Source organism: Enoplosus armatus, chromosome 9 (assembly GCF_043641665.1).
Source record: "Enoplosus armatus isolate fEnoArm2 chromosome 9, fEnoArm2.hap1, whole genome shotgun sequence".
Taxonomy (NCBI): Eukaryota; Metazoa; Chordata; class Actinopteri; order Centrarchiformes; family Enoplosidae; genus Enoplosus; species Enoplosus armatus.
In genome coordinates, this window is record NC_092188.1 from 6815856 (window position 1) to 6958747 (window position 142892).

At 40.5% G+C, this 142892-nt stretch overlaps 10 protein-coding genes across 14 annotated transcripts; 8 read left to right on the top strand and 2 right to left on the bottom strand.

Moving 5' to 3' along the window:
• The first annotated feature begins 1834 nt into the window (after positions 1-1834).
• On the top strand, positions 1835-52663 carry myom3 (myomesin 3). The gene is made up of 36 exons (XM_070911577.1): positions 1835-1941; positions 6933-7037; positions 11375-11528; positions 12650-12807; positions 13990-14082; positions 14533-14621; positions 18333-18377; positions 20609-20749; positions 20843-21004; positions 23158-23299; positions 25606-25805; positions 26999-27052; positions 29013-29140; positions 31338-31521; positions 32706-32880; positions 33059-33180; positions 34406-34593; positions 37803-37929; positions 39475-39656; positions 39991-40105; positions 40629-40785; positions 41214-41320; positions 41648-41692; positions 42009-42145; positions 44746-44890; positions 46431-46490; positions 47269-47336; positions 47973-48080; positions 48423-48510; positions 48751-48789; positions 49055-49160; positions 50771-50934; positions 51060-51096; positions 51290-51312; positions 51411-51466; positions 51650-52663. Exons 1-36 carry the CDS (start codon positions 1835-1837, stop codon positions 51917-51919), a joined length of 4281 nt encoding a protein of 1426 aa, XP_070767678.1. The 3' UTR covers positions 51920-52663.
• A 756-nt stretch (positions 52664-53419) lies between these two features.
• Positions 53420-54372, top strand: fabp10a (fatty acid binding protein 10a, liver basic). The gene is made up of 4 exons (XM_070912057.1): positions 53420-53486; positions 53685-53857; positions 54061-54150; positions 54322-54372. The coding sequence occupies exons 1-4, from the start codon at positions 53420-53422 to the stop codon at positions 54370-54372; spliced, it is 381 nt and encodes a 126-aa protein (XP_070768158.1).
• Positions 54373-54664: 292 nt separating this feature from the next.
• srsf10a (serine and arginine rich splicing factor 10a) lies at positions 54665-59781 on the top strand. Of its 4 annotated transcripts, none has more exons than XM_070911410.1 (6): positions 54665-54789; positions 56303-56407; positions 57323-57426; positions 57553-57721; positions 58479-58529; positions 58639-59781. In XM_070911410.1, the coding sequence occupies exons 1-6, from the start codon at positions 54725-54727 to the stop codon at positions 58904-58906; spliced, it is 762 nt and encodes a 253-aa protein (XP_070767511.1). In that variant the 5' UTR covers positions 54665-54724; the 3' UTR covers positions 58907-59781. The 4 variants fall into 4 exon arrangements, with proteins under 4 accessions (XP_070767511.1, XP_070767512.1, XP_070767510.1 ...); XM_070911411.1 differs by having other exon boundaries at positions 58690-59781; XM_070911409.1 differs by having other exon boundaries at positions 58633-59761.
• A 20-nt stretch (positions 59782-59801) lies between these two features.
• pnrc2 (proline-rich nuclear receptor coactivator 2) lies at positions 59802-63802 on the bottom strand. Its single transcript, XM_070911413.1, has 3 exons — positions 63627-63802; positions 62877-63095; positions 59802-62629 (listed from the first exon to the last, which is right to left on the bottom strand). Exon 3 carries the CDS (start codon positions 62604-62606, stop codon positions 62136-62138), a length of 471 nt encoding a protein of 156 aa, XP_070767514.1. The 5' UTR covers positions 62607-62629; positions 62877-63095; positions 63627-63802; the 3' UTR covers positions 59802-62135.
• An 8102-nt stretch (positions 63803-71904) lies between these two features.
• cnr2 (cannabinoid receptor 2) lies at positions 71905-73272 on the top strand. The gene is made up of 2 exons (XM_070912650.1): positions 71905-71956; positions 72131-73272. Exons 1-2 carry the CDS (start codon positions 71905-71907, stop codon positions 73219-73221), a joined length of 1143 nt encoding a protein of 380 aa, XP_070768751.1. The 3' UTR covers positions 73222-73272.
• A 2148-nt stretch (positions 73273-75420) lies between these two features.
• akirin1 (akirin 1) lies at positions 75421-86674 on the top strand. The gene is made up of 5 exons (XM_070911485.1): positions 75421-75757; positions 83208-83354; positions 85217-85345; positions 85970-86041; positions 86167-86674. The coding sequence occupies exons 1-5, from the start codon at positions 75553-75555 to the stop codon at positions 86175-86177; spliced, it is 564 nt and encodes a 187-aa protein (XP_070767586.1). The 5' UTR covers positions 75421-75552; the 3' UTR covers positions 86178-86674.
• A 1034-nt stretch (positions 86675-87708) lies between these two features.
• Positions 87709-95162, top strand: rhbdl2 (rhomboid, veinlet-like 2 (Drosophila)). Its single transcript, XM_070911235.1, has 8 exons — positions 87709-87946; positions 89374-89617; positions 90805-90953; positions 92094-92206; positions 92425-92525; positions 92990-93050; positions 93153-93214; positions 93879-95162. The coding sequence occupies exons 2-8, from the start codon at positions 89387-89389 to the stop codon at positions 94056-94058; spliced, it is 897 nt and encodes a 298-aa protein (XP_070767336.1). The 5' UTR covers positions 87709-87946; positions 89374-89386; the 3' UTR covers positions 94059-95162.
• Positions 95163-97948: 2786 nt separating this feature from the next.
• gja9a (gap junction protein alpha 9a) lies at positions 97949-100031 on the top strand. The gene is made up of 2 exons (XM_070911234.1): positions 97949-98001; positions 98534-100031. The coding sequence occupies exons 1-2, from the start codon at positions 97949-97951 to the stop codon at positions 100029-100031; spliced, it is 1551 nt and encodes a 516-aa protein (XP_070767335.1).
• Positions 100032-100945: 914 nt separating this feature from the next.
• LOC139289637 (c-Myc-binding protein-like) lies at positions 100946-103378 on the bottom strand. The gene is made up of 5 exons (XM_070911236.1): positions 103251-103378; positions 102697-102769; positions 102207-102255; positions 101891-102020; positions 100946-101473 (listed from the first exon to the last, which is right to left on the bottom strand). Exons 1-5 carry the CDS (start codon positions 103263-103265, stop codon positions 101426-101428), a joined length of 315 nt encoding a protein of 104 aa, XP_070767337.1. The 5' UTR covers positions 103266-103378; the 3' UTR covers positions 100946-101425.
• A 958-nt stretch (positions 103379-104336) lies between these two features.
• Positions 104337-115821, top strand: rragca (Ras-related GTP binding Ca). 2 transcript variants are annotated; one of them, XM_070911632.1, is made up of 7 exons: positions 104337-104519; positions 106637-106840; positions 107849-108048; positions 110822-110936; positions 112277-112419; positions 112812-112960; positions 113844-115821. In XM_070911632.1, the coding sequence occupies exons 1-7, from the start codon at positions 104337-104339 to the stop codon at positions 113993-113995; spliced, it is 1146 nt and encodes a 381-aa protein (XP_070767733.1). In that variant the 3' UTR covers positions 113996-115821. The 2 variants fall into 2 exon arrangements, with proteins under 2 accessions (XP_070767733.1, XP_070767734.1); XM_070911633.1 differs by having other exon boundaries at positions 106739-106840.
• The last annotated feature ends 27071 nt before the right edge of the window (positions 115822-142892 follow it).

Consider the following 142892-nt stretch of genomic DNA (forward strand, 5'->3'; position numbering starts at 1 on the left):
GGATGGCATAAAGCAAGCTCCTGTAGTGTTCAGACGACGCGTCCCCCTTCAGTGGAATAGTAAATCATGTGTCCCCTTGTTCTTCTGTTGACAGTTTTTTTATTATCAGAGACCTGGAAACTGAGCTCTCAATTCACTCCAGAGACTGAAAACTGCACTGTGTGTAGAAAAGAGCACTGCTTTGCTTTGGCTTCCCTCCCTCCAGGGGTCCAGTATCCAGGCGTACCCATGGAGACTGATCAATTTTAATGTGCCAGAGGTCGACCTTCCATTAACATGGTTCAAAGAAACATCCCTCCTTGCGCAACAGTGAGCCACAAAAAGAACAACAAGGGAATCAACTGGCCTGCTATTAGCCTGTTAGCTATCTAGAAATAAGACATTATGCGTGTTATTGGGAGTGGGTGAATGAAGCGATCACTCAGACACGACCTGATTCTGTTTGTTGGGTGCGTTCTGCATTCACTTCCCTAGAGCAGCCACATGATTAATGATGGGCAGGGTGTGGGCAGCAGCATGGCGGACCTCAACTGATGAATTATTAGTAGCTCAGCGACCCACAAAGGGGTGATTCATTTAACATGGGACTGAAACACCTTTTCTTCACACCTTCGCCTAAAACCACACTGGACTCCAATGGGAAAAAAAACATGAAATGCACAGTAATTTAAATTAGTTTAAGTATTTAATTTTAAAATAGCTACAACAAATGACAAAAATGTGAAAACAAAAGACTTCTATGCATAAAATATGACTGCTGACAAGTAAATTACATTATTGGTTACTTTTAAAGCTGAGCCGATTAATCGATCAATCCAATATTCATCAATTCATTCATTTTCGTGGTGTTCTATTAGAGTAAACTGAATATCTTTGAGTTTTGGACTGGTGGTTGGACACAAACAAGACATGTGAAGATGTCACCTTGGGCTCTGAGAAGATGGAATTGCATTTTTCATTATTTCATTACACATTTTATAGACCCACCCATTAATCGAAAAGATAAATCGACAGAATAATTGCAGCCCTAGTTTCTTTGAAAGTTCAGTATTTTCCAAAATGGTAAAATAGCTTCATAGTGCTGACTATTGAATTTCAGACACCGATTTTCCTCCCCAAAGTGCAGAAATGACATTTTGAATCGAGACCCACTTATGGTAGGTGTGTTTGGCACTCCGTTGCAAGTGGAAGCGAGGAGGCTGACGTAAGTTTTGATGCAAGATTCTTTTGATCCAGTATGTAATTGCAACAGATATTGATTCAGAAACATTGTGTTATTAGCAGTCCCAAGACACTTCAAAATATCAGAAGGTGTGTGCCCCTTTAAATAGCACTAATCTATCAGAAAGCTAAATGGTGCTGTTAACATTTTGCATACCCTTAGCACACCCTTTGGGCTCAATTATGATTCTCTAGGAATGACACTCGAGACCGATTCACAATTCTGCACCACCACGATATGGAATAAGCATTACTTTTACCACCTCAACAAAGCAAAGTACAAGAAATGTAACTGCAAGGTCCCATCTGAATATAAAGCACAATATAAATAGTTGTGTCCCTTGCCAAGGCTTAAGTGGCCATTAATTTGGCAATTCATCCGCACTCAATATGAAACATACAGCTTTGAGTTGTTCCAGAGAGTCTGTTGACTGCTTACAAACATAGCGTACTTAGGTTCCTTGCCAAGGCTACAGCGCCTTAAGTGACCTAACCCTAACCCTAACCCTGACTGGCTCCCACTGACTCTATATGGCACTGCTTCCTACACGCCTCTTCTGCATCCTCACTCCTAGCCTCCCCTCCCTCCACAGGTGCCAGTTGGGGGGTTACCATGGAAACCAGGATGGTGATGCAGCGAGAACAGGAGGAGCAGTCGTCCCAGATGTCTCACAGCATGCAGCTGTCCTCCCAGATCAAGAAGAAGACCTTCACTTCCAGGTGCAAACAGGCTCTCCTGACATCAGTGGTGGCAAATGTACCAATACAACAATGAAAAATACTCCATTATATTACAAGTAAAAGCCCTGTGTTCAAAATCTTACTTCAGTAAAAGTATTTTCAGCCAAATGTACCTAAAGTATCAAAGTATACTAGTGCACCAAATCCACAGCTGAAAATGTACCACCAACATTTGCCTAAAACTACATCCTCCAGCTGTTTTAGGAAATAACCTTACCTTTTTTAAAAATGTTTTTCAGTGTTAAAGCCTGTCTGTGGAAGTCGGAACGCATTGAGAGCAACACTTTCTGAATAACTCTAATAAAGTAATACAAAATCGAAGGTCTGGGCTTCCAATTAAAACTGCAGTTTAGAGAATTTACTGTAGATGGATTTACAGTGCAATAGTCAATGACACATAAAAGGTGACTGTTGGGGGGGGACAAGACATTGGCTCATTTATTTTTACCATCTAGTCTATATCATAAATTTCTTGGTTTAGGAATCTGAACTGCAGGCCTACTGAACACAAACACATTCCCCTCACCTTTGGGATAACACTGCTTCTGTATTTTTGAGCTAAAAAGGAGCCGTATAATCAGTATCATTTAGGGGTAGCTTGAGAGGTTCCACCTGTAATATCACAAAACTGAAAAACATAATGTTCATCTTGACAAGTCATCAAGTCTCATATTCAGCCCTTAACCCTGATTCTAATTCAAACAAGAGGAAAATTCTGCCAATGAGTTGAGATAATTCACTTTTATTCCAGCGCTGTATCTCTTGTTTCAGGCATTTTTCAGAAATGAGTTTCTTGAAATGAGACAAAATAAGGGGAAATCACTGCATTAACATCAGGAAAATAGAACTTCAGGCTACAAAATTCATTAAGAAAAACCCAAGCTCATGTACTGATTGATTAATTTGTTAAAAAAAAAACTATGATGTAGGATTAGTAGATGAAATTACTTGTTAAGACTGAGATTGTTTTGCAATAAACCTACAATTTACCAAGAGCAGAGAACATTTACATGCATCATAAAAATGATTCTTATGTGGTGTTTACAGTTTCTGCCCTAAATGTAAACTTAAATAATACAGTAGGTAAATGTGATTAGCGTTATGTTGCTTAATGTGTGCAAAGCTGTCCTGATTGATCACAGCTGATTTGTTTTTTTCAGTTGCAGGATGACATTAAGTATTTATTAAAGAGAGACATATGGCATGCTGGTTATTCTGAGCTCAATGAGACATTACGTTCACTCAAGTATTCCCTGTAGGCCACTGGTGGCTAGTACAACACATTCACATACAGTATTCGCAAATACATGTCGCTGAGACCCTCTCCGCCACAGTCTGTCTCTGGTATCAATGACAAATCATGGATATATTGTAAACATACATGAAGAATGGATCTGGGAGGATGTTGAGCAACTTCAGGTGTTGCCAAACAGATAACACCTGAGCCACACGACCTCCTCTCCACTATACACACACACACACACACACACACACTATTAGGTGGAGTTGGCCGTTGAATAAATGAAGACAACTTTGTGTACAGTTGCAGTTCAGTTCAGTTAGTTTGTGGTTAGCAGTGTTATTGTAGTGAAGTGTCAAGTCCAGTAAATGGGAGGCGTGGCGTGAAAGTGAATGAAGAGCAGCAAACGGGACTGCAACAATGCAAATATTTTGAGCCACAACAGCTCTCAAAATAAGCTATAAAACAATGACCTGTCAGATTAAAATAAACAGGCAGCAGAGCAGCATTAGCTTACTTTTAAATGTCAAAAAAACTGGCTCCACTTTGTCCTGGAGTGAGTTGAGTAATTACTGATCTTCAAAACAGCAGTTGACAAAACAATCTCAAGGTCGAGAAAGCTGAATCTCAACTTTTAAGCAAACACGGACAACAAGTCCTTAAAGTGCTCAGAAGGTTTAAACTTCTATTATGTGGTATGATAGAAAGCTCCAGAACAGCTACTAAATGAACCTTGATATGAGTTTCACACAAGACTTTCTTTTGATGTTACATTCTACCTTAAATTGTTTCAGTAAGCCGACCCATTTGCTGCTGCTCGAGCCGCTGACTTTACTAGCTTTACAATCATTATCACTCAAGTAAAATATCAGCAATGTAATAGTAGCCTATAACATTATACTATGAGGATATCTGTGTCTCTTTCTACACCTGCACACACTCATTCACATACAGTAGGCCTTTTTCAGTTGCTCTGCGGCAGAAGACATGAAGAAAATCTCACAGCAGGCTCACCAGTGCTCCCAGATGACTCCAGTGAGATCTAATAGAAATCACTTCTGGTCCTGCCCTAATAGTCTCAAGTCAAATTTGCCTTCATTTTCACAGCCCCCCTGCTGCAGTGAGTTATTATATTAGGCTAACCTGTGGGTCTGCAATCTCCATTACAGAATGAAGGGAATTGGACCCATTTTTCTCCTTAGGGATGATGAAAATAAGCAATTATTCCATCAAGCTTAGTTCAGCTGAACTTATAGTTCATCTCTCTCTTTGTTAAAAAGAAGAGAGAGAGAGATAAAGTAGTTGCAATGTGCAATTTATGCTTAAAACATCCTCGGTGGGGGCACACTCAAATTCATCTTCATGTTAGATTGAACAAAGAGGCCTAGGTTTAGCAAACAAAACTACAAATGAAGAGAAAAGTTTTGCTTACAGAGTTTAGTAAGTACAGGACTATTCTTAATACAAGTAGTTGACACAAGTAACACAATAAGGGCAGATCACCCAGTACATCTCAATGTTTTTCTCTTTTTTTTATTTCCTAGTTACACCAAGTTAATATTTTGAGGAAGCCTGTTGTTTATAAACACATAAATGCACAACCTCCTTCTCCTGCATACAGTGATAGTATCAGCTCTTTGTTTGCTTGCATGGGTGCACATGTGTGTGCATGTTCCTGTTTATACGAATGCCATGAGTGTTCGTGTCCCTGTGTGTATATATTTGTGGGCTGTACTTGAGTGATACTGCCCAGCCGCAGGCTCTGCACTACATTATTCAACGGCCCAAGCCTCTCACCACACACTCAGATGGAACCTAAACAAAGGAAAAAAGAAAAATAAGACGACAAAAGCAGAAGTTGTCCTTTGAGCGCCGTGAAATGGGGAAATTTCCCAGCTTACAAACAAAAAAAACGAGAAGTCATGTCAATTTGCATTGCCATTTGTAAGATGGCTTGTTAAAAGTAATGCCTAAGGCTAGATATTAGCAGCAACGGTAGTTTGGGGGTTGTGTAATACACACCTGAGTAAATATACAGTTCTGGCAGAAAAACGTCAAGATTTTTATTTTTGTATTTATCCTTTCCAATGGATCTGTGTTGTACTGTAATGTACTTTAAGTCAACGTTAGACAAAAGCATGCTGAAAGTGTAATTACTCTTAGAGCAACAGTCATCTATGGATAAAGGCAGAGCAAAAATTAATGCTTCTCTGGTTACAAAAATGCCTTTCAGCGTCATTGCCTCAAGTGACCTTGTCGCTAACAACAAATGCCTCTCTGCTGTTTATGGGGGTGCACATTGAAAAGGTCAGCTCAGTTTATTGTTGGTGCTTTAAATATGGAGAGCTCATGCTTTAGTGTAGGCTTATACATGTGTGCCTATTGAGTGTGTGTCTGCATGACTATGTGTCCATAATGAGACTACTTCAGTACTTACAGAAAGAGAGAGCAACTGGCAGTGCTTTTGGTTTAGAATCACTTTACTGTATGTGTGCAGTTGCTGCTCTGTATGTTTGGTTCATCATGTTCAGTTTGTGTTCCAGTTCATCAACTAGAACACAAACAGCTCCACCACCAGTTGACACGGACATGTGGGTGATTAAAAAACGGAACATTGCAGATGATTGCATGCTATGATGCCTCAACTATTTAAATTGCCATTGTACCACGAACAAGCTGTTGGCTCAGATCCAAAACCCTTTGGCTCATAAACGCCACACCAACACCGTTTGCCTGTGCTCACATCAGCAACCCATGTTCCTCCTGATTATGTAAGCTCCCTATAGACAATAGCATGTGCGTTTGTACACCAGTGAGTAAAAGGGGAACACTGACAGTGCAGAAGCAGCTGATGATGGTCTTTATGCCCAGCATCTATGTAACACAAAACTGTCAACACTGCAGCCACCGCTGCCATTGTAACTGATCTTGTTCTTAACTCTCATCTCTTGTTTGTCAAGGGAAGATGGTTGAAATTACAATACATTCACACACAAAAAACATGTTTTGTATTTTCTTATTTGAACATGAGCTGAATCTGAATCTGCTAAATCCATTGTAATATTTTACACTGTAGTTTATACTGATCAGTGACAAGTCTGCTGTGGCACACAATGAACCACCCTTGGTGGCTGAGCTGCACAGATTGGCAGAGGGTATTAGTGCGACAAACAATATTGACATTGTATTTCAAAGAGGATCTGTCTTTCATGGATTCTCACTTCTTTGCAGTTAATGTTGTTTTGTTTGATTCTGGTTTTTCATAGTTTACCTTGCTAGTTCTTCACAACTGCAAAACATTTAAGCTGTTTTCAGTCTGGAGATAAGATAAGAGTTGCCAGTTTTAAACTGAATCCCTGGAGCACTTGAATAAATAAAACCTCATGTATATTATGTTTGCCTCCATTACCGGCGCTCTCTCTGATGTATGGCCACCTCTGCTGTTCAGACAAAGAATTCGAGAGCCACTGCTGCTTTCTAGTGGCAGAGGAGAATAATGAACTTGGTCTGATGAACTTGAGATTGGATAATGTGCCATAGACCATGACAAAATGAATAGGCATGCTAATATGAACACTCAATCCTTCCATCAACAGAATAAATAACTGTGAAGGATGACAAGGGAAATATCTATTTTTTAATTTTCCACCTGTGTCATTTGATGATATGCAAGATATCTTGTGTTAATCAGGCTTTGTTTTATTTTTCCAACTTTCTGTGAATGCAACAGCGATGAGGAAGCCTCCTACTCGGATTTCTATCCCATCATCCCCGCTGACCTGATGTCCGTCAAGGAGATCCTGAACATGGACAACTTCCCCCGTCATAGGACATGGTGAGATATAAGATCCAGCAGAACATGTGGCAGACAGTTTTGTTGATCATTAACAAGACTTGACGGGTGGATGATATGGATAAAAGCCCCAAACAGCCAAGTTTTATTTTGGCCTCACATCAGAGAATTAATGTTGATTAGCAGCTCGGGACATTTCTAGCTGGTAACCACCAAATGTGGGTCAAATATGCATACTTAAGAGCCATTTTCGTCTAATAAATACAGCTGACAAGTTAATAGTTAATATGATAAAAAGTTTAGTTACGACCCTGCTTCTAATAGCCAAGCATCACAACAAAGAAATCAGTGACACCACAGGGAAAATTCAAATGTTCTCCATCTGCAGCACTCAGCTTGGGCACATTATCTTTATATCTTATTCTGGATTGGGGTCTTTTTGTGGGTACAAAATGGCAAAAACTGTGCAATCTCTTCTTCTCAAGCTGAACCAAAGACTGTAAGCAAGCCTCCACTTTTCACCAGAGGACTTCCTTCCTGGATGATCTGTGCTCGTCATAAAATCCTGCCTCTCCATCAGTAATCACCACCACATCCTCTCTCTCCGCTTTATTTGAGAAAGTGGAGTGGGTCAAGTTTCACTGGTGCTTTGCCCTGCAAGCCATTGACAGCACAAGAGCTTTTATGCCAACATAGAGTCTCAATAAACAACGGAAATCAGGGCTCTTTCTTCACTCTCATCTGTCTGTAAAAGGCCAGCTGGGGACTTGTCCCATCATTTACTTTATTACAGATGTCATAAAACCAACAATCCATATCCATTCAACTGAATCATACAGTGGAACCTTTGTATTTGTATTTTTGTATTGATGGGGGAGAGAAAGGAGCCTCACATCCTATTGGTAGAAAGTAGAGCTGAAACAATTACTCGTTTACGGACAGAAAACTATTTTGATAAGACACTCACAATTCATGGTTCTAGTTGCATTACAGTAAATGTTGGACTGTTGTTGACGAGTCAAATGGGTTCTAGTTAATTGTGAGGGACATTTTTTCACTATTTTCTAAAATTTTACAGACCAAACATATAATCGATTAATCAAGAAAATAACTGGCAGATTAATCACTAATGAAATAATTGTTAATTGCAGGCCAGGAATAAAGTTGTGAAGACAATCATCACACTTTTCCAAAAGGACATCCAGGACATATAAATAATGTGTTATTACCAACAGAATGAATAGGTCAACTGAAACATTTACCAGACACCAGAAAAAAGTCAGCACTTGGCTCGTAGTTGGACTTAATTTCCTGTCAGTACAAAAAGTCTTTAACTTATTAGTGAATCAGAATCTGAGAGGATTTTGTTGATGACATGTGTGAGCCATCTTTTATTTTCTAAGTGTCTTATGATGGTGTTGCCAGGACAGGATTACTGCTCAGCTGTCATGGAGATGATGTCATATATCCAAAAATAAGTCCCAGAATAGAGAGCTTTAGGTCACCAAGAACAGGAAGCAAGGGGATTGTTGGCTCTTGTGACAGGATTTGCTTTACCAAAATCCCCTTTCTACTGTAGAGGACACTTGCCCTGTCTGGGTCACGTAGTATCTGTGTTGGGACTCAATAGCATTTCATATTTAGGGGCTTAGTGGCAGCCTCTTTCCTGTTCTCCAATCCATCCAGAAATTGATTACACTCTTGTTGTGTCAAAAAGGATTTGACATCTCTGGTGTGTGTAGACTTCTTCATCAATGCTAATGCTAAGTAGCACAGATATTTCCTTCTTCAAGCCATGAGAGGAAGCTTTGACTGACAAGTGGCTGGCAACAGTAGATAGATGGACGGACAGAGGTCACAATGAGTATTGAAGGAGAAGATGGGTAATACAAGAAGATAGAGTTGCCAAGGAGAGAGAGTGAAAAGAGGAGGAAGTCACTGAGGGTGCAATCACACCCTCTTGAAAGACAAAACACATCTGACAGTAATGAGCCTCAGCTGCGGCGATGTGGCCCTGCCAACTTGGCATCTCATTAGGTTCCCTCTCCCATGCCACCAGCACAACCCTCCTCCCCGTCAACGAGTGTCTGTCCTATCCGCTAAAGTGCTTAGCTCTACTTCAATCGTCTTGTCTCACCTTCAGATTTCTCCACCTGTTAAAGCCCTCTACCTCTTGAATTACGAAGGTCAATTCCTCTGAAGTGCAATTTCTCAATCAAACCGGAATTCTTTGCAAATCTTACCCCGCTCAGAAGTGCTGAGACGAACATGGTGTGGATGGATATTTCAGGATGTAGGCTGGAGATGATTGACTCCTACCAGAGATAAAGGACGGAAGGATGAAGTTGAAAGCTCTTGAGGATTGGCAAACTATTTCTGGAAGGCCTGAGTGTTGCAAGATGGGGGAGCATGACATTTGTTTTGATTCGTGTGGAAATGAACGTGCTAGGTCTTTGAGCTTGTTGCAAAGTGTGGCTCCAATTAGACATTACTATCTGATTCACATAATGGTTTCTCTACTACTCCACTGACTCATGTATGCCTGGTTTGTCTTGGCAGGAGAGGTTTGCTGTTCTTTGCACCAATAAGCAATATTAAAATTTCCATTTGGAGCAATAATTAAGCCATAAACCCTCTCATACCCACTAACTTGATGTGTTCCAGAGGTTCATTCCCTCAAGGCTTAAAATCTGAGCCCACAGAGATTAAAAACACTGACAGGCACACACTTTACTAAACGAGCCTGTGGCAGAAAAAGTCAAAACCGTGTTTCTGAGCGCCTGGGAGTGGGAGTGTGAATGTGTGTGGGTCCGCACTTGTCTGCATATGCATCTATGCATGCACGTATCTATTTGCATATTTATTCATGCTGTTTGTGCATTATACTGAATTATCACAAGCATTTGTAGGGCCATTCATGCTCTAGTGGCCATCAAAGCTCAGAGAAGTGTTTGTGAATATTTAAGATTCTGTCTTCTCTGTTTGTTGTGGCAATGTTTGTGTGTGTATGTGTGTGTGTGTGTGTGTGTGTGTGTGAAGTACGTGTTCAAATAATTAAGCCTTGGGGACTGTCAATCAAAAGACAGTTCAGGATACACACCCCTCTGGCGATGAGAGAGAGGAGTATTAAAACGCTGCATTTAAAAAGGCATGATTGTGTGTGTTGGAGAGCATATACTTCCATACATATGGATGGACTGCATGTGCACATGGGAATGTGCGATGCCAAGTACATATGAATATATTCACAGCGACAACATACCGTACACATGTGTATATATTATGGACTACCAGAGGGCTTCACTGATGTCTGTAAGGTACTTCTGGCTTGTTTAAACAGCCATTACAATGAGCTCAGAACGCAGGTTCAGCAGCCATAGAGCTGGTGGGGATTCACTGTGTTGCTTAACGACCCCTTTATACACCGAGAATGTAAATCAAAAACGACCCTTGAACCCCGGTCCCCAGTTACGACAGTTGCCCTACTTACTATGCCACCTTGCAGTCCAGAAAGATAAAATGTTCCTTCTGAGTGAATAGACTATCACAACCGTCTGCCATCTCCATGACAACCAACTTGATGAAAGGAAAGTCAAGGATGTCACACAGGCAGTAACGATTTGAACTGTCCACACCTGAAGGAGTCCTGGAGATGCACACATCATCATGTGAGAGATTTTAGGGTACCAGCGCCGCATCTCTTCCCAGTGATGTGAATCAACAGTGGCAGCGAGGCTTGATATCCCACCGATAAAAGACAGAGTTCTCAAAACCTTTGAACTTGTGTGAGAATGGTGCTCATATGAAATGACACGTAGGTATAAATGGAGCAGCAAACCAACAACATCACCGAGCCTTTTAAACGACAAACTGCCAAATATCACAAAACTAGCATTTGTCTGCAAATGGACTGGGAGAGAGAAACGTTTACGTGGCAAAAAAAAAAAAAAATCAATGTAAAATTGCTGTTTTGCTTCTCTCACAGGTCGACCCCTGTTTTTACAAACCATGTTCAAACCTTTGTCTGAATTGCTGCCTCTGCTCTTGTCACCTCCTCTGATGGAGGCCTGAATTGTTTTGACAGCCTTCTCAAAATGTTGAAGTAAGGCTAAGTATTTCCTGTCTAGTCTTGGTGGAAAATGTCTTGAGCAGCTGAAAATAAACACTTCAAATGTGCATATTAACATACTTACTACAATTGTTCAACAGTATTATATATGAACTGGTAATTTGGATGTTGCTGCTTTGCTGTAAAGTTATACGCCTGCAACAATCTATGTGTCCTGCGTCTGCATTCTGTATTCACCACCCTTATTAGCTAAAACAGGTAAGTACAATAACACAAATAACAGAAAAAACTTTGTGCTGTGTTCCACCAGGGAAATCCTGAAGGAAACTCTTGCTGCCGATGAAGAGTACCACAGAGACAAGTGGACCCTGTTTGGGAACGAGGCTGAGAAGGTGGAGATAGACGTGATCAGGAACCAGCATTTGTTACGCACACGCGTTGACACAATGGCCCTTCGCAAGCAGGTAAAAGTCAAGTGACCTATAGCAAGGAGTGCCTTGTATTCAGCTTTGTCAGCACAATAGTACTTGATAGCTTGATATCATGTTCCCAACCGTGCAACATCAAGGTTTATGAGTTCACAGTTTCACAGCAGTGGAGGAGATTATTTATTTGAATAAAAATGACAGAATCTTAGGTTTCAGTGATATATGATTTAAAATAATATATAACATGGACTTAACCACACAAAGCATTAGGTCATGCTCTACCCACTAAAATACTGAGAATGTCCAAGCATTTACATTTTATTAGCTTTGTATCTGGTTTATCATATGTGAGCTAATTGGTACTTTGTGAGCAAATTCCACCGTTTGGTAAATAAAACTATTTAAACTATCTAGAGTTAACAGTTCCAAATCAATCAATTCCAATTCAAATTCAAATTGCAGGTTTATTATTGTATGTCTTCAATAAACTAGAAAACAGTTTGTATTTCGACATTTGCCCTCTTAATTCATGTGCACTGAATGAAATACAAAGCAAGTGTCTGCGATTTCTTTGAGATTGGCTGTAGAGTGGATGTTAAAAAAATACAGCACCCTGAAAAACAAGGTCACATTAGTGGCCTTAAAGTTTAACCAACTTTGATACATCAGAGATGAAAATGTCAATGTTTTTAGTGGTTGATAGCTAAATATATGTGTTTTTTCAATTCTTGTTTACTGCAATGTTTCTCCAGTGCATAACCACAATCAGATTATCCAGACTATTTACAGTTTATAAATGCTGGTGCTTTGTAAGTCTGCTCCATTACCTACATTCAAATGAAGAGAGTTAATTAAGCTGAGAGGTGTGATGATAAGGCACCACATCTCCTTCTTTCTTTATGTTGTGTTGGGGATTCATTTAACAGCCCTCTCAACAGAGTAAAGTATGCTACTCCCAAAAGTTCATTTTTCATTTTCGGGTTTCCTTAGTCTATTTGTTTCTCTTTTTCTGTTTTAATGACTTGTGAAGCACTTGAACGCTTGCTGTAGAAAACAAGTAAAGTGTACTTTAAGAGACCACATTACTTTTCATCTTATCTGCAAAATCTATTTATCAATCATTGAAAAACTTTGCCTTTCCTTCTTTTCTGCTCCAGACAGAAAAGAAGGCATCTGCCTACATGAAGTACCTGGAGCGTCTGAGTCAGAAGGTTCCAGACTTTCCAATCCCACTGAGGGCTCACACTGTTTGGGAGGGCATGACGGTCAAACTCTCCTGCACCGTCCAGGGCTGTCCACCCCCAAAGGTCACATGGTGAGAACTTACGTGTCTGCTGCACTCCATTCTTTTGGTGTTCATTGGCCTACGGTGATTTCTTTCTATAACTTTCTATTAAATTCTAGTGCTTGGGTCGTAGTGCAAAGTGGTGTAATTTAATTTTGTTTCTTGCATGGTTAGAGCAGAAAAAGTCTCATGGCCCAAAGTTATAACTTTCAGGGAACAACTACACCATGATGTGCACTCCTGATAGCTTACTTTAACTCTGTATTAGAGCTGAAATGATCAGTTGATTCATGGATGAGTCAACCAACAAATCTAACTGACAACAAATTTGATATACAACCATTAAAGTAATTTATCAATTCTTGATTGTGATCTTTTTCTGTTTCTCTGTTTTATATCACTGCAAATTAAATTTATTTGGGTTTTGGACTCCAAGACGAATAAAGCAAACAATTGGAAGATGCTTTTGGCCGTAATACTTTGTAAATTACATTATTTCACCATTTTCTGACCATTTACAGGTCATAAGATAAATCAATCCCTCGGGGGGAAAAAATATATCGACAATGAAAATAATCCTTAGTTGCAGCCCTACATTGTATCTTTAATTCATGACTCATCCATAATACAGTGAAATACTGTTTGTCATGCCATCATCAGAAGTATATAGTGTGAGAGGTAAGGAGGTAGGTTAGATTATAAACCTGTACATGCAAAGGACTGAATATAAAGACAGACTCAAAGCCCATGAGCTGCTTGTAAAAAAAAAAAAAAAGAGTCATGACACTACAGTTCTGAACCCTGAGTTGAATATCACTCTCTGTATTAATATGAAATTACCAGTGTTAATTCAGGCAACGTACCAAACTGTCGACCTTGATACTTGAGCTGCTGAGAGACTAGCTGATGAATAGACTGTGTCCTCAGTATTCATGAACCTAAGCTGAGATCCAGATAACCAGAGGCTCGTGGGTTTCAGCATCCCATATGGGACCCATCAAGCCCAATGAGCTGCAAAAGGCTGCCCTCAACAGTGCCCAGCACAAGACAGAATGAGAGATCAAAGGCCCCATCTGGCTGTTATAGATTCAGCCAAACTAATATTTGATTAGCGACATGCATAAGTAATCAGTGGGCAGGATCGTGAACCACCCAAGTGAAGCCTGTCGTTCACTTTTGTTTAAACTTTTAACACACTATTTCTAACCTCAGGTATAAGGATGATGTGCCACTGAGAATGTCCGACCAACCATGGAATTACAGTCTTCAACAAAAATTTGGTCTTAACTCACTGGAGATCCGAAGGTAGGTCACTAGCTCAAATCCCTAATTCAGGCTGAAAATCTCGGCGCTGAAAAAAAATGAATATGACACAGGAGTGTGCAAGATGTGGCACGTGTGGATAGGATGACATTGCCATTGATTGATTGAGAATAAAATTTTACATTTAAGAAACTGAGATTGGGAAAATGTGGTGTTCAAACTGAGAAATAAATGCTGGAGCTGTTTTGTAAGTCTGCTCAGTTACTTCAATTTAAAGAATGAATAGAGTCAATTAAGTTGAGAGGTCTGATGGTAAGGTGCCCAATCTTTCTTTCTTTATGTTGTATTTGGGATTAATTCAACTGCCATCACAACTGAGTAAAGTATGCTACTGCTATAAAATGTGCAATAGAAGCACAGATTTGTAACACTACTGATACATTTTTATTTCAGCTCCAGTTTTCACAGATACATACAACTCTTTATCCTTAGGTGCTCTCCTGATGATGCTGGCGAGTATAAAGTGGTAGCTAAGAGTCCTCTGGGTGAAGCTATGACCTTTGGAACGCTTGTGGTGAACTGTGAGTAGTTTCCTGTTTCATATCAGCTCTATCTATAAAACCATTTTGGATAATGCACAAAGATGGATTACAATACAATGACTGAAATATAAAAAGGTTCCAAACTGGTAATGGGACACTGAGACACTGAGGTTGGATATCAGTAAAAGAAATCACCTGACAAGCCGCAAGATTAAAAGGCCTTATAGCAATCCAGTCCAAAGAGCATTTACACTGCAGGATTTCCACCAAATGAAACCTGGTGCATACACCTTTCCTCTCCTTAAAAAACATGCACTGGTCAGCATCAACAACTGTATTTGACACAATTGGTCCATTCAAACTCCACAAACACCACTCAAAAACTTTAAATATTGATGACACTGCCCCCTAGTGGCTTTGTTGAATGGCCTCGATAAATGTTCCAAGCATGAAGAGACAACAGAGCTGACTGAATTATTAATAAAAAATCTGTTTTATTGGCTTGTGTTGCATTTGAGGCCATATGAATAGCTTATTCCTATCCATTTAATCATCAGATGTCCGTCTTATATTATCTGTTTGGATAAAATGTGTTACTTTAGATGGGGGGAAAAAGAACTGAGGGAAGCAAAACTGGATTTAAACTGCAGCTATTAGGCGTTAACTGTAAACTGAATTTTAAACACCGTGCAGTAATATTACATATATAATTTGTCATCTTTTATGGTCACAAGCACCTGAATCGCATAGAATAGTGCTATTTGCATTGAAGTGGAAATTGTTACTCCTGAATTATCCCTTATTTACTCATCTAGACTCTCATACAAATTATGTTTGAGTGGCGTCTTCGTTATACTCACTGTACTTACATTTAAAGAAAAAGGAAACAAATGTCACTTACTTAATTTCATAATGAATTTTGTTTTGCACATGAAATCTCAACATTATATTATATAAGATTAAAAAATTGAGAGTGAGAGGTCAGTGAAATCTCAGTGAAAGGATAAAACAAGCATTAAAAAAAACTGCAAGACCAACAAGGTTTACAGACAAACTTACACTGTTGAACATGAAGGAATAACCAAACAGCAAGGCGATCATGAGCTCTGAATACACAACTACGAGCCAAGTAGCAACACGGCACAGTGAGCAAAACACACGTCTTACTCACCATTATTTGAAGTCAGCGAGTGTTGGAGTTGAACAGGTCTCTCTCGAAGGCCAGCAGCTTACGCTCGGCTGTCTGTGTGTGCAGCGTGGCTCCTGGATGTTCAGTGAAAATAGAAACAATACGCAGCATTATGTCTTGACAGCATATTCCAACCAGTATTTGTCCTTAATACCATCGCAAGGGAGCGCTTTGACTTTTGTATGAACAGTCTGGGAGACGCTGTAACTAAAACATATCCCAGGCCTAATAATGATGGGACAGTCGGCCTGTGTGGGGTCAAGGGGCAGCACCTGTCCAACAATAGTTAGCCGCTGAATTTAACCCACCCCTTTTTTTGGCACTCTCCTTGGGCCAAATTGTTTCCACAGGGGGCTTCGGCATCTTACTTCCCTTGTGCTAGTGTAGAATCACGACAAGAAATTAAACAAAAGTAATATATATTTTTTAAGTCAGCTAGTTTTAACCAGCCGCTCGGTGAGGTGTTGCTTGAATCAATTTAAGCAAAGTCCCGCCCCCTTGCGTGGTAGTAGTGGTGTGCGATACTGCAAGATTTGGTATCGATCCGATACCAAGTCAATACAGGGCCAGTATCACCGATACCGATACCTTTTAATAATTAAGGTTGATACATCATCAAATTGCTAAATCTGAATGAATTTTCATGACCATTTAAGTGTTTTTGTGATTTTTCCTTTGGATTATTAATTAGTTAAAACCCAGGACAGAATTTGGGCAAAGTTTACAGGTAAATAGAAAATACTTTATTATCATAACTAAAGTTTTTGTTCAGAAACAATAGAACAGTAACAAAACAATTTTTCCCCATACATTGTTATGTCTTAAATAAACAAAGTGCACAAAATTATCACTCGAGAACAAATTAAAACAAATTCTTTTTTTGAGGTAGAGTGTTCAGAAACTACAATACAAAAATTTAATAAAATTTCTCCCTTCATTGCACTTCTTTTCTGGATTTCTGGACTCTGTGCTGCTTGTGTGTGTGTACTGCTGGCCGGGCCTGGCGGCTGAGCCTGCTCGCTTGTTTGCCTGGTGCCGCTGAGTCACGTGATGGTACAACATCAAAACACAAGAGGGGGGTATGAAAAAGTATCGATCTCATTACACTGGTATCGATCAATATCAATACCAACGTTGGTATCGATATTATCGATAATTGGATCGATCCGCCCACCGCTACGTGGTAGCTGTTGCTAGGCAACGTACAGTAGAAACGGTCGTCGCCCTGAGCTCTTTTCAAAAACGCTGAACGATGTTGTGTTTTCTTTATTTGAATTACATGCTACTGGAACAGGGTAGGTTAGAAAAGTCGTATTTCTATTCCGATTTATTTATTATTTATTTAATTCATTCATTATTTATTTATTCTGATTCTGATTCCTCCCGGAATTACACGAATATGAATGTATGAGTCCATTTCAACTGTTCTGCTAAAGTCGGTTGGTTGAACATGATCCAAATTGAAAAGCATCTGTTTTTTCCCCTTTTGTGACCTCAGCACTCCGTCCTTTGCTCCCTGTGATGAAGAGGTGCCCCTTCCTTAAGAAATAAAACAGGAACTGGGAAAAAGAAAGAGCAGTGGTGCATTTCACACACCAGATGCCTTATAGTTAATGAGTGTGCCTATTAAAGGCTGTCAAATGCTAGGCTCACTAAATTGATCATGTGAGGAGATGTGTCAGAATCCGCCTGGCTTACCACCTGGGCTAAACAATTTCCAAATATTGCAGAACAGGAATGCCAAAGATAGTGAGGTAATTATCAAAAACCTTTAATGTTATGCGTTTAAGTTTGAAATGTGAATATCAGCTAATATTTTGTTAGCAGATTGTTTTCTTTCAAATATCAATATTGGTATTGGCCTCAGAAATCTAATATTGGTGTACAGGCTATAAAGGGGCACCAACATTCATTAATGTTGACACTGTCTTGGCCAAATTTGACCACATATCCTTATTTCCATCCTCCATTCATACTTTCTTTTTTAAGAAAGAAAATATTTTTTCCCATGCACAGTGTAGTTTTCTATACCCCATTATTCTAGTTTCTATATAAATGTGATATTTGGATGAAAATCAACACCAGACTGAAATGATCAGAAAAACAGCACTCATGCATAATGAATTATAATGAGGACAGTGGGTGTAGTGGTGACTAATAGTCAAACATCTGCAGTGAGCATCATGGCCTCACAGCACAGTGAAACATTCTTTGCACCTGTTAAGTGACCTGCTCTTTGTTGAAATCGCTCGTGCCTGACGGTAAAGCTCCTTTACATTGAAGATCAATTAGATGGTCAGGGCTTGAATGAGACACTTCAAGGCTTCTCCTTGCCATCTATATTTCACAGGCTTTCTTCAGTTGTTAAAAATAGGTTAAATGGAATATTAGATGTGACTTGCATAGATGTGGCATTGCCAGGTTTGATTTGTCTGCTGTGTCTCTCTATCTCTTACCCCTTCAGTTTAAAAATCTCTCTCTCTGTTCCTGTCTCCATCTCTGACCCACCCTGCCTCTCTCCAATCTGTCCTGCTCCGCCACTCTGCCACTCTGCGATTCAGCATATCAAGGAGCTGTGGCTGGTTCAGAGAGCTCGCAGACCCCCGGTAAGTTTCACGTCAGGGTCTAATGAAAAGTGTCCCCTTTCATTTTCCCTGCCACCCTTTGAAGTTCTTCCCTCCATCGGTAAACGAGGGGGGGGGGGGGGGGGGGCTGGGTGGCTTTGAAGACTGTGACACAACACTCTGCTCTGCCTTGCATGCTGCACCACATAAAGAAAGATATGGATGGATAGAAAGGGAGCAGTGCATTGACAGTGTTTATTTGTCATGGATGTCTATGTTTCTGTGTGGGTGTCCATGGTTTTACAAGTGTAAGTAACACTGTTTGTGGGATACTTGCTGTAGGGATAGAAAGACTTGCTTCCAATTGAGCAGAAACGACAGTCATGTATATTTCATTTCAGGGACAGTAAGGGATTTATTCCGTCTTGCTCCAAGCTGTGGAGCATCTCATATTGGCTGTCGCACTCTTTGGCCTAGATTAGCCTCTACCATGTGTGGTGATCATGATATTTTCAGCCTGTGCTTGCATATATACTCAATATCTGATCAGGCTAGCTGTTCATATTCTGCCTTGAATGAGGAGACTCCAGGAAAACAACACCATTGGTCGTTTGTTCATATGCCTCAAATAACCTGTTTAAGTTGACCTCAGAAGCAAAGAAGTAATAGCAAAACAATATTTTTGTGTCTCCAAACCTCTTAGGGAGGTCAAGGTCGATGGATGGGTCATCCATGTAACTTTGACAGGGGAGACCACTGTAAACCATTCCCTTCCCACAGTTGACTTTAATTTCTTTTGATCATGACCCCAATATCTTAACCAAGTGGTTCTTCTTTTAACCGCGACCACAAGCGGTCCCTAAGTTGATTTCTAACCCAAATTACTGTGGAGTGTGGCGTGTGAAGCCAGCACATACACCGGTACTTCAGTTGGTGCAATACAAAACAATGCATTCCCCACACACTCAGAAATGAAGTAGCAATCACTTTGAATGAAGCTTTATCAGCATGTAATGGAAATGGGGCCTGCGAGAACGTGCTGAAGAATTACATGGTGCCATTTTTATGTCACTGATACTTGATTATCTCATATGAAGCAGATCATATTTTCCAACATGAATCACTCAATAAACAAAAGCACGACTGTGGTGAATTTATCTTAATCACCATTGCGCGGAGGGAAGCGTGGGTTTGAGCGTTTGAATAATGGGACACAAAGATCCAAGCGGTGTGTTTTGATAAAGCCACACACATTCCTGTGATAGCCTGGACTGCTAAACAGAACAAGATCATTATAAGAAACATGTCACAGCCTCTCAGATTCATCCCCGAGAATGGGATTTGACGAGACCTCGTGGCAGACATACTGTATCTCTCACTTTCAGATTGCATTGCTTCAGTGCTTTGACAAGTGAGAGAATGGTAGCTGAAGGAATAACTTGTCAGGAATTGTTCACTTAAAATTGTCACATTTTCAGCTTTTCTGCCGTCTTCTGTTATTTCCTCTAGGGTCTGTCTCTCCTGACTGTCCTTTGTCTCTGTGCGCTCTTGGATGAAGTAGAGGGTCTTTGTCTATTATGGCCATGCAAGTCTACACAAGATGGTCTTTTTAGTTAATTAAGGCCATCTGGGTCGCTTTGTTCAGTTTCACTCCCTGCCACTAATGAGAAAAACTGAGGAAGGACACTTGTCACTGCTAGCTTGCAGAGAATACTGACAAACATACTCGGTGGAATAGAAACATAAGAGCTTTTTTGACTTTTCTGAGTTTGGCGACAGAGCTGGGGAGATGATGGAATGAGCTCTCATTTCTTATCATCAGGTATCAGCATACTTCTTCCTGCCTGCCACTTACTTCCTGCACATCCTCTGCTTCCTGATTCCTCCTCTTTATCTGTCATGCTTCTTTCCTTTGTAGCAGTCCAAAGGAGGAGAAATTTTATAGTGCGACATCCACCCAAAATGATTACCGTCTGGAATATTTTTTTGCTGGAGTAAGGCAGTGTCAGTATCAATTTTATCTTTGCCGCAGCACCAGTGAGGAAAGTGAATGTGCGCATAATGATGAAAAGTGCTTCTCCTCTCTTCTCCCAAATTTTTCTTTGTTAACCCCTTTTTACTTTTCTTCTATCTTACTGATTCGTCATCCAGTTTTCCTCATATTTACTCCTCTTTTCTTTTTTCTACTTCTACATCTCCCTTCCTTCCACTTTATCTTCCCTTTCCCCAACGTTGTCCTCCTACTCCATCTTTGCTCACCCCCTGTCCCCTAGCCTTGAAGCTTGAGCAAGAAGCCCAGTTTGGCAACACCTTCCCCCCAACATGGGTGAAGGAGGGTGACAGCCTCACCCTGCAATGCACCTTCACCTCAGCTCTGCTGCCCTTCCAGCAAGATGTCGGCTGGTTCAGAGATGGTATGTGCTGTTAAAGATGAGTTATATGAGCCAGATGTTTGACAATTTAGATGTGTGCTATAAGTTTGTCAGTTCATTTTTTTCATTTTCTAGGCGTCCAGCTGTATCAGTCAAGCACTGTGGACATTAAGACAGTCGACAACAAGGCTTCAATCACTTTAAAGGCTGCACACAAGGAGCATGAAGGTGTTTACACTGCCCGACTGAGGACCTGGGATGAAATCCAGGAACACAGTGCTTTTGTGTATGTCAAAGGTGAGGATCAACATGAAAGGGGTTTTAAAGTGCACTTTACTACTGCGCCTATCTTTGGTCCTTTACTAATCATGTAGCATTTTTAAAAGGTGTAATATTAGATTGTTTCTCAAACATATGGTTGTTTATAACTAAATGTATTCAATGCGTTTTACAATGAAATGTTTAAGATGTAAAGTTCAATCTTGAACCTTGGAAATAGTAGTTTGGCAAAACAATCTTAACTCAAGATAACACATACTAGTTTTTTTTTTCAGGGCTTTCAACCATCTCACAGTCTTCATCAACAGATGGAGTTTGCTCAGTTGTCATGGAGACCGAAGTTCCAAAGATCACATGATGACAACTGAGCAAACTCCTTTCAGAGATGAGGACTGTGAGATGGTTGAAAGCCCTGGAAAAGGCTACTAAGTGGACCTTGTGTTGAGAGAGTTTCGTCAATGTTGAAGTAAAAAGTTAAACTTTTAGGAAAACATGCTTATCCGCTTTCTTGCCGAGAGTTAGATGGGAAGATCGATAACGCTGTCATGTCTGTACACTAAATATGAAGCTGCTGCCAGTTAGCTTAGCTTAGCACAAAGACTGGAAACAGGGGGAAACAGCTAGGCTGGGGCTGTCCAAAGGTAACACAATGTGCCTACCAGCACCTCTAAAGCTCACTAATTAACATAATTATAACATGATATCTCGTTTGTTTAATCTGTCCAAAAACTGTTTCTGGAGTCTTTTCATCACCGTGAGACATTCAGCAGAGACTCCAGGAAGTCTCAGCCCCGTATTTGCCAAAATGTCTCTATTCCTTTTAGGATGTTCTTTATGAGGTATTCGTCTGCTCTTGGGCTCTATGGCAGGCGTGTAAAAAGCTGTCACACCAGATAACATCAGAAGCCGCTCAAATACTGAATAGTGTCTCTAAACAGCCTGCAAGTGATATGCTTCATTCTGAAATGATCCATTTAGTGTTTGAAAAACTTGACAAATGCTTAGGAGTGACCTTGATAGCCTTGCATACAAAAATAGTGTTTTTGAGGATGGAATCATCATTTGTTGTCCCAAGCTGGATAAATGGTGTTTTGACTGAAACCTTCACTCAAAACACAATTTGTATTCACCAGATTTTGGTTCTACTTTCATTTCCTGTCAGCAAACTAGCCTGATTCATACGGGGAAATTGCACCATCAATCAAGCTGTTCTGCAGTAGAGGGCTTGTTAACTTTGTTCAGTGAAACTATATATTCTTCACAGACTCCTATTTTCCCTCATACATTGTTTGCAGCATGCAAATAAACCAGAGAACAACTCCCACTTGACTCATCAAACATTTGAAATGTGTCTGAGCAGCTCTGCAAGGAGACTTGGCATGTGTGTGTGTGTGTGGTTCAATATAATACTAGTGCTTACTCATGCATGTATTGCACCTTAACTGCCACAGTCACAAGGTAATGTGCACTGAATCATTCATGAACTTGGAATGCACATACGCCAAAAATTAACATGTGCGAGTCCAAACACACACATGTACCCAAACACGTTAATGCAAAATGAATCTTCCTGCACAGCTCCCTTCAAATCTTGGCTCAGGTCTCTCTCTCTTGATCTTTGCCAGAGCTGGAGGTACTAATTAGTGAATCAGCGAACTTTCCTGCATGTGGGTTTTTCTCCTTCATTCAGCCGTCATATTTGCATTACAAATCGGCGGTACAGGAGAGCAAAAACAAACGAGAGAGGTAGAAAAGGGAGGATGGAAGGGTGACGATGCAAATTTAAAACAGGAAAGAGATGTGCTTGATCCGATCGCTTCAGTCCGCTTAGCATAATATCCTCGTTCCTTTTTCTGCATTCTCTCTGTCTCATCACATCCACTGGTTGTGATTGTATAGTATGTGTGTTAATCTGTTACTTCCTCCAGACTTAGCCATCACTTTCCACTCTCTGGCCCAAATAATATGTGGATGTCATGTCCTCTTGTTTTTCTATTTCAGTTTCTCACTACTTTTTTCTCTGGCACTGCTTTTCACCCACGATCAATTTCAGACTCATATCCATCTCCTATCTATCTAATTCCTCATCTTACTTATTTTACAACCAAAGTATTTCTTTCATTGCTCAATTTATCTCTCCTCTAACCGTCTTTCTCCTCTTCATGTGGCAGATGCCTCAGCTTCAGTGCCGGGTGGCCCCGCCTCCCCTCTGGCCGTCCAGGTATCTGACGTCAACAAGGACTACGTCTTCCTTACCTGGCAGCCACCTAGTGCTGATGGAGCCTCACCTGTGGAGGGTTATTACGTGGAAAGGTAAGGATTGGCCTGAATCACCGCCCACATTTCCAAATTTTTCAGTGAGTTTCAGATATTTCATTCAATTCAAAGTTAGGGGAATGAAATTGAAAATTCACTCTTGAGCTTGGAAACAGTTGTAAACAATTTCACCTCAAGGTCCATTTAGGAGCTGTTATGGAACATTTTATTGTATCATCCAACCTTGCTCAGCAGTTTGCCCAGTTGTCAAGGAATTGTAGATGTTAAAATTACCATTTTTCTGAGACTTCCCTTCCTCACTTTTCTGGTCTGATTATTGAGCTAATTGAAGATAAAATTACGAACATCCTATTTTATCCACTTAGGATTTCATACGCGACACAGACTTTCAATAATAGAAAACACATTTTAACCAATGACAGCTTCTGTAACGTCTGGAAAATTAATTGATAGGAGTTTTGCTAAGCAGAAAAACTGAAAATAGAAATAGTTATTTAAAAAAGGCAGTGGAAAAATCGAAAATCTAATAATCATAATTAGCAATTAACAACTAGTTTCATGATCAATTTATCTGCTGATTATTTTCTCCATTAACCAACTAATCGTTTTATGTATAAAATGTCAGAAAATAGTGAAAAATGTCCATGCTGACTGTAGTGGGAAAATACAACACATCCCTTCCACACCCTGAGGAGTTTATTTTAGGTTTGCTGTGGTGCCCTTTGACCCCAGCAAAGGACCATAGCCTTCTCTACGTGTTCTCAGTGGTGTATTTTCAGCAGTCCATAATTATCATTTATTGTGGCCTTGGTCCCTACAAGGTGATGACTGTCAAAGAGAGTGACGTATGTCTTACTAGTGTTCACATTCTTTGCTGTACATGCTGTATAAAAGCAGACCACTCTGAGATGCAGTTAGGTCAGCCGGGCAGGAGCAATTGAGTTGCTGTCGGGGCCGTCCGTCTGCAGACGTGAATAAACCACAAGAACTGCTCCCTTGTTGCCAGTCTTCTGTTTTTCGTAAAATTCCCACGACTCTGACATCAAACAAATTTTTACTTTTGTCCTATCAGTTGGCCAGAAACCCAAAGATATTTATATTGCTCTCACATTAGACAAAGAACAGCTGCAAATCCTCCCAAGTGAGAAGCTGGAACCAGAGTTTTTGGTATTTTTGCTTGTAAAAAATATCAAAATAGGTACTGATTAATTGTCTCGATCAACAAATGTATTTTGTTTAGTGTTTATTTAGTGTATTTGTATTTTAATTTATTTAGAAATTGCATTTGTGCTTCAGTAAAGTAATATTTAGAGGTGAATTAGGTAAAATGAGAGTATTGATGAAAAGATTTTGGACTGCATTTGGTTTTCCATATTCAGCACAAAGATTAGATCTCCTACTCACATTGATTTAATCTCCATAAAAAGGATTATTTTAGATTGTATTCACAGCGATTTCCTGTATTGCAAGTCAACAATAGGCCTACAGAAAGTCTGTACTGAACCTTGTCTTGCTCTGTGTGCTGCTGGTGAGGAAATTGGATTGGGGCACATAAAGATGGCGGTGGTGGCGTACAGCAGTGGTGTTACATCCATTTGGCAGAGTTCACATGAGATGGATGATATACATGGTAATTATCAGCCCTCAACACTATGTTAACAGCAGAGTCAAAGACTCCCACCAGAGAACAGGTGCTGCACTTATAACCAGCACCAATCAATCAGGATCATCCTGTACATGTGTGTACGTATGTGTATATTTGTGTGTCTGTGAGTGTGTGTGTGTGTGTGTGTGTGTGTGTGTGTGTGTGTGTGTGTGTGTGTGTGTGTGGAGAGAAAGAAAGCATGTTCATTTGTACATAAGTGCATGTGTATTTTCATGTGTGTGTGTTTTTGTTAATTGTATCCAAGTATATGTTGTATATTTGTGTATGTGTTATTATTTTCTCGCATTCCTTCTTTATTCAGTTTTGAAGAAATAACTCCTGAATGTTACTGGGTGAGGAAAGGAAAATGTAAGATACCTCCCAGTTCCCTAGCAACCTCCTTATGGTTTGAAAACGGCACTCTTTTCTGTCTTTGTTTTGTTTGCAAGTGGCAACAGTTTGTTATAGATGTTGTATAATCTGAGCTCTACTTTAAAAATCAATTTTTACCATGTTTGGAGCCCCATTATTTCCACATGATGGTCTCTGGTCACAATTATAGGTCTTGGTGGGGTATTTACTAACTTAGATGTGTTGTTCTGCAGGGTAAAATGCTTTACAATTGTTTTCATGTCACCCCCTGCAGATTACACATGAAGTGGTTCAAACATTATGCATTTTTCTTTGTTTTTTCCAGATATGACGTCAGTCAGGGTGAGTGGGAGCGCTGCAATGTGCATATTCAGAAAATGTGCCACTACCCAGTGTTTGGCCTGAAGGAAGGAACTCTGTACCAGTTCAGGGTTCGTGCTGTTAACCGGGCTGGAGCAGGACGCCCCTCCAAGGCTACCGAGCCCGTCCTCACTGCAGATCCCCTGGAACACACCAGGACCATGGGTAACACATAACACACTGTGACAGTCGAATTTCTACTTGTGAAATGTCACATCACTACAGATAGAGAAACACAAATTAGTGACAAACGTAAAGAAACACCAGCGGTATCTTATCTTTACCTATAATAATACATTATAATGTATTTGCTGATTATATTTTATATTATCAATCTGAATCTACAAGGTAACTAGTAACTGTTATCAGATAAATGTAGTGGAGTGGAAGTACAAAGTAACAGAAAATGGAAATACTCATTCGTGGAATAAAAAAGAAGATATGAAGAAGATTTCCATCTTGAATCTAAATGAACCAAGCTACAGGTCAGTTGTTGGGCCACCATGAGCCACTAGAACAGCTTCAATGCTCCTTGGCATTGATTCTGCAAGTCTCCAAAACTCCACCAGAGAGATGAGCACTTCCATAATGTTTTGATGATGGTGGTAGAGAGACTGTGAAGGTCATAGCACATGATTCACATCATTGCCCTGTGTGGAGTGTGCATTCATTATGTTTCTCCCCTCATTTATTCAGGTTTTTTCCTTTCATTTGTTTGTAGCTGCTACTACAAAGAGCATCCACAATGTGTTGGCAACTCATTCCTTCTGTTAATTCACCTCATCTGTCTCAGTCGCTGTGTTGCACCTGCAAAGATATCAGCACGAGCAGGGGAAACAGATGTAGGCGTATCGATGTGGATCTCATTTTATAAAGCCGGAAGGTTCTGCAGTCGTTACTGCAACAGTTTCTTGATGGCATGGAGTGGAACACTTTGTATCTTAAAAGATTACTTGTTAAATACAGTGGAGGAATGAAAACGATCGAATGCAATGTAACGTAGATCATTGAGTGTGTATGCGACTGTGAGTGTGTGTGTGTGTGTGTGTGCGTGTGTGTTAGAGGGAGGACAGATGGGCTCTGGTCAGATGCTGAGGATCATTAAACACAGATGAAGGACAGACAGAAGGTTGACTTGCCTCCAGCCTGCTCTCCATCGTTCCACGTCGCTCTCTCTCACCTCTGTGTCTGTGTCTCTGGCTCTCTTACCAGTGGCTGCTCCTCTAACATTAACACTAATAGTGTTATCATGGGCTCTCATATAACTTCATTACCCTGATATGACTTCCTTCTTTATTCCCTCTGGCCCCAACCTATCTGTCTCTGCCCCCCCCCCCCCCCCAAACCTCCCTTCTCAGTGGTCAAAGTGGACGGAGGAAGGATGATCACCATTACAAAAGATGAACTTGAAGGTGAGAATGTCGTATTTTTATGTCACAGTGTATAATTTAGTCATAAAAACAATGCCATATGAACCTATTCCACGCCTGATATCAAACAGAATCTATGTTTTACTGGCACACAGGATGCCGCCTCCTCGCCTGTGGACTGCCCCGGGCTTGTAGCTTAATGCATCTTCATATTATATTGAACAATGAGCTGCAGTAATTGCATGGCTGAGGCAATGAGCATTTGTTCCATTTACAGAAGTGAAAGGAATGAACAGTCCCTGGCGGTATTCTGGTAAATGCACATAATGGCCTGAGGTCATGTCAATGCCTGTGAAGAGGGCTGATAACCTTGGCAATGTAACTCACAGACAGAGAGAGATAAAGGGAGAAGAGGAGGGAAATAATTGTAGCAAAGACAGTGCATTCACACTTCCTTTGTACTATTCTTTAACGGAGGTCTAGAGCAGAAGGTGTGTATGCATGTGTGTTTGTGTGCAGCTTATTTCCAAGTTATCAAATGACAAAGAGACACATTCAAGTAAACTGAGTGAGATTATTCTTCCATCAAACTGATGTTGCGTAACTTCACACACACACATACACACACATTTTAAATGCTATATTTGAACTGACTTACATTACAAGTAGAAATGATTACATAATATTTACAGAGATTATGTTATAGAAGTTTTACTTGTTGCCAGGTGTTTAAAGGCTGATCGTAGTGAAGTCACCAGGAAAACATACACCAGTAGTGTCCAAACACACACACAAACAGTGTGGTCTGTAAGTATAACAACAGTGACACATTTTGTCATTATTCAAGCTCTGTACTCTTTAAGTACAGAGCTTGAAATTGAATTGAATTAAACAATAATTATGAGGTGAAAGTTCCAACGTTCAACTTTAATTTGAGGTGTTTACATGAACATCAGGAGAACAGTGAAGGTGACCCTTTTTGTAAATAGTCCCCCAATCAAGGGAAATGTGTGTAAATAACATATTCAGAGAACCAACATGTGCAGGACAAATTCAAATCAGCTTAAATAATGTCACTATATTTCATGTTTGGTTGCAAATTGTTTGAAACCTATGACTCATAAACATCAGGAGACACTTGTCATCTTCCTTGCTTTATGCTGTGCTTGTTTATTAGATCAACATTCAACAAGTAAATATGCTTATCTGCTTTCATGCCACAAGTTACACGAGAAGACCAATTCCACTTTTATGTTAGTCTTTAGGCGACAATTAGCCTAGCTTAGCAAAAAGTTAAGCAATTTCACTTTTTGGCCCTGAATATCTCGTTTTGGTTTCTTTAAAATAAAATAAAATGTGGATGTGAACACATCAGACACCCTTAGAATCCAACATTACACTTAAACCTCATAGTCATGGTTTAATTTCAAGTCCAGTGTGCTGGAGTGCAGAGCAAAAAAATGTTTCACTACTTACAGACCGCACTGTACACACACACACGCACACACACACACACACACACAGGCATGCTGCTCCTACCAGATCAGCATCTCTCATTTCACTGCGCTCTCTTTGGACTGGAGTTCCTCTCTGATCCATCACTGCAGCTCTGCAACTCTTCAGGGAATACAAACAGAGAGACAAGACTTACAGAGAGACAGGCCGAAACCGACGACTTTTGACAAGATCTGAACACTTTCATCGTCCTTGAGTCGCTTGGAGTGTCATTGAAAGTGTGCTGACTCAAGCTATTTGACTATATGTTATCCGGTATACTTGTGTTTTATGAAGGGAGGTGAAATTGGGGGCAGCCAGGTAAATTTCACAAACTGTGTGTTTGACTCAAATTCACCAGACAAAGCATGACATTTCCTGATGCAAATATTTTAACAAAAAGAGAATTTTAAAAAAGCAGCATCTCAGCCATCACTTCATTCTCACTGACTTTGTTCTAACGTTTTTTCTTCTTCCTCCTCTGCCTCCTCCTCTCTTTGCTCTGCAGGTCAGGTCAAAGCTCCTTTCCCTCCCACAAATGTCCACGCCTGCGAGCTGAGCGACACCCACGTGGTGCTGAGCTGGACCGAGCCTGAACCAAGAGGCAGGGAGCCGCTCACTTTCTACGTGGAGCGGGTGAGTTCACACACACACACACACACACACACAAATGTTCATATTACAACAACTCCGGGGATCTTGGTTGACTACAGTTATCCCCTTGCCCCTCACCTAAACCTAGCTTCTTTCCTCCTAAAGGAACATTCTCAAGTTTTCAGCAAATCAGCTGCAAATCATGTTACTGCTGACCATTTTCCAACACATACTGTAAGTTAGATTTCTGACCTCCGAAGCAGACTTCAGATTTAGGTCATGTCATCAACTTGCAGAGACTTTGAATTGACTTGAAATAGGTATTTTTTGGTGAAAGTTGTTGTATTGTTTAATTGTAATAAGGTTCTGGACAAAATGGAAGGTTTTGAAAGCTGGTGCATTCAAGGAAGCTCCGACATCTGAAATTCACAGTTGGCTGCTGTCTTCGAGTGATAAAAGTATAAAAATGTGGTAAAAAAGGTTTTCTGTCAAATCTCAGATGCTGGTCTTTTCTTGTGTACATCAACAAGTAAAGTTTCAGGCTCTCTTTACCAAATTGTGCAGCAATATGTCTGTGAAGGTTCATCTCAGTCATCAAGACGATGGCAATGTCTGGAGAAAGAGGAATTGAAATCACTGGTCTGGAGTGTTGATTGAAGACTTTTTGATGTGTATCCAAAAAGCTTCTTCAGTGTCTTTTCAAAACTCCATTGCAGTGATTTGGACTCGAGATGATTTCTCTATTAACAATTGGTCAGATGGTTTTGTGTTTTGATAAAAGCATCGTGTGTAGTTCCCCGCAACTTTATGAAACATTTTAGCATGTGGAGAATAAACCAGAGCTAAAAGGAGAGACTTTACATTAATGTTTGCCCTTAGTAGCCTCTTAAGGAAGTGATGAGCAGGAACATGTCCTCACTGTGGAGGATTTTGGTCTTCATTAGTATAGAAAACACTTGTACACAAGTATAAATATAATCAAACACAAACCACCGTTGTAATTAGTAATACCTACACATCCACTGAACACAAGGGTCAATGTTCTTGCATCATCAGCTCCTCCGGTCGCTTGTTGGGTTTGAGCAGTCCGACGCTGGAACGTGAGCCAAATGAACAGCAGGCTCCTGACCACAGCACTAATCAAAGGGACAGGAGGAGGAAAACAAAACACACACACATACACACACTTCTACCACTGTGGTGTCAGCCTAAGTGGGAATTTGTGCACTCATTAAAAGCAAACAAACCTTGATGTTGCTCTTTCGTGCCATGTGCTCCGGCATTGGGGGTTTGGTTTTCCTGCTTGCATACTTGAAAGAGTTTTTTACTTTCTAACTAGTGATTTAAAACTACCATCTGAGATCTGAGGGTTTAAGATTAGTCAGAAGTGAGATGTAGTTTTGACTTGTGAAGCAGTGTTTCAGTGTGGTAACTGACCTGTTCCTTACAACAATAAAGGGCCTCAGCTCTCCAATATCAAGCCAGACACCCAACAGCTTCTAGCTCTAATAATCAGAAAACTGCCACAGGAAATAGATTTTTATTGGACTTCTGTAAGTTACCAGGGTAATAAAACTGTCAAATCTGTCAAAGGCATCTGAAATTACTAAAGCCTGCTGCTTCACTTCCGCTTATATAATGAAAGGAACATTCAAATATCCCTTTCGCCCTTGAGCAAGCACTTCATAATCACTGATGTCTTTGACATTCCCCGTTCTATTGTTAGGTTTTCCCCCTCAAACAGGGAGTAACAGAAGGAAATAATGGTAACTCAGAGGAGAAGAACAGAAAAGTAAACGCAGACTATAACATGGAGAAGGTTCGAACCATACAGCATCATTAACTTTGACAAAGATGAAGAAGAGCTGTCAAGATGAGTCGCTGGTTGTCCACAACTTACCTGCATGTCCATATGTCTTTTTGCCTATATGGCTATATATAAGTCTCTCTGCCTATCATACCAAACTGCCAGTCTTTATTCCTCTTTGCCCTTGTCTGTACGTTAAATGCCTTTTCTCCGAAACTAGATGATCGCCAGTTAACTCAGAGTGAGTGATTGTGCAAAATTGGAATGAATTATGGGACTTAAAGAGTATTTGGCAGTCTTGGCAGTCCTTCAGTCTTGTGCAGTTGAATCCTCAAGCATATTTGAAGGATACTGAATAATGAACATGTCCTTGAGATAAATACTGCTTTTGAAATTATCTTTGTGATTTTCACAATTCTGTGTTTGCATCAGTCTCTGGCAGGGAAGAGCAGCTGGGAGCTGGCCAATCTGGACATGGTGGTAAACTCTCCCAGGTTCCCAGTGTTTGACCTGGTCAAGGGCAAGCAGTACTGCTTCAGAGTGCGCTCCATCAACAAGTACGGTGTCAGTGACCCCTCTGAGCCGAGCGAACTGATCTCCTTGGGAAAGCCACAAGGTGAGAAAATGTGCTACGTGCCGTCAGTGGTGGATTCAGGCTGTTTGAGGGGCGGGGCGAAAAAAATAAAAAGGGCACCAGCTGTATGCGATGCAGTTTTGCAGCATTGTTTCCACTGAGTCCACCAGTATGTACTGTGCCCATTTATTTCTCTGCCTGTTGTAAAGGCCAATTGGATTTTGTAGTTCTTCTTCTTTTACCTCTGTACTGTACCTAGAGTAGTTGTGTACACATAGTTTTGTAATGCGAAAGATGATCATAACTTCAACTTGATTTTCTGGGGATTTGATTACATCCTATAAGAACATTTCTCTGCTTGTGTTGCTGCATTCTGCGTTAGGATCACAATTTGCACAATTATGCCTCAAGTTTAGAAAGAATAGGGATTTTTTATGAATGAGCTGATGGTATGTTTTATGTATGTTCCATAGCCTGTCACTGAATTGAGACTTATTTTGAGTATGAAACCTTAAAATTGTAACCATCTACAATATTGATGCTAAACGCCCTGAGCAGCAGCAGTACTCGCATTTAAGTGAAAGAAGCAATACAACAATGTAAAAACAATATTCCTATATTAACATTTTTACTGAAGCACAAGTACAGAAATCAGTGCAATGTAAAAGTGTCAAAAGTAAAAGTACTTATGAAACAGCATGGCCCCTGTTACATTATTATCAATTAGATTATAATTATTAATTTGATAACATGTAAGCAGCATTTTAATGTCGTAGCTGTTTAGGTGGAGCTAATTTTAACTACTTTATACACTGATGGGTTGTTTCATCTGTAACAATGCTTCATATTTTGTTTGTGGATGTGGATGTGGACTGTAGTTGTCAGATAAATGGGGTGGTAGGGTGGTAAGAGTAATATTTATCTCTCAAATGTAGTGGAATATACATATAAAGTAGCACAACATGGAAATGCTCAACTTCAGTACAAGTACCCCATAGTTATACTTAAGTATAGTACTTTCCATCACTGTTCAGCAGATCAGCTTCAGAATGACATGCTGTAATGTGGTTACATTTCTCTGGATGAAACTTGCTCATATTTTAAAGCTCTGTATCAATTTTCCAAAATCAAAGGAAGAGTTGATTGAATTCTCTCTCGTAGTTAACGTCCTATTGATGATTTAAGCTAAAGTCGTACCTGATGGCTTTTCATCTGATCCCCACCAGCTGCACCAGCTCCACCTCACTCTGTCATGGCCGTCAGAGACACAGACACCTCGGTGCTGCTCCAGTGGCAGGAGCCCAAAGAAAAAGACGACATCCTGGGCTACTACCTGTACTACAGTGAGACTGGCAAACAAGACTGGAAGACTGTCAACAACAAGCCTGTTACCAAACCCAGGTAATGGGGGCAGATATTAAAATATGTTTCTGGGTGGCTGCAGGTACAATAGTTGGTGTCTTTCCAATGAATGTCTAATTAGAAAATAAACAATAGTTTCAGCTGAATAAAATTCCCACATAATATTTCTATTAATACAGCCAAGTAATTACATTGACACTTTATCTCTCCTCCTCAGATTTACAGTCCATGGCCTCAAAAGGGGAGGGGAATATGTGTTCAGGGTGAAGTCTGTGAGCCGAGCAGGAAACAGCAACTACTCGAATGAGTCTCAGCCCATCCTCGTCAGATCAGCCATTTGTAAGTGCACGTGCCAACCAGGTCCCAAAATATTTTCTTTCAGGACACAACTCAAGTATCAAGGACTTTCTAGACTTTTCCTGATGCTTTCACTAACTGAGCATCTCATGGCTCTTCTCGTAGAGGTTTATTTTAAAGCTCATAGTATTAAAAGTAGTATTTAAATGTCAGTGTATTTTTGTTTAAAAATATATATATATATATTTGTTATTCTTACAGCTATCCAACACTAACACAGTAAAGAATACAGATAAATAAATGTTGTACTCTACATCAGAGAAATGTTCTGTGTAAGTGTAGGTTAGATTTAAACCAAAACACATCATTTCTTGGCCTGTGAGATAATAATAGTTATAAAGTTTAGAATGTTAAAGTTTATTCACAAGAACTTTTCAAACAGACTTATTTGTGTTTGTAGTCTCTCCCTCTCTGAGAATGCATGTGTATTCCTCAAAGTTGAAAAATGTGTAAGAGTTAGAAAATACTTTTAGCATTCAGATTACGGAAACCTTTGTCATACAGTTGTCTTCCACATGTTTGCAGCTTTTCAGGTGGCACAAAAGCATTTTTTGAAAGCGTTTTACTCAAGTCGCACAAGGAGGAAAAGTATTTGTGGGCTAGAACGGCTTATAATGTTGTAGCATAACACTGTCTAATGCCACTGGGGTCATACTCAACTGAGCTTGTGCTGCTTCCACATGTCATTCTCCATACGTTTTGTTATGTAGCCTTCACCAGATGACTCTCTCTCACTCTCTCTGACCGTATATAAAATGAATGGTGTGGTTGTGGTTGGTATTGAGCTGTGTGGAGATGTGCCTGTAGAAGCGCTACTGACCCTTCTTACTTCCTGTGTTGCAGCCTCTGATAATGTGCTCTCTGCAGCCTGCAGTACAGTACAATGATGACTCATTTTGCTTGCCACTCACTGCCGGAATATATTCTCACACCTATTCTGCCACTCAGCCATTACCTGAGGATAAATGGCTGAAGTCCAATTCTTTGTGGGGAATACGTCTTTATCAAATAGAATATGAGTTGAATATTTCTTTCAGTCTAATTTAGGTAGGCTTAATATAGGCCTTGAGTTATGAATTTGCAACTCTCGACAGGAGTTGTAGTCGGCCAGGGAGTTATTGTCATTTCGCGGTCTATTTAGCAAGAATGGCAGCCTGCTGAGATTCTCTCCTCTATCACCTCTCTTCTATCATTCTGCTTCTGTCAGGTGTTCCTTCTGCTCCCTCTGACATCGCCCTGCTGCTCTGCACTGGATCAGAGATGGTGTTGGGCTGGAGGGCCCCCGCCTGTAATGGGGGAGACCCTGTGCGTGGATACTACCTGGACCAGAAGGAAAAGGGCATGGAAACGTGGAGAGAGGTCAATGTCAAGCCTGCCAAAGAGAGGCAGTTTAAGGTCAGTAATGCTCCAACGTGATGCAATTATGGTGTAGTGTGGTTGTTAGCCCTGCTCGTGCCATGGATCAAGGGATGGCAATGTCGGTCCACCACTTTGGTCCAGACTGAAATATCTCAACAACTGTTGGATGTATTGCCATGAAATTGTGTACAAACATTCACGGTGCCCAGAGGATGAATCTTTATAAATCTGGTGATCTGCTGACTTGTCCTCTAGCACTACCATCAGGTAAAAAGTTTAATTTGTCCAATAATTTGGTTTAATACCAAATACTTGCAAAACTAATGATGGTGATTTCCATCATCCTCAGCTGTACGGTGTGTTTTGTTTACACTAAGATTTCTGAACATTATAAGCATTATGCCTGCTAAACATGTTAGCATGCCGACGTTAGCATTTAGCTCAAAGCACCACTGTGCTTGCACGTATTTTCATTTCACATCATATGCAATGCTGGAAGATGTTTTACATAATGCACATGTGAACTTGCAGTAACAGTGTCTTTTCTGTTCACTGACATAGTACGAGAACAAATAATTTATTTTTCAACTTTTGATGAGAAAAAGAGTAAAAGAATCAATAAAAAAATCCCACAGTAAGCCAACAAAGACATTTGTAGTCGCTATCACCACTAAGGGCGTAGCTTTAATATAATTATTCCAATATAAATGATCTCTCCATTTAGCAGTGGTGCCTCAAAATAATGGCAATATTGGCTAAACGCTCCCTCATCCACATTGGCTGTGTCACTAGGCAACAAGCAGTGTCCATGGAGACCTGGAGGAAAGTTAAATCTTTAACCTGTCTCAGGGAGATTACAGGTGCTCACTAATTAGACATTGTGCAAATGTGTGAGTGGTTGTTTTTAGCCTCTGGAAAAAACAAAGACAAAGCTAATTAGAAAAAAAATGACTGTGCCACTATATTAAGATTAGCCCTACATGTTGTGAAGTGCGGAGTGTTGAGGATTGGAGACCCCTTTCCCAGAAGGAGCCCTCTGATGAGAATGTGCAGCTCCCACATTTGGGGTAAATGAGCAATTTCAACAACCTCACATCCTCAAAAAGTGCAATCTCCACTTCCCACCTGAGGTGTTGTATGCTGTTATTTAAATCAGGTTGCCGGCTTCCTGCATGCAAATTAGAGTAATTGTAATATTGATTGTGCTGCGATTTTGTGCTCAGGGCCAGCTTTCTTTTCCGGGTTGGAGTTGTGCACAAAATGTAAATGACTTTGCCATGAAAGCTTCTGCAACTTAAGCTGTCAGGAAGACATGTCAGTGATCCTGCTTCATTAGAACACAAACAGATGTGAATCTGTTCCACTTCTCCTTGGATTAAAATTCCACCACAAACGAGACGTACACAGATCATTTGAATTACCAACACAACACTTTAAAAATACAAAAAATATGTAATTATATATATACATATATATAATTTATATAAATATAAAAGTGCTCATTCTACAGAATAATTTCCCCTTTTGATAATATATTATTATATATCACATTCTTAGATACATTATTATATAGTTAGGTAGTTTTGTCCAGTGGTGGTCAACCTAAGGGTCAGTCCCCTGTAAAGGGCCACAAAATAAATCATTTCGTGGGATCATTCATGGGAACAAAAGAAGAAACAAAGTTCTTTAATTTCATTTAAATCAAGAGGAAAATGTCTCTTTGGTGGAACTACTAACATCTGAAACATGACAAGGGGCCCCAACTACACACTGATTATCTGTTGGGAGCCACTGTTTTAATCTTAACAATGCATTGTATTTTGTACGTTTATCAGGTTAAGGTTTTAATGATCAAACCTTAACCAGCAATGTAACTAGTAACTATAGCTGTCAGATAGTACAATATTTCCCTCTGAAATGTATGAAATGTAGTGGAGTAGAAGTATAAATATGAATTAAATAGACTCAAGTAAAGTCAAACTTACTTTGCACGTTACTTTGCATTACTGATAAAAGTAAATATGAAGGGAGTATCAGTATAGCTTTAAGTTTGCCATGATGGAGCACAGGTCATGGTTTCAGTCTCTCAGCAGCCAAGCCTGATGATGTTTCCCTGAGGAAAACACTGTGCAAAGAGGTGGAACCCAAACAAATGTGTTAAATTAATCAAATGCAGCTTGTTCGCCATCTAGTGGATGAAAGCTGTTCTTTCTTCCACTAATTTTGTGAGGCAACCTTTACATTTCTGTGTATCGATCTGATAAGAAGATTGTCATTCTACCAAAATGTGGTTAGAGAAGGATCTATAGATAATGAAGGGGGTGGTAGGTGGGGAGAAATTGGTTTTTAGATAGCGATTGCCATTACTGTGAAATAAGCTCCCTCTGGTTGTGTCAATTAGTCGCCGGGAGAGAGGCGAGAGCAGCGGTAGAAGTTCACAACTGTTCACGGAGGCGATAAGGGCCTTAAAGTCTAAGTGGCTGTGAATAGGAAGATCAATGCACAGATCAATAAGGCTGAACCCTTTCTCTTCCCAAGGCCATAGCGTCTCGGGGGCTCAAAAAATGCTGTGGCGGCAGCAGCAGTCGAGCTAATATCTTGTAAAATGCCTGCTTGAGTCTGGAAGGGTGTAACTGTACAACCAGGGAACTTCTGCTCCGGTACGATGTGCCAACTGATCCGTGTTTCCCTCAAAAACATCATTTTGATTTATGTGAAGGAATAAAAGTTTTATGTTGCATTAAACAATGCTACAAAGAAGTTTAAATCAAAGAAAAGTCAGACCTTTATTGTCTACACCAAAATTCATAGACCACTGATAAAACATGTACCGTATTATACTGGAGAAATCAGAATAAATACAAACTTAAACACATCAGAATTGATTTTGAGTTTGATCATCTGTACAGCAGAATATTTCAGGGCTTTGTCAAACAATTTAATGGAAAAGTGACACTTCAATCACACAATGTCCTCCTGAAAACTTTTAAATCTGCTAACCTCAGTGGCTACAGAAAGAACCAGTTTTCAACAGTGCAACTAAAGTGAGATGTAGCGTGTGATTCAGGACCAAACCTTTGTTTAATATTCATGCATGTCCTTAATTGTGGTTTTGATATATATATTCTTTTAATAGAATCAAAAGTAAGCTTCTATACTGTAAATGTCATCTGCACCTATTGGTGGACACTACCATCATTTCACTAGAGCTAATCAGCTTTTCTACGCCTGATATATTTCCATAGGTTTGCAACCTGGCGAGTGGACACTTCTACCAATTCCGTGTGTTTGCTGCCAATGTTGCTGGCGTCGGGAAGCCCTCTGAGGCCAGTGAAGCTTTCCTGTGTGAGAAGTGGACGATGCCGGAGCCAGGTGAGGAGAATGTGTCACTTTCAAACCAGTTCATTCAGAAAGTGGATGTCCCTTAAAATCCTTACTTTACTTCAGAACATTGATCTTCTGCTGTTCCATCCTGACCTACAGTTTCTCCTAAAGACTGTTTACATAACAAAAATTGTATTGGAAAAAAAAACGTGAGAGTGATACAAATACAATCCATCAACTGAAGGTGACCACGCACTACCATTTTATTTTTAATTCAAATTACACCATTAAAAGTGCATACGGCCGTCTCACAACAAAATAGGCCAAAATGAAGTACCAGAATAAAAACAGGCTATTTGCATATTATCCCATTAAAGTGCAAAATGGAAGCAGAGGTCAGCAGTCAAGTGTGTAATACAGTAGCTGAAATAAAAGCTAAAATAATAGCCTCGAGTTAGAGGTAGTGGAATTCATTATGTGTGTTTATATGATTTGTCCTTTAATATTGAGCAAGACACTGAATCCAGAGTTAACCTAATTCAGTAACAATATCAAGTTTAGTTTCCTTGATAGAAATGATTGTTTTATTTGCATCTTTCCAACAAGGAACTTTGTCCTTTACTGCCTTATCTTTGATAGACGTTTTATTCAAGCATCTTTTTAGGAGAGTATTAACTGAGTGTCTGCAGGTACTCCTTTCAGGCATACAGCCCTAACAACCTCCGTCAACAAGTAATTGCTGTATGTATGTAGCCTGAGAGACGAAACCAAGGGCAAAAAAGTCTGTAAATCACTGGATGCACAACTCTCTGCTCATTGCATTGACTGCAAGGTAATAACTGAAAGAGACTCAGATGAAAATATCAACATTTTTATCAACCCCTCTCTTCTCTCATGTGGACGGACAGTAAAAGAACAATGTTTAGAGAGATTTTAGCAGCAATAAAAGTACGATTTTGAAAAGTGACAGGGACATGCCCTCCCATTCCCTGTGGAAATTAAGCCCTTGCATTATTATTGCAAACATACACACTCTATGTGGACACAAGCACACACACACACCCACAAAGTCACTCCAGTATGTTGTGGCTCAGTCGGCAGCCCGGCACTTCTGGCCCGGCTCATATCAGCTTCTTGTGACATTAATATTGAGAACGGAGAGAGGCTTTCTCACTAATGCCACTTTTAAAGCGCAGCTCATTAATCTTGGTAAATGGGCTTTCCTCTGTGCCGTTAATAATTTAAAAGCGACCGAAAATCATTAAGCAAATGAACTGCCACGTGCCAGCATATAGTCAGTAGGGGTGGATGAAGGAAAGTCAAGGTACTCATCTTGACTTTACTCCTATTTCTGGTGAATGTGATGAAGAAGTCCTGTTTGGTTTCGATGTGGTCACTGAGGGAATATATACAGACCAATATATTTTCCTTGTTTTTTATTTTTCTTGTAGTTTACTTCAGTGTGAAGTTTTATTAGTCAGTGGGTTTTTGAACACAAACACACACACACTCTGTAACTCCACAATTATAGCTCCCCTGCACAAAAACATTGACCCTGATATACTGTTTGTCCATGCTCCTCTCCTGTCTCAGGTTGCCCCTATGACCTGGAGTTGAGGGAGGTGAGAAACAGCTCCCTGGTGCTGCTGTGGGCGGCTCCGCTCTATGAAGGAAGGAGCCCCGTCACTGGCTATTTGCTGGAAATCAGCCAGGGTGACCAATCAGACAACTGGACTGCTTTGAATGAAAAGCCAACGTCTGACACACATTACAAGGTGAGTGAAGCTGTAAAAATGTTTACAAGCTTCAGTTCAAGATAACAGAAAGATAAAGTACACTCATATATTTGAAGTTGATGATTTATAATCAGGATTTGTCCATTACCTGATTTAATACAGTTCACGCAATTCCTGTGTTGTATAAAGTATGAATGTATTTAATAGCTGTGAGTGCCAGTAAATTATTATTACTCCAAAAATCCACCTAGCAGAAAGTTGAAGTGCTCCAGCACTTCATTCCCTGTCTTTCTGTGGGTCCAAATGTTGAAATAATCATGATAAAATATGACAATGGTCTGTAAATATTTGATGTGTTTCTTATGACATCCAGGTGTCGGGTCTTCAGGCGGGTCAGACTTACCGTCTCCGTGTGTCGGCTGTCAATGAGGCTGGAGTGGGCTGTGCTTCCCTGCCCACTGAGCCGGTCACAGCTCAGACCCGACCAGGTCAGGCATCAAGGCTCCAGATATATACGAATATTGTAATAAAAAAGTTAACCTCAGAGGCTTGTTGGAGGTTCTGGACCTAAGATACAATATATAATAATAGGAAAAGCATCCACACACTCCAGTCTGTGTGATAGTTATTTATAGTTTTGGGACGGTTAGCTTAGCTTAGCTCCCAAACTGTCAAACTTTTCCTTTAAATGCCCTTTTTTATGCCCACTCAAGCACTGAGAACATCGGTTTAATCCAGTGATGACATTGCAAAAACATTTACATCGTACAGCACATGTAGCATTTTTGCAACCAACCAATGCGAAATTGGAACATACTTTATTAAAATCTCTTAATTTGAATATGTTACTTTTCAGCATAGGGAGTATGGATAAATGAAGTGCGAAAAAGTGAGAAAACACAATAAAATACAGTGTATATATAATGCTAGGAATTTGCTGATGGCGTCAGCAGCATATTGCAGACTAAATGGAAAAGTATGAACCACACTAACCGACTCGCTCATCCTCAGGCACCAAAAACATTGAGATTGGAGTGGACGATGATGGTTTCATATATCTGGGCTACAAGGCTGATGAGAGGAGCGACGAGAGCAAGTTCCTCTGGAGGAAAGACTACGCAGAGCCCGTTGACGCCGGGAGAGCTCGGGAGGAAACCAAGAAGAATGGGTATGGTTGTTCATGTGGATGGATCATATGACAAATTACTTTATGTTTTTAAATAATAGGATTTAAATAGAGATTACATTAACATTAGACGTGGTCCAGACCTTTTGAATTTGCTTTGTAAAGCAACATTTTTGGAGTACTTCTCACTGGGATTCTCATTGAAGGCAAGCCACTTTGAATTATCTCTTCTCTTAGCTTTAGGGAAGCCTGCCTGCCAGCTCTCACATTCACACCTCATTAACAACATGTAAAACAATAATTTCATTTTAAGTTCTGCTGGCTGAAAGACATTGGGATAACACTATTGGGACAGAAAGCACCGTGAAGTCTGATGGCTCACGACACCCTGTGCTGCAGGGTGCACGGATAAACAAGAGGCTGAAGATGCTCTCTAGATGCATCTGTCTGTTTTTCAATTTGTCCGTCAGGTCAGTCCTCACCTTCACAGACCCCTCTGAGGAGGATTTGGGTCTCTACACCGTGGAGATGAGCGACAACCCAAACCTGTCGTCCAGCTACGACTTCACTGCTGAAGGTAAACTAAAATAGACCAGAAGGTTAGGAAACAGTCTTGTCCAATTCACAACTTCACCTCAGGCACAATGACAAAAACACAGTTCAACTGTTCAATTTTAAGTGTTATCAAGCTTTTCTCTCAAGCAAATAATTATGCTGCTACAGCCACTTCCACAAGGTCACTCGTTCAGCTAAGCATATGTGTTCAATCAACTTTCAACTTAAAAATAGAGGCATGCGAGCCATTGTTTTACTCACTGGTACTTTGACAATATCTAAGTACTAAGAAATGTGAGTCCTGATCAAAGTTTAATTAACCTTCAGCTACTGTTTTACTTCTTTGCAGACCTTGAACGACTCAAAGAACTCAGCTGGAACGTCAGAAATCCACGTATGTACCAAAGACATTGTACTGTTATGAAGGAAGGTGCTCAGCAACATTTAAGAGAAATCACACTTGAAAAGGATAGTTCATCAGCTGGTATCAGTGTAACTCTCAGCAGTAAACATAAATGTACAGAAATTATTGGTATTGTTGCACTGATATATTGACTTGAAAATACAGTACTTTCAGACAAATGGTGTAAAGACAAAGCGAGACTGGTCAGCAAAATTAATCTGTACATATTAAGTATTCTACATTGATTAAACGATCGTCTAATCGAATTCAGCATATCCTGAAATGCTCTGTGTTCGTTTTTTGGCAGTGATAGCTCTGAAGTCGGGCTGGCAGGTGGAGGTTTCTGAGAAAGGTGACGTACGTCTTTGGCTTCAGACAGAGAGTCTGAGTAACGCTGCTGAGCTCCGTCTCATCTTCAATGACCGAGAAATTTCCAGCACTCCGGTAAGCAGGTTATCCTGCGATGCTGCAGCTTAGAAAGTACGAGCATGTCACAAACTCTGGCAGAGTTAGAGGATTTGACTTCCACTGCTGATAAAAAAAACTACTTTATACTGTAAGGCACTTTGGATAAAAGGATCCACCAATGGGCATGTGTTATGTTTCTACATTCTGGAAAAGCATTATCGCTTTACAGAAGTTACTCATTGTTACTCTAGTTTTATGAGTACCTGCCAGAGCTCCTTCGCCTTGTCACCCCACAGTTTCTTGAGTTGCTGACTTCATGGTTGCTAAATTAGGGTAGAAAAGCCATTTATATCGCCTGTATGAGGGGGAATTGTCAAGTCCTGATTAGCCATATTAGTTCATGAAGAATTCAGTTTGCCACTCTGACAGAAATGAGTGAGCAGAGGTTCCCAACCTTTTTGTCTCATGACCCCTTAAAATTAAACAATGTCTTCTTGTGATCCCACATCACAAGTTATGGCCTCAGTGTGATCATGGGTTATGAGTAGGGATTTTTCATAGACTTGTCCCTTTTGAAGGATTTTATAGGGCAGTGGAGGTGAGACTATGCAGTATTCATCTTATTTGATGGATTCTGAAGAGGTAGAAGTAGCACAAATTAGAGAAAAATGCAGTAAAATACTTTATTTCTTTAATCATTACTCAACATCATTGTAAATGAGGGCCAATGATTTTTTGAGTTTAAATAAAGGTAATATTATCTTGTGGTCCTTGAGATTTATCTTGAGACCCGCTATAGAGTTTGTGAGAGACTATATACTATACTACATTTTCAAATGGCGCTAATTACATTACAGTAATGTGGTCATGATTTAAAGTTCGAGTTACCAGTGATTTAATCAAGACATATTGTACTAAACATATACCACTAAAAGAAATATAAACGTCAAATAAATGTATCTCTAAATCTCTTCATGCACAAAAAGTAGGAAACTTACAGATGTCATGCAACTCAGCAAGGTTCTTATAACATTAGCAGCACGCATCTGTGTTCATGACAAGTCACTATCAATCGAAAACAGCTGTTAGTGTTTTAGTAAACATCCTGGATGGCAGGAAATTGAGGCTGCCAACAAAGATGAAGAGCAGGTGTGCGAGGCAGCAGAAAGGTCTGGGAACTGAGCTAATTTAACAAAGTCCAGGAGACAGGAGGATCAACTGAGCTGAAGGTGGAGAAGGAGCCCACATCTGGTACATGTGTCAGTTTTGGTTAGATGCCAAAGAAAGGCAAAGGTGGAATGAACAGACAATTTGATATGGGCATGGGTGAATGGCATGGCAATGACATATAATATAATAACGTGTATTTCCTGTGACATTTCCTGTGAAATTTGTATACTTGCACTTAATATGCATCTCACATATCTCAAAAATGACCTTTACTTTCATAAAACATCTCAGTAAAAGCCATAGCCATTTGCAACAAAAACAAAAAGCAATTTCATAAACATTCTTACCGTATTATTGACAAAACAACGTAATGCTACAGCAAGAACGAACATGGGAAATAGCGCCGCAGTGATTTCACCTGCCATTTCAAAGACCTAAAATAAAACAACAGTATAATCATCAAGGAACACAAACTGAATGTGAACAAACCTCCTCAGCACTGATATATGTTACGACACCAAGCTAAAAATAATCAGCGCTGCCGTCAAGGTTATTGAACCATGCACTGACATGTCCACAGAGGGAAAAGCAAATACAACACAGTGTATTTATTGTGGTTTCGCAACTCTGTCAGATGCATTTTGTGTGTCTGTGTTTGCTCCTGCTTGTGTGAGGCGGCCGACTGCTTTATATTCAGCTGCTCCCATTCATCATCTGTATTTCATTTTCATTTATTCCATTATTTCCCAATATCAGAGCTCCATCTGAACAGTACTGATTACACGTTATTTCTAAATGATCACAGCTGAGGTTTGCGAATTCAAAAGCCATTTAGCTGATTAGGGCCCTTAGGCTTGCCATACATCTCAAATCACATCCGTCACTGAGGCCTATCAACATGCAAGGCATACACTTATCTTGATGAACATAAAAGCCATGAAAATTAGCTCAAAGGCTGCTTCCTATGTGTGTCTGTTTGTTTGAATTTGTGTTTGTGTGTGTGTGTGTGTGTGTGTGTGTGTGTGTGTGTGTGGCCTTGTATTACTCGTGTTGTGGGGACATAAATCCGTTCACACAGTCTCATTGTGGGGACTCGCCTTCCTTTTGGGGACAAAACTTAAACTTAACTTAAACAAAAATCATTAAACTTTAGGGTGAAGACTTGGTTTAAGGCTACGTTAAGGTTAGGGTAAGTCTCCAGGGAATTAATGCAAGTCAATGTAATGTCCTCTGAAGTGATGGAAACACGACTGTGTGTGTGTTTGTGCACTTGTTAGAAAAAAGGAATATTTCATCGACAGTGTGCATTTGTCATTTCAGACTCTTTTCATGCACTGATTCACGTTAAATTATCTCTGCGTGACTCTACAGTAGATTGCAAGTGGCGTGTCATCTGGGATCATCTATCTGGATATGAGCTGATGTGTGCTGCATGTGTGGCAATGTGCTTATTTGCTCTTCTGCAGCACCGTAAGATCAACTTTGACAAGGCCAGCGGTCTGGTGGAGATACTGTTTGATCATCTCTCTCAAGAGGACGAGGGCTCGTACACGGCTCAGCTGCGGGACGGCCGTGCCAAAAACCAGTTCACTTTGGTCTTTGTGGATCAAAGTAAGTCAGTCAATTACTTCCCAACTAACTTGTCATGTTGGTTTTTTTTACATACCATAATGAAAGACAAGCACAAATGTGGAGGAACAACAGAACACAAAAGGCATTAATGTGAATGTGACATCACACTAGATCAACACTTACACTGACGCAGTGATGAAATGTTATCTTTACTTCCTTAATGTGACGTATTTCGCTTTGAAACTGGGTGTTTAGGTGAGACTAGGGCTCTAGCTACCATTGAGGTCATGACCTCTGTATTTGTTTTCTGGGAATTTGAAGGTTTTAGCAACTCTAGCAACCATCCTGCAATTAACTAACTCCAGTTTATTTTAGAGTCAGTCTATTTAAATGTAATTGCTTTAAGGCAGTAAATAGATAATTAAGAATTTCCTCCTGGGATGTTTATTCCTGGCAGAGTGGAGAAGGCTTTTAATGTTTTGGTCTTCATGTTGGGAAATAAAATTTACTAAAACATGTGACTGAATAAAATATAAAACATCACAACTTTTTTTTTAATGTCTCCTCCAAATTTTTCATGGTGGCGTCTTATGACCTCTGTATTTTTAAAATCCCAACTATGTCCCTGGGAGAGACGTTTAAAGTGCTCATTATTTTTGTGTTTATTTTGAATATTAAATAAATGAATGAAAAAGAAATCCAATATCTTGGTGAAAACATTTTTTTTAAATGACATTTGCAATTCAAACACTCTGTTGTACAACCATGAGTTTTTAAAAAGCATACTCAGACTGAGCAGCTCATTTGCATTTTCTGAGCTGTTTTCATCATAAAAGGACCTTGATTACTGTAAACTGTGGTGATCAGCGTGCTCTTGCAGTGCATATGTGTAGGGACATAAAATCCAAGTGAAAGTCAGTTTTTAAATTAATCTGTATTTTTTTGAGTGGAAATTAGTAAAATGATTAGCCTAACTCAGGAGAAGATCACTTTTTAGCCGTTTCAGTCAGAATCGAAGAAGTGATGCTGCACTTACATGGTATGCATCTTAATCACTCGACCACCAGGACCCCCAAGGACCAGATTATTCTCAAATATGCATCAAAGGGATGTCAGAGTTCAAGAATGTGTGATGTGTTATTGATTGCAGTTGTCATTTTACATGCTGCATGAGGTCAAATTAAAGATAATGTTTTTTCTGCATTCATGATGTAATTATTTCTGGATGGCAAATATCTGATCTTCTATTTGTACCACGATGAATTGAGGAAAGAAAATGATTTAAATTTCCTCTGGGATGAATACATTATCCAATACTTATCATAAGATTATTTTATCTTATATTTCATTTTGTATTATCTGTTTTTATTTTTGTTTATTTCCACTGTCCATTTTAGGCTACTTTCACCCAAAAGTACACTTTCCTCACCCACACATGCACCCCTCCTGAGATTGGCTCAGCAGTTAATTTGGGAAATGAGAACCTTTTCGAGGAACAGGTTATCGTCACTTCTCTCTACACGACCTGTGTGATTCTTCTGTTATGCACTCAGCCTGATATTGTTTGTGTCTCTGTCAGAGTTTCGTCAGACGCTGGCCCTGGCTGATGCAAAACGCCGTGACCATGAGAGAAAGTCTGGTGAGAAGTCTTCAAACATCAGTAACACACTGTATAGAAAATACGTGAGAGCCTTTGCTGCTGGGCCCAGCATGGCAGTAAATATTGTGCGAGTGTTTTGCTGAACCGATACCTGTGTTATATCAGTGTATTATAAAGTGAGCGAGTGACACCACATAGCTTAGAAAGATACGAACATGACTCTCTTTCATGTCATCCCAAGGTAAAGATGACATACAATAGTTACAATAGCTTTTTGATAGTTTTCGTGTGTAATGACATAGCTGCTTCGTCTCCTCTAGAAACTAAAGAGTCATATAAAGAAAGAAAGGACGCTTCCTGTGCTACTGAACTCCCATGTTTTTATCACCTGAACTCTCAGATGTGATAAGGAGAAGCTATACAACTCTTTTGTGTGCAGAGGCCAATGTTCCAGTGCCCGCTTGTGCAGATAGACTACCTCACACCATGTCCACAATTCAAAGTCCATGTGAGACTCAAAGTCTGCATAGCACATTTTGTCCATTATTAACATTTTGTTATTATTATAATATGATGCAAAAGAGATAATAAACCACACATGTTTACTTCTTGAATTTTGAATAGTCCCTCCACCCTCATTACAGGCAGCTGTCACTGTCAGCACTCTGGTTTATCACACAGCCATAACTTTGCAATAACTGCCATAAATTGACGTATTGTGATGCATTAGCATGGTTGATCTGAATACATTATTGTCTGATGGTTGCTGTTTCTGTGGTTCAGCACAGTTGGATAATCATGTGGTCTGTTTTCCAAGGACCCTATTTCCAGGAATTCTTGTCGTGGAGTGTAAATGAGGATTGTGAACTGATTATAAAGTGCAAGGTACTTTTACATTTTACAGAATAAATTTGCTAATGGCAATAACTAACCTAACATCATATTAAGATGTTTCATCTTTCATTATTACTTTCATTTCTTGTCTTACTGTGTTGCTAAGTTCACACATCATTTGGCACCAAGACAATGGCCTTCTTTTATTTTTACTTATTAAAGGAGTAGCAACTTCCTGAAGTCTTCATGTTGTTTTGCACTTTTCCGTTTTTTAAACAAATTAAAGAAATAATATATAACATGTCTATTAGTGAGCTTTAGAGTTGCTGGTAGGCAGATTTTGTTACCTTTGGACAGAGCCATACTAGCTGTTTCCCCGTTTCCAGTCTTTATGCTAAGCCAAGCTAACTTGCTTCTGGCTCCAGCTTCGTATTGAGTGGGCAGACTTGAGAGTCTCCTCATCTAACTCTCAGCAAGAAAGCAAATAAGCAAGTTCCCCAAAACGTTGAACTTTTCTTTTAAATAATTTTTGTAACACATTATATGTTAAACCAGTGATTACATCACTTCTGACTCGTTTAATCAGTATTTATTACGTAAATGTGATTGACTGATTTTAAACTAGTCCATTTTAGAAGAGAGCCTTTATACTTTTGTTTCAGGTATGGTTTATCTCTCCGTACACAGGTGACAAATACAAACAAGGACACATCTCTCAAGTGGTTTAAAGAAGGCGTGGTGACCCAAGCTGTGTATGACCGGTCATCAGGGGTCAGCACACTCACCATCCCACAGGTATCCAAAATGATTCTGCTCTTTTTTCAGACTACTAGAGGCGGGGAGGGGAGTTAAGAGCTCACGCAAATGTGAATCAGCATGTATAAATGGTAGCTTGTGTAGTGAGAGAAAACAAGATAAACAAACTGATAAACAAACTGATAGACAGTTGAGGTATATAGGATTTCTGTAAATCTGTCTATATTATTGTGAGATGCTCCCATGTTCACCTTGGAGTGGATGTTAAGGTAAACCTGGAAATAAAAGATGAGTTCAAGTATTTGGTTGTCCTCCAGAGTTATCAATATTTCATTGTCATGAATATGTTTAATTTCAATACAATGGATGGTTTTCCCTCAGGTTACGAAGAAAGAGGCAGGTTCATACAGAGCTGTGGTGTCAGATGGGAGAGGAGAGGATGTCAGCACCTTAGAGTTACTGGATGACGGTGAGACGTGACCTTGTCACCAGTGAACAAGTGTCCACAAACAATAATCCCCTTTTGTTCCTGTGTACATTTCAGTCGCCACAAATGTTCCATCCATAATGGAGGTGAGGCAATGAATGTCCTTATCTCATTATGTGTCCTCGGCATTCAGCTACCTACCTTTAATCATGCGTTTGGTATTTATTGAGTTTCAAAAGCAATATAAAACACCGTCTGAATGCTTGTTCTTTTTATTTACAGAGTATGACAAGCTTCTCCAGCAGCTGAGTAAACAGTGTGGTGAGTTATTCACAGTTGGAAGCTCTTCTTTAGAGAACAACCTTTGTGAAATGTGCCAATGACTTATTTTTTTACACCAGATGTGCTGTGTTGGGATGAGGATAACACAACTGAAAGGCATGTTAATTAATTGTGGTGTGTGTTGTTTCAGAATGTTAACGTGTAAGATAAGAAACACAGTGTTTTAAAATTGCCAAGGAAACTGCAATGTATACAAATAATCAGGAGCTCTGCCTTCTCTCTCTCTCTCTCTCCGTCTCTGCAGCATTGTCAGCCAGCCCTCTGAAGATTCAGAGCACCGCTGAAGGTTTCAAGCTCTACTGCTCACTCCAGTACTATATAAGCTACCTGAAGACCAGCTGGCACTTCAAGTGAGTCCACATGCAGAGCACCTCTCTGACCTAACACCCTGTGTGCAGCTGCTGCCGAGGAGGAAGTAGTCCAAACTTAAATTCTGTAAGAGACCAAATTTAAGTAAGTCCTGAATCAAAAAGTCAAAATGGAAATCATCATGTGCAGAAACACCTGCACAGGAAAGCAAATGAAAAATAGTTTCCTCTGGCCTCTGTATCATGTAGCAGTGTGGTCACATTGTTTACTGCAAGCCACACAAGTGCAACGCTGTAAAGCTAAAGACAGGAAGATGCACACAATACTGTAGAGCTCTAAGCTACTGTCTCCAGCATAGCAGCTCTCTCTTTGGCTGGTAAGGTACTGTGGATAACCAACACAGCCACAGTTGCAGCGCATGTACATGCACGCATCATAGACCATAAAAAAGCAGCCACACATGCTGGCTTGACTGCTGCACACACATAAAACCCAATGGAGGTAAGCGGTATATTAATGTACTGTGACATTTCTCTTCACGGTGGCAAAATCGAGGGCTGCTTTGCTAAAGTTCAGCCTCTGAAATGCTTATTAAAGTTCAAGTGCTAACAGCTTAAAAAGTTCAGCATCTAAATTTGACAGTTGAGCTGGATCTTGATGTCTGCATACAAATGTTCCTATGTGGAAGCTGTGGGCACATCTGGACACTGAAGCATCTGGTTTATCCTATTTACAATCGAAGAGGAACACTGCACACAAGTCTGTGCAGCCAAACATTGTTGAAACCCACAGGACTTTATTTAAAATTCTAGAGGAGACATACAGTTTTAAAAGACACCAAATACATCAGTCTGAATTTTGGATAAATATGTATAAAATGAACAAGAAAAACATAAATACAAACATGGAATCTTGGGGTTGAATATTTCACTCACTGTAACGTCATGTAGCTTCAATAAAGACTTGGAACAAGCTGATACAGAATATATAAGATCTTGTCAGACAATGTGAAATAAAATGTGTTTTTTTTCTAAACTTAAAGCTATTTAAGGGGGAAAATGGGAAAGCTGTATGTTACAGGGGGAACCAACACAGTCTAAATTTCTATTTTATTAAATTTAATAAATTTCTAATTATTCAAAGGAACTACTGTTTGTATACTAAAACATAATTGTTACATGGTTTTGGGTGTAACTGGTTTATAAATAAGGCTACTAGCACCATCTGCTGGAGGCTTTAAGCCTTTACAAAAGAGTGAACAGACAACTGAAGAAAATCTGAGTCTTGTGTGATGTAGGCTGACAACTTTTTTTAGTCCTTGGTAAAAATAGTTTTGTACGATTCCAGTCTGAACTGTAACTGCAAAAACACTCTTTCTGAGTTTATAAACCTTCCTCCTCCTCGATTATTCTCCTCTCACTCAAAAAGACGAGGTTGCAGTGATAAGGAAGAAGAAGACTACATTACTTGGTAATGTGTACGTACCAACTATAACTTCTAGGAGCAGTGGGCAGCCTGACCAAAGGACCAGCTCTAGATAGGGCAGAAACATGCATGTTTGTTGGTAAGAATCAGATCAGTCTCTGTCTAAAGCATACAGAGACAGCATCTATAGCAGTAGCAGATAGTGTATCTGCTCCCTTCTGTGTAGGGAGAAGAGGATTGACCAGGAAGCCAGGACAAAGCCTGGCAGCAGTATGCAGAAAGTCTGGATTGAAATCTTTAACCCAACAGAGAATGATAAAGGCAAATACACCTTGGAGATGTTCGATGGCAAAGAGACACACAAGCGTTATCTTGACCTGTCTGGACAAGGTGGGTGGAAATGACAAATCACAAGTTTGTTTGAAGGATCTAAAACACGATTTAAGTCCCAATCTTCTTGATTATCTTCTAAAATAATACATCTTGATTATTACTATTATTATTATTTTCAACAGTCTTTGCTGATGCCATGCTGGAGTACCAGAGGTTGAAGTAAGTGCTGCCCTACATGCAGTAGATGATACGTCTAGCATGGCTTGCTGTGACACTAACAGAAAACACTGAGCAGTCAGAGGTAACAGATTATGAGTTGAAAACTATTAACTGAAAACATCTCAGCACAGATTATTGTTGGCTGACGCTGTGCAATGTCATATTGGTTTGACCCTTTGTTTTCATCCCTCAGGCAAGCGGCCATTGCTGAGAAAAGTGAGTCACAGGTTATGTGTTATTTCTGTCCACAACAAAGATTAAAAGTTACTACAGTGAATGTCAGCCAGGAGTTATTGTTGCTTGTTTTGTTTCAGATCGGGCCAAAGTGACAAAGGGTCTTCCTGACGTGGTAGCCATCATGGAGGGCAAGGTACGATATAGTCAGGAAAACATTACTTCATACACAATTATACTATGTTGTGATATTATTGTCATCCTTACATGTGAAGCAGGTGTGCAGGAATCTTACTGTGGTCGTACCAGTTTCATTATAACAGATTTAATCCTTTCCATCATGTCATATTTTCTTGACTCGTCCTGATCCTCTCTTCAGTCTTTGTGTCTGACGTGCTTCATCGACGGCGAACCAGCCCCGGAGATCTTCTGGCTTAGGAACGAAAGGGAGATTGTTGACCAGACCCATTTTACCATCACTAAAGAGCCCAAATGCAGCACCATCACTGTCAACAACGTCAACATGGAGGATTCTGGGAAATACAGCATCTTTGTGCGCAACCAGTATGGCTCTGAAACGGTTGATGTGACCGTGAGCGTTTACAGGCACGGGGAGAAGCCTCCAACCAACGCTGTGGAGATGGGTTAAGACTGCAAACTGAGTCAGAAATGAATGTTCTGCAGGGATTTTAGGCTTCTGATTGAGTTTTTATAAATGATAGATAGATGACAATCATTTTCTGCATAGAGAGAAAGAAGAGAATGAAAGTGGATGGATAGACAGATGGTGGGATGGAATGATGGTGGATTGTTCAGGTTAAAGGAAACTTTATTGAGAATGAGGGAACTTTATTTAGTCTTTGAAATATGTCCGCTGAGGTTTAATCAAAAATGTACTCCCTCATAGCCTGCAAACTGTCTATATAATTTAAATAATAGTTTATGCCATGAAAATGTCATACTCAGGCTTCTCCTTGCAAAGTCCTGATATTCAAACTAATTTAGCTGACTTCATAATGTTTGACATAACTATTGTTTATTTTCTAGGAAAGTGAGACTATGTAACTTTTGAAAGAAGCAATCAAAACACAATTTCCACCATTGCTCAATTCAGTACACTCAAAGGATGTGTCAGGCATGTCCAGTATCTTATAGTAGTTAACATTAGCTTATTCCAATTAGCTACCATCATGAGCTACCATAAGCAACTGGATGACGGAGCCAGTTTGCTGACTTTGATTCTTTTCTACTTGTGCTACTGTTACATTATATTTTATAATTTACCCTTATTCGATAACTGTCACTTGCGGCCATTGTTAACTAAAAGTTACATCTGCATCTGTCATAACAAAAACTGCAAAACCCTCAGCAACTGGACTGTAGAGCTTTTGTCTGTGTGTTTCGTGAATAAAGCAATTTCAAGTGATTTTCACTTGTGTATTATTTTTATGAGCACTTATGAATACTATATTCCCTCTTTTTATTCTTATTCATTAAACTTTTATTCCAATTTATGATCAATTATTATAGAAACGGTGGACTACTGCAGCTTTCTATGTGATTGATTTTGCATGCAGAGATTATGTCTTGCACTTTAAAAGTAAACAGTCCGTAGTGTCATTAACCCATACTACTGGGCCTCAGTCAGCCAGGTAGATTAACACTGGGAGGTTCAACGGCACACTGCGGAAAGATTGCAGACTTGCATGAAGTGCAGTTAAGGTCCAATGTTCAATGAATGAGTCCTTAAATAAAATTCATGTAAATATGGCTAATAGCAAATTAAATGCATCATTTTCTGATTTTAATCCTGCAGGACCCTCAAACGCAAGTCACCCTCTAAAAATCTGTTCATATTTCTTATCAGAGAAGCTCTTGAACACACATAACAAAAATTCATTCTAAATTCATCTTAGGTGGAAGCTGAGGTTTGGCCAAACAGGAGTAAGTGAACTCCAGGTTGTTCAAACAGCAGTGATTACTTCAGAGGGGTTTGTTACTCATTAGACATAGTACTGGGATCCCCTTTGCTTTCCTGTATAAAAAGGTGCAGCACTACAGTCACATCCTCCACATTGTGTTGAGCTTCACACAGTCGTCTCAGCCTCCAACTCACCTTGGTGAAGGAGAATCCAGATCTTCTAGAAACATGGACTTCAGTGGAACATGGCAGGTCTACTCCCAGGAGAACTACGAGGAGTTCCTCAAGGCCATGGGTGAGAAAAACAAACCAGGGCCTCTGGTAGAGTTGCATATAAAGATATTGTTTATCTTTGGTAGCTGAAGACAACGTAGCTATTTTGATGTGGTTAAAGAACAGACAACACAGCTTTGCAGTCCAGAGAGTCATAATTCCTTCCTTGATACTTGTTTTGTGCAGGAATTAACAAAGACATATGTGCTTTCCTCACCAGAACTTCCAGCAGATGTCATCAAGATGGCCAAGGACATCAAGCCAATTACTGAGATCAAGCAGAGTGGCAATGACTTTGTTATCACCTCCAAGACCCCTGGAAAGACTGTGACCAACTCCTTTACCATCGGCAAGGAGGCTGATATCACCACCATGGACGGCAAGAAGATCAAGGTTTGCAGCTTCACGATTTTTAATGTCATAAGTATAAGTCACAAGTACACTGTGAGTTAGTACCAAGCCTGCAAATGTACAGTGTCTCATGAACTCTATTATTTGTGCCTGTGATGATGATGACTATTTTGTTCAGCTTCTTTTGAGTCCATGCCTGTTTAGGGGTATTTGTGATATGTATTGTCTCCTCCTCTGACCCCCAGTGCATTGTCGATAAGGAGGGTGGCAAACTGGTCTGCAAAACCGGCAAGTTCTGCCATATCCAAGAGCTCAAGGGAGGAGAGATGGTTGAGGTACAGTACATCTTACCAGAACTCACTCTAAGCCTTACACACACATATAAAAGAGCATACTAAATAAGAAGGTACTCACTATTGAATGTATCACCTTAATGTATCATAAGCTTAAACGATGTAATCTCTCTCCAGGCCACAGATTCATTTTGTTTACGTTTCCCTTTTCAGACTTTGTCCATGGGCTCGACAACTCTCGTCAGGAGGAGCAAAAAGATGTAACCTTGGCAGTGAAGAAGCCAATGTCTATTTAAATAAAAGTGTTGCTTAATAAGTGTGGCGTGCGTCTTCTTTTGAAACAAATGCCCATGTATGACTGTCTTTGCAAAGGCCCACTCCCCACATCCTTATTGTATCTGATGGACAGGCAGTGAACAGATAATATGCAAATACGCGTGTGTGTGTGTGTGTGAGTTTTCGTGGCTGTACATTTGTGAGCATGCGCAGTGCGCAGAGAACACTTTGACCACGTAGTTCGTGACAGCTACAGTAGGGGTAAGGGTTTGTGTGGGGGGGAAATAGCTGTAATAAACAAATTTACGGCCACCAAATTGTAGCAACAGGTCGTTAAAGAATGGCGAGATACCTGAGGCCGCCAAATACATCTCTCTTCGTTAGAAACATCGCCGACGACTCCAGGTATGTTGTCATTTTAACCCTGCTGGCGTGTATGCAAGCACGGTCAGGCTAACGTAATGCTAGTTTTTTAGCTAGCAAATATATCTGTAATCAGCAAAATGTTTAATTGATGTTAATGTTTCGAGTGATCCCAGGCAGGGAGGCAGGAAAGGTAGTGTAGCGTGGTAGTTTTTTTTTTGTGTTTTTTTTTGCCGAATATTGCCCACGATAACTGCTATCAGTAAACATATTTCCCTGCATATGATTTCCTAACACTTAGCCAACAGAAGCTGGAAGACTGTGTTGTTGTAGCATAAGCCAGCGTTACTCCCCCAAAAGGCAAGCTGCTTTATATATTCTGGACACAAATTAATAATCTGTCGTGACTGCAATAATAGTTTGTGGTATTTTGTTTGAAGTGCGTTAACTGCATGCAAATGAACTGTTGAACAGCAAGTCTATTTTTAACCAGTCCATTTTTATTTTAGCTAGGCTAGGCTATCAGCTTTAATCTCTCCTCAAACGCATGTCCCAATTCCAAACTTTACATATATACTGTAAGTATAGCTGCATAAGCCTGCACTAGTAGCACTACCTCAGAGAAGCAGAAAATAGACAGGTTCCAGACAGACGCCAGTAAAATGTCAAGCTAAAGTTACCGTCCAATTAAATGTTGGAAACGTATTAAAGACAAGGCAAACTGTTTCATCAAACTTAGCACTGATGAGAATTTGTTTTTTTTCTTTGTTTTTACAAAAATCGAAACAATCGAAATCATGACACAATGCATTGTTTACATTTTAACATTTTACCTTGAATTGCAAAGACTTCTTGAAAAGAACATCTTGTGTTTGCTGTTATCAGTTAAACTGAAATTACATGATGTTATTAAAGGTCATCCAAATCCCAAAATGCATACTCTCACATACCCCAAGAGGTATCTAGCCATGCAGATAGTTTAGGATTTATTTATAGGAGATATTAGTCTCTGAAACTCCTGCTACCACCCCAATACAATGGAATGAATGAAATTTTGTGCTCAAGGCATTGAAAGAAATCCCAGCAATTTCTGCACATAATTCTGGTTATACTGGAAAATTTCACCAACTGTTACTTGGTGCTGACCTTTAAGTTTGTAAATTTCTGTTTCTACATATATAGGCTCTTAATTTAAATCGGTGCTACTTTGCCAAGACATTTTGAAATGTTATTGTAATAAAGTTAGCCAAACGGTGGTCACTTTCAGGTACCTAACCCCTGTGACTTTGCCACCTCCGTTAATAGATAATGCATGCCATTTCTGTCTTCATGGCTGCTATGGATGTGTGAAGTTGACTGAGCTTTTATTTGTACTATTACACCTTTAAATGAGGAAACTTACTTTTCAAGTGGGAGACTAGTTGGATTTGTCAGCAAATAAGTATTGTGATATGCTGGGCTGACACCAACTCTTGTGTACACCTTGCACGCTGGGCTCCAGTTAAATTCATATGATAGCCAGCAGAATAAATGTGCTTATTTCATGATACTTTAGGCCAGAGGATTTACGACGTGAGTTTGGTCGTTATGGGCCTATTGTAGATGTCTACATTCCACTTGACTTCCATACACGACGGACAAGAGGATTTGCTTACATTCAATATCCTTTATTCTTTTAATTTTAATTTGGAAATTATGTTTTCACAGTGGGATTGTAAAGCATAAATCTGACTTTTTGGTTGCTGTGGGTTCAGCAACACCTGACCTGACTGTGTTTTTTGGGAGAAGTCACTTTTGTTTTTATATAAAAAAAAATGTGTTTATCCCATTGCATGGGAATGTTTTTTGATGTAATTTTATTTTCTATGAATGATTTGTTATCTACTATATTGTATACAGATTTAAACTTATTCCTAACCCATATTTCTTCTGTTGTTGCCTCAGAATGGTAAAGATACAGTTCTGGAGACCCCACACCAAAGAAAGTTGAAAGGTGGTTGTAGAGTAGATTCAAGCCAAAGACACCCAGGCGACAAGCAGTAGTGGAATTGGGAAAATAAAGAGAGAGCAAAAGAATGAAGATACAAAGAGGAGAAAAGAGAGCACCAAGGCGTCCATTTGTCTACCAAAAGGGAGGAAAAGCAAAGTGTTTATTGGGCAAAGACAAGCAGGAAATCTCAAGTTCTTCTGCCAAGACAATAAAGATCAAGCTGAAGGTCAAAGGTCAAGCATGTTAAAGGTAACAAGCCAAACTTTTTGTATCCTACCGAATCTGATCACCATCGATATTTATCTTGTCCTCACAATTTGAAATCACAAATGGGCCTATTGATTCAGTTTTATGTTGTTTAATTGCAGACTGAAGAGAATCAAATTTAATTGATTTTCACTTTTAAATCATTACCTGAAATTACTGATTTTTCACCGCACTGACCTAAGTCCAGTAGCTGTGTTTCATAGACTGGAGCTGTCAACCTGTGTTGCAGCCTTTTTTTGGTAATTGTTGTGCATGTGTGCAGCCTTCTCTGTCCCAACTTTCCACATTTGAAAATAAAAGGCCTTAACAATACAGAACGTTTGAAGATGTGCGGGATGCAGAGGACGCTCTTCACAACCTGGACCGTAAATGGGTTTGTGGGCGTCAGATCGAGATCCAGTTCGCCCAGGGAGACAGAAAGAGTATGAACAGTTTGCATTCCTATCTAAGCAGCATACATTTAACCTCTGTAAAGCCTCAGTCAGTATTGTTTGGAAAATATTGCATTTAAAATGACCTAATGTCCTGATGTAAATTTGTTCATCAAGCCCCTAACCAGATGAAGGCCAAGGAGCGCCACTCCCCTCGCAGTTTCTCCCGCTACGACGATGATCGGGATAGCCGCCGAAGACGGTCCCGGAGCCGCAGCTATGACCGACACAGGTCCCGGAGCCCCCCCTATGAACGTCGTCCTCGGAGGTCTGAGAGCCCTAGAGAGTGAGTTGTTGGCAACTTTGTTTTGTTGCACGTACAGTAACTTTAATTTAAAAAAAGTAGTACTCACTTCAGTTGTTTCACTTTGTCTTAGATCATTAGATGATTTCTGCTGTTGCAAAGCTGAGTTTTATCAATTAATCAACACTCAATAAATTAGTCTCATAGAGACAACCCTGTCCTACAATGTGAGTAGTAATTAGGGCTTTATCAAACCTAAATACTGTGTCTGTAGCATTATAGTTAGCAAAGTTCTTGTTGATGATGACACATTGAGCACTCTGACATATTGTGTTAAATGAAAAACACAACATACACTATATTCTCCAAACTAAGGTAGCTGGAAAAGTATTATTTTGGTATTAGTACTGAAACTAGGTCATCATATTGGCTCTAGTATCGAATATTTTCAATACCCAACCATAGTAGTGTTCTTAAGAAGTTGTAACAATCCCAACTGTGACTTAAACATCTATGTTACAAAACAAATAGAATTTCATTCACTCCGTAAAGTCATCTGCAGAGAATGAATTGTACTCTTTGTGTTAGAACAGTACAAACGACAAAAGAAATGGGTCGCCAAATACAAGTTTGCAGGGTTCATATGATATATACCATATCAGGTCATCATACACCACCTAATTACAAGAACTCATTGTTCTCTTATCCTGGATCCTGGATCTAAAGTGGTGCACCAAGTCTTGAACAATACCCAAGTTACACCCTGAAAAACTGGTTTGAGTTTTTGCTCTCTCTACAGCTCTCGGTCCTACAGTCGACATAGACGGAGCAGAAGCCATGAAAATGACAAGTAGGCTTATTTGTCATCTTGCAGTATTTAAAATAAGCAAGTACTATTTTAAACTTTACAATGTACACATTTTCCCATTAATAAGTAATGGTCATCCCACCAGGTACAGAGGTCCTCCTCGTGACCACCCGCGGACTCACCATGAACCAGGCTCACGTAGCCGCTCTGTGTCCCGCTCCCCTTCACCCTCCAGATCCAGGCCCATAGGTAAAAAGAGCCAGTCCAGGTCCCACAGCCCAGCTGAAGACTTACACCCAACTTCCAGTTCTCAGAAACAGTCTGTGGGACGATCTCCATCCCGCTCGTACTCTAGATCCATGTCCCGGTCACGCTCCCGTTCCAGGTCCTGGGCGGGCCGCAAGTCTGGAGGCCACTGACTGACTGTTCCTCCAAATCCCTAATTAATCGGTCTCTGAGGATGTTTCTGTTCAGCTTTCAACTATGATAACTAGAGTGTTATGCTCTATGTTTGCATTTATTTATCATCACCGTATGGAGGAGTCTGTTGCCAAAGGGAAGAGAGCAGCAGGAGCTGAGGTATTTTTTTAGCATCGTGAAAAAAACGTTTTTGTGATTCATTAAAGCGCAGTTGATTTCTGGTCAGTTTGGCCAGGTTAAGTTTTTTGGACCTGGGTAATGTGGGTTGCTGAAGGTAGAAAAAAAAAAGTGTTTGCCAATAATATTTTTGTACTTTTGAGTTAGCAATGTTTACATACATTTATGGATATGCCTGTCTCACTTTGGTTAAATTGTTTATGTAAACATGAATAAAAATTACATTTAACTTTAGGCCCTGACTTACCAGTATTTACCAAGTACTCTGGCCTCGGATGCCTGGTTTCAGGGGCACTTATTATAAAGGAAACCAACTGTATACCATCAGTATCTGTAATTACTGTGGCAATGGATGATGTATGGAATGCAGTTAGTTGCTACCTTATTTGTCCAATACTTCATGTGACATGTTCAAGACAAGCTGCATTCATTTCTCATGTACTTTGTTCAGTGAGTGACACAAAGTATACTATTTTAGTATTCCTTAGTACTGTTAGCCTAGATTCAATGGTTTTACTTGGTATGCTATGTCAATAAATAAATCTCCCTATGTTCTTAACATCTAAGCTGTACTGTGACTATGATGGCAGGGCATGAGAGTGCAATGAAGAAATGCCTATTCTTGGACTATATATATATATATCCTATATTACATTGAACACAAATGAAGTATTAGCACATAGATATATAAAGAAGATATTCAAGCACAGACAAAAGTAGGGGGGAAGGGGAAGGGATTTATTTCTTTTTTGTAAAAATTTTGTCATCAATTCACAGTGTGCATTCTTTCACATTTGCTTTTTTTTTTTAAACACCAATTGATACTAATCTTAAATGGGGCATTTTCTTTTCATCTTCAGTGACATTTTATCAGAGGGACAAATTAACAGCCAATTGGTTACAGGTTTCAAATTTAGAACAAGGAGACTGCCATGCATGACTCAATCAGGACAAGAAAGAAAATGTTTACATGAACAACCAATAGATGATACTTTTACAGCATGGGACCAAGTTCAGTTGTCAGCTGGCGGAAGAACAGCTGAGAATTGAAGGTGGTTCTGATGAAAACATTTGGTCAATTTGTGGCATTGCCACCTAATGAAACGAGTCAGTTTCAGCATGGGTTTAAACTTAGGCACAAACAGGTCAACTCAAGATTAAAAGCATCACGCTTACGTACTGTAAGCACATTCAAAACTCAAATCCATACATTAGCAAGTCTCCTCTGGGATCCAATTGATATTTTGTTGCACTTTTACTTAATTTGCATTTAGCATCTTTCACCCTACACTGCATAATACAAAACAATAAAAAACATGTGCAAGATCTCTGGAAAGATAACAGTGCAGGGGTACTGACAAATGCTATAGGCAGATTTTTTTAACAAAAATATTCTTCAGTATTGAAGTCAAGACATTGAAGTCAAGACATGTCCTTAGCATGTCTTATACATTCAGTGTTATTACTAAAAATACTTTTGTCAGACAGGCCTCAAACTTGGCCTGCAAATGTACATATGCTACAAGTACTTTATACACTTCATTATTTACATGGCTCTTGAACACGTACAAGCTATCATACTTTGTTTTGTCATCTTTAGGCTGGCAATAAACAGCTCCAATTCTGCGAAGGGAAAGCAAAAAGAGCCTCAATAGAGGATTGAATCACAAAAATAGAGAATCCATAGGGAGATAGTCAATTACGCCTCCATCATGTCAATAGCATCCTGGCCTGTAACTTATTTAAAAACTAGTCTGATTGCAGTGCAAGAGGGTAAACAAGAGGCAGAGACAAGAGGCAGAAAGTGTCTGTTGATCGTACGATGGTCAACCACCGAGACCTACTTTGTAAACATAAACACCAGCCTCCTGCCTCATGTTGAGTCCCTTGGGTCACTTCACTTCAGAAACCTTCCTCAGCTCTGCCCTTACCTTGCTTACAAATGCATGCAGCCAACAGGACCATGTCACGTCTACTGAAAACAGTTCCACATCTAAGCATGGCCCTCTTCCGCATGTTAAAGCTGCAGCACTGTCCTGTATAGGCTGAGACTGAGGAGTAATAACAGTACTGATTGGAACAGATGAACAGTTAAAAGTGACCTAAGGGACTCCAACCCATTCACCACTCGGGCTGGCATGGTTTAAGTGGCAATGGCAACAATGCCGGCCACACAGGATGTCCAAAAAGAGAAAAATACAGTGAAAACATTGCTTTGGTTACACACAGCACTTCATACATCTTTCAACCACAACAAAAAAGGACTTGTACAAAATAATGCTATGATAGAGTGTTGCAGGCCTCAGACAAGCTCAACTCCTATAGTGCATGTGCGCACAGCGCAATAAAAAAGGTACAGGAGTTGACAGTCTTAGGCCTGTGTGCCATGGTCTCTTACCCTTCAGTTTGAGGTTATACTTTTGACCTGTACTCACTACAGCTTATTACCCAAGATATATTTTCCCTGCAGAATTGCAGTCGAGTGTCTTTTCCATCCCAAACAAGGAACGTGATACATAAAAGAAGGTGGGCCCTACTCAAAAAATTGCTACAAATGAGAGTTTGCTTTAGCACCTGAAGCTTTAGAGGTGCCTCTAAAGAATCATCATAAAACTTATGTAAATGAAAAAGCATGTCTGTCCACAGAAATGGACCGTAAAAGTGATGGGAACTTACCTGACCTATACTATAACCCTTGTTTGGAAAAGAAGCACACTCAATCTGCTATGATAGCCAACATTAAAAGAACAAAACAAAACAGAAGTACAAAGGATATCCAGTTTGTCATTAGTCTCAGAAACTGACTCCTCTAAAAGCATCACCGACCAGCAAGGCTACAAGGCTGTAATATATTGAAATATTGTTTTTTTTTTTTAAAAATGGGTGTTGGATACATTCACAGCAAACATTGCTCAAAATGCTTCCTAACACTCAAAGAGGTCAATCTAAAAAGAGTTAAAAAGTATTACAGCATTGGGGTGTTCCTGGTGGGTGGTGCCCTCGAAAGAGTCCCAGTTTGTTTGTTTTTTCGATGAAGTGTGGGTATCCCTCTCAGGCCTGCACCTTGAGAAGGCTCTTGAGCTGGAAGGCCATCATCTCCCTGTTGTCATAGGAGCCCATTGGGAAGGACACCCAGTGGCTGGGGGGTTTGGGCAACACGCTAGGCGAGGGCGGCTCGCTGAACTTAGGCCCTGCGTAGCTCGGACTTCCCTGTGTGGCCAGAAGCGTGTTGAGGTGAGACACTGCACCCTCCCAGTTCTGATCATAGTTGGTGGCAAAACGAACAGAAGCACTCTTCTCTGCAGACACGGCCTGCCGCGCCTCTGGAGACCTGTGGTAGGCTGCGCCTTTGTCGCTCCGGCGGTGGCTGTGGTGGTGAAGCCCCCCTACCCCTCCTGCAGATGCTGCTGCTCCATTCTGGTCACGGCTTCTCTGCTTAGCCCGGCCAAGTTGATGGTTCTTCTTTGGCAAAGGGCGCTCTGGGTGGGAAACTGGAATGTTGTACCTCTCTCCACCTCCCATACTGCTTCTGCACTACGTGTCACCTATATGACGGGAACATATTATTACTTTAGTGCACGGAAATCCTGCCAGTCCTTACTATTGTGGTTCGCTAGAGTGATATTCTATTTATTGGCACTTGGTAATGCGTAATCCGTCCACACAACACGCACACTCGCACCGCCTCAATAAAAACAAGCACAGCGGGTTACGTGCAGAAACACCAGACAGCCAGGCCCGCGGCGCCCCTCCCCCACACACACAACCGAGAGCAAAACATCTCCAGCTCACCTCTTTGTTGTCAGAAAGTTGACGAAGCAGTGGTCTCTCTTCAATCTTTCACCTCCAATCGGGCCCCAGGTCCTCGAAGTAGTTCTCTGTCTACTTCTCGCTGCACTTTTCTTTCCAGCAAGGTTTGTAGTTTTCATGTGCCAAAGAGCGTTGTTTTCTCGCGGAGCCGAGCTGAACATCAATTCACCTCGGCACACGGTGCTCCAGGAAGCCGAAGACCTTAGGGTAAAGAAAATGAATCTGTTAGAAATGGCCACGGCGACGTATAATTAACGGTGTTGTTCCGTTGTTGGAGCATAACATTTCTTCCTGGGGGGGGACGTGTATTTTAGAGTGCGTCATCGCACCTAGCATTGAAAAAAAAACAGGCAGCTACCACTCGTTTGTGATAATATCTTTAACTTATATAGAAGCCGCTGGCGATTGACACAACAAATTGTTATTGTGTTGTATGTTATATGTTATGTAAGCAAAATGCGACAATATCCCATTTATTGTTTGTGCGTCTCTAGCGTTAGCTTGGCTGCCGTCGCTTTGTCCTACCGATGGGCTTTGTATAGTAGATTTCTAATTTATAAAAAACAGTTGGTGTTGGTAATTTCGATCGATGTTAACCGTAGGTAATAACCACACCCTACTGGTTAAATAAATACCTTTATTACAATCTCGGTCACACTACTTTGGCACAGAACCAAAACAAAGAAACTGTGAGCTCAATATGGCGACGAGGCACAAAACAGCTTCTCTTACCGACTTCTTCAGGCTTGGTTGATGAAGTCCTTCGTTCGCGAATATATGAGATTAGCGTTTAAAATCCCTCGGCGGACTGTGTAGGAAGTACAGCAAGCTATATTTCCTACAAATCCGTCACCCTTGACGCTTATGTGGTGTTAAAAGTGGCCGTAGGACGCCACTACTCTCTCCCGTCTCCGTCTGAATTGCAACAAAATGGAATCTACAGCAGAAATATGTAGCTCGTTCTAACCGAGATCTGGCCAATCGCGTACCGAGTACAAACCAAACGGCCAATCATCGAAGAGACAGCCAGACGCATCCACGCCTGTTGCCAGACCGGTGACGTCAATCGCTGGCCCTCCTCTCCTTTCCTTTGTTGGAGCTCGGGTATTTCCTGAGAGAAGTGAGGGAATAACAGAAAGCAACCACTTTCAAACATTAAAAATGTTCCGCTTTCAAACTACATGATATTTAAAATAACTATACGGTTACATACACCATCGTATGAAGGGTTGGGGTCACAATAGATGTAGTTTAGTTTTATGTAATGTCAATCCCTTGTTCAAATAAGCTAAAAACGACCACGGTTTAGATTTATTGGCCTACTTTTCTGCTACAAGAAAACGGATTTGTTGTTCCACAGGTCCTGTTTGTGTAAATTAATTCCGTTGTGCCGGGTTGAAACAGCTGCAACAGGCTGTAATGATACACAACTGCTCTTGTCTGTGAGCTGCCCATCCCCCCATCTCATCTTTCCTCTTGCTAAAACAAAACCTTGACCATTGTATTGGAACAGGTCACTTATCCCTCTTATCAGTTTCCAACTGGTGGAAGTGTAGTGAAATGAAAACGGGAAAGGGAAAGTGAGATTTTTCCTGTCTTTTGAATCTATTTTCAAATATTGATATTAAAGGTTATTTGATGGATACACAGGGTACAGTATGATGGATCCTTTGTGCCATGATCCAGTGTGAGGTTTGATACAAAGACCCAATTCAGAGTTAAGACACTATCATACAAATAATGGCCATATAAACGTCATACTGTCATAAATCTGTAGCAGCATCTGGACAAGTCATCTCCCCTTGATGTTTTGTTGAATTAACCGAGAGCCTCGACACCTTAAATTGTTTACAATGGCTCCAGTATCCTGGAGAGCAGATGGGTGTGGGGTTAATAAAATAAGGTTAGCTCTTTGTAGCTGGTAAGAAAATAAGGTATGGCCCATTTACTCTAACTAGAAATTAGACTATTTTGAGCATTTTCTGTCATGTTAACTGAATTCCAGAATATTTTTGTGTGAGGTGGCTGAATCTGGTTTCAAACCATTGTTTAAAACCTATAACTTGGCCTTTGTGTCATTTGAGTTATTTTGGTGCCTTGTTATTTTGGCCTTTGGCCTTCATATAGCATGTGTTAGACTAGGGTATTTTGTTTATTTATTATTACTATTTTCAGTGTTTTCTACTTTCTTAGAACACTTACTTCATGTTTGCTTTGAAAAGTAAAATTCATACTTTCCTCCTAGGCTTTATAAGGACATGCGTTATGAATGTCATGCTCTTCCAGTTGGTTTTATGGGAGTCTGCAGGTCCAAGTCTAAAGAACACAAAACAACTAGTGTGATAGATTAACTCATATCTAAGTCCATGGTCAACGGTATTCTCCCTCCTACCTTGTTGAAAGTGTCTGGCTTTTAAAAGAGTTGCGCAACACAGTCTATGTCAGTAATGCTCACAGCTGAAGGCCATGGAAGGACACTCCCCAAAGCAAAGCAACCATTGAAGGGAGTTGTGCCCATCAAGAGTCAGCTATGTATGGAAAGTAGGTCAGCGGGAGTAAGTCGTACAGATCATAGATGGACAGAGGTGAATGTCCATGTTTGACTGGTCTCAAAAGGCTGTCAGTATAAACAAGTCATAGATATAGTGAATGTACAGTAGGCCATCCTGGAAAGTGGAATGGAAAATATTTTCGAAACACGAGTGGTGAACAGAGACTGCCAGGTTCTTTATTTTCCTCCACACAGCATGTATAGGCTGCATACAGACAGACACACTCTCTCAGGCTCTTTCTCTCTGTCTGATAGGCCATTTGCAATAGTTATTGGGTGTAAATGGTCCAACGTGAATCATCAATGGAGTTTCACATGAATTTGAATAGTATGAAATGTGTTGTGAAACACACCCACACAAAGGGAAGTGGGAAAGAACAGAAGCAGAAACAGTTTCACACCACTCAGCAAAAAGTTAGATCCATATCAAAGACCTTTTATAATACCAGCAAACATCTTTTTCCCATCTAGTTAGGAGGAATACGAGGAATGTGACTCCAGTTTTTCGTTGATGTCAATGTACTTACACACAGCCCCAAGAACAATTTTCAGGAAGATATAGAGAAATAGCCCTACAGCTAAAAACAAGATCAACAAAGCTGAACAAAGACAGGTAAACATGAACATTTAACCACAATGTCCATACAAATATGTGAAAAAATAGTGTGTATATATATAATAGTGTATATAAATATATATGAAAATCACACTAATTAAAAAAGTGTATACAATCTAGTCAAAGACACACACAACATGTCTGCCTTTGCAATATAGAAATTAAAAAAGAAACTTTAAATTGTGGCAAATTAGCAACACAAATACAGATCCAGCTATGGAGAATTAAGATTCAGGTTGTTGGATCATTCACTCAACTTTCTGCTTTTCAGTTGCAGTTGCGTCTAATCTAAAATGTATTTAAAGCAAAACTCCAAATGCACTGAAATTTTAAAACAACCCAATGCACCTTTCAACTGCTCTATTATAGACCACAGTAAAATACAGGGCTAGAAGAAAACCTGACTGAGTTGTTGTTTCTTATTGGACTTCAGTGCAAACAGGGCCGTAGCTACCAATGAGTACACTTGAGGTCAAGTCTGGTATTTTTTCTGGGAATTTGAGAGTTTAAGCACTTCATTCTTAACCTTTTAAAGTAGTTAAAGTTAAAAGTTAAAATCTTGCACATGGTGGGTATTTTTTTTTACTTGACTTGATATAGAATATGTTTGACAACATGAAGAATGGCTTGAAAAAACATTTAGACTTTTATGTTGCGTAAAAAGAAAAAGTACTTTATATTATGGGTCTGCAATTTCCTAATAAACAATGCTTGGAGACAGTTATTTTAGTGAGACTTGACTACAGACAAGTTTAGTTTTTAAGGAATGTCCTTGAAATGGCTGCTCCATTTAAATCTCACAGAAAACATCATTAAACTCAATCATTAAAATATGAAAACTACAAATGATTGAATAATTATTTGGGACTTTGACTGATCTTTCTTTTTTTTTAAATCCTACAGCCCTGAATACAAGTCCAAGTCAGACAAGTCAACACAAGTTATTAATACCCCTTCAAAATGTAAGAGGTAAATGCTGAAAGCTAAAACAGAAGATCAACTCTTGTGCTTTATGGTTCAATACAAGAAAAAGGAACATGCAAGTTTTTTCGTACATTCGTTTCGATCACGTTTCAATTCCCCCTTTAATTTCCAAATGTATAATTTAAACCTTTCATTTTCATATTACAATTGCATTATATTATTCCAAGAACCAAAGTGAATAATTAAGCATTATTAAAGCATTTAGAATGAAGTAATTCAATTTTTGTTTGATCTGTTCATTTTTTCTTGTGTTTTTCACATCAGTGATCTGATAGTGCTGTCTGAAGGTCTGGCAATCTGGAAATGAGAAGAGGAAATTTGATTAATGGATTCAACCCGAATCCATCTGAAACAGCAAAGCGAGCCTTACTATTTGCGTCCAGGGTGATTTCTAAAAAGGGACTGTGTGACCGGATGTAATCCAACTGATTATTATTATTATTATTATTATTATTATTAACATTTTAGGCTTTATTCTGTCCTGTGGTCTGTTCTGTTGTGTTGCACCTGGCCAGATAGTGACTGAGAAGAAATCTTATTGGAGCTGTGCTGTCTGCTCCTAATTACATTTCCTGCCTTCTGGCCTGCTAGATCTATCAGGTCAGAGGAGGAGAAGACAGGGCCAGGGCACCAGATATCACTGTGTTATTACAAGACTGGTTGTTATTTTTTCCAAATCATAATTTACTTGAATGCTGTCTGAATATAAACGTCATTGTTGTTATTAAAATGTCACAAAAGTCTCTTTCTGGCCTAGTTTCTTGTCATGTCATTTGATACTTTTGTTAGTCCCAGTTACTGTTTTATTTAGCATACTTTTCTCTAAAGTGAGAGGCTAAAATAGGATGCTAATTCATTTCAGAATGCCTCAGGTATGTGATTTTGTGACCTGATTGAATTGTTATTGAACTACTAAAGTACTTTATTTTTACCAGAGGGATATAAGCTAAATTAAACAGCCTTTATTACTGAGGTGAGTTCAATTTTGTATCTATGAAGAATAATAAAGATTAAAAGACTGACCCATCCCATCATTATAATATTCACTGCCAGGTTACTGAGTCACTCATTATGTCCACTTGTTCATGGTTGCTTAGCATTGCCCCCTGTTGTACAGCAAGCAGTATTACACTGTGGCCCACCCACTAACTGTGGCTTCAGGGGGCATTAGTGCGTAATGTAATATAAAAGAAAAAATCTAAATCCTTGTGAATTTGCAATCAAGGCTGGTTTAAACAACTCAATACTTGGTGTGGGTTCAATTTCATACTCAAAATACCCGATTAAACATTTGAAATCTGTATCTACTTCACCTGTTCATACACTACCTCACTATTTATTCTTAAATGTTTAAGTGCAATAGATATATAGTCATACACTTCAGTGCAACACATACATACATATACATTGTTATTGTATATATTTTTTTTACCTCATTGTTCACTTAAATACTGTAAATGTGTATATTTTTTATTTTCTATTTCTTATTTTTATATTTTGTACATACTTTTAGTTCTAAATTATGCTACTTTAGTCTTGAATGGGAGCACCGGTACTGTACAATTTCCCCCCGGGGATCAATAAAGTATTTCTGATTCTGATTCTGATTTCTGATTGAAATGAATTGACATGTATTGATAAAACAGAGAAACTGATTTCAGGATTAACATGTTAGTAGAAAAGTATGAAAGGGAAAAAATCAAGCAACTGAGGCAGATACATTTTTTGCAAAGAAACTACACTATGACATTGTCTTTTCTATTACACACATTTACCATCTTTAAATTAACAAAACCGACATAATTAAAACCTCCTTTTTATCATCTTGCCAGTAGTTCACATCCACAGACTGCAAGCAATTAAGATATTCTTCAAGCAATATGTTATAAATAGCATAAACCATGTCATCCTACAAGGAAGGGGTGAGTGCGTTCATGTGTGATGGTAGATACTGTCTGTCAAATGAAGATGAGTGGAAAGTAATTAGCAAGAGAGATGGAAGGAACACTGTTGCTGCACGAATAGGAATAATTCAGTGGTAAGATGTCTTTAACTACATTGACTGGGTAAAACATGTCAAATGAGGTCATCAGTTTGAGCAGGAAAGTTCATTCTTGACCTTGGGAATAGCAATTTGGCAAAATAATCTTAATTTAAGATTCATTAACCAGGTTTTTAATGCATTAGAAAAACCCTCTCAGGAGTAATGGATTCACAACCAAGCACAATTTAACCATGGAAGGTCACTTTATTCATATTTTCCAAATAAATGCTGTGTTTCATCACAGACTCCACGTGTACTTAAAATACTTCAAAAGAACATCATTTGGGCTCTTTCATCTCTCTCTATCTGTTTGTCTCTGTGTCTCTCTCTCCCTCCCTCTCTCCCTCGTGTCATCACAGCCACCCGCCTTATCTTCGCCCCTCACTTGTGCACTCTGCCAGTCAGGTCTGTAGGTCTGTGTTGTCATGCTGTGGTTGTTCTGCTGTTGAGAGACCTAATTCAGATCCCATACAATTGGGAAACAAACAAACAAACAAGAAACCTACACACAAGAGAGAACATAAGGTAAGATCTTAAAAGGTTATTTCATTACAGGTTTACAATCCAGTGTCATACAGAAATAATTTCCTTCCTTTTTGGATTTAAACTAGTGTTGTGACGATATCTCTGTGAACATGTGATTTACATATGTTTTTGGAAGATATAAAGACAATTATGCTGTCTGTTCTTATTCTTCAGCAACTCCTCTTGTATTCAATAGGCACGTTTGAGCAGTAGATCTGCCACTTTTGACCTATTTTACAAGGCTTCAATTTTCTGCTGCTACTACAAAATGAGAGCGATTTCAAGTAGTTTTTTCTACCTGTGCCAGAAGGACTTGTGACATTTTGCAAACATGTGGCAACAGTGACTCAAGGGGTTATTACCACATCATATTTCAGTGCGCATGTTGCCAGTTTTTATTATATATGTATGCGCTGCTGCTGCTGCTTTCCTGAAGAGGGAATATTTTTTATATGACTTGGTTCTTAAGAGTCGAAACACATCACACAACACGTCAATCAAGATTTTTCACCACAAGGAAGAAAAGAAAAAGCCTGAGGTGGTGTAGTATCCACAGTGCATGCACCCATACGGCCCACAGTCGAATTGAGAAATATTGTTCCTCAATGCTTTCATAAGGCAGCGTCATATTTGTTGTGAAAAATAGAAATAATGATGACTGGAAACAGAATGAAGGGAAAACAGTGGAATGAAGGGCATAGTGACCTGATTGGGTGAAAACGTCCCCTTTACTCTGCTCCTGAGAATAGTAATCACTTACACTGCATCATATAAGCCCACTACTTTCCTTGATCCATTTTAATGTTTTTTTTTTTGTAATATACTCAGTGTTTTGCCGTGAAAAACTTTTCCTCCAAGATTATGGTGATTTATTTCATGTGTTTGGGTCATGTGTTTAAAAAAATATCCTTTATGTTTAAGCCACTCTCTGCAAGCAATTATAGGTGGCCACTCCCGTTTATTACAGCGTTATTTACTTTAATCAAATCCTCTCACATCAGCTTCCCACAGTTTAATCTATTGATTGCATACAGGTGATGCACTCTACAGGAGATTGTTCGTCTCTGTGGTGACCTTCACCCTCAGATTTACTGCTTTGTTAAAATACAATCCCCTCTAATTCCAAAAGGGGGCAGCCTTCATCCTGTTAAAAATATAATGATAATAGGCCAACAACATGAGCTTGCTGTTCATCCCTGTAGGTAACTGAATGCACTTACAGTAAAGTCATTGCCAAAGTGAAATATCAATTAAATATTAATTCTCTGGACTAGCTCAGTTTATAAAAATGAAAGAAAAAAAGCAGAGAGCTGTACAGAGATATATTGACATCCAGTCATTAGACACACTTGCACATGGTACAAAGGCAGCATCATACTATGAGCTGCAGGCTGTCGCTCTTAAACATTCATGAGATATGTGCATTTAAACATTCATGTTCAAAAGCCGTAAGAGGGGCCATGTTTTAGCTGAAAGTGATACGTGATAGGATTCACAGCGAACACATCATGATCACACTGGTTGTATTAAGTGTTTCTACATAGTAAGGACATAGACTACGCTCTTTGGATTTCTAAACTCATTGTTCCTTGTGGTTTATGGCTTGCTTTAAACCAGGCTCTTTGCAACTATCTCTTCAATATCAGCATCAGCAGATACTGTAATGATCATTGTCTGTTTGCCCTGACCTCTAAATGACTTTCTGTCTTGACTCACAAATGTTAATGTTCCTTTTAAGCACTTAGTTCAATATTGACGCAGAGAGGAAAAAGTCGTCTCATTTCTTGCTTTATTTGTTTCTCCACAGGAAGTTGCCATGTAGATGAAATCAGAGTATTTAGTTTTTTTTCCTTGTTTCATTTTTCCTGTAGATGTTTGGATCTTGCTGTTTTTGTTCTGTCTTGTTTCAGACATTTTCTTCAGTTATCTTAGTTCACTTTCTGCATTTTATCTATTTTTCCCAATCAAAATTGTTATTTTCTAACAATGTACGTTTTATGATGAAGACAATTGTTTGGTTTTGTTTTAACAAAATTGTACATCAAATAGTTTGTTGTAAGAAACATTTTCTCAGAAAATGTAAAAAGTAAAAGATACAGTACATGTTTACTTTAAAGTCTTTGTAGAAATTCTAATAAAATTATGAAGAATTATACCAATTACAATTTTGCTGTTCCTTAGCTACAGATATGTTCATTATTTGTATCAGACCAAGAAGAATAACAGATTTAAATGACTTACTTTATTTCCTAATTACAATCTAGCACTGGCCCATCCAGCAACAGTTGAAATGGAGGAATGGGAGGTTCCCACTTCCCATGAGAACACCTCATCACCAATAGGTATGCAGCCTCAAATATATACATTGTGTTACTTCTTTAGAATCTGAAATGGTTCCAGATAATGAGGTTTTCATCAAATTCAACACTTTAGGGTGCATTCATAATGGCTGATGTAGTTTCATTACACTTGCCCACTAAACTTTGTCTTGATATATACCTGCGTGTTTCTCACAGTTAACAGGTCTTGTGAGAATCTGGAATGCTATATGGTCCTCGTCAAGGCAGAGAAGACAGCCATCGGCTCCATCTGTTTCCTGGCAGGTCCTATCACACTGCTGGAAAATGCTCTTGTGTTGGGAGTAATTGCTGCCACAGCCACCCTGAGGCAACGGCCTTCATATCTGTTCATCGGCAGCCTTGCTCTGGCTGATGTCTTCGCCAGCTGCTTCTTCACCACCAGTTTCCTGGACTTTCACCTCTTTCGCCGCAGTGATGGCCCCACTGCCTACCTCTTTAAATTAGGTGGTGTCACCATGGCCTTCAGTAGCTCAGTGGGGAGTTTACTGCTGACTGCGCTGGACCGCTACCTCTGCATCCACCAGGCCTCCAGCTACAAGGTGCTGCTGACCCGCCAGCGAGCTCTGCTGAGCCTGCTGATCCTCTGGAGCACCACCATCTTCATCTCCTTCTTGCCTCTGATGGGCTGGATGTGTCCCACAGGGCTTACTCCACCCTGCTCACGCCTGTTTCCCTACATCAACCAGGGCTATCTGGCCTGCTGGACCAGCTTCATCCTGGTGCTTCTGGCTCTCATTTTGGGGGCTTACGCTCTCATCCTGTGGAAGGCCCACCGCCATGAGTCCTCCATGACCAACCTCCAGGGAGCAGCAGGGACCGGCCAGGCCCGCATGAGGATGGATATACGGCTAGCACGTACCTTTGGCCTGATCCTACTCATACTGGTGAGCTGCTGGCTTCCTGCACTCTCCTTCATGTTAGCTGATGTCTCTGTGCACCTGACCCACACCCAACAGAGGGCCTTTGCCTTTTGCAGCACCCTCTGCCTGGTCAACTCTGCAGTCAACCCACTGTTGTATGCACTGCGCTGTCGAGAGCTAAGAGTTGCTCTACTGCAGCTGCTACAAAGGCCGTGTGAGATTGGGAGATGTAAAAAATCTACAGAGGACTTAACCCCAGGATTACCTTCCGCCGAAGACAACAACTGTACTGCCCTCTCTGAAGATGAGATTCCCAGGACCAGAACCGCCCAACTTAACACGGTCTCACAAGGGATGAACAATCAGCAGCTGAACATAAGAAAATGAGTTGAAATTAAGGAGTAGCTGTTCAGATAGAGAAGTGTCTGTGTTTATAGCAGCGTGCTTGGGATGTAAAAACACAGAACTTCAAACTAAATTAAGAATCAAATCTTTAATACTTACAAGCAGGATTCATTCTCATCAAGTTATTAGTGCCGGCAAATATTTTAACTTTTTTAACAAGGCTATTGTGGTAAAGTCTATTAAACAATAACTGTAGAATATTGTTGGTAGTAATGGAAAAGATCAGAAAGTCTATAAAATGTGGGAAACGTATGCTACATATTGTGTTTTGCTTGCAGTAACGATACACTGAAAATACCATTTATAAGGAGAAAACATTCACTTTGGTAAATATTTTGTCACCATTAAACATTTCTTTAATCATAACAATAAGTAAGATTAACATGGTAAGATTTCAAAATAGTAGGACACAAGGAGTTTTATTGCATTATGTGAAGACTGAAAGAACTACACACTAGTAACAGATTCCAGTAGAAACAAAGCTTGGCTCTGGTTTAGGCCAGGCAAAAGGTTTAATCTATGTTGGGCTTTTTTAAGTGAGATGATGTGATGTGGCCATCCAACCCGTAACCTTTGACCTCTCTGCCTCCCATGTCAGTACTTTAAACGCTCTCACTCCTATGACATACTGTGCCCTGTGAACTGAAGTGCTGACTTAACTTTGGAGTTCACCACAAGGTAGAAAGGAGGATTTGTTGTCCGTATGCTTGTTTATGTTTGAGTATTTGTCCCCGAGTGTGCAGGAACAGAGGACCCTGTGGGTTGCCTATCCCATCTGCACATGAATGCCAGGACTCCACAAAAGCCCCATGCACGGGAGGATTTCACACAATGTTCACCACATGAATCCAAGCAGTGTGCCGGGGTAAATGGGGCACATGCCAGGAAGAGAACGAGCACAGACACTAGAACACTCTTTGCAACAGTGACAACTGGCAGCTGCTGTAAAGCACATGCTAATACACATGTTTAATACACTTAAACTCACAGGTGTACATACTGTAAGGTAACATAATAGAACATCACAAAGTCCATAAAACACTTTTTGATCTTAGGTCATTGGATACTAGACTGAACACATGTATCAACTGATTAAAAATAATACTTGACCATACTCTATTTTGACTCTTTCTTTTCTTTTCAAGTAAATCTTAATCATCCGCCATGGTTACTCATTGTTAAGAGAGAAAACAAGTCAGCAGTCCGGTTTTTACAATGATGTGTAGAAGGGTCGTCTCTGTATTAATCTTCTGGGTGGATCTTTGCTGCCAGATGAGTGGGAAAATATGTAATTGTCTGGCAGTAAATGGGAGAAGGGGGAACACAATGAGTACATGGCATTTTCATGCATACTGTTCCCAAAAAACTGTGTAAAGGATGATCACAGTTTATATACAATGAGGTACAGGTTTATCATTGGGTCCAATAAAACAGCCCTGCAACAAATTATACCTCCATAAAGGTTATAATGTTAAGATTTTTGTTGAAACTGTTTCAGAGAGGTGTGATAACGTGTTACACAGTGAGGTGGTATTTGTATTACTTTGTATACCCCACTTATATAAATGAGGGTAGACTCTAACAATACTTTGCTGCTCAGAGACTCTATTCCAGGTAATTAGCATCATGCAGCCATGCAGGGAAATTGCCTATTGTAAAAGGGTGTCTATCTGGTTAATATTCATCAATGATATATTCACAAACATAGTGTTTAGTTTGCAGAGGACATGTGAAAATAGAATGTAAGCCTGTCCGTTGCTAACAGACGGCAAATAAATAATAAAATCTGCTATCTACTGAAGGAGATTAAAGTCTAAAATCATACTGGAGTTCACTTTTAATCTACTTGATTTACCTGACCACCACCACCAGACGTCTCGTGAACCTTTCACTTTGAGTTCAACGGAAAGCGATCAACAACAAAAACGGGGTAGGGAGGCAGGAAATCGCAGCGTAAAGAAATAAAAATCACAAAATAAAATCACAATTGATTCCTGATTTTATTAAGTACTACATTTAAATGTAAATCTTTACAACAATTACAATTCAAATCGGTGAAAGATACAAAATATTATGTTGTAAGTATTTGAGAAACCCCCTCTTTCCTCCAGTGGTATGATCTGCCATTGTGACGTTTTAAAAATTCAGCAGGCAGGGTCGGCAGTTGGCTTACTACTGAGAGAAGAAAATCCGTTGTTGTGGAGAGGAAGAAAGGCTCAAGAAATTCGAGTAAAACGTACAAACCACGAGCGTTAAACCCCAGTTTTTGCGGGTCGTTTTCTCAACTTATTTTTTCCGTTTTATTTAGCTAACATGGCTTGTGGAGCTACGTTAAAGCGGTCGATGGAGTTTGAGGCCCTCCTCAGTCCCCAGTCTCCCAAGCGGAGAAGGTGCAATCCACTACCGGGGACTCCTAGCACTCCGTCCCCGCAAAGATGCAACCTCCGTCCCCCAGTCGACAGCCCAACGCATTCGATGTCTCCTCAGGCCATAGGAGGCGAACACAGGCTCACCCCAGGTATGAAATTAAACCACATTTGACGTTTTTTTTCCTGCGTTTCAGGGTGGGTGTCATGGGGGAGGGGGTTTGGGTGGAGTGGAATGGATAGCTAGCTAGTTCAGAGAATCAGAATGGGGGTTGGAGGCTAAACGTTAGCCTAGCTAAGCTAGCATAAGGAAGGGGAACGTCGTCGCTAAGCTACCGACACAGATCATTTTACTAATCATTAAAATTGGTAGACGCACATAAGTAGAAGTGGATCTGTGGGTATTTGTTGGTGGCATCTTGACCGCTCATTGTACTGTTGCACAGTTGGCTGAGTTAACTTGCATTTGCTGATGAAAATATTAGATTCTAGTTCTTGGCATAGCGAAATCAAATACTATTTGTAGCATTAGGTAAATTAAATTTAGCTAGCATATATGATTGCCCTTTATCAGATTTGCCTGTACATTCTGCAAGTATAGTATGACATATCACGGCTATTGAATACATGTATATGTTCAATTTGACGTTAATTTGAAAAATGATGGAATTAAACAAAAGATCCTGCTTATACTTTAACACCTGGGTGACAATCTAGCCTGTTGGCTCTCTCTCGAGAAGACAAATGGCATCACAGCAGCAGGCGCAGAATTGCAGGCTGTTAATTAGGAGCTGCCTGGGTAATGTTCCTTAGCTTTAGTGCCACAATTGTCTTGCATTGCATTGAGGTGGGGGTTACCATTATGCACCACAACCATTTCTTTTCCTCTTCAGGCCTGGAAGGCATTGTCCATTTCCTTTATGTCTGTACTCTACTCTCCCATTGACTTGGAAAGCTTCCCTGGGAGCGTTGGACGGGTGTGGGGCGCAGAAGTAGACGCAAGATAATTACCTGGATGTCTCCGCCGTGATCCAGTGAGGCTTATTGTATGTGCCAGTCACTGAGATTGGCACCACGATAGCACTGAGGCCTAATCCTTACCCTTTTTGAATTCTAATAAAAAAAAAATAGCTGGACCTCCTTGAATTTATTTGAGCACTTCATTTATGCAAAATGTGAGAGGATTACAAGCTGTACTACCTGTGCTAAGCCATGCAGTTAACTTCTAGACTGTCATTATGTGCAGTATATTCTAAAGAGCAGGGTTACTTATGGTGCTAGTTCGTCCTCCTGTTGCTATGAAGTGTATCGACTTCCATCTTGCCACTAAGCATTGGCAAAGTAACAGCGAAGAAATCAGCAGTGCAAAGATGCATTCCTCCATAACCAGTTTTATTGGGAAGGACCTGCATGGAGAATGAGTGTTTTTGATTTAGGAGTAGTGTGTAGTTCTATGCTTTGTAACTTTGTCTTCAGTGGGTGTTCTTCATGGAAGATTTACCTGCGGAGGAGGTGACTGACTTGTGTTACTTGAAAAATGAAATGCTGTTGGTGAAGCTTATTTTCATTAAAACAATAACCTAACAAGAGCTCACATAGTCCCAGTTTGCACTTTATGCCTACTGTGTCATTTATTAAGACAAAGGGCAACTCATGGTCTCTGTTGTTCTTGTTTTTGCACTGTAAGAAATAAATGTGCTTTATGCACATTGCTCATAGACAAGGCCTGAGGTTGTTTTCCAAGAGCATTCACACACACACATGTAGGTGGTGATGGAGATGTCGTCACAGCTGGCTTCCTATGAAATGTATTTATTTCTGCTTCTGGTGAACTGTGTAATTCTCATCCTGGTAAGTCAAAGATTTCTAGTGATTTTATAAGTTTCTGAGAAGGTACAGGGCAGATCCAGATGCTGATTTTCTTGCCCCTGTCATTACTCACATCATTTATGCAATATGACTTGCTAATTATGTTTCCCTTACAGAGTGGTATTCATAGTGCAGCTATGTTTGTTGGTATGCAAAATGAATCACTAGCATCTGTGTTTTCTAAGTTGTCTGGTCTGACGTTGCTTATCCAGCCTGAACTTTATGCTATGAATCCAAGGCCTCTTGTGCGTTCCATTTCTTTCAGAGTCTGTCTGCCTAGCTGAATTACAGCACAGCAGCTGCAAGGGTGAAGTAATGCAGATTTGTCTGCTTCAGACATGAGGTCCAGATACCAGGTATTATACTCACCTTCACCCAGAAAGAGGCCCCTCATGGGACTGGTACCACAAGCCTGCTTTTCTGCTGTGGTTTGCCAAGTGAAAGCAGTTTTGTATTTAGCAAAAGGTCAGCTGTCATCCCTCCCACCCGTCTCTACCCACACATGCTATCCAGCTAGTCAGGTTTGCTTGTGGTGAGCAAGGCTGTGTGTGCAGGCGAGACACAGGACACTGCCAAGGTATCTTTTGGTAATTATTTCAAAATGTAGATACGATCACCCGCTCCGTTCTCCTCTGCCTCATTCTTGTGCTGTCAGTCTGGACTTGTGCTTTGGTAAACTTATCCCAGTTGACAGATGAGGCTGGTGTTTTCCTGGGACATGGTGTTACCTAAAAGGCTGGATTGGTTGACTTCGGTCAGGTTTCCAGCTTGGGCAGAAAATGTGCACGTCATAGTTCAGGCCTAAAACCCAGGTCAGGCTTCAAGACTGAATCAGAATCAGAATCAGAAATACTTTATTGATCCCCGGGGGGAAATTGTACTAATTGTAATTGTACTGTTCAAGTATCCCTGGCTAAACTTGGCATGCTGTCTGATCAGGAAGCTCTTGGTGACAGAGCAACAATGGCTTTTGTACATGAAAATGAAAAAAATCGCATACCACTAATTAGAAGTGATAATTAGCGATAGCTAGGGATGCACCAATCCAGCTTTTTCTCTCCCCTTATGGCATTTCATCTCATTTATTCAAAAATATAGTGCAGGGGAAGCTATCTTGCTAGAAATGCTATTGCAAAAACTCCACTGGTTGACAAGTTTCTATCACCTCGTATTTGATCTTTAAACTTCAACTTAATGCATACTCACATCTCACTGTGGCTGATAATGGTATTTGATTTAATTTTTCCCAGGTTGTAAAAAAAAAACCTTTCTGACTCTCATACATCGCATACATTTGTCTATATTGTCATAACTACCACCAATCACAAAATGGCTGATCATTTGTCCAGAAGATTTAATGTTAAATACGGTTATAAAGTAGTGTATTTTTTCTTTTGCTTTGTGTTCCAAATGCATTGAGGAATTTTGTATTTTTACTATTTTCACTTTGTTAGATTGTTACACCTTATGTGGACAATTTTTTAGATTTTTAATTAAATTTCTATGTCTTCCCACTTTAGCTAAAGTCAGGGGAAGGACGGTGACTATTGGTTGCTGGACCACTTGACACTATAAGAGTCCCACCAGATTTGATTAGACAAAATCAAACATTTTGAAGATAATTTATTCTGCAGTAGCGAGCTTCTCTGTCATTCGTTTAGCTGCTATTTCCCATTTCCTTAAACTAATAGTGGTTACTCCTAAATTCTTCATTGCAGAAGGGCAACTTGAACTGACCCATAATACATCACAAGCTACTTCCTGGCATTTGTGACATTCGAAACCCACCTCCCCCCACAATTCTTTAGTGATGGAGAGTGAAATGAAACGAGTCAGCTTTGTTTTCTCTCCACCACCATGTCCAATCTATCCGGCCGATCTGCCTTTCGTATTCACTATTTGGCCTGTGCCTAAGCCTTTTAGCCAAGGCTTTCTCCACTGTGTTCCCCTGGCTCCCGGAAGTCTCTGTGATTGATTGCTTGGCCTGGTTGTGGCAGGGTCATTGTTGCCAAGCAACGCCCACAGTTGAGCTACTAGTAGTTGGCAGAGCTGGAAGTGACAGGCAACAGGAGAGGGTTTTCACTTGTCAGTCAGACATACCCAAGAGTGGTGATGCCTTCCATCCACAGTGAATGTCCAACATTTTTCTGCTACCATGAGTCAGAAATTATGATTTACTACATTTAGTTTGGATGAGTGCAGTCAGAGCTCTTTCATTCAGGATATGCACTTTCAGCCAATTAGACCTGTAACTGTAGGTCCAGATAAATACTAAATGATAGGCGTAGTAGTCCCAAATACAGTTAGTTTTGTTTTTAGATCTCTCTGGAGCCAGCATCTTGCTCATACAGTCTTTGTTTAAACAGCAATCACTTTGAGTTGCCATTTCTAATACAGGGTTTCCCCCAGGAAATTGGTAAGTGGAGGTGGTAAGATCTGCAACTCCACCCCACCCTTCAAACAATAACAAAACAAGAGACACAAAATGAAAGTGAGGAGACTGTGTCGCACACAAAATTCCCCCTACTATTCCAAATTATATGATTGGGCTTAATTAGTGGGGGGAAACTGACAACCTAAAAGACTACAGTATTATGGGATCTAATTTTAAAAAATGTGTTTCAGCTGGCGTGGTTAGATGTGCTCAATCAGCCCCTGTATTCTAGCTGTGCGGTACTTGGTGGATTTTGTCCAAAGAATGTTTTGGAGGCGCAGGGAGGGAGACGGGGCTCTGGCACTGTGCTGCTCTTTATAATAACTCTCTGCTCAGAGTCATTCATGCATTTGACATGGAACTACTGGCATTAGAATGAGTCCTGCTGGTCACTATCTAACTTAAAACTAACTTCAAAATGCAATTCCAGCTTGTGATTATCAAACTTCAAATTTACCTCAGTGTCGTGTGATTAGCACCACTGCTTGTGCTCTTCTGTGTGCATGGTGAATTTCTTTCTCCTGATATCACCTGATTGTCTCCCAACTTGTAAAGACTTTTTTCTTCCCCCAGATAATGCAACATGCTTCTCTGATTGATTACTTGGGGACATAGACTTAAGTTAACAACTGGAACCTGTGAATTTTGTGTATTTGTTCTTCAGAAATGACTTAAATTGTTAATTGATTATCAAAATTGTTGTTGCTCAGTTTTCTGTCAATCTGCTTCAGGTGCCAGTTCTAGTTGCAGCCCCTTTTGTTGGTTGGGAATGACGTTGTTCTTTCTGCAGTGATATGGCTTTATTAAGAGTGAAAAGCCCAGTGGTAGCTAAACAAACTGAGCCTGTCAGATTAGGATCCTGTATTGTTAATGCTGGAAGGTTTCATAGGCCACATACAGCACGAGGAGGGACTTCGTGAAGGCACCAGTTCAAAAAGTGCATGACCACATTTAACATGGCTTTCTTGAAATATCTCTAGAGAAGAGCCTGCTTTCCTCACCATCCGAAGCTTGGTGATGAGCAGGCTTAAGTGGCAACATGGCTTCTCGCTCCCTCCCCACCCAAGATAAATGAGGCACAGTTTCTCAGATAGAGGTGCAACATGTATAGAGACTTCACCCCCTGTGTGAGTAGAGTAAGATAAAGTCCCTCCCCTACGTATGGTTATCAGTGGTTGAGGCCATGGTGTTTTTCTCTTTTTTTCCCAGGACTGTTTCTTTACTTTAACTTTAACCTTAGATATGTGTGTGCTGACTGTGACCCATGTTTAAGCTATTTGGACGCTGGATAGCAGCGCAGCGTAGGGTTAGTCTGGTGCGCAGTCTGTAGGAGACCCGCGGTATACAAGATGGTACCGATGTCCAGGGAAAGCAGAGACAGCACCTTTTTGTAGAGTGGCCAACTTCGGGAAGCGTGTCTGAATACTTTTCCACTAGTCAAGAGGATCCAGGAGGGATTGTTTCTCAAATAGATGTCTGCCTCTGTGTCATTAGCCTGAAATTGATTTCCTAACTCTCAGGCAGCCACTGTCTTCACTAGTTTTAGCTTGGTCTAAAAATGGGGAAATGCATTATGAGCAGGTACAATTTTAATTCTTCCTTTTTTGGTATGCTTAAGTGCATAGTAATCAGTGACGTTGGCATCTTTCTGATGCAAGAAACTGAATTTACATGACACTTTTCATGACGTACATGCTGTATATGCTTAACTTTGGTCTACCGGGTTTGATTTTTTTCTGACAACATAATGTAAACTGTGAATGGCTTACACGAGCCAAGACACAAATCTTGGATGGTGGAGCTTCCTTGAATGCACTAACAAGGACAGCTGATGAGATGGCAGTGTTGCGCGAACAGTACACAGAGTGAAATTGAAATTAAATGTGTTATCACAGGCAATATGGCAGGTTTACAACCAAAACGGTTGATTGCTGCATTGTGCAAAGAAGAACATTTTCAGAGAACCTCGTTTACTTCCCCCACCATACTATGACCTGACATTGGTTAATAACAGTGTCATGTAGTTGTTGTGCTTTTTACATGTGGGCTTGAGTGCCAGTTTCTAGTGAGCTTTCTGTCCTCATTTTCAGCTTGGGTATTTTAAATGATGGTGAAACCAAGATGAATCCAGACAATGCAGGCAATGTTTGGGGTTTTCAGTCACGTCCCTGGATGAACATCAATCTACCAAAACTATTGTTGTTTTTTACTCTGTAAGCCTCCTTTTTCTGTACATCCTACATGTAAGTGCAGAAAATCTTATGTGCATGTATTTTTTTGCATTTTAGGGAAATGAATGAGTGATTATCATATGGACTGGCATGGCTTATCAGGGCTGTACCCTATACAGTAGGTAGCTGGCCAGTAGCTGTACTTACCACCTTTCAGTTAGGCTAGAAGCACTGGTAATCAAGTTTAGCATATAGTGAGACAAGCAATGTCCTCTTTCACATCGTCTGCATTGCAGTCTAGTATCGCACAGATCAGTTTACTTTATACATCCACTAAAACCCTCAAGCATCTGTTCAAACACTAAACCGGCCTCAGAAAAATGAGGGGCTTTTACTTTGTTGCAGCCTAGTAAAGAACACTGATTTATGTTGCAGCCTTAACGTAAGCTTTTTCACCAGCTGTAGCTTGGCATGATGCAGACATCATGAAAATTTCTGGAAGAGAAGTGAAAGTGATGCAGTCACAGGACCGGAAAGTGTGTTTAAAGTCAGCTGTGAGTTAATGTCAGTCTATCACACCTTTTACTTTCTATGGATGAGTGTATTTTTGTACGTTATCTTAAGAACACAGTGGATGATTACGCCTTCCTCTAATAGTCCCTGCTCATGCTGGAATACATTCAGTATTGTGTGAATGTGATTGTGGTGGGCCTAGTACTGAAAGAACACACATTAATTCCTGTAATGAATCACTGTTCAACTCATTCAAAAAAAAGCGATGTTCTGGGACAACTACTACTGGATAGATTCATAATGCCTTTTGATGATCAGATTGAAGACTTAAACAGACCACATTATACTTGTAAAACCTGTAATTTTGCAGTTTATTAGGGTTTTATTACAGTAAGCAAAGGTTTAGAATACTGTTGCTTGGATGTCATTATAAATCCTATTATTGAAACTAAGTGAGAAAGTTGGGAATGCATTTATGTGCTGTAGGAAGTAATCATGGTCAAAGTTACATCTTCACATCCCGTCCCTATGGGTGACGATGAGAGTCACCATTTTGGGGTATTCTGTCCTGATTTCAACCGTTTTCAAACCCTTGTTTCTGTTTCTTCCCTACAGAGCAGATCTTCCAGAACCTCCGTCAGGAGTACAGCCGGATCCAGAGGCGGCGGCAGCTGGAAGGGGCCTTCAACCAGACTGAGGCCTGTAGCTCAAGCGATGCCCCCAGCCCCAGTTCCTCCCTCAACGCTCCCAGCTCCCCACCAGGTAGGAAATTGTACTGTTGGCCATACATGCGCATGTGTCGTTTATGGCTTTTACTCCAAAGGCCATGTCTTGTGGTCATGCACAGCTCCAATGGCGACAGCATGGCACTATTGGTTCCAGTTTATGGATGTTTTTCCCCATTTCAAACCACATGCTAAACATGTGTGTATGCTGTCTGTAAGGGCAGCTATTGAATTATCTAGGCCTGACTGTCCAGTTATAGAAACTCCCCTCTTTTGCTCTTGAGTGCAGAGTGCCACAACATCGTAGTCGCTGCTTAGATCAGTTTGGGTTTTTTGAGAGCCTTATGAGGAGCATATTGTACTTCTGCAGGTCAGAACTTTGGCTACACAGGTGATGAAATAACATGCCGTCTTCTTTGTTTGGTTCTGGTTAGCAACTCCTACAACATTGAAGTGATGACCAACTCAGACATCAGAACAATCAAAAAAACAGAATCACATCTTTGTAAGTTAGATCTGCGCAGTTGCCCTACATCAGTTACGAAAGATGAGGTCATTCATTCTGCAGGGCCTACCAAAAGACCCTTGACCTGTATGACCAACTCAAGTCTCAAGAGGCAGGCTCCTCAAAACTGTCACAAGGGCAGAGGGATTGTGATTCCAGATATGAGTTTGTGAAAGATTTGTAGTTGTTTGTGTCAAATCCAACCCACTCCTGTAATGGAGAGGTCTCTCTCATCTGAGTTCAGTCAAACCCTTTGAAATTCCTGAAAAGTGGGCTTTACTATAATTTTCTCAGAAGCTGTTTAGATATATTGTCTAAATGTGTTTCAGATGGAACTCCAAATAAGCAGTACTTTCATGCTTTACCATATCTAAAAGGATTATAAATCAAACTTGCAGGAGTGCAAAAGTGTCATGGAATAATTTAAATTTACTGTGACAAAGTGAACAGCTCAAAATAAAGAGGTGATAAAATCTTTTCTTTGTAAACCAGTTAATTAGTTACAGATAAAAGTCTAAATCACAGAAGATTAAACCCAGAAAAGCAAATTGAGATCTTTGGCTGACAAATTCATCAGAGTGCAAACAATGCAATTTTTCAAAATGGCAGTCTACATGTGCATAACGTAACAGTTTTTTTGCAATCAAGTTAAATACTGAAAAAACATACAAAGGTCAATCAGTTACTTCCTTCCCCACATTTCAGGTGCCAGTGAAATGTGTGTAGATTGTGGCGTATTTACAGTTTGTTTCAGCCTTGTATACATGTGTGCCCATCATAGAAAAATACATCATAGATCATTCATATTGACAAACATGGTATGTTTGCTTTTTTGCTTCTGCTCCTCTTTAGAAACGCACTACAGCTGCAGCAGCAGTGGTGCATTTTGATGCGTTAAGCACAATTTGGCAGTTAGGTGTGCGATGTAATCCAAGCCCCAGGGCTTCGGGTGCTGGTGTTTTTCCTTCTCACTCTGCAGGATGGTCTCATAGATCACACTGACTGCACTGTTAATATCCTGGCCTCTTTCTGTCTCTGAGACAACCATTAAACCGTCATCCTTGCTCTGCTGTCCTCGTCCGTGATTTACAAACATTTTAGTTCAAGCGGCTCCCAGCAGACCTCAAAGACCACTGGGTAAAAGAATCAGGTAGCTAAAGCTGGCTCCAGTTGTGACAGAGACATTGGGGAGACTCAGATAAAGGGCTCACATTAGTGCTGCATGACCCTGTTGGCTGGCAGAGGTGAGGGACGACAGAAAGCAAAGCTGTAAATTTGGACCTGGCCGAGCACCTATTTCTGGAGAGAGGACATTTCTGTCTCTGCGACTTATCACTGCACCGCAGATGTGAGTGATTCAGCCTTTTCATAGCTGGTCTGATTTTGTGTTTCAGGTGCCTCAAGGAAGGACCAGCCCTCGTTTACGCTGAAGCAGGTGAGCTACCTGTGTGAGAGGCTGCTTAAAGACCACGAGGAGAAGATCCGGGAGGAGTACGAACAGATCCTTAACACAAAACTCGCAGGTAATAAATAAATAAAATAAAACCACAGGACTTTAATATCAGCATTCACAATTCATCTGGACAGCACGTCTTTACAGTCTGGCAGTTTGGAACAGTAAGTGTTCCTGTGTAATGAGAAACATCCTGCCACCTCCCTTATGAGTATCTTTTCAGATCATAACTGATATGATCTGCAGTGCTGGCATCCATGGTTCCCTCAAATATTGCATATCCTTCTAGATGCTGAGGCTGTAAACGGGCAGGGAACAAGTGCAATAAAGATGGTGTAATTTAGTTTAGCAGCTGAAACGCAGTATGTCTATATTTTCTCTTCCCAGCATCTATAAATTGTAAAATGCCGGTTTGGCTTGGGAATAGCACCTTGTTAACAGGTAATATTTATTAGCCACCATCGTTTTGTTTTCTGACAGCAGAAACAGAAGTAGGTGATCACCGAGAGCAGGAGGTTTACAATGCTGAGACTCCACAGCCTCACCAGATGTTGACAATAACACAGTTTTGTTGTTTGCCAACTGAAAAGAGAAGAGATTTAAAAATCTAAATGTGGATGTAGTCTGTCCTCTGCCCCATCTGGTGTTTGAATCTACAGCACACATCCTCACCACCATCTTCTTCTCTTTCCAGAACAATATGAATCTTTTGTGAAATTCACACAAGACCAGATCATGCGAAGATACGGAGCCCGACCTGCTAGTTGTAAGTATCTTAAACCACCTTTTTTATATAGCAAGACACATTTTCTCTGTCAAAGTACACATATCTTTGTTATTATGTCTGACTGCGGCACTCACCTACAGTATTAATCATTTTATGTGTTTCAGATGTCTCCTGAACTCACATCGATGAGATCTCAGCTTCCTCTCACAAGATGGCTGCTCTTCTACGGCCCCCCTCCACTTGATTTTCATTTTATTTACCATTTTTTTCCTCTTCATCTCAAACTATTTGGGTGCCACGGTTTATCCTCTTTTTAATCCAAAAGTTGATTTCTTACTTCAAAACTATTGCTGCTGGCCAAAAGTTAGAAGAATCTGAAAGATAAACTATGTATGAAGCCCACCCTTTTTTTTTGCCCCTTTTCTTGTTATATACTCTCTGGAAATCCTGACTAAAGCAGATCTGTGTCAAATCTCTTTCCGGCGCTGTAGAAAAAGCTTATTGGCTCATGTGATCATTCTGTATAACCTCCAGCAGCTGTATTTAATGGCTCCTGCTTCTCACGTTGTCCTACTTTTCTTGCCCCCCCTCCTCCATCCTCCCTCACAACTCTTAACCTGAGAATGTGGATTTTTCTCCCTTTTGAAAAAAATAAAAGTTCTGTGATTAAAATCTGTGTTCTGGGATGTTTTTCTTGAAGCAAGGATGTGTTTTTAGCTGTGTGGGTTGTTGACACCAATCTCATCACAAGGTCAATGTAACTGTTCTGGAGCTTTTGATCATATCACATGATCCTCCATCAATGTCTATTCCCCTGATTCTTGACCTTAAACAGTAGCAGAAAAGACAATTTCACCCAGAGCTGAAGCAGGCAATCAACAGAAAATGACTATTTTGATGATCTATTAAGTCATTTTTCAAGCTGAAATGCCAAACCTTGCCTCTCAAGTATCTTCTGCTTTTTTCCTGTTTTTTAAATCGTTGTAAATTGAATATCTTTGAGGTTTGGACTTTGGAATTTGGTCCACAAAGTAGCTGTTCTGGACGGGTAATATTATATCCGCTGATGTATTATTAATGTACAGTATAATTGTGATGAAGCATTTTGTGAACGTGTCTACCTAAGAAATGAGAATGACTCTCAGGGTGATGAGGAGATACTACTACAGCACCCGCTGATAACATTAGTGATGGGAATGTATAGTAACTTAATTGCATTTAAATGTACAGTATTTTCTTTGCGAGCAGCCTCCAATGTAAACCTTGAACGCCATTCCATTGTTCTTAAGTGTGGACTCTAGGGCCCCCTTGTGGTACATATAAGGTAGTGTAACATTAATATTAATGTGGGACTTCAGCCTCAGTGCACTTTGCTGAATTAAACTCTGTAATCTATTTGAATATATGGCACCGTGGATCAAAGATGGTCGCTTTTATGGCCTTTCCACCGGACTGTATGGGTGGAGGAAGGAAGGGGGGGGGGGTTATGTGTGAGTAAAGCTGGATAATGAGGATCTACCGTGTCGGTGACGTCACTGATCCCAGGTGTGGCACGGGGAAACAGGTAGGCTGTTGTGCGCGGCTTGCAGACGTCTCTGCTCTCTGTGTTCCTGTGAACTCTGCTGAAGTCTGGTGGGAGAGGGAGCATCCGCGGGTTGTTTGGACAGGGAGGGAAGGAAGTTTGGAGCAGGAAAAAGCAATGAAAGGGCTATAATTATCTCTAAGTGCCTTTTTTTCTGTTTGTTTCTTCCGATCTCACGGGGACGGTCGGCTTGACGAAGGGACTCCGCGGGTTTCCTGAAAACATGGAGGAACGGTGCTGAAAACGTTCCTGTACAGCGTATGAACCGATGCACTGTGGAGCTGAGCTGGTTGAATTAGTTTAGTCGGATCAATATTTATGCGTTCTGGGAGCCGTCGGCACTCTTCCTGTTGAAGGTTTAGGTGAGTAGGTCAAAGTTAAGGTGATTTCTTTAAACACTAAAACGAATATGAGAAAACTTTACAGTGGTGAGGAAACTTAAGTTTATTTCAAGTTGTGAGCAATAGTCTGGGATCAAAATCAGAGTATTGTCATCAGCAACGCCCAGTAAACCGGAAACGCTAATTAAACTCAATGTAACTTACTGTAAAAGACTTCCGTAGTATAATCAGATTCTGAAATATAAGAATAGTGAAATCTCAGCCTTAAAAGTGGAAGTAATACTATGTTATATTCAGTCTAGTTTTGTCAGTTGTACTTGAGCATCTTAAAGTGTAATGTGTATTTCACATCCGTTATGGCCATTTTAGCAGTTCTCTGTAAATGTAAGAGTAAATGTAAATGCCCCTTTTCCTACATTAATCAAGTTTAGAATCAGTCATTTAAACCTTTTTAGAGATGATATTCAGCACAGTGTTCTTCTCTCCAAGAGTACAGTTACCAGTACAGTTCTGCTTGTTACAGGTACAGATGTGCAGGTGTATTTCATTTTGTTGTGTAGAGCTGCGACGATCAACATAAACATTTGCTGTTTCCATCTTCTCAGATGTGTGGATGTGATTCTTTTCTTTGTTACATGATAGTAAACTGAATATCTTTGGGTTTTAGACTGTAGGAATTATAACTGGAATTTTTCACTATTTTATGATATTTTATAGACAAGACGATGAATGGAGAAAATAATTGTTAGCTGCAGCTCTAGTTAGTCAGTTCTGTCTATTTGTAAGACAGAAGTACTTGAGGGATTTAGCCTGTGATATCATATTTATTGATTAACTTCTCTTGACTTTTAGGCGCCTTAAATCATGAGAGAAGTAACTGGTGTGTTGGAAAAGTTGTAGGCAATATAGATAAAATCCTCCATTTGTTTTATATCAGAATGTTGATATACACTCAGTTGCCAGTTTATTAGCTACACCTAGCTAAACCTAATGCAGTCATCATACAGCAGCCCTGCAATAAATCACCTTCATGAAGGTTATAATGTTCAGTTTTTGTTGAAACTGTTTTAGAGACGTGTTGATTCAACTGTGTGGTTGGTTTGGAGGTACTGCAGAATTGTATTGTGTCATAATGAGAGGTGTTTCTAGTATTGACTACCTTCATTGATATAAATGGGGTGGACAAAACATTAGAAATGCATCTCTGTATTATGCAGTTGTTAATGGATTAAATAACTCGAGAGGAATGTCCTTTTTTGGCTAGTCCAGCACATGATGCTAAAATCATGTTATAATCCAATATTGCCATAACGTGCAACAAAAGCCCGTGATGACCAAATACACCCAGAGATATTAAAGTGATCGCTACCAATGCTGGGAGACTAATGTGTATCATCTCAAGGTATATATGGTCACCCCTGAGTCAGAGTATGCAATCTGCTGTGTAGGACTGGAGCAGCGATGGACGACATCGACCTCGAGCAGCAGGAGCCGTTCCCTGTGGACCGGGATGGGGGACGGCTCAGGAGTGGAGCAGACCAGCCCGACGGTGGCAGAAAGATTGGGTGTTGTGAGAAGTTCCAGCTGTCTGTCTCCAAATGGATGCTTCCAGAAGACTCCCGCAGCAAGTACCTGGAACGGGCCAACTGCTGCCCGCCTCCCATCTTCATCATCCTCATCAGTATTGCCGAGGTAACTCTGCCCTGAATGTACACGACACACATACTGTATGAGTGCTGGGGCGATCGGTATGGATTCTGTGATCCAATTATACATGCAGCCTACATTTGGCTTATATGCTGCCGTGGTGTTAATTACTGTAAAGATTTGCTGTGATTGTATTTAGTAGAGCAGATATTGAGGTGATATAGAAGCCTGAGTGCCCTATCTTTGAACCATGACACTTATTTGACTGTTACTGTACAGTATTTGAAAATACGTGGTTTTCACAATGAACAAGCTCTAAACTGTGACGCTTGTAGAGCCATGAGCGTTCATTTCTTTCTTTCTGTCTCTGTTGGCATCTGAGCCGCCTCCTCTGAATGTCCTGATTCATCAAGTGCAGTCCTCACTGGCAGGCAGTGGGCATGGTGTCAATGAAAGCAGTAGTTTTCATGAGTAGTAGCTTTAAGGTAGACCTGGTGCAGTTGAGCCTTACTGGTGGGAGAAGTCAGAGATGCTTTTCCTGAATGTGTACACAGTAAGCCACCGTGTCTTTTGACTTTTAGACTCAGGTAAATAAACTCATCTTGTGGAATGTGGAGGATCAGTGGGTGATTCGTTGAAATAGCAAGAGGGGGGATGCTGTGGCCTCATTTCCCTCCCAAAACTATGGCTTAAAAGGAATGTATACTGAGTTCTTTATTATGTCCTTAATTACGACTTTACACTAATGCAAACAGTTTTGCAAATTGGCCCCATGTTGCTGTCAGAGTCAGTTGAAGGCAGTAGCTTTACTGTCTTTCTTATCACTGAGTGTTTTGCACACTGTCTATTCATACTTGGGGATGAACAGCTCACTCTTTGTAGCTCACAGATGTCCAGTGTCACTGCATTTGAATGTCTCAAAACTTTTTTTTATTTGGGGGAGGAGGCACTTTATTTACCCAGAGAAGATCGACTGAGCTGCAGTGTTCTTTCTCGCTTTATATTCCTACAGATAAAGACATTCAGACGTCTGAGCTGCAATGTACGATCCCACTGGGGGTTTTCCTGGGGTCGGTTAAACATACAGCTGTTTGGGATTTAGCGTCTGCCCTCACACCTGCTGCTGCTAACCTGAAAGCTGTGTCTTCAGTGTTTTATGTGGAGGAAAGTAAAATGATTTGACATGTTTAATCTCTTATGTAAAGACTAACTTTTTTTCTGTTCTTCATCAGTTGGCAGTGTTTATCTACTATGCGGTGTGGAAGCCTCAGAAGCAGTGGGTGACCCTCGATGAAGGCATCTGGAAAAGCTCCCTTACATACAAGCCCGAGCGCAGAGAGGAAGCTTGGCGCTTTTTCTCCTACATGTTTGTCCACGCCGGGTAAGCATTGGCGGAGCTTTTAGATCCCTTAATTACACGAAGAAAGCTCAAGTCAGTGTGGGGAGTGGACAAATTCCCACTGACACTTTACAGCACAATATCATGGCCCTGCAGTAAACATCAGTCTGGTGAAGCTCATAATCTTTGTGTTGTTCTTTTTATGCTGTCAGAGGTGTTGATTCAATTCTGTGGTCATTTCTTGAGACTGCAGGTTGTGACCGCTGCACCGCTTTGCTTATTACAGAGTTCCTGTGTTTTGTATATGTCATCACGATTTTGACACTTTCCACTTTGCCGCATTACTTCATAATGGTGTTTTTTTAACTGATGCACCACAATCACAGTTGCAAAGCCGAGTCATATGAATTAGCTTTAGAAGAAAAATTTAAAAGAGATTTTTATAGAGGTACATGGAGGCCCAGACAGCCTTGCGGGCACATCTGTCAAAACACTGCAAAGTCATGTGATGTGGCAAAGCAAACAGTCTAACTAAATCATGAGTACATCAGCCACAGGAACACAGGAAAGCCAAAAATCATGACTACACAGAACCACATTGGAAAACTAGATTAGCAAAGAGGAACAGTGGTCACAGTCACAGTCAACACCGACTGGAAGACACCTGACAGGATATTTGCTTAAAGGATAAGGCTGGTGATATTCTTTATTTTTCTTACTGTCAAAGAGTTTCCCCTCTGCTCCCCAAGTTCCTTTACTACAATGAACATGGGCAATTTGAGTCAAACCTGTATACACCGTCCTTCTGCCAGAAATACTCACTAGTGCACCAAATGTGTTTTAATTTGCAGCTGAAGGTAGTTCCCAACAAAAAACACAATTTGCTCCTGTTTGAGTAACATTTGTTAAAACCTGCCCAGCTGTTTTATAAAATGACTGAGCCGTTTTTATTAAAACAAATTTGGGACTTGTTTTTGAAGATTTACATCTTCCGTGGGACGAATGGGCTTGGGGGTAAATGCCACAGAAAGAGTCGGGAAGTGTTGATGCATTGGTGGTCGTTTACAGTAACAAAACTATATTTAAATTACCCATCAAATTGAATCAACCATGTATATTTGTAGACTTTTCACCACCATGGTTAAGTATATTCTGCTTGTTCTCCTCCTCTGCCTCGCTCAGTGTGGAGCATATCGTGGGTAACCTGGTGATGCAGCTGCTGCTGGGTATCCCGCTGGAACTGGTCCACAAAGGATTTGAAGTGGGGATGGTGTACCTCGCAGGTGTCCTGGCAGGTAAGGATCACCTTTTTTCCCCACCCCAGATGCTGTAAATGTGGCACAGTTGGCGGTATCATTACAAAAGCCTTAGCTAGCTGGACTTGATCAGTGTTTGTGAATGCTGTGCACCCAGACATCTAACATTAACTCGTCTTGAAGTTGGTTTTTCATGTTTGTGTTAGAGCGAGTCCCAGCTGTCAGAAATGCCGCTGATAATTTCTGTTTCCCCTCAGGCTCTTTGGCGAGCTCCATCTTTGATCCTCTCAGTGCTTTGGTGGGCGCTTCTGGGGGTGTTTACGCCCTGATAGGAGGCTATTTTATGAACGCAGTGGTGGTAAGTTTACATTCAGTTTAATAGGAAGTGTTGGTATGAACAACAGCTTAAAATACATTTCAAGCGTTTACTTAGTTGTTTCTGTGAGAGAAAGTTGAGTCAGCGATGACTATGTTGCTTTGATCACAGTGGAACAGAAACCTTCCACATTTTTTGTCTGATGAATATATACAGAACATTAAAAACCACATATTCTAATTCTTTGTCAACATGTCTAAAGGTTAGCAGCTAGCACAGTACCAGTTCACTGACATTTCCAAAATGAATGTCATATTGATGGTTTGGTATATATATTTTAAGGGAACATTTATATGTTACTGAACTACTGAGCATGCATACACTCCCATAGTATTTTTATACAGTACATTGTTCTAGAGTTGTACCATTTCTGCTTTGTGAAGCCTTCACTGTGTTTTCAGGCTTGATGTATGTTTTACAGCTGGTGACTGTTTTTCAATTCACAGAATTTCCGAGAGATGATACCTCTCCTTGGAGTGTTTCGTATCCTCGCTATAGTGATATTTGGTATGTTCTCCTGTGTGTTTTCAGCCTATTTCGTTATTTTCCTAACTGCTGTGATTGTACTTGATGACAAATGACACATTTGATACTGTTTTCTTTCTCCAGTTGGCACAGATTTTGGATTTGCCTTCTACAGAAGATTTGTCAATGATGAGGCTGGTTTGAAGGTACGATTTTTTTCCGCTGTACAGTAGAGGACTTCAGCAGAATAAAAACAAACAAACAAAGGGTCTTGCTAAACCTTTTCAGATAAACAAAGAGCCTAAAGAGGGATCCACCTAATCCAACTAACCTCCCCCAAGCTGACAGTGTTTGGTGATGGATTTAATTTGCTTGTGGCTACAGACAAGATCAGCAGCTCTTGCTGGGACTTGATTATTCATGCAGATACATACCTCTCTGCATGGGCACGTACTAACGGACAAAGACCGAAAACCGACACACTTTCTACAAAACCTGCTTTTTTTTTAAATAAGTAATCCACATTTAGAAATTGTGACCCTTGTCCTTTGATTCCATAGTTTCAGTTTTGAATAATAAAACTGAAAGCAGACAGTATCTTCCTCCCGTTTGATGAAGCTTGTTTGTCTTTCCAACTGATCACTAGACTACAGTCTCTAAACACCTGATTCCTTCCCTCCCCCACCTTGCTGTCTCCCTTCTTTCCACCCTCAACACTTTGTGTTGGCTGTTAAACTGGTCCTGCAAGTTTTTTGGGTATTCACCACATTTCAGTGAGGTCGGATGACAGTAGTCGGGGGTCTGTGTTCAATTTAACTTGGGTAATTAGGCCTGCAGGCTAAAACCGGTCTTCGTCTTCTCTCCTCCTAGGTGTCCTTTGTGGCTCATTTTGGAGGCATTGTGGCCGGGATGACCATCGGCTACGTCTTCTTCAGTGCTTACAACAAGAAGTTGCTGAAAGACCCACGTTTCTGGCTGTGTATAGTGGGCTATGTAGTCTTTGTGCTCTTTGCTGTGCTCTTCAACATCTTCCTGTCCCCAGCACCATAGGAACAAGCTTTTTATTTTAAAGTTAACGCTAAAAGCCTTAATGTCACACTCAGGAAGCTGTTTTTTACTCATGCCTTCCACAGCAAAGCTGCTTTTCAGGGACTTTGTGAATGTAGTGCACAGGGTATTTTTAAAAATATTTTTCTATCAGATTTTCCTCTTTTTAGAGCTGAATTTATGAATTAAAGTGAAAGGGCGCCTCCTGCTGTTTATGTGTAGCATTGCAGAAGACACATTTTACATTTTAGACAATGTTGAGGAAAACGTGCCTTTAAAAGGTGAATAATTTAGAACTGAATTAAATGTTATCTGTACCCCTAATGTGTTGTCACTCACAATATTTCTCTTATTCCAGTGTGTGTGAGTTTTTAGATCTTTTGTAAATAATATTCAGGAAATTAATGAACACACCGGTCATATTCCATATAATAATGCTCAGATAGTTTAATTTAATCATTTTATGCTCCTCTATGTTGTAGCTAATTTTCTGTCGAATCATCATGGACTCTTATGGACTTTCAGTATTCATAAAACACAGAATCTAATGAAGACCTGTTGATTGGCTGTATGACAGCACTAACAAGAAGAAAAAGTTTGCCCCTTTTGTAAGCAGAAGAGTTTACCATCAGGCCTTGGCTCAATGCCACATCATTGTTTCAGTCACATCCTGTTGCTAGGATGTGGCTAATTACATGTTGTGTTGTAAAACTGTTGATTCACTTTTCTGTCACACTTCAAACATCCAGCTTTTGGAATCACCATCTACTGTAATTTGTTAGTAAAAATAAATAGTGATTGATATTGTATACTCCTGCTTAACTGCAGGGACATTGTTGAACATTTAGTGTAAGTTATAGTTTAGTGACAGTACATTGTTCCATAAGTCTATAAATAAAAACTCTTTAGTATTGCTGTTTTACATCTGGTGTGAGAGGGGCATCAGGTACCGATAGTAATTCAGAAACAGATCTTATTTTAGACAGTGTACTTCATTTATCTGAGATTACAGGTAAACTGTGACCAAAGACCTCCTACACTTGGTTTTGCATTTCCACAGCTCAATATTTGAAGTATTTGTAATAAACTTTGATGTTTTTCAATGTGTCTTTGGTTTTTGTCAAATTGAGTCTGAACTTCTGCAGAAGCAGGATAAGAGTATTGATTTTGTCTGATGAATATATACAGAATTAACAATAAAGACCACATTTACAACAGTTGTCCAAATCATTGTGTGTTTACAGCAGTCTGCTGTTTGATGCTGCTGGGACTCTACACTCAACACTAGATGTATTTGATTGTACCCGTATGGCAGCAACTGCTATTTCACACTGTGTGGAAAGTTCCATAGTTTCCAAACTGAGATCAATATAGATCAATATAACTTAGTGCATCAATATTCAATTATGCACTTGTTTGCCCTAACCCTGAAACAGTGGGAAATGGTATGTTGCCTCATATAGTACAGCAGTCGAAGCATCTGATGTCATTAGACAATACAGCTGAAACATCAGAATCCGCAAGATTTCACTTTCTGTATCAAATATTTGCTGGTAAATGCTCATTGCTGTTGTGTTTTTGCGTTAGATTTCCTTATTGTTGTTGAATCTATGAACATACTAATATGTTTAGTGTCAAAAGTTTAACTGCTGGATGCAACTTGTCTTCTACCAGGTCCATTGAAGGTGTTTGGGTGCGGGAGATTCAAGTTTCATATTTGACCATAATTGGCTTCAAAACTAGTTGTGACAAAATCATGCTTGTAGGTACACACCTTAAACTCAGAAACTTTCCCTTCAGACTTGTAATATCAAACACATCATTCTGCACAGTGAAGGCCAAACATCTAGAATCAGAAACTGTTTATTACCAAGTAACATACATTACAAGGAATTTGCTGTGGTCTGAAGGTGCTATTGTTTTGATAACAAATAAGTAGAATATAAAAGCTAAAATAAGAATAAGAATAAAAATAAAAATAAGATAAGATAAATAACAACAGTGCAGTGACCAGAATAAAGTAAAGTGTCCAGATAAAGTGTCCAGTAGGGGGTGGGTGCGTTAATGTAACGCAGGGGGGACAGGGGTGATGTACGTTAATATAACGTATAAGTAGTGTTTGTGTCCGGGGGGGGGGATGGGGGTGGGGGGTCAATGTAAGTTCGTCAGGTTGACTGCAGAGGGGAAGAAACTGTTTATGTGGCGGGAGGTTTTGGTCCTGATGGACCGCAGCCTCCTGCCAGAGGGGAGGGGGTCGAACAGATGGTGTCCGGGGTGGGAGGGGTCGGCAGCGATCTTCCCTGCTCTCCTCAGGGTCCTGGAGGAGTACAGGTCCTGAAGAGATGGGAGGTTGAAGCCGATCACCCTGTCTGCAGAGCGGATGATACGCTGCAGTCTGCGTCTGTCCTTGGTGGAGGCAGCAGCGTACCAGACGGTGATGGAGGAGGTGAGGATGGACTCTATGATGGCAGTGTAGAAGTGAACCAGCATTGTTTGTGGCAGGTTAAACTTCCTCAGCTGCCTCAGGAAGTACATCTAAGCGAAGGGGTAATTTATTGCCAAAACAATTTAACTTGTGTATTGTGAGTACGGTAAGTGTATTGTATATATATTGTTTTATATATCACCCATATATTTAAATTTCTGGAATTAATCTTCTCTCAATGTTTGATAAAATAAAAGACTTTGAGAGTTTGCTGAGATTGCAGACACATTCCTTCACATTTGAAAACATTCATTTGTGCTGATAAACAATAAGCCAGAGGACGCCCTGGGGCTGAAGTACAAGTGAAAATTGATTACTGTGATTGGAAGAAAAAAAAGGGGGAGGAGGGGGCGGGTTGGCACTGGGATTTTCCCAATATGTTACCCCAGTGTGACCGTCTGCACCCCTAATGTGTTTGTACCAGACTGGTTTGAATCAATCCTGCTCTGCTGGGTAGAATGAGAGATTTTAGGTCAGAGGCGAAAAGTTCAGTTTAACACGGCTTCATATTAACAGACGGGTGGAAAAAATCTTGCACTTATCTGGTGGGCTAGGGCCAGTTCTGGGCTGTGGTTTGCTTTACATTAAAAGACATTAAAAGACATTAAAAGGTATTTAGCATTGGCTGGTGTTGAAGCTGGCAAACAGGCCACACTAATCCATTGTTATAGATTTCTCATAAATGGGATAAAATAATGTGTCAAGTGCATGAGAACTTAATTACATCCAGAAAAGAGCAGCGGAGTATGAAATCGGACATGATGACTCATTGACTATTTCACTATAGTAGAAAACTATTGATCGTAGGAGGCCTGTGTGGATAACTGAGTGGTATTGATAATGTGGGGATTCCAACCACAGTGTCTATTTCCTTCTCTTTGTTTGTACATATGGAGCAAATAGACTTGAACAATTGAGTGCTAACAAATCCTAAGCATGTAGTCTGGACTTGCAAAGCATCTATTTGGAAACAGCTTCATTATTAACACTCACGCCTAATATACACACCCAAATGAAACACAAAAAAAATGTTCAGTGAGTTACCATCTCTGCTGTTGACATCATTCCTGTTTGGAAAGGTAAAAAAACAGCATGAATGATACACACACACACAAAAAAATCATGACCTGCAAAGATTGAGGTCAATATCCGTGTTACAATTGGTTAAACCCCCCCCCCCCCACACACTGTGAGGCCATGATCTAAATGCATCAGTGAAGCTGTTGGTATTGACTTTCTCTGGTCAGAGTAGTGTTGGCATCCTGCCCTCAGCAGCTCAGTTGTCCCCACTTTGTTTCTGGCAACACTGAAGCTGAGGCGGGTCACTGAAGTTTGGGTGATGTGCAGGGGACTCATGTGGAGGGCGCTAACGATTTTTAAAACTTTTTGGTGACCGCGTCAGGGCTGCATGACCCGAGGAGATTTAAGTCACCACCGGCAGTCTGTCCATGCTGCTGCAAGGTAAATGGAGATGGAGAGTACACAGAGTTCTGCCCTGGTCTATATAATGATACTGCTGAGGGGAATGGCTTTATTAAAACAAAACTGGATAGCTGACCAGCCAAGGGAACATATCACTGGATGTACAAGTCCTCTTTGTCAATTTTTAATATATCTTTTAGCAAATATGTGACACCTTGCAGTTTTACTTCATGTTTTCTGCTAGTTAATGTTTCATTTTTCCACCTCAGAGGTACTGTAATTTCTTGATACTTCCATTGTTACTGGGAAATCTATATTATTATTTTCGCAAACATTTTTTTCTGGGGTTTTTGGTGGTTTACTACAAATTTTGCTCTTTTATACTGCATATATTGTCGATATGCCTTTGCAGTCTGTCTTAAAATCCGACTTATTTCCTCAAAGGTGTACTGTATCTCTTGTTACTGTATGTTCATTGTACTACTACCTTTATGGAAACCAATTTTAAGCTGTTTCAACAGATTTCCTTCCCTAATTACTTCATCTCTCTCTGTCACTGACTTTCTACCAGTCATAATGGCAGAGTGAAGATGGGGGACTGGAACTTCCTTGGGGGGATTTTGGAGGAGGTGCATATCCATTCCACTATGGTAGGCAAAATCTGGCTCACCATCCTTTTCATCTTCCGTATGCTGGTCCTTGGGGTGGCAGCGGAGGATGTGTGGAACGACGAGCAGACTGACTTCATATGCAACACTGAGCAGCCTGGATGCAGAAACGTGTGCTACGACCTGGTTTTCCCGATCTCCCTCATCCGCTACTGGGTGCTGCAGGTCATTTTTGTGTCATCTCCCTCTCTGGTTTACATGGGCCACGCTCTGTACAGGCTGCGGGCGCTGGAGAAGGCACGGCAGAAGAAGAAGGCTCTCCTGAGGAGGGAGCTGGAGTTGGTGGATGTGGAGCTGGCAGAAGCCAGGAAGAGGATTGAGCGGGAAATGAAACAGCTCGATCAGGGTAAGCTTAACAAAGCTCCTCTGCGGGGCTCTCTGCTGCGTACCTACGTGGCTCACATTGTAACTCGCTCTGTCGTTGAAGTGGCCTTCATGACAGGCCAGTACCTCCTTTATGGCTTTCACCTCTACCCGCTCTTCAAGTGTGAGCGGGATCCTTGTCCCAACGCTGTAGACTGTTATGTTTCCAGACCAACAGAGAAAAGTGTCTTCATGGTGTTCATGCAATGCATTGCTGGAATTTCCCTCTTCCTAAACATCTTGGAGATCATGCATCTGGGTTACAAGAAGATTAAAAAGGGCATCTTGGACTTCTACCCTCACTTGAGAGACGAGAGAGATGACCTTGATGACTACTACGTCAACAAGTGTAAAAAAGAATCTGTTGTGCAAATATGTGCAGCCAGAAAGGCAACAATTGCCTCTGCACCAAGTGACTACAACCTCTTGATGGAGAGGGTGCAGGGCCCAATTATGTACCCAAACCTTATCAAACCTTCAACTTTTCTACCTCTGCAGGGCGAGCTGGCTACTCAGCAGGATTTGGATGATTCCAGATGTTCAGCTCAAAGCCCCCCAGATTGTAAGTGCACCTTGACTACCAACGAGCCCTGCTCTCCGTGCTGCGACTCCCTGATCAATCCAAAGCAGGAGGCTGAGGACTTTTTACATCTTCCCCCGCACAGTAAGGAGGATGACAGCAGTGAAAGAGGGAGCCCAGACTCTCCAAAATGCCAACAGAAGCCAGCTCACCCTTCCTCCTTCCCCACGCTGCCAGTCAGTGCATCGAGGAGGCCGTGGAGGGCTCATGGCTCTTTCAAATGCTCCACAGTGCTGGAGGGTAAAAGCTCTGACACGGATTCTTACGGGGGTGGACCTCCCTCCTCTCAAACACAGTCAAAGCCAGATGCCAAACATCAAAGCCGGCCCTCCACCCCTGAGTCACTGGATGACTCCAGCTCAGGATCCAGGCACAACCCCAGACCTCCTTCTTCCAACTGCAAAACATCAATGGCAAGTAATGCAAGCAGCAGACGAACGTCAGACCTGCAGATCTAAACTATATTTAACTTATGGATTTAACAGCACTCTAATCTGCGCTCTAACTGGTGAGAGTTTATTATTTTTGATAGAAATAATGTGGAATGCTTTAAAAACCCCACAGACATTTATAATTGCTTTTGGTGACATATTACAATAAGAAATAAGAGTAATGTATATTCATATATATATATATATATATATATTTTGTTTGTTTGTTTTTGAATACTTTGTTTTCTATTGGACTAACTGCATGTAATACTCCAAAATGAGCATGAAAAATAAATGTACCAAGAGTAAACATTTGAGCTAACAGCTACATCATACAGCTTGATGGTCTAGTACAAGATTAGATAGACCGGCACCTCTCAAATGGAGCAGAGATAAAAGGGTTTTTTGCTAAACATTTTTTCCTCATTCAACTTGAGGGTCTAAGTACAGAGGGTGATGCATGCTGTACAGACTGTAAAGCCCCTTAAGGCAAACTGTGATTTGTAATATTGGGCTACATAAATAAAATTGACTTGATATTGAGTTGACCTGTACAGATGTAAACACTCACCAGTTTCCTGTGCATATCAATAAGCTGCTAACACAACAGCACTGTCCTCATCAACATGAACACTGTTGGATTACTGTCCTGCTTGATCATTTTATTTTCCATTTGTCCCTGATGAGACAGGTGGAATTTATTATTAAATCCGATTTAAACTGGTAGAAAACCAGATGTGCTCTGGTCCCCAAGGTCTTCATTTGTCTCTGTATTAGTGTTTTCTTCTTAAGGGGATTTTGTTCATTTTTCATCAGTGTTGAATGTCAAGTTATGTCTGTTGTTGATGTACACGGTAACATCATCCTCTGATATTCCAATAAAAAGCCTGATACATTGCTGTTTAGAAAAGAGTTCAATCAGTGATACAACAATACCTCAATTACGTGACTGTGCTTTATTTTACCAGTGGCTTACATTTGAGATTTTTACAACTGTATACTTACACCAGATCTTTAGAAATAAAGGATAAGTGCGTCTTTGTCACACACTGTCATGTACTGTTCATAAAAATGCCAGAAAAATATAATTATCAGCAGTATAAATCAGAAATTTGTTATTTTCAAACATAGACCCCTCAGAACATGTCCCATGTCTTGAGAACTGACTTGTCCAGTCATATGGGAGGGCACTTTCTATTAAAGCTATATTATAAGACTGAAAGAACAAAAAAACTTATATACATACATGTACAGAATAAGTTAGATTCTAAGAAACAAAGTACAAACTAAGATTTACAGAAAAACAGCACAGCTACATAAAAATTATTGGCTTTCACTTAACAGTGTCGTCTTGTCTTTTAATTCAAAGTGACAGCAATATAAACAAAAATACACTCAGCAAACCAAAGCTCTGCTGAAGTCTAGTCAGCTGTGGCTCCGTCTTCTGAGACCGGTTCATAACGCTGCAGCTGGAGAGATAAGGAAGAAAGTACATCCACGTTAGTTAGTTAGGTTTATTATCCTTCTGGAAATTCCTTCTGTGTCTGTGGCAACTGTCAGACAAATACAACAAGAACAAAAGACATCACAGTTAAAGACAGACATTAAATAGCAGAGTTTTAGAGGAAAACCAGTATCTGTCAACGTCTACGCATAAAATATAATCATCTCCTGTAAATTATACCTGTGTTTAAGCCTGTAAGACAACGTTACATCAATTCACTCATTCACACATCCATGCAGCATTTACTCTAAACACACTGATCTATCAGTCAAAAAGGACTCCACTATTCACCTAGCTGTAACAGCCTTTCCATTAGTTAGGTGCTTTAAACAGTCGGAAATGACACACATAACTTTCACGATAAGAACCACTGGAAGCTTACCCTTGTTTTGAGGTCTTTGTTTTCCTCTGCCAGACATGTGCACCTCTGCCTCAAGTCAATCACCTCCTGCTGCAGAGCCTCCGTGTCTGTTGAAGTCAGGCCAGCAGCACTGAGATGCTCCTTGACAAATCTGGAAGGAGTTGGTTAAAGAATCTACAGCAAGCAGTGGCCTCCTTTATCAATTGACTTCTGTACATTTCCCTTCATTATTATTTATGTTTAGAGTACAAGGCTCAACTCACTACCAACCAAACCAAGAGACAATTTCTGCAACAACTCTGTGATTCAGTGGGAGTCTGTGTGTATAGAAGGATACTCCAGAGCATTGCTGGGCCTTTCTGGTTTTTCATACAAAGCCACTAGAACTGAAATCCGGGAGGAAAAACAGATTAAATAAAATTGCACAAGAATTGAGGCAACTACTGATAGGACTGGTTATCAAACTTCAATACTTTTTGGGTGCAGACCAAATCTGATACAGAAGCTGACTGTTGGCTGTAGACAGTATTTATTCAGGCTAAGTTCTTGTACTAACTTACTTTGTAGGAAGGCTGTTAAGACAGGATTTAACTGATGCATTTGAGAAGTTTGGCATAATTTGTTATTTGTTTTGTTAGAAAAAAGGTTTTTGTAGAACAACATTTTTACATTCCTCCATGTGAGAATCTGTGTTGACCATTCAACAACAAACAAAGTTTCAGTTGAAACCTTGTCTTCAACTCTCCTGAGTTGCTTCATTTGCTTTTCGTTACTAAGTGAAGTTTGTGAATAGTGCCCAAGTGCAGTGAGAAAAAAAAGTACCATACCACTGGTGAGACTGTCAACGACACCAGCTTTCTCCAAGTATCTCCGAAACTGTTCCCTTTTGGGGTCTGGAGCCTGCAGCAGGAAGAATCAGCCATTTTATTACCAACTGATAAAACAACTACCAACGGTCAGGTCTAATTAGGTAGCTACCTAGAATACCCTCTTGAAATAAAGCGTTAAATGTAATTTTTTCATGTATTAAGAATTACTCATCTGTCGTTAATTTGTTTGAAGGTCTTGCTTGTCAATCGTTTTCACAGTTACTAATGTTACTAGACATAAAATCAAACTATGTAACCTGCAGCAGAAAATGTTGGTCAAAAAGCAGACTGCAGTTGGTTTGTTGACTTAGGTTTATCCCCAAACATTTAAAATCCCCAAACATTACGGAAAGCAAAACCCGATCTGCCACAGCTGGTCAGCCTACTCACTGATGAACACTTTGTAACCTCCCAGCTTGCTAATATTAGCTTAGCTAGCTTCTAGTTCCTAGACAAGAAACAGTTTCTACAGAAGCATTGGTGTAAGATAAAGCGACAGCAAACACACTTACTCTATAATGTGCCATAATGGTGTAGGCTATAAAGTTGATATCTTCTGACAGATACTGTTTTGTGTCCCGCTTGATATCGCACACTCAATATTGAAAGCCAGGTAAATTGCCGGGCCGGGTAAGTTCAGTTTCGATTTTCACCTTCTTTCAAGCAACTGCTCTGCTCGGCTGCATGCTGCCTTCAGGTGGTCCTCGTAAAAATGAATACAATCATTGACCAGAGCAAAAGTCTTTATTGGCTGATGGTTTTATTTTGCTGAGAATGCTGTACTCATGACCTTAGAATTTTTTATAAATCGTCATGGATACAACCCCGGATAGAAGACGGAAAACTCTAACTCTAACTTTTGACAAATTACACGCTTTTTTGTCTCTTTGGGTGAAATGAAAACTAAAACTCTAATTCATGTCTATGTATTCTTTCTTTCAATACACACCGCTTAGCAAAACGTATATAGTGAAAATTACATTTTTCGGTCTTTCTAGTGAGAATCGCTTTTAATTCCGACATTTTAGAAAGACCGCGAAAGCCTAAACTTTACTGTAGTGGATTTCTTCCGCCATCTGCTGGTAACATTGCAGAACATCAGAGCTGCCCACTTTGTATTTGGTTCGTTTTTAACAACCTTCATCAAATGTTCACTTTATTTACAGCAAATACAAATGTATGAATTGTGCATTATTGCTGCAAACTCAAAATAATTTAAACTGCCGTGTCAAGAGTGTGTATTTCCTTTGTATTCGGGTGATAGGTCACAAAACAAGTCTGAGTACTAGTCAGGTGACAGCGACAAACCTCAGTAGAGTGACCGGCGCTTCGACCAATCATTTATCGTATTTAAATTCAGACAGCGAATCAGAATCAAGGGGTGGGAACAACGGGCGAGTTTTTTTCAAGGGAGAGGAAATCCTAAGGAAATGTGTGGGATCACGCTCTGTGTTTCCAAGTAGCCTGGGCTTTATTGATAAACTATTTTCATTGTGTGACGTTAGTTTGTGTTGCATACCGATCGTCCGATACAAACACGGGTGTGGTGACCGACAAGTAAGGGGGGGAAGAGGGGAAGAGACCGTCGTTAGGTCAAAATGTCGATTCAGTACGAGGTGGAACAGCTGGCTGACAGCTACGGGGTTGCAGACTCGTTCCCCAAAGATTTCGGTTATGGGGAAGAGGAGGCCGACATCGAGGACAGCCCGGCGCCGTCCGACAGCAAGCCGAGAATCCTGCTCATGGGTTTGAGAAGAAGTGGCAAATCATCGATACAGAAGGTAGGAAGAGATGTGAAACTATTAGCCGTTCGAGGCGAGCGGCGCCTTCCCCTGCCTCACGCAAGTAAATGGGACGTTAGCCAAAATAGCTAGCGAGTTAGTTTAGCATGTCGTAAGTGACGATAGCTATCAACCAGCAGATAACATGTTTAGCTACATGAGAGTGGAAGAACATAAATAAAAAGCCCTCCCTCAGCTAATGACTAGTTACTCGTCAGTGTTAGCTAACGTTAGTGTAGCTGTAGCAGTGAATTATTAACCAGGTGGACAGAGACGCTAGGTGCATCTTTGCTGCTATGTGGACATAAAGCATGTGACTGTTTGGTTAACAACTTGTCCAACATGCCAAATATATCTTAGTCCCACCCAGCTGTGAGACACAGGGCAGGTCTGATGTGCAGCTCTCACATGACAGCAAACCGACCACACCTTCCATTCTGCAAGTCATAACACTTTGTTTGTAAATCAGTGCACCAGTCGTAGCACCTGCAGTCTGGCCATCATGCTCTTTCCCTATGTATTTAAAGCATGGCTGTATTAACGAGTTAAGGGGGCCCTGGGAGAAAGAAATCCGCCCCCTGTGCAATATGTATGTACCCTATCGCCTCCAACCTCCCATTAAGTCCAAAGCAGCCAATAAGCCCCCCAGATCCTGACACCGCTCTCTTGTGATCAATTTACTTATTAGATCAAGGCCTAAACAATAGTCACACTCATTGCATATATGGCTTTTACTGTAGGAAGTAGCACCTCAATTTTACATACCTTCATGGTTTTATTTCTTAAAAGTGTGTAAATAAATATATATAAAGTAAAATAGAAAAGCTCTTAAAATTAGATTATGACAGAGGGTTCCTCTACAAGACATGTCCACAAAATTAGCCTGAGTTGATAATGTACGTTAGTGGTGCGAATCCCCTAACAAATTTGCAATTAATCGAATTATCAAAACCTAATTGACATGCAATGAACCTGAGGCTTTTGGGGCCTCCTGCAGTTATTGCCCACTGTGCCCAGTTAGTGAGCCCTCCTTGATTTGAATGCCTGTTCTTTTGCATGGTCAGCTGTCTCGGTTATATTCTTCAAGTCTACCACTTTCAGACGGGCACTGTGGTTGAATAATAGATGTTGTGCCTTCTATGATATTTTATTATTTATGTTAAAATTCAAGGGGGAAGTAGAATCAGGCTGGATATAGCGTGACTCGTCAGAATCCTACAGATACTGCCTGAGGAAGTAAAAGTAAAGATTTCTGTACTAAAGCGCACACACACCGCCAAGTCTCAGATTAATGTTCTCCTGTAAGCCTCCAGTATGGGCTGAAAAACATGTGATTTGCCTTTTTGCTGGTTCACTGGCCTGTGACCTCAGTGGCCCACACACTGATTCAAAATGGCAGTGGTGGAGACAACGCTCCCAGTTCCTCCACCATCACCCACTGCATCTTATTTTCTACCTGTTACTGTATTCAGTAGACCAAGACCCTGAACAACCCTTAACTACACTTCACTTTACAGCTGCAGTCTTACTGTCTGCTGTTTGAAAGCATGCAGCTGTAAAATGCTGAATGTAGAGTGACGTGTGTTGCATCAGAGTGAGTCTGCAATGTTTTGCCCTTATCCCTCTTGCTCTGCATGTGACGTTTGAATGATGTGCTTGAATCATAGCGTAAGCCAAAATGCAGTACTGTGGGGATCTCATAAACTTACTTTTTTTTTGTATTATCAAATCCATTACAGCAGTCAACCTTAGAAAGTAGTTTCTAGAGGTGGATTTTCAGTCCAGTCCAGTTCTCCCACCACTAATGTGTACTGCAGCATTGTATAGATATTTCATCTGACTTGTGTTATTTTCAAGCTTCACCTGGGCACAGTATGGTTATATTTCACGGTCACAAGTAGCATTAGGGATCATTTAATATCCTTAAGTCTGAAAAGTAGCTCAGCTGTTCTCTAATAACCTGCTCCTCCCCTGTTCGCATGTTAACTTTGCTAAAGCTTTGTCTGGGAATTATACTGTTAACTGAGTGTGATATAATACTAGCTTTCACGCTATTTTATTTTTGTATCTATCTGCATTTATTCTTACTTAAACATGAAACACAATTCTGATTTCAGGTGGTGTTCCACAAAATGTCTCCCAATGAGACCTTGTTCCTGGAGAGCACCAACAAGATCTACAAGGACGACATCTCCAGCAGCTCCTTTGTCAACTTCCAGATTTGGGACTTCCCGGGTCAGGTTGACTTCTTCGACCCCACCTTCGACTACGAGATGATCTTCAGAGGAACCGGGGCTTTGATATTTGTCATCGATGCTCAGGTGAAGAACTGTAAAAAGTGGTTAATTTGACCTGATCATAAACACAGGAAGTGAAGTCAACACTTTCTGTGTTGTTTTACCTGCTGTGAATATAAAAAAAACAGTGTCATGTTTCAAATATGCTGACTAAAAATATAGATTTTCGCTTTTCCTCTTCCTTTTTGGGTACTGACTGGACGTTTTATTTTACAAATACGAAATCTGACAATATTCAGACCTACTTACACACCTACATATTTTCTATTTTATCAAGGTGAAACAGCACACATAAAGAAAACAAACTTTTTTAGTGCTCACTGTTGATGTAAGATACAGCAGAAACCCTCGAGAATGAACTCGGTGATGAACAGCCAGGATAAAAGTCAATTACATGCCATGGCTTTTATGCCCGTGCTATCCACATGACCCTAAGTGCTTTCAAGAAGTAATCTCAGCGACGATGTTAGCCACAGCTGATCTGATTGCAGGGTTTATTTGTACTCAAGGAGGTGCATCAGATTCAATTTGCTTCAGCAGTTGGTCACACAGTTATATCTGAGGAGACTTATTTTTAACTTGCTGTTTTGGAAGACAATGCAGCGGCACATTTCCTCATACCTGTTGTGTCTTTAACACCTTTAATAGGCAGCGTCTGGATTTTCCTGTTCATTTTACGGACGGGAATTAGCTCTGGCATAGTTATTGTAATTGCAATTTTTAAGTATAACTTTAACATTGTTGTTTTCAAGGTTCATCCAAGCAGAAGACGAAGTCACATGCAACTTTGAGATATCTGATTGTTCAGTGAAGCTACATTGTTTTGCTCTCAATAGACAGTGTAGCAGAAATAAAGGTGATTAATTATATGGTGATCATGTGCATGAATGAAGAAGATAATTATGATCTAAAATAAGGACTGTAGGCCACTTGAAGTTTTAATTTTTGTAATGCATTCAGTTTTATGATTCACTCTCTGAAAAGATGTACATATTGCATGTGTGTATTAATATGTTGCTTTCTCCCTCATAGGATGATTATGTGGAGGCCCTGGGCCGGCTGCACCTCACCGTGTCGCGGGCCTACCGAGTCAATCCAGAGATCAACTTCGAGGTGTTTATCCACAAAGTGGACGGCCTCTCAGACGATCACAAGATCGAGACCCAGAGAGACATCCATCAGAGAGCCAATGACGATCTGGCAGACGCTAGCTTAGAAAAGCTGCATCTCAGGTACATTTTGTTTAACGTTTTATTATTTTACTTCTACATCTGTACTAGGCTGAAGAAGAAATAATTTATTTCCTGCAATTGCAGAAGATGTTGGTATAGAGAGTCATTTAAATGTATGGTGTCTCAAACATACTAATACATACTGACACATTGTTTTCAAAGTCTTGGTTTAGCTGTCATTAATTACATGTCTATAAAAGTCATGCCTGTAATACATAGAGGCGTAATCCATTATGAAAATACACCAAAGCAAATTGGCACATTTGACATCAGGGTGCCCTACCTGCATGTTTCTGTTCCTTTTAAAATAATGCTTTAAAAACACGCACATGCACAGAGACACTGCAGCAAAGAGGTAGATCCCTGTGTCAGAGTCAAAGGGTCACTCGATAGTTTGAAACCAAGAGTGTCCAATGTTTCAACTTTTCATGAGCTGTTTTTAGCTTTGTGATAATTCAGTTTTCAAATAATCCAGTGGGTTTTAAATAGTTTATTTATCTTAGGAAATGGCAGAATTTTCCCAACTCATAAACAATTCTTCAAATTTCAAAATCTACAAAATTGAAGATACATGTTTTTGATTGGACAATGAAGACTGTCACAAAATCAAAGCAACAACCTGCATTAGCTACCTATAGTTTGAATGCTTAATCACACATCAGAGAAAAATAGAATAACATCACATCAGACGTAAAGCTGCACAGCAGCACACATTGTATTAAATGTTTACAGTGAGACTGTTCTGATCAAAAACACAGTTGCATCTTATAAATGAGCTCTGACAGGTTGGTACAGCAGCTAATCGGAGCCCCAAATCCCCTCGAAAAAAGCATTTCCAGACTCAGTCTGTTTACTGAGCTAACTTAAGTCAAGCTGAATGATACTTTCTCAGATATAATGACATTTCTTTCTCTAGATGGAGTGGATGAACACACATTTATTTTTAAACCTGATTTGATTTCCTTAAACATGTGAAGACACGTCACTAAATGATGCTACTGAGTGAATGTCTTCAGTTACTTGTAAAACATTTTCGGAATGCAGTAAACTTACATACATAACTTCCTCATGTGTCAGGTAGCTCATCTTATGATACAGATGCTATAAAGGTTTGTATTTCCTTTTTAATTTGAATCGGCTTCCCAGAACTGACTTTATTCAGATGAAAAAAAAAGTTGTTATACATACAAGGAAGTAGTTTGGTTACTTGTAACTGTGGTTGCTGAGTTAAATGAATTAATTCAGTTATTTGTGTGTGACACAGTAGTTCAGGGCACAGCTGACTGCTGTGATTTCAGTAGTGTTTATGTACAGCAGCCCGTGCCCTGCGTACTCTTCGTGTTACTGTGAGATTCCTCTTTGACTTCCTAATGAACAAACAATGACCTGTGCGTCAGATACCAGAGCTGTTATGATTCAAGTTCCAAAGGTCTGACTCACTTAAGATGTAGAGAGAAGGGTAAAGTACTCTGTACGCCGTTACTGCTGTAGGAGGTTGATGGATTGGTTTACTGTTTCATGAGGAAATGGCCCTTCAAAAGGCCTGAGTAGAGCTGAAATGATTACTTGATTAATTGCTCAGTCAGTAGACCGAATTAATTCATTCAAAGTTTTGTTAATTGAAGAAATAGTTGGAGTCATTTTTCAAGTAAGTAATTATTTGCTTGTTAAATGTGAAGATTTGTTTGCTTTTTGCCCTTTTACTCTGTAAATTAAATACTTTTGGCATATTTATGACTGATGGTCTGTCAAAATATGAAGACATAGGTTACGGCTCAGCTGTCACATGACATAAATACATAATTCCATAATAGAGCTGAAAGAATAAGGATTAGTTGATTGATTGTTACAATTTTGCTAATTGATGTAATCACTCAAGTTTTTTTATAAATCCAAAATGCCAAAAATCCACTGGCACCAGCCTCTCAAATGTGAGAATGCTCTTCTTTTCTCTGGTTTGTCACAATTTAATATATTAGGGTTTTGAATTATAGGTCAGACGAAACAAACATGACAACAAATTGTGACGGTCGTTTTTTTCACAGTTTTATCACATTTTATCGACTGAATCAAAGGATTACTCGTTAATGAAATTAACTGTTTGTTGAAGCCCAAATGAAAAAAACAACCTTTGCCCTGACACCCTGTGTAGGAACTGTAAATGTGTTGTGAACAACATTAAACAGGCTGTACTGGTTGAACCCGGTCAGCTCTGCAGCAGCTTTATGGTTGATGTTTGGGCTGTGTTGGCACACGCTGCACTGTGTTTTATGTGGGGTGGGATTGTTGTTTATTCCGGTTAGACAGCCAGAGCGGTCAGGCCTGGATATATAGTGGAGCTGAGAGGCCTTTTTTTTTTTCTCGCTCTGCCTTGTGGCTCTCTGGTGCTTTCTTCACTGTAATGCATTGTAAATTTGAGCTTCTGCCAAATGTATGCAGACAGTTCCATTTGGCTCAAGCCACAGCTTCCTCAGGGTCTGACCTTTTATTTATATATCTCAGCTACCAATGTCTGTAAGTCATGTGTGTCAATTTTGCCGCAGTCATGTGAAGACTTTTTTTTGCTAACATTTTGTTTTTATTCCTGTGTTTTTATGTCTGAATCAGGCTTAAATGCTTCGATTTACAGCTCTTTTCTACCATTCAGTGTCTGTGCGTCATATGATCTCGCGACTAGTCGTATTTTTACCTGCTTTCACATGTGTTTTGAGGAAGTGAGAAGTGTTTCCTGCTAGTAACGGCTTATTCACTTCCTTTTGTCTATCTCATTCAGCTTTTACTTGACGAGTATTTACGACCACTCCATCTTTGAGGCCTTCAGCAAAGTGGTGCAGAAGCTCATCCCTCAGCTTCCCACTCTGGAGAACCTCCTAAACATTTTCATTTCTGTAAGTAAAGAGCACTTCACTTTTTTTGTAAGTTTGTCATTGACCAGCGTGATTTATGTGTGACTGCCGGCATGATGTGAGTCACTGCCAGCCCTGATGCCACTTTAATGGCTAGCAGTTCCTCCAGTACCCTCACAGGCCTTGATTGTAATGCTGGTCTTGATGTTGCACAGGATTTCAACCTCACACACATTCTCGATGATACATTCTGAATTATATTGCTGTTGTTAACACCCAAAAGACCACTGGGAGAGAGAATTCGCTCAGGACATAAATGATATAGGGGTAACAAGCAGTCCTATCTCACATGATACTTACCAAACAGTACTTACTGTTCTGGTATTCAGACAGTTCAGATAGTTTAAAACATTCTCAATGTCAGACACATATGTTTACTTGAAGAGGGTTAAATGTAAAGCTCCCACTCCCACTGTCTTTGGTCCCTGTAGCTCCAGACCTCCCAGTTAACATTTTCTTAATTTCCCAGGTGCTGTGAAGTCTTCTTAGTTAAGATGTTATATTTCATGAAAAATACTTCTAAGAGCATTTAATTGAACTCTGTGCCATCAGACTCTGCCTTAGGAATGACTTGGAGATTCAGTTCAGGTCATGGTGTGATGCATACCATCTGTTTTGAAAATTTGTAAATGGATAAAATGTGCAGACAGGAATGTTTTTATGTAATCAAGCAAATTGAATACCTGACAAATCAAGGTACTTCATCACATTGACGCAAAATCATATAATAATCCAATATTGCCATAAAGCAGTTCTTCTCATTGATTTGTGACATTAGCTGACAATGGCCTGAAAACTGTACACCCAGAGATATGAAAGGGAAAACGTCCACAGTGTTAAAAGCATAAAAAAAAAAAAAAAAATCTAGGGCCGAAACAAGGTTGATCAATTAGACGTTTGTCATAAGATTAATCAGCAAAAAAAAATCATAATTGATAAATAGTTTAATACATTTTTATATACGCAGAAATGCTGAACATTCGGCAGGTCCAAATTCTCAAATGTAAATATTTGCTGGTTATCTTTTATCACTTTTACTTCATTAAAGTGTGATTTAACTAACATGACATTTTACATTTTACAGACCAAACGATTAATCAAGAAAATGATTGTCAGATTAATCGATAATGAAAAACTTTTCATTGACAAACAGCATTTGTCATCATACTGCTCACCCCTACTGTCTTAATATCAAATGTCCAATGTAACTCATAAGATAATAATACCCCGTTTTTTTACCGTATTATGATTTCCTAACATCCCATTCTTTCCTTTGTCTCTTCCTCTCTGCCATCCTTCGCCAAATATTTTGTCGCTGACAGAATTCAGGGATAGAGAAGGCCTTTCTGTTTGATGTGGTCAGTAAGATCTACATCGCCACAGACAGCTCTCCTGTAGACATGCAGTCCTATGAGCTGTGCTGTGATATGATCGATGTGGTCATTGACGTCTCCTGCATCTACGGGTGAGTGCGTTTTATTTCTTTATTTGAACATTAGTAATAGAGGTCAGAGTCGGGTTGTGGCTGTGTTTTCAGCTCTTCCTGTCATTCAAATGCAGTTAGCATTTTCGCAAGCCCACACTTTATAATAAGTGAATTTGGAGTATCTAGAGAGTATATTTTGAATGAACCTTCTGTATAAATGTACAAATTAAATACAGAAAAAGCATATTCACTTGAATCTTCTTTAGGTTCTGAATGCTTTAAGATATAGAGTTCACCCATGTGTTGTCTGAGGAGGCTTTCATCAAACTTAATTATGCATTTATTTGCTTAATTAGTCCACATCCACATGCTGCAGTTTTTTTTTTCACATTTTCCCCTGAACATTACGGTGTTGTGTTGTGCCACAACAGTCTGAGGGAGGACGGCAGCGGCAGTGCCTACGACAAGGAGTCCATGGCCATCATCAAGCTCAACAACACCACTGTGCTGTACCTGAAAGAGGTCACCAAGTTCCTGGCCCTTGTCTGCATCCTGCGAGAAGAAAGCTTCGAGCGCAAAGGTAAACTGTCAGGGAAATCTGTGATCCCCTGGAGCTCATTTGGCTAATGGTGATGTGGCCTTGAGTCAAGTGTTTTCACGTTTTCTTCCACGTTATTCTGGCATTGCAGCAAGTGTGTATCTACATGTACAGAGTGTATGGAGTTAAAACAAGGACACCTATACATTGTAATGTGTTGCAATTAAGTACATTAAAAGGAAAATCCTTGACCTTATACCATAATAAGGTCAAGCTCCAAAAACACATATTTTGTTAGGCTGTAAAGTCTTTCAGACGCCCAAACCGAGATAACCCTGGTGACATTGTCAGGGTTATTTTCTCTGACTTTAGAAAGCTCCCTCAAAAGCCACAGAAGAAACTGTTTTCACAACCTTTGTAGTCTTCCTCGTGATGTGTAAACTGATCTTCATCTGTTAAATGGGAGGAGTGCCTCTTTTGCCTTTGCAATAATTGCTGCATTTTGAAGTTCGAAATGTTCAGTTTTTGTTTGACACAGATGCTCATCTTTTGTCATTTTTAGGTTTTTAGTTGGTTGTGGTTGTTTTGATTACATCATTACATATACAAATTACATTATTATATTAAGTATAATTATAAGCATAGTTGCCTTTTTAACATGACACAACTTATTGACATTAATAATACAGCAAATAAATTGAGTGTGCATTTTTCCTTCAGTTTTCACCAAATATATGTTGTAAAGTAATGTAATAGTCAAACCTTTGATCTACCTGCTGAACCAACGTTACTCTATTTCCATCCCGTACAAAGAATATATGGAATCAGACTTTTGACTGACTGTCTTTGTGCAAATATTGTTAGAAAGCAAGACAAATGTCATAACAAAATCTAATCATCTGTCGTATCTTTCTTGCCTCCTTAGGATTGATAGACTACAACTTCCACTGTTTCCGGAAGGCCATCCATGAAGTATTCGAGGTGGGCGTTTCCACCCAGCGTCCAGGCTCCCAGGCGGTGGGCTCGCCCTGCACCAAGGCCGTTGCACTGAACGGCACGCCGCGTAACACTGTCTAGACACTGATGCAAAATAAATAATAAAAAGACGCAAAAAGAGGGTGGAGGAAAGGAAAGATGGAGGAGGGCCAGGGAGCCTGTAGAGGAGAGACTACTAAACTGGGGCTCACCGCCGCGCGAATCACAATCCCTTGCTCCCAGCACCTAAAGTACTGAGAGATGGCTTGAGCCAAGAGTGTGTGAGACAGCACTGGAGCACAGCAGGGTCAGGCTTCTCAAGCTAAGATCGAAGGGAAATTCAAGCATTCGTCTGAGGCGAATGCGAGGCACCATCGGCTGTGAGGAAGTCAAGGGAGTAAAACTGCACCTGGACAGAAAAAGGTTCAGGATCTTTCTTTGGATTTCCTAAAGCGGTCAAAGGCTGTGATAATTAGCTGCTGGTCCCTCTAAATGAACAATGTGAGGAGGAAAAACAAACTCTTGTTGTAACCTCTTGCTATGGACAAACTGTGATGTCAGTTTTCAGGAATCTGTCTTGTGATGAACCCACCCCGACCACTTCTGTGCTGATGAAAAGACGGTGGATGTGAACTGCTAGTCGTTACCCACACATGTTCAGAGATGGCCTTATGTAGATGAAGCTTGTCTGTAGTGCAAGCTTTCTCTCACCACCACTCACCTCACCCTACCTGAATGCTGCCCAGAACTCGCTTTTTGGTTTCACTTCTGAAGGGAAAACAGTTGTTAGCAGACTGAAAAGGGATTGTGCTGTCCATCTAACTTGGTCGTGTGTGTGTATGCAGGTATATATATATATATATGTATGTATGTATGTGAATGTGAGCGTGTGTGTGTGTGTGTCAATGAAAAGGTTTGATTACATCCTAGACTGAGGCCCTTTGTACTGGCGAAGGACCTTTTAAAGAAAGAATCTCTGTCCTTCTTAATAACAGCAGCTTAGCATAATTCATAACTCTTTTCAGTCCGTGAAATTAACTTTTCTGTGTGTGTGCTCCTCTTAAAATCACATTTTTGATTGACTTTATGATGGGTTGTAAAAATGAGTTTGGCTGGAATTTGGATATGGTATTTGCAAAAGCACTGCCAAAATGATTAAATGATTCAGAAACGGTAAAGTGATGAAAATATGTCATGATTAAAACCTTATTTGTTGCCATCTAAGAAAGAAATATATTAGGTGTGGTTGAGGTGCAGGACTGATGGAGGCTTTTTGAAGACATTTTGGGATGGTGATATGAACTGGTTGAAACTTGCATGTTTTTCCACCTACAATTTCAGTCCTGCCCAAAATGATAAACCCATGTTTCGCATTGAGTTTGGCTCTGTTCAGCGGGATTCACAAGAACCAAATGTACCCATTCCAAGCATGCATACATCAGTGTGTTGTCAACTTGTACTGTTCTCAACCACGACACTGCTCATTGTATTCAAAGGTAAGGGAGTGACAATGAAACTAGCCAAGAAAATTAAACAGATGAAGGGAGGAGGAGAAAACGACCAAATTTCATTACTTTTGCCATTACAACAACACAAGATGTTCATGTCTGCATTTTCTGTTTGTTTATATCAGGGGTGAGATGTGGGAACTCTGGCTGCATCTAAAGACCAGGAACCTGACTCACGAAGCAGGATTAACATGTTATCTTGAGTAAAATGCCTGTAAAACGTTTGCGTTCCAGATTTGAAGGTTTTACTCAGCAAAGTTATTCTGTGAACTTGCTTCTTGAAACAGGTGAAACATCATCTCAACCTCGTCGTTATCAGCCACCTGAAAATAAGCACTTGCACATCAGAACTGTGATGGATGATTGATTTCATGTATTGTGATGCTATACTATGTGAAATAAATGAAAATTTACATTTTGTTTTTGTCAATGTAATAATTGGCAGGACAGCAGCATATAAAAGCAACAGAAAGTCATTTCAGATACCAAAAACATCTTCACACTATCTCGTTATATTTTTAACAGAACATCTCAAATGAAAAACAGCCTGTAGTATTGTTGTAAACTAAGAGGCAGAATGAATCGGTCCTCTTTAACAACCCTTTCCTTACCATCTAATCTAATGCAGACTTACAAGCAAACACAAGATGGCGCTGTAAGATTACTCCAGTGTTCCTGCACAAGGTATTGTTATTCATTTTTGCCCCTTCTCCAAGCCCAATATCTGTTTTCATGCTTGTTAAATTTACAGTAAGCATGCATCATTTGCTGAACCTGTATGGTGGATTGTATAGCCTTTTAAATACAAATATAAATGTCGGCAGCTTCTATACAGTGAGCAGCAGAAAGAACCCATTTCATTTATTGGGCCTGCTGTATGAGCATAACAATAGAGTAAATTGGATTATTCAGTACTGATGTAGCAAAGGCCTTAGCTCACGTCCAATTTGTAAAGAAGTTAAGTTCATGTTGCCTGGGTATTTTCTATATGTTAACAGTCTAAATGACCCTTTTAACTTTTGCTAAAATGTTCAAAACAATATTTCCAGTGATTCTCTAACTTGAATACCAGATTCGCTGTTAATTGTCAGTTTTCTTGAGTTGGCTGTTGTTCATATGGCTGCGGCATTATAATGAGTGAGAAGGGGGGGAGGGAAAAAAAATCCCCTTACTGGTTTAGTGCATATAAAAACAACTCACTGAATAGCTTCGCCATGCAAGTTATTCACTAGTTAAGTTAAATAAGCCTCACAGCTACTGTCACGACCCATTATGTGGGGAGTAGGCGAGACAGCTAAACACCACTTCCACACAATTTAGATGCAATAAAACACTGACAGCTTTTTTATCCACTTCATTAAGCCAGTAATTTCTTATAAAAATCTCCCGCATTAATCCTGGCCATGGTTTCCCTGCGGTTCCTTAAGCTCTCCTCCAACCTCAGCCGCCTTGCTTTGATGCTTACTCAAATAGGCGCTAATTTGAGATAAATTATGCATCCGCATGTAGCCTACCCATGCCAGGGAATATAAAGTGTGACACTCTAAAAGATGGTGAATTAAAGCAAAGTGTGATATCTCGACGGCCTAATGGCAGATAGGTTAGGCCTGTCAGCCTGATGGTTTGTTGATCCGCAAGTCACTTCATATTCAGAGAAGGGGAGAGGTCAGGTTTATGATGTTTTGAAGGTCATTTGAACTCAATATAGAGCTGTTTTTGTCAGATTTCAGGGTGGAGAGCCCATGATGCACTGGGCTTATAATGAAGTTACTCTAAAACTATCCTATTGCAATCTATATTCTCCTTTTAGTGCATAAAATTAGATAAACAAGATTTTAGTGATCCCAAGCAGGGGAAATGCAAGATAAGTAAGTTTGAAATAGTTTTTTAAAATAGAATACTATATACCTTATGAACATCTCCTACATACAAGTGAAGCATGAAAAAACTCAGATAAAAGGTACTAAATGTATAAATCAGCATAAATATTAACTATAAAGTGTATTGAGACAAAAACAAGTCACAAAGTGAGGAACCAATGAAGCTGCAATAAGAAGTTTTTAAAAATGTAACTTCAATCAGAAATAACATTATGAGATTGTGTGGTGGTTAAAATGTCTTGTGTTACCAGCTTAAAAGACATTTATCGCACTTCTAGGGGCAAAACCAAGAGTGTGTCTTACAATGCAAGAAAGTACTGCAAAAGGTTACAGGCGGCAGTGTCTATATAATCTAGACTAACTAACTAACTAACTAACTAACTAACTAACTAACTAACTAACTAACTTTATTCCGAGCGTCTTTTACCATTGTCCCATAAGTGTCTTCATTCTTAATGAAAGCATTTACTAAACGGCATGTGTCGTATTTTGGACAAGTCAGTTCAACATAATAAACTCATAATAATAAACTCATTAGACAACTAAGTCAAAATGCCCAATATGTGTTGAGTCAAAATTCTAGTCAAGAAACTGGTAAAATCGTAACTCACTATGAACTCTCTCTCGACTTTCAGTGCACCTGGATCATCTAATATCCACTCAATGATACAGTGACTTAATACGATCTCTAGATGGGGCTGTTGTCTGCTGTTTCAGCCGTTGGCCCTCGCTCTTCTCTCAGTCTTTCTGCTTCACAGTGCAGGCAACATGGAGATCAACATCACATACAGAGTCCTTCCAGACAGAGAAAGCTAGAGAAAAGGAAGACTGAGGAGAAGTTGTGGAAGCAGTAGAGAAAGAAAGAAAGAGAGAGAGAGAGAGAGAGAGAGAGAGAGCTGCATGATGTACAACTGTAATTTGGCACCATAGCAGCTGCTGAAATTGCCTTGCTTTATCAAAGGCAACGCAGCTTCGCCCCCTGTCCCTAATAAGGAAGCTTAACCAATAATGAAATAAAGCCGGCAGAACATACTTTTTCCTGTGATGTCACGCTCACTTCCGCACGCCGGCCCGCCCTTCATCTTAGATGTCTTAGTATCGTTGCAACAATGATATTGTCATTACGTTCTTAATAAAACTCAGTCAGTGGTGTGTTATCTCCCATCTTTACATTTTATTAGCCATGCTTATGAGGGGCGAGGGGGGAAATGATGTGACTAAGTGAGACGTCTCAGATAGGTGACAGATGTAGTACAGACTTCATTTGTTATATTGTAAGGTAATGCAGCTCCAGTGAGTGTTATTATGCAGCATGGACAAGGGTTTAGACAGTTTTGACAGTTTAGAGACATTATTGTACGAAAGTTAATGTCATGTTTTTGACAGCGCTGCTTTATTCTGGTCTAAATGAGAAATTATGTTTCCAGTTGTTCATGAAAGGACATAATGCAATGAAAACAGATTCTGATACTTGGAGTTTAGTTTGTAAGTCTGTAGCCATGATATCTACAAAGTACCATAAATCTCAAAACACAAATACCCAGTCATAGGCCCAATTAAAGATATGGGTTGTAAAACTTCCAATCCAGACATTCACATTTAGCTGTTGAATTTGGAGGACCTTTAAAGCAGAAATATAAAAAATGAGGTATTGTGTGCCAAACCCTCTTTGTGTTTTTTTATGTTTTTTGATGTGTTTCTATTTCCATGTGGATTGAGGGGAATTTCTGTCACACATTTCTTTTTACTACAATCCTCCTGTTAAAAATGGCTTTTAATTGGACTGAAAACAATTTTTGTTTCAGGTAAATTGAAGTCTGTTGGAGCTGATGGGATCAGTCGATTGACAGAAAAATAATCGTCAACTATCATTAATTGTTTGGGTCATTCGTCAAACGCCTTGTTCCAGCTGCTTTTCTTTGCCCTATGCGATAATGAACTGAATATCTTTGGATTTTTGACTGTTGGCCAGACATTTTTCACTATTTTCTAAAACCGAAGAGGGCCAAATTGACGAAAAATAATTGTCAGAATAATCGATAATGAAAATAATTGTTAGTTGCAGGTCTAAGGTCTATATGTTAAATACTTGTGTTGGAAAAGTCTGGAGCAAAAAAGTATTAAAATTTTAAGGGATGTTGAGGTATCAGAAAAAAATTATGTAACCAAGAAAATCCCACTTTCCAAAGAATCTTTCTACATTTTCCCATATAGTTGATACACTCACAGAAAACCTAGTTTGATGCTTCAGAGTCTAATCTATTATGAAATCAACACACACCTGCCATTAGACGTTCTCTTTTTTAAGTTTACACCTTTCCAGTTTACCAAACCGCTCGACTATCCTTAATCTGCAACAGGGGAGGAGCTGGAGAAGGACAGGAGAGGGAAGGATAACGAAAGTGGGAGTTAGATGAAGGGACAGGCGTCTCCTGTATTTTCTCGGTCAGGCAGCAGAGCGTGGAGCGGAGGGGCCAGCGGGCCAGCAGCCAGCTAATGGGGACCAGCAGTGAGCAGGGGCCGAGGACAGCGCTGACAAAAGGAGCAGCGACAGATGCCATTATCTCAGCCTCATGCAGATACAATGGAGCTGGACGACACAGGCCCTGACACCGACAGACGTGTATGAGTGTGTGTGTGTGTGTGTGTGTGTGTGTGTGTGTGTGTGGAGAAGGAGTGTGACCACTGTGAGGTTAATGGAACACGATAGAGGAGAAGTGGATTATCGTGGAGACTACAATTTCTTGGTAACACTTGTCTGAGCTCCACTGCACCCCCATGCATGCATGCGCGTATATGTGCGTATGCAATTTGAGTGTGTATTTGAGTATAGCATACATGACCCTGTCTTGTTACAGTAAGACAGCTAGATCAGTCACCCATCACTTGCTTAGAATTCAGGGGCATCGTGAAAAGCACATCACATTTGGTCCCAAATTTAACTGGGTGCAACTCTTGACCTTAAAATATGCAGCATTCACTTCACCCAAGGATGTTCTGGTCATTTGGAGAACCAAAAACGTGTCAGGGTGGGTTTTTTTGGGGGGGGAGGGTACAAGGGGGATGTGGCGCTGCGTTTAGCAGGATTGGCAAAGGCAGAGAAGGGCTGTTAAGCAGCAGTTTTTGGGAGGGATAAGAAATGTGAGCTTTAGCCAGTGTAGTGCGGTGACATGGGACAGCGTTATTGACTGTGGCGGCGCATGCTGACAGTGGATTGTCAGCCCCTGCAGTCATTTGCCAGACTGAACGAATGCAGGGATCAGAGTTTTTGGAGCTTAGAGAACGAGAGAGAAAAGATGAAGAAAGTGAGAAAGAGAGGAATGGCAAGACGAAGAAAAAAAAGGAGAGCGCAAAAACTGGCAGCCATACAAATGCTTGAATATACACAAAACACACACACAGACACACACACTGAGCTGTGGACGCCCCGCTGAGTGTCTGACACTGATGCTGCCAGACTAATCAGGGTACTTTCTCTCTCTCTCTCTCTCTCTCTCTCTCACTTGCTCATTAGTGTTAGAGAAGAAACCAGACAGTTGTGACGTTGTAATGACGCTGTGTCTTGCTGTTGTACCCGGGTTTGATGTGAGAGACTCAGTTTTGTGTTGAGTCCTAGTTTTTATGGTGCTCAAAACAGGTCATTGTCCCACTTGTAATAGTTCCCCACTTGACATGTGTATCAATATTATCTTTTTTATAGTTGTGGTATAAATTCTGCTTTAAAAAAAAAAAGACTGAAGTAGGCTAATAAAATACGCACTGTGCAAATTTTAACAAAACTTTGGTTGAATATTCTAAGCCAGTTTGGAGGCAGGCCTGTAGTTTGCTGTCAACACAGCGATGAACTCATTGCATTTTTCAAACTGGAAGGAACACTAATGGTGGCCAGAGCGTTATAGGTAATGGATGAAGGCTTTTCACTGACTGCAGATTCAAGATTCAAAATTGAGGATGAGACAGAATCAGGGGGTAAACGTCTCTGAAACAGCGCTGGTGCTGAATGACAGTGACAAATACAGATGGGTGACTAATTGATGAACCAACATGAAGTGCCTCGGTAGCGCCGTGTGCACAACTTCATGCATTGTCGATTAGCGGAGTCTTGAAGTCATTGATTCCAGTGAAGGGTGAATGACGAACAGTAATGGACCACTGCCCCCATAAGGCTGCTGGATTTTTCCAAACTCTGCACTGAAACAGACAGTAAAACTGTTGGTAGCACGTGGGGCACCCTCTCAAACCAAATATTTGGGCTTTATTCAAACTATTTTAACTTTTTTTTCAACAATGAGAGGTTTAACTATAGTTTATACTTGTTTATGTTAATGAGCATTGTATTGTAACATGCCAACTCTTTTCCTCCTAAATGTATTTTTAACAGAGGACTCATGATTACATAAATACCTGACATTCGCCATGGACCAGTTCACTAATCATGACAGACAAGCTACACAAACCAAGCTTGCTAACTGTCTGCTGCTGGGTCATAAAGGCAGGAATACCAGCGAGGACTAAGCTCTCCTCCATCTCCATTCTCATCAAACCATTCAGTGACCCCTTGCACCCAGCAAGGAAGCATTTGTTGTTTCTCATTTATTGTGTTTTTTTTTCTTTAATTTCACACCCGTCTGTACTGTATATCCCTGTCAGAGACTGAAATCTGGAGTCTTGTACTTTTTTGGTCAAAGAACATTAAAAAATCTTCACATTTTAATTCTATGAGTAGAAGAGGGGTCAACAACTAAGCCAATAACACTGAAAAGGACTCTAGACGGTTCTTCAAAATGAAATTTGAGAAAAACCTGCTCTTGCATCCTAAACCAGTTCATGATATTTCAGCAATAAGTCCTTCACAACACTGTAGGACACACCGACTTTATTAGCCTTTCCATTAATGTTTGGCTTTTTTATATTTTCTCTTTACAGGCCAGGCATGTCCTTTAGCCATCGGAGTTTTATTTTTCTTGATTTGTTGTTCCTAAAGGGAGCAACAGCAGCACAAAGAACACTGAAGCAGTGGCTATTAAAACAATAAACAGCCTCCTTTGCTGTTGAACGGCGCTAGGCAGTAGACTAGCATTGTAATAGCTGTCAAAAAGGCCTCTGAGAATTTTTGGGCAGAAGTGGACTTAAAGATGATGGAGTGCACTTGTGCATGGAGACTGAGGGGGATTGTAATGCAACAGAACATTAGAAAACAATGATCCTCAGGTCATATATAATCCTCAGGTCCCCTAAACATGAAATTAAAGGTTTGTGTTTCAAATGTAATACCTTATAAAACATGCATGCACTCAATAAAACTGACACAATTAACTGTACGACTAAGTATTATCAGCAAAACGTCGAAGGTTAAAAGTACTCATTATGCAGAGAAATGGCTCCTGTGACTGATATACTATTATATATGAAATGATTGGATTATTATTACTGATGCATAAATACGGATGTAGCATTTCACTGTTGTAGTTGGCTGAGGTGGAGCTAGTTTGAACTACTTCATATAATGTTAATGGTTAATAGTAACTAGGTCAAGTGGGTCCCAAACTTGTGGCCAGGTCCCTTTAAAGGGTCACAAGATAAATCTGAGGGGTCTTGAGATGATTAGGTGGGGGAGACGAGAAGTTCTGCTACACAATGTGTATTCATTTTGTGGACTTTTTTCTAGTCTTTGATTTTGTGGGGGAATATTGGATAATTTTATCTCTTTGGGCCTCGAACGTAAAAGACAAAACATGTTGTTTGTACATACAAGTGTTTTCTGACGATGCTATCTGCGATACTAAGCACTTGGTTAAGATTAGAGAATGATTGTGGTCATGGTTAAAGCAAACCAACGTTGACTGTTGAAAAGAAAGTTTACCTTATATACATCAGGGCATCAGTGGACCTTGGGGGTGGCAAGTGCCAATCATATCAATCATGAGGAGGTGGCTGAGAGAGGAAGTGAAAGGTTAGAGGATCATGTTTGTCTTTGATTATATGTGCACTCTCATGTCTGGATGCTTGCTTGTTTCCCCCAAAAAACTTTGGAAACTTGTGTTTTTCTTCCTTCTCTCCCTCCCTTCCTTCTTCCCTTCCTTCCCTCCTTCCCTGCTTCCTTCTCTCTATCCCTCAATCTGGCAGCCATGCTAATGACCCTGCTGTCTGCCCCGGCAGTTTCTCATAACACAAGTTATCAGCACCGAACAGGAATATGGGTATTTTTAAACTCTGCTGCAACTCCCCTCTTTCTCTCTTGCCCCCACACACACACACTTGCATGCATACACTCTTACTATTCAGTAGACTTGCTGGGAACCTGTGCTGAGGTCCAGATTGAAAATGTGATGTGTGCTAATGCATTCAGAACAGAGGTGAGGCCGGTCCTTTCCTTTTCTGTAAGCCAACAGTGGGAACACCAGCCCCAATACGGCAAGCTAGAAAGGCGAGCACATTACAGTGGCTGAGTAATGAGAACCATGGAGCTCCAAGTCATTCCCACGTTCATGCACACACACACACACAGGCTGGTCTGTGGGAGTGTGTGAAGCAGCGTAAGACTCCAGCAGAGTACTACCAGCGCTATGCTCTCCTGATGGTGATGCTGTGTGAAGTGCAGAGCTGTTCGACACAGACTCCAGCTGCTGCTGCCCTGTATTCAAATGGCACCACAAGACACCAGCACGCCGTCTCTTGGTTCTTATTAGACTCAGCCTCTCACTCTTTTTGTCTCTGTCTCTTTTCTGTTTTTTTCCCCTCCAAAAGTCTCTCAACTCCCTCCACCCGTGGCATCCCACTTTTCCTTTGCTTTCCTCCTCTCTTTACCTCTCTTCTCTTGTCTCACACTTGTCATGTGTGCTGTGTTCTTGTGACTGTTAGACGTTAATTTTTCTGAAAATGATGTCTATGTGAACGGTATTTTTTCAATCTTTTATTTCATAGTGACCTCTACTTGAAAGAATGTGACTGGGATCAGTCAACGTGTGCACATCCACCTATACTATCCTATATAGTATGTTACTGTGTGTATTCCTGCGTGTGTGTATGCCAGTGAGGAGGCGTTCTGTGACAGCCAACATTTTCAGAAAGTGTAACAGAGAGGTAACAAAAAAGAGACGGCATCCTGCAGCTATACATCTGCGTGAGTGTTCCGAGGGTGTGTATGTGTAGGCCAAGAATGTGTAAGATGGATGGAAGAAGATGAAAAGTGGATGGAAAGATGCTGATGCAGAATGGTTTCTCTGATTATAAAGAGAGAGCAGTTAAAGTAGAATGAGAGGGAGTTGAGTGTCAGGGGATTTTAGATTTTGCATTGAATACAGGATGCACTGGCACATCAGATGGAGATATATACATCTCTTGCATGCACACTCAGTATCCACTTTATCAGATGCACCACCAGTCCACAAAAACTACAAACAATGAGTCAGCTTTATAGCATGTGCATAATGCATATGGGGCTGAGGTGCAGTTGCTGCTCATCTAAAGGTTAGAAAGAACAAGGGTCATAATTTATAAGTTATGTAAATGTAATGGTAAGGTATATTGTATGGCCACACACATTAGGCAAAAAAGATGAAGGTGTGCACATCATTCTTCACAGGTGGTGGGAAAATAGAAATATATCTATATATTTATATTTTTATATTATACACACATATATGTGTATGTCAGAAACAAATATTGTTGACTACGCAATATGCTGTAAGTTGAGTCCTTAATTCTGCATTAAATAACCGAAACAATTATATTTGTTTGTTTTAAAAGAGTCAAGAGTGGGTTGAATACTTTCTAGTAGTAGTAGTTGTTTTTAATCTGAATTCAAATGAAATGGTGTTCACATTTTAATAGGAAATGCACAGCGGTGGATACCCACTTAGTTTGGAATATGGGCAGAAATCACCAGGAGAATTTTCTTTACTTTTCCCGAAAACCTGATGAAAGAATGTGAGGAAAAAACCCAACTAACTTCCAGACACCAGCGGCTGCACTTCAGCACAAGCAAGGATGACAATGATGCGCCATCTTGCACTTCAACAACACAGGAGGTTAATGGACTTCACCTGCACCGCACCTGTTCTGGCCGAGACGTGTTCTGCTACTTTTTTTTGCGGCTAAAAATGGACGTGAATTCTCCCGAACTGCTGCTGAAAAGTTTGTATTTTCAACTGTTGCCCGAGGAAACTTTATCAAACGCCTGTCAATAGTTCGCTTTGTTTTGGACGGTCCAGCATGTGGGAGAGCCATTAACCGCACAGACAATTAGTTCTGGGGAGTTAATATCGGCGCTAATTGGCTAGATAAGAAAATAAATGTCAAAACTCAGAGCTGCAACTTACTCTGGTCTTACTCTACAGTTATCAACACCACTGTCACTTGAAGAAGAGATGTGCCAAATGCATCCGTAAAGACGCGACATGATGCATTTATGGTAAGTATCCTCAAATGACTTCACACTTTTCTTGTATTTCCACATTGTTGCTGGGTTCATAAATCAGCTTTTTGCCCCCATGTATTTAACTGTATTGGACTGAGATGTCGTGGAGACATGGCACAGGTGTAAATACAATTAATGATTGCATTCAGCTGGATTGAGGGATTCAGGGTCCTGCTATTGTGCATGCTGACTCATAGCATACTGGGACACTTGAATAGAATGAAGCTATTATTAATGTTCTTAGTAACACCTGTGGCTTTCTGACCATGACAAGGCCGTTCTTAAATGCTAACTTGGTGCTTTTGAATGTGCACCAGCACCTTGAAGATTGGCTGAGCACAAGCCTGTGTTTTTATGGATATATTGAAATGGGTTATAATTTAATTTCAGAGATGTTAGATGTAAGTTTCACCAGCTGGCTGAGGCCTTTCTGTCTGTACTCTCCCTGTGTCTGTGCAAAGACATGTATGTTAGCTTAAGTGGTGGCTTTAGGTTTCCTTTGTGTACATCAGCGCTGTGATAGACCTGAGGTCTGTCCCGTGCAATGTGAGCAGGAATGGGAAGCACAGGATGAGCGGGTATAGATAATGCATTAATAGATTGACGGATTTGATGCTAGTTGTTTATTGTGGCTAAATTATAAACTAGTAAATTGTAGGTCTGCTTACTCTTGTGCTGCTTGTTTAACGTGTGTTTAGTTGGACTTGCTTAACCGTGGGTCCTAGATTGAAAGACATTTGATATTCTTATTGACATCATCTCTGATATTGTTTGTGTGAGTGCACTGCGTGAATGTTGGTGTGCTTGGTGGTCATATGAGCTGTCCAAATGATTTAATGATGACAAAAATACTGAAGTTCTGCTGTCACTTGCTGTGCCTGATAACGTAGATGGTTTTAATAAAGCCACTTCACAATAAGAGGAAAACATGAAATGTCTATTATTTCCAAGGTGAGAGATAAGACTGAAACCCTACAGTTAGTACTCTGCCCACCTCTGGCCCGTCACTATATTCAATTTAAAGACAGGCAGCTCATCCACTGAGGGATCCAGAGCCACCTGTGCATGCTAATGGGGCGCCTCCCTGGACCTGCAGTCTCTCATCACACAAGCTATCTGCACAACACAGTGACTATGTGTATTTTAGACACTCTCACTGTCTTCCACACTCTCCTTCCTGTCTCTGTCTTACTATCCTTTCTCAGACTCACATGTATGTGGATGTTTGAGCACAAGCGAGTGCACCTAAACTCACACGTATACACAAACACGTGCACACACTCACACACAGCAGGAGTGGGGCCTGCAGCTCCTGGGTGTTTTGCGGGTTGGATTCACACCGATGCTTTCTCTGACTGCACTATTGTTATTTAAATGTGGGAGGGCGATCAGCAGCGAGCATTAATGGCATCCTCAGCACTGTGGATGAAGCACAAGACACACACACCCACACACACAAAAGCATACACACATAGACATCCGTCTGTGCACGTGCAGACACACACTTTTACGCAAGCCTTGTGGATGCACCTTGAGGGCCATATGAATAACAAATACCTCTGCCATCTGCAATACCACAGAGTATTTCCAACCATTTCGGCACATTAGTCAGCAGTCCTTTGACTTAGGCTCTCCACGCACCACTTGGTGTATTAGTAACGCTCTCCTCAGCTACGATACACTGCGTTTAAGGGTGCAGTTTAAAGAGAAGTTTGTTTTCTTAGATTAAACTTTATGTCGCTGCTGATCTGACCTTGTCCTCTCGGGTTTGATGTAGTGGGAGGTGCTTGAGTCGTTTGCTGCGGCGATGTTTTGTTCTGTCAAGGCCAATCAGAGCCTAGCTGGAATACCTGTGGTGATGGTATCGTTTTAAACTGGTGAAGACCTCCCCCCCACCCTCCCAACACTGCCGAACCAAATGGGATTAGACAGGCACCCCTGGCCATTAACACTTGATCCTTACCTGCTTTCTCCCTGGAAAACCATGGCTGCAATAGTTGGACTTGTTGCCTTTCGATTCCACTTGAAATGTATAGTTTTTATTTTAATTGGAGGTGTTTCATATTGAAACCAACCAGGGCCATTTGTATTAGGGTTGGGTTGGGTTTTAATTAAGGCTTTATTTGTAGCACAAGCAGTCCAACAAATAAAATGTCATTTTTATTTTCTTTAAAGTTTCCAACTTGATAATATTATAAAAACAATATGAGGAAGTGCATTATTAACAGTCATTGCTGGTGCAAAGTCCAAACTTAAGTCACAACTTTATACTTTATAAATAAAAAGTCCATAAATGGTCCCCTGCATCTTTTCAAAGATTTTCCCTTTAATGCAAATGTTAATTATTAAAGTCCTTTTAGCCAGTGGTTAAGAGATGGCTTTAGTGCACTATAAATATATAGTTTATACTTATGTACACTGTCTATCCCTTTAATATCTTTGCTTGTGTCTGGATTTACACAATTTGTGCATCAGTGTGATGACATACCTGGATTTTCTTTGGGGCTTTAATTAACTGAATTAACCAAAGACAGACATGCCCATACAAATACTGTGATAGAAGACATTATTCATATTACCCTCTATACTAACTAACTACTAACTGAAATGTTAAGTATCTTATAACCACAATTTAAGAATTTCCATAGGTCTTCATAGCTTCCATATTATATATATTTATTTACTCTGCTCTCCAAAGACATAGTAAAATAAACACATCTTGGTAGATAAGATCATATTTAAATATTCCTCTTTACTGAGATGTAGGCTATATCATAACTATTTTCTCTTCCTCACAGTTTAACATAGATAGTCTCCAGCTTGTGTGTCTCTTATCTCTGTGTAATTAAAGCAACACTGTTAATTAGCTGCTCAGAGTAATCAATTGACTACAAAGCAACTGTTTTCACTGCAATTTATCAAAGACAAAGACAAAGTTATATAATGTAATAGAAAAAAACAAAAGGCCATCTTGTTAGAAATTGCCTGAGATCTGATCATGAGCATCACTTATGTCTGGTTATTTTGGGGGGCGCTGGGTTGCATTGGTGGTGTTGTGTATCAGCTTGTGTGTTAAAATCTGAGCGTTTCTTTGCAACAAACGCGACTATCTGTTTTTGTGTTTTGTGTGTGCACGCAGGAGTGCATTTGCTTGAGTCTGTTGTGTGTATTGCAGAGTGTTGTCAGAAGTGATCCCATTTTCATTACTCACTGGCTCAAAGAAGGAGGTGAGGCCCTTGCTTGCAGCAGTGATAAATGCATTACCCCAATAAACCCTGTCTCCACTGAGGTGCTGAATGCTGACACACACACACACACACAAACACACACACGCACACACACTGAGGAAGGCAGAGAAAGGAGGTTGGCGACTGAGAGAGAGAGATGGGAAGAGAGACAGTGACAGCTAAGAGGAGATGAGAAAGAGGAGATGGAGGACGAGAAAGGGAAAAAAACCCAAACAGAGATGGGAAGACAGGGAAAAGTGACAGGTGCCGAGGAAAAGAGAGCGACAGGAAAGAGAGGAGACGGAGGAAAAGAGGCAGACAGGCACTGGGAGGGAGGAGGTGGTAGGTGCAGAGAGACAGAAGGTTAGGGGTAGAGGGGTGCTAATGGCTGTATGCAGAGCAGGACTGTGGGGCATGCAGGGGGTTGTGGGGGGCAGAGGGAACGGTGTGTGTGTGGGTGGATGGATGGAGAGAAGTATAAATGAAGTGATGGGAGGTGGGAGGTGAAGGATCAGTGGTGTCCAGCTGGCCTCTTCCTCGGCCCCTCATTAGAGCAGCATAGGTCTGTCGCGAATAGTAATCCTGGAGGAGCAGACTGGGGAGAAGATGTGTATATAGTGTGTGGGTACACCTGACTGAGTGTAACTGTGACTGCAAAAACATGTGTGCATGTGTTATTTAATACATGTGTGTGAATGACTTGGTATGTTATAAGAGATACTGTATGTGTGTGTGTGACTGAAAATGCTTGTGTGGGCATATTATAAGATGAATGTATGTGTATATATACAGTATGGTGAAATGTGTGTGTGTTTAGTGTGAATGGACCTCAGTGTGTGTATAATGATGTGATGTAGGTATGCTTGTGTGAATGGTACTGTATGAGTTTGTGTGTGCTTACATGGCCTGGGAATATTTAGATGTAGGTCTGTGTGTGTGTGTGTGTGTGTACGCAGTGTTTTCATGAATATATGTGACTGACTGTGTGTGTGTGCACTCCTAATCACCACCCCCCCCCCCCCCCCCCCCGTCTCTCTCTCTCTCTCTCTCTCTCTGTGCCTTCTTTGCCTCCCAGCCCACCACCTCTGGTAATGAGGTGAGGGTGGGAGCGGATCAGAACCCTTAGTGGAATGGACCGGCCCCGTCCTCAGTCGCGACTACATGCGGGTCAGGCCTCCCTCATTAGCCGCCATCACAGTGACATCACAGACGAAAGTGCCAGTGTGCAAATTGAAAACACCAAGTTCACCGAATCAAATCAGAACCTCAACAGAGACCCTCCGAGTCTGAGCTTAAAAAAAAAAAAAAAAAATGTCTTTTTGGGATTCTTGAGGAATTAGAGGAGGAGTCTGACGTGGGGTGGAGGGCAGAATACAATTAAAAGGGAGCAGAGAGTCAAGGGGACTGACCTGGTGATGGGAGAGGAGGGGAGAGGGGGCAGTTCTTAGTGCACGTGCACCACATAATGAAAGGTTGAACTTTTTGTGGCCGGGGTGGCATACTAAATCAACTCATCCTGGGAGTGTTGAGAGAGAGGGAGAGGGAGAGGGTGCGGACTGCAGGGTGAGAGTGGGAGGAAGGAGAAATGGAAACAACAGGCGACCCGAACGAAGGAGGCAAAGGCGAAAGAGAGGCAGAGACTTTAACGAGGGACAAGGGAGGCAGAGAGGGACTGAACATGGGAGGGACAGAGGGATGCAGACCTGCTCGCTGAATGAGTGGAGAGGAGGAGGATGGAGAAGGGAAGGAGGGAGAGACAGAGCGAGTGAGAGGCCCCCGCTACGTGGCTGCCACAGGGGCCTGAGTGACAGAAATTAATAATTAGTGACAATGATTGACAGCGCTCCCTCCATCTGCGGCTCTCCGCCGCCTCACAACGCCTGCCTCCGCCAGCGACCGCGGGCACAATGAGCTCCAGAGGGATTGTGGGAGACGCACTTGATTGACAACTGCCTCCTGGAGAGACAAGGGAGGGTGGAGGGGTGGGCAGAGGCAGAGCAGAGAAAGGAGAGAGTGAAAGAGAGGAGGGGTGGTGTATAAGAGGGAGAGATGGAGGGGAGAGGTGGGTGACAGGGGCAAAAGGGGACAGAACAAGAGAGTGGGGTTGGGGGATTTAGGAAGATGGTCAGAGATTGAGGACGGAATTGCTGCTATCAACTCATCTCTGTCCTCTCTTCCATTACCGTCCCCACTTTCTCCATCACACCTTGGGCTTGCTCATCCTGCCATCCCACTTCCACCAGCGGCTCACACCACTCCACGCCAGTGTATAGCACCATTATGCAAAAGTGACAAATTTACCACAGGAGGAAGGAGAGGGATAAATAAAGAGGAGAAAATGAGAAAGGGGGTTGAGGCCTCGGGTTTCTGCGGTGAGGGGGAATAGCCTGTAAATAGCCATCAGCAGGGAATTTGTCACTGTCTCCACCCCTGTCCTGTCTCTGTTTTCCTCTCTTTATTCACCCTTCTATCGCTCCTGCTAGCCATCTCTACTGTCTTTCTCTTTACTGTCAGCAGTGACACCACCAAGTGTCTTGGGTTTGCTCTACGTCTTGTCTTTCTCGGGACGTGAAAATGCGTCTGTGGAGGAGTGAAGTCTTGTTTGACGATGCACGCACAAGCTGTATGACATGAAGTCACGCAAATGTCATTCCTCTGTTGCGCTTTTTTCTCTCTGTCACATTTTCTTTCTTTCTTGTTTTATCTCTGTCCCTTTCTACTCCTCCCTCACATTTCTCTTCTCGCCCTGATCTCCCATCCTGTTTTTAGTTCATTTTACTCTCTTTTGATCTGGTGCACCCTCCCTTCATCCTTCTCCCTTCCATGCCAGGCCTGTTTCAGCCCGCCATGACATGGCCTGGGCTAATGTGCTCCAGTACGGCTTAATCGCTGCACAGGTCTCCAAGGCTTACTGCTACACACTGTAACAAAGTACACTATTTACCTCAGGGCCACACAGAGAATAGGCTTGCACAGAGCACAGCGAAATCCAGTGGGGAATCAGTTTCACATCACAACACATTATTGATTTTTCTCCCCCAAAACAGACATGTTATTCATTGTTGCCTGAGCCTGGTTTCCTATCTCTCTGTCCCTTACAGAGGTGGGGAGGGAGCTCAGGATTAAGGTCATGCCCTAGAGGTAAACAATGTAATGTGTCTTTTTTTTTATCAAAACTATCCATTTTACTGTTTTATGGTTATTTCAACTTACCGTTCCTGGGTGTGTCACTTGTTGTGCACTTTTTTGCTGTATATCATGTAGTAACTCATTCATTTGTTGATTTCAATAAAACAATGAGTTACGTAGTCTATAAAATGCCTGAAAATAATTAGATAATTATTTTATTCAAAGATATTCAGTTTACAGTGAAAAGCAGCAAATCCTCATTTCAGAAGTGGGACTCAGCCAGTGTTTGACATGCTTGGTTGGTTGACATTTGTTTGGTAAATTACTTTAACAATTAATTGATTATTGGTATTGTTAACAATTTTCTGTTAATCAGGTCGACTAATCAATTAAGCGACTAATTGATTCATCAGCAGAACTTTCCCAGTATGTTACTGGCTCACATGGTGTACAAATGGTGTCAGTGAAAAGCATTTATCTCCACAGCTCGGATTTGATTTAAGGAGTGAGCTCTCTCTTGTGGGTTTAGAAAAGTCTGCTCTTATGTGTTGTTGTTTAAAGACACATGCAACGGTTCGTAGTTCATTTGGTTTTGTTAGAACATTTGTTGAATGCAGGTAAATGTCCTTGAAGGTCCCTCATCACTTTCTTCCTCTCTGTTCATGGTCCAGCTGAGGCGTGTAACTTTGCTGCAACCCTTTACTCTTTTTACACACACACACACACACACACACACACACACACACACACACACACACACTAAACAGACGGCACAGAACACGTGGAGTTGACAGCTGGTAACTGCAGGGCCCAGCAGGTGCAGTGTGTGTGTGTATGTGTGGTTGGCCCCAGAGGGCCCCTGACTCATGGCCAGAAAGGCAGGCAGAGGTGTGTGTTTGTGTGTGTGTGTATGTATATATACGTTGATGTAATGGGGGCCTGGCTGACTGAGTAGCCTGGAGATGACTTCACTTCAGCTCCAGTGATTGATTGGAATAGGCCTGGACATGGGGCGATGTATTGCCTTTGGTCACTACCTTTGACTACCTTCATTACATCAATACCCCTCTCTTTCTGCTTTTCTGTTTTTTGTTTTTGTTATTTGTGTGTTTTTGTGGCCTTTTACTGAACTTTGAAGAGTTCACTTTATTATGATAATCAGCACAGCAAGACATGTTTTTTTTCTGCTCCAGGAACTTTCATTGAAAGGCTTGGTTTCTGATCTGCTTATGAAACAGATCATTGCTTGTAAGTAAAATGACAGGATTTGCTTGAGTTGAACATACTGCAGATGGGAAGTTTGGAGGATTTAGTGCCCACTGAAAAACTCTTTATCTCTCTATCTGACACTCTCTTTATTTTTCTCTCTCTCACCAGAACCAGCTTGTTCTTGGTCAGTATGCCATTTGATGGAGTGTGCTCGCCATCCCGCCTGCCTCTGGCTATGGTGCCATCTTGAAAGGCGCCGCGGCACACACACCTGGCCCGCCGGCTGCCTCTTTGGTCTGCCTCACCTTTTGTCAGCACCATGTTAATGAAGGCCCTGTCAGTGTCCACCGCTCGCACACCGGGGCGCCTTTTAATGAGTTCGCTATTTGATCGCTATAGACACCCGGCACGAACGATGCTCATTTTTTTTTATCCCTCATGGACGATGCTCCTTCTCTCTTGTATATGTATGCATGTTCACAGAAGTGTGTGTTGGGCTAAAGGGGAGGGAGACAAAAAGGAGGGGGGTGGTCAGCTGATTAGGACTAGTTTATAATAAAAGGGGGAGGGTGGTTGTCTTTAAAAAAAAAAAAAAGGGAAAGAAAAGAAAATTATTATTTTTATTCCCCCCTCCCTGTGTACCCAAGTGAGTCGTGGCTCTCCCTTTTCAGGGGTAGATGAAAGCAGCTGGGCGCAGGGCTTCCAACAAAAAGTGCCAAGCGATCACAAACAAACCTTCAGATGAATCACATCAAAGGCGCTGCCCCAATTGTTAGCCCTCTCGTATCTGCGGAAAATTGGCTCATTAAGGGCAAAAAATGACATTGTTTACATTAGCCGGGGCCCTGATTAGTGCCAGCCATGTTTGTTGTGTTGCTCTGCTGTCCGCTTACCAACAGACCACTTCAGCCGCCCTGCACAATCGCTCCTTTGAAGGCTTTCTTTCTCTGGAAAAAAAGGAGATAGAAAGAGTGAGGACAACAACAACGACAAAAAGAAAGGGAAAATACATCCGTACACAGGCGCAGACGCACACAAACACATACAATTGCCGTTCCAAACCCACACAAATGGACATGATAGCTGGTCTTTTCTCTCTCTGCCTCTCTACTCTCCTCTGCTCATCGGCTTTTCTCTCTTTAGGACTAATTAGGTTGCTTGTGGAAATGGAGGCGATAGGAGGGGACAGTTGGGCCAGTGATGAGTCTGTTTGTGCTGTAATTGCGCTGATAAAGAGGGCGGTGTTGTTGGCGGCAAAGAAAAGAAAAGAAAGAGCTTGACAATGAAAGGGCCTGGGGCTCTTCTTTGCGCCGACGGCCTCTTCTCCGTGAAAAGAACACCTTTTGTGGAGCGAGGGTTTTGTAAACTGAGATGATTTCTAATCTGTGGAAAATGCCATGTGTTTTAGACAGGCATGTGTGCGTGCGTGTGTGTTTGATCTCCTGGATCTGAGGTGTAAGGGTCCTTCTACCTTCTCATCTCCCACTTGAACTCCTTTCGTCACTCTTTTCTGCCCCTTTTGCAATTTATTTAACCATTTATATAATCTGTAGAATTATTAAGCACTAGAAACCGAGATGAGTTGTAATAAAATTAGATAAGTTTTACCTCTTATCATTTCTGCAGGGATACTGAACTTCTGTTGCAGCAAAAAGTCGTAGTATACATCATTTATTCTGTGCATAGACAAAACTACTGTATTAGTATATTCTCTTTATTGCAGACATGTGTATATGTGCTTGTATGCGTACACATACTTGGCCAGTAAAGCTGAATCTGATTCTGGTATAGATGCAGAGATTCATAAATTAACATGCATAACATGCCCCTCCAAATTAATCTCATTAAGGTCATCGTTTTCCTTAGAAAAGAACATTTCTATCTTTCTGATTCTAGACTTTTTGGCAAACTTCCCCCAACAAGTTCCTTCAATGAAACATTTGACGTATTAAAATTCAGAAGGGGACATTTCATCTATCCCGGCTTGGTCTGGCAGCAGTGAGAGAACGAGACAGTGCGTGACAAAAAAAAGGCATATGAAAAAAAACATCAAGTTATAGGTGAGCAGGTCAAGCTGCATCGCTAACGACAGCCGCCGACCCCGAGCTTGCCCCGCGTTACCCTTCACCTTCCGCCGCTCCCCAGGCCGCCTCACCTTTGCCCTGGGAGAGAAATGGAGTCTGAGATAGAAGAGGGGGGGGGGGGAATTGAGAGAAGGACGGAGAACACCTCCCCCTCAACATAATGATAACCACTGAGATCTGGCCACCGTCCCCCACTGGCCCCTGGACACTCAGCCCCGCGGCCCCCAGGTCAGCTCAGCACATTATACCTCCTCTCTCCGCCTGAACTCTCTGACTCCACATTTACATACCCAGCACTTTTTTTGCCCCACATATTCTCTCTTTTTTTCTGGTTTGCTACACTTCCTCCCTTTTTTTTCTTACTATACCTCATTTTCTTCTCTGCCTCTCCCTGAACTCCTCCCTTTCTCCTCTTTGTCTTTTGCATTTCATCTGTACAGTCCAGGTAGTGTGTATGCACGCCTGCGAGTGTGTGTGTGTGTGTGTGAGTAATAATTACCATTTAGAATACTAGCAGCTCTCTGAGGGAGGGAACCCAAGTTTGCCAACAGCGAGGCATTGTGGGAGCTGTTTGGTTTGTGTTTAGGTGCCCTTGGTGTGCTGTGCTGAGGAATCAGAATTTCCTTGACTTTTGACCGCCTTTGTCCCCAGGGGGGAGGCAGGGAGGGATGGAAGGGCGCGGACTGACTTCCATTTGCCGTTTAAGGACCCATATGGAAAATATAAATTGGTAGCAGCAGGAAAGACTGAAACCATTGGCATTCCGGGCATCGCCCATTTGAATTCATGAGGTTGTGTTGTGTCTCTGCCCACTTCTTGATTGGAATATTTAAGAATGTGTCACACGAGGAAAGATAGATAGAGATGTCGACAGAGCTTGTTTCTGTCATTGTTTTCTGTCTGAAATCTTTTAAAAGTCTGTTTTGGGGTTTTTGCTCTCTTTTTATGTTTGACAGCTTGGATGAGTTGATTTAGGATCAACAGTGTATTTTGTATATTTACAAAATGCTGCAGCCTGGTGAAAGGCTTGTACGTCCAAAATCCTGCTAATATTTATATTCACATTTATGACTTCTGGCAGACGCTCTCATCCACATACATAATGTGTAATATTTATGATCAAGGCAACACTATCGGATCAAGTGGAAATAGACTGTCAGCAACAATCAAACCATACCAGTGAATAACTGTCCGTAAGTGCGGGTGTACAAAAGGAAATATTTAACTTTATTTAACTGTGTGTAGTAGTTTCATATACTTCTATTCCAAAAGTAAAACAGAGCTGGTCTAACCTGTACCCACTCTGCAGAATGGTTCCCAAACTGCTTTTAAACCCTTAAAAACAAAGAAATGACTACATGTGACCCCCTCATCTCAGGTTGTTTGGGTCAATGTGTAAAGAGCAGTTTAACTAGAGTGGCTTCGCCTTTTCCGACTGTTTCATGTAAAAATGTTTGATGCCTTTTCACAAGAAAAAAACAAACAAATGGTACAAATAATTGTGTAGCAGAAGTATTTGTTATTTCCTTATCATGTTGAAACCACTCCTCTGTACAACGAGCTGCTAACTGTACTCAAAATACTTTAAATTTATTTAAGTAAATACACAAGTCAGTTTCATTATTTGGTAGTAAGACTGTTATATTTTTAGGGACTATAAAAAGAAAAGCCTTAATATGTATGTCATCCAATTTGTTGTTTAATTTAATGTTAAAGGGTTAGGGTTAGCATTTTAGCATAGCTTTGAGATTGCAACTATCAATCGTTTTCATGATCAATTAGTTTATTTATTAATTGATTAATTGTTTAGTCTAGAAATTGCTGGACATAGTTAAGAATGACCATCATAATTCCCAGTTGACGTCTTTAAATTGCTTGTTTTGTCCAAGCAACAGTCTAAAGTCCAAAGGTATTCAATTTATAGTGATATAAAACATGTAAAAACGGCAAATGTTCACATTTTAGAAGCAGGAACCAACAAACGTTTGGCGTTTTTGCTCGATAAATGACTTACATAATTAATCTATTATCAAAAACAATTTTCTTTTGATTGATTGATTAATCAGCTAAGCAGCACAGAACAGAACTGTTTAACAAAGTATTAAATAAAAATGAAACACTACCTTGTGACTCATGCACGATACCTCATGTCATGAATCAGTATCACATTGACGACATAATAGCCCTCCTGCCTTACATGACATCTCCTCCTGCTTCCAGGAACCACACTCGACTAGCACAAGGCAGTGGCAGAAGGGAGGAAAGCTTGCTAGATGGATGGGCATGGTATACTGTGTACTGTGTGCGTGCATATATATATGTGTGTGTGTGTGTGTGTGTGCTGAAGAGGAGGGGTGCTGCAGTGAGTATATGGCTTCACAGGAGCAGGCCTAGTGGGGGACTACATTAGGAAGGGGTTGTGTCCTGCTCATGGGACAAGGGACCGACTGTGACCTTGTGGATAATAACTGCCACCAGGGGTCACAACCAGCCGCAAAGGGAGAGAGACAGAGAGTGAGTTAGAGAGAGAGAGAGAGAGAGAGGACAAAGCTTCATCTCTTCCCCATTCTCTCCATCTCACTCCGACTGCCCTCCCGCTCATGTCGCTACTATCAGTTTAAATGGAGCATTATGCAAAGTGGAGATGATTTTGGCTTCAGGGGGTGTGATAGGGAGAATTGCGGGTTAATGTAGGAGAGAAAAGAAAAGAAAGATGGGGATTTTGTTGGGTGGGAGGGAGTGGGTCAGGGCGATAGTAGGAGGTTGTGGGGTTTGGTGGGGGGGGGTGTTGAGGGAAATGGGGTATAAGAGGGTTAATAAAAGTGACAAGTGAGTGTTTCATTGTATCTAAGCCACCCTCCTAGACAGGTAACACACTTAGAGGATTCGCTGAGTGAGGGAGTCAGGCTATTGGGGGAGATCGTCACTTCGGTGTCTGTCTCAATATAAGCTGGAGGCGACACAGGACCCCAGGGTCCGGCCTTCCCATATAACAGCCCACCTGAGAGCCAGCACAATAAAGGCCACTCAGCCAGATGCAATATACCACAAAGAGAATTTCCTGAAAAACTTGATTTAAACCGGAAAGTAATTGAAAGTTATTTGCAAACTGCGATTTCCTAAAATAATATACCCCAGGTTGACTTAGGAGAGTCATTCATATAAGATTGACTGTTATCTACAAGCTAAATGGATTTGGTTTTTACCTGACTCAAAAGAAAAAGTTATTGGAAAACACACTTTATCCAGTCTCTTGTCTCTTCCCGTGGACTGTTGAGGTGAAGTGCAGCGCTGGATATATCCTTAGAGGATTTTCCATTTTCACCGCTTACATTGTTTTGAAAGGGAATCAACTTTTAAAGATGCTGCCAAATCTCAAAACTTCCCGCAGGTTTATTGCTCTTGCCACGAGTCAAAGATGTGATTATTTTAAAAACATTCCGGTTCAGTCTAATGAAGAATTTTACCATAGTCATGTGTTCAGAAATATTGAATTCCCAACCCAAATAGTTCATTTGATTTCCTTTGTTATTGACAATGTGTCTCACTAGATTGTGTCACATTAAAGGCTGAATGCAACTTTTTTGGTTTAGATAATTTTCTCTTTGATGGCCATTTTGTCGATTAGAGTATTTATTAATTAACCAATTGCATTCTTACATTTTATGTACGCAGCTGACATCAGTACAGTTTGATGAGCATTTAAATCTGTAGCAGATGATTATGAAAGTAAAAGAAGTGAAACTCAACTTGCATGGAAGGGTTTTATTGTGATTTGAGAGAGTTTTTTGTACTCCACTAACTAAAGCGATAATAAGAGATGATGTGAATAAGTGGAAACACAAGTGCAGTTTCATGTATAAATGAGTATCAGAATTGCACTGAGTTGACGAATATTTTTGTGTTAATTGACTAATCAATAAATCGACTAATTGTTTCAGCCTTAATGACATCCCATATTGACACCCAATATGACGTAAGTGGATTTGTTTGAAACCCCTATTGACCATGTCTCACTGAATTTCACTGAATTTAACCGTGTGTGAATTTAATATATGTATATCAAGGCTCACAGGCAAAAAGTATAACGTGGCAGACTTTAATGACGGTAAACAGCTACAAACAACTAGCATAACGCTAGATGTGAGGGTACAGTATATAAATACATATGATATCATATGGCTGGCTTAACAGAAGATATGTGGCACTTCTGGTCAAGTGTACACATTGATGCATAAATCACAGACATGGTCAACCTGAAACTCTGCCACAGCAGGTTGGAAGCGTTTTTTGTGAGTATGAGGCGTGAGAGATCCCCCTGGGGTGTGTTAACTAGTTTCTGTGTATCGCTATTACAGAGGTTAACAATTATTTTCTCCCTTGAAATGAGGGGCGCTGACCCTAATATGAGGCCACTTAACACCCATAATAAGATGATAATTGGCCAATGATGATGGTCTTGCCCCGCCCCCAGGCCCCCAAACTGTCAGTTAATTGTAATAGATTACCTGTGTATTAGTTACATTTATCATTTCTGAACTGAATCGCATGGAGATGTGTGTGTGTGTGTGTGTGTGTGTGCGTGTGTATGTGAGTGATCATCAGTGGGGGATGGGCGGCTGAGACTCGAGATAATAATACTTCAAATAATTTCCTCCTTCTCCATCCCGATATTTTCTTTTTACGCTCGACGCCCCACTTCCTCGCGTGCGCGCTTCACTGATGACTGTCGTAATTGCGTGCTCACGGGCTCGATTTCCCCCGAGGGGTTCCCCAAATTAAAAGAAGTCATCCCACTCTTCCCTCATCTCCCTTTCCTCCAGCACCCTGTTGTCTACACACACATGCATACACCCCCCCCCCTCTCCGTTACAATCCCGCTCCAGGGATGCCATGCTTATCTGAATGGAACTTTCTTGTCTTTTTTCTTCTTCCTTTTCAAGCCGCGTGTCACTAATGAATAAATAAAACACACACAAGAAGTGGATTGACTTTCATGCATGGGTGCACTGGCTTTGATGAGACCCCCCACCCCCTCCCGTCCAATCTTATAGACAAGCTGCTGAGGACAGTCACTCTCTGCTCTGCTAGGTCACTGTTAAACATTTGTTCTGTATGCAGATGATGCACATTTTGAATTTTACAGGGCCTCTGCTGGAGTCAAATAACTGTGAAGAAAAAGGAATCCAGATTTGAATCCAGTTTGTAAAGGACAGTTATTAAGCATACTTCTATAAAACGTTAAAAATCATCTGTTGCTTTTGCTTTCCAAATTTACAACTGCAGCAGCAGCAGTTTGTTCACAATAAACAGAGTTAGTAGGGCCAGTGTGAGCTACCAAAGAGCAACACCCTCAGAAACAGAAACTCAAAGCTTCTCTACAGAAAATCAGATGATAAAGTCACCCTTCAACTACAGTTTGCTTGTGAAGTGACCATCAAAATAAAATGAAAATAACTCATAACACTTTGCTGCTTTATGTACACAATTGTGGCTATATATTATATGCCGAGTTGTAGATTGGAAAAAAAGCTTTCAGGCCATTTATGCCCAAATGAAAATATCATTTCACAAAGGATCAAAGTGTTAACAGTACCAGTGGTGAGATTTACTGGTATAATGTTTATGTGGCAGTGTACGGTATTTAACGACCTTTACAATCACAGTTTAAAAGAAAATTGAAGAGTAGCCTTTGCTTAGTACTTGTGCAGCTAAAGCCAGCAGTGTGTGCCCTCTCTTAACTGCCAAGGGCCTGGCATGCCGAGCAGGGCAGAGGGATCCTGGCACTAATTAGCTTGTAATGGCATCATAAATTATAGACAAATCAAGGCAGTGCATCGGACAGACGTTTTAATGAAAAGTTGTAATGGGTCACCCCTGGAGGCCTGAGGGCTGAGGTCCTCTCACCTGCCAGGGTTATCCATCACATCACAGCCAGCAACAGGATTGGATCCACTGACCGGTTCAGAGACTTGCTGGATGGTGTGGATGCTGGATTTTTGTTCTGGAGTTTCCATTCTCTTCACCACCGGTACCTGTTTGATTGTTTTGTTGTGTTTAAGATTCTCTACTTGGCAGAGCTGATATCAGATATTCCAATGAAGAAATCTTTTCCCTATTCAGCTGCATTACATCACCTTGCATCACATCTAAATAGGTGCTGCATATCCATAGAGCTTCCACACACATGCCCACACACCACGCATGCATCAATATCACACTTGTGATGCAGCACAGATGATGACGCCTTGATTTTTCCTAGACAGAGGTGCCTCTCTTTCACCTGGAAATCTTTAAGAAAATGGACATCAATCCTTGGAACGGATGGTCAAATGAAATCTTTCTGGGACGTATTGATGTTTCTTTTGTCCCTTCGTGGACCCGATAGCGTTCTGGCCGCGCCTTCCAGATGAGCGTCTGAGAATCATTAGCGAAGCTGATTTGATTTACGTCCTGTGTAGATGGGGCCACCCAAATGATCTGCCTCACCATGGCCGTCATCAATCACCGCCAACCAGAGGGCACAGCAAGCACGCATGGGAAAGAGAGCTTGGTGGCACACCAAAACACCTACAGGGCTGTGTATGTGTGGGCATACGTTATACAAATGTATATTCTGTGTGAATAAAATTTGAGTGTCTGTATGGGGGGGCATGTTGTGTGTGTGTGTGTGTGTGTGTTGGTGTTGGTTTGTGTGTGTCACTATGCGAGCATTTAAGACTTGAATCTGAATCTGAATGTGTAATTATTAATATCTATCTTTTAATTGTAAATATAGAAAACAATTACCTTTCCTTCAGTTAATTCACAAATTCAAGCAATCCATTGCTGTTCAGTACTTTTTTTGATTTGTTTTGATGGTGTTTTGTTAATGTTTCTTTATTATTTAAATCAGTCGTAGTCGTCATTAACACCGTCACTTTCACTTTACAAAAAGAATAACAACATAAATAAGGTGCATTTTATCACCATCTTAATACGTTTTTCAATTAAATCAGACTGGCTTTTGATAGGTCCAAATTAGACCAAGAACAGAAAAGTTTATTTTTCACAAACAGTAAAAAGTTAAATATAATCTGTGTCATACTTGTTCGTATGTTTGGCCTTTGCTACTACTAGCAGAGGGAAATGGTACTTCAGAGTGAAAGTCCTGTGCCAGAAATTTACTACACTTGAGAATAAAGATTTTTGGTTGATAACATTTCTAATATAACCAGAAAGGGATAACAAGCGGGGCAAGGATATTTCTGCCCACTATGTAGATACAATACACATTTAACTCTGAAGTAAAGATAATTTTATCAAGTTACTGGGACTCACTAAAGATGGTTCCGAGTGCTTGTGCAGCATGTCTAGCAGATACCAACTCCATATATTTTGAAGTCTGGCCGGTGAGTAAAATTATATTCTAACCTGATCATTTCTGACCCAAGGCAAGTGAGCTGGTGAAATTCCCATGCTGTTCATGAAGTTTGGAAATCACAGTTAAATTTAGTGCAACAGGATTAATCAAGACATTCTGATCAAACTTTCCCCTGAAAGT

Coding starts and splice junctions, on each gene's coding strand:
- myom3 (XM_070911577.1), top strand. CDS start 1,835: ATGGAAACCAGGATGGTGATGCAGCGAGAACAGGAGGAGCAGTCGTCC. Junction 42,146..44,745: donor GAGAAATTTCCAGCACTCCG/GTAAGCAGGTTA, acceptor GCTCTTCTGCAG/CACCGTAAGATCAACTTTGA. Junction 48,511..48,750: donor CTTAGAGTTACTGGATGACG/GTGAGACGTGAC, acceptor TTTTATTTACAG/AGTATGACAAGCTTCTCCAG.
- srsf10a (XM_070911409.1), top strand. CDS start 54,725: ATGGCGAGATACCTGAGGCCGCCAAATACATCTCTCTTCGTTAGAAAC. Junction 54,790..56,302: donor AACATCGCCGACGACTCCAG/GTATGTTGTCAT, acceptor ATGATACTTTAG/GCCAGAGGATTTACGACGTG. Junction 57,427..57,552: donor CGCCCAGGGAGACAGAAAGA/GTATGAACAGTT, acceptor TTGTTCATCAAG/CCCCTAACCAGATGAAGGCC.
- fabp10a (XM_070912057.1), top strand. CDS start 53,420: ATGGACTTCAGTGGAACATGGCAGGTCTACTCCCAGGAGAACTACGAG. Junction 53,858..54,060: donor TGGACGGCAAGAAGATCAAG/GTTTGCAGCTTC, acceptor TCTGACCCCCAG/TGCATTGTCGATAAGGAGGG. Junction 54,151..54,321: donor AGGGAGGAGAGATGGTTGAG/GTACAGTACATC, acceptor TTCCCTTTTCAG/ACTTTGTCCATGGGCTCGAC.
- rhbdl2 (XM_070911235.1), top strand. CDS start 89,387: ATGGACGACATCGACCTCGAGCAGCAGGAGCCGTTCCCTGTGGACCGG. Junction 89,618..90,804: donor TCCTCATCAGTATTGCCGAG/GTAACTCTGCCC, acceptor GTTCTTCATCAG/TTGGCAGTGTTTATCTACTA. Junction 92,207..92,424: donor CCTCGCAGGTGTCCTGGCAG/GTAAGGATCACC, acceptor GTTTCCCCTCAG/GCTCTTTGGCGAGCTCCATC.
- akirin1 (XM_070911485.1), top strand. CDS start 75,553: ATGGCTTGTGGAGCTACGTTAAAGCGGTCGATGGAGTTTGAGGCCCTC. Junction 83,355..85,216: donor CGCTCCCAGCTCCCCACCAG/GTAGGAAATTGT, acceptor TTTGTGTTTCAG/GTGCCTCAAGGAAGGACCAG. Junction 85,346..85,969: donor CCTTAACACAAAACTCGCAG/GTAATAAATAAA, acceptor TTCTCTTTCCAG/AACAATATGAATCTTTTGTG.
- rragca (XM_070911632.1), top strand. CDS start 104,337: ATGTCGATTCAGTACGAGGTGGAACAGCTGGCTGACAGCTACGGGGTT. Junction 104,520..106,636: donor GCAAATCATCGATACAGAAG/GTAGGAAGAGAT, acceptor TTCTGATTTCAG/GTGGTGTTCCACAAAATGTC. Junction 112,420..112,811: donor GACGTCTCCTGCATCTACGG/GTGAGTGCGTTT, acceptor GTGCCACAACAG/TCTGAGGGAGGACGGCAGCG.
- cnr2 (XM_070912650.1), top strand. CDS start 71,905: ATGGAGGAATGGGAGGTTCCCACTTCCCATGAGAACACCTCATCACCA. Junction 71,957..72,130: donor GAACACCTCATCACCAATAG/GTATGCAGCCTC, acceptor TGTTTCTCACAG/TTAACAGGTCTTGTGAGAAT.
- LOC139289637 (XM_070911236.1), bottom strand. Junction 102,021..102,206: donor AGGCCCAGCAATGCTCTGGA/GTATCCTTCTAT, acceptor AACTCCTTCCAG/ATTTGTCAAGGAGCATCTCA. Junction 101,474..101,890: donor ACAAAGACCTCAAAACAAGG/GTAAGCTTCCAG, acceptor TTATCTCTCCAG/CTGCAGCGTTATGAACCGGT.
- gja9a (XM_070911234.1), top strand. CDS start 97,949: ATGACCCGAGGAGATTTAAGTCACCACCGGCAGTCTGTCCATGCTGCT. Junction 98,002..98,533: donor TCTGTCCATGCTGCTGCAAG/GTAAATGGAGAT, acceptor ACTTTCTACCAG/TCATAATGGCAGAGTGAAGA.
- pnrc2 (XM_070911413.1), bottom strand. CDS start 62,606: ATGGGAGGTGGAGAGAGGTACAACATTCCAGTTTCCCACCCAGAGCGC.